Raw genomic sequence first — 144179 nt, forward strand, 5'->3', positions numbered from 1 at the left:
TGCATTTTCTACAGCAAAAAACCACAGCAATATATTCCCACCTTTCAGATAAAGGTATCAAATTCATTAATTAGCTTTCTAATTAATATTAAGGCTAACCTTCTGTTCCAGCCTTCACTTTCTATTCTTCTTAAGACAGATTGTATTTGAAAATGGGGATCCTGAAAATATGACAGGAAAAGCTTTTCTTTCCTCCAGTCATCGCACTAGCAGTGTCATAGGTATATGAGACTTAAGAGCACTGCATATGACATATTTCATTCATATAGTGGGCATTTTCAAATAGATATTTTAAGGAATACATTTATTAATAAATTAAATGGACAGCACATGAAGGAATCAGGCTAGACTTGTTGGTTTCAGTATTTTGGGAGGTTTCCTAGAAGCTGGCTGCTATGAAGTAGCCAACATGCCAAGACTGCAGACTGCTGACATACTTTGAGCTCAAAGAAGAAGATGGAGATCATGGAAGGCAATGCAAGTTTGAGAAATTAAATGGCAAGAACCACAGAATCATTAAGGTTGGAAAAGACCTTCGAGATCATCAAGTCCAACCGTTAACCCAACACCATGATGCCCCCTAAACCATGTCCCGAAGCGCCACATCCATAATATCGCAATAGACTTTCTCAGCATAATTCCAGTGGGTCCTAAGTTGGGTAAACTCAAGCATGTAAGAGAGTAGTGTTAGATTTTTCACTAACGGGCTAAACACTACAATGACTTTTCTGATTTTGGTGAAAAAATGTTGGGTTTATGTCTGCAAAAGTCCCACAATTAGAGGCTATTGCTACCAAGTTTATTTTATTTATTGATTCTGTCATTCTGAATGCCGCCTTCCCCCTGCATTTGACAAGCACTTGAAATACCGTTACAAAACAAATGCACATGAACTCAAGCCAAGCATCCTTTTGCACAAATATACTATATTCAGAAGCACCTACGTTATTTTGGAGCCAAGGCAATTTTTACAAATGGCACTCAGAGGAGTGCGAGGGGGGAGTGATACCCCTCCCCAGGGGAGCGACACAGGCAGTAGCCTCTGTTGGGGTCACTCACATGCTCTCCCGTCCTAACGCAGTGCCCGTTGAGCTGATGTCTGCACGGTGCAATGCCTTTCACAGACACAATGCGGAGTCTTTCCCACCACCTACAGAAAATGGCTTGTATCTACCTAGGGGTGCACGGGAGAAGTTGGTCCAGCTCCTTCATTAACCACCTATCTCCCCGATAAAACACTGAGAGGCTTCATTCTTGCCGGGTAACAAATTTGAGAAGATAAATATTCCTGCTTAATAGTAAAATATTTCATGTTTCAAATTCACTGGGCTTTTTTTCTATCCAATTTATTGCAAGGGTTGGCAACTGCCTACTTCACAATTCTGGCAGCTGCCTGTGCATAGGAAAACCCATGTCAGAAAAAAGAAGCTCAGAACCATAGGTTTGAAGGGCTCAGGCCCGATGAGAGCTACCCTTCAGCTCTAGATGACTCCGGGTATGTTGCAGGATCACCTCCTTTCCAGAACAACACAGTTGCAGCTGGCTCCATTTACTGTATTTTGCATTTCTGCTCTGCCTTCTGTCTGGATCTACCTAGGGTTTAGGGTAGGAGCTGAACATTTGCAAAGGGCAAACTATGAGCACGGAGTGAGTTTCCGACCAAAGAGCACAGTGCTTATACAACGTAGCTTGTTGTGAGTTGTGCTTCTCTGTGGCAACGCTATTTAAGTGTCTGAAGCCTCTTAATTTCCTCCTTTATATTGCAGGCTTGTTTTGATTTGTTGTCTCTCTTTTAAGTAATCTTGCAAAACCGACATTGTAGAAGTCCGTGGATCTTGGTTCTGACCGTGTGCGCAGCTGGCTCGGCACGCTCCTATCCCCGAGCTGGGTTTGCACAAATCGGCTCTGCTAATCCCAGAGCGAGGAGCCCTCAGGTATTGGTATTATCCCGCCTGCATCTGTAGAAGTGCCATAGAGCGCTCCCGCTTCGTTCCTGCTTCTGCCAGTCAGTCAGCATGGCATCTCCGTGCGGCACTGGAGGGAAGCTGGCGCTCAGGTCAGCCTGTGCCGGGGGCTCCTTGTGCCCCCCTCCGTCCCGCGGAGCACTGCCCGCACCTTCTCGCTGCAGTAACAGACTCGTGGATTTGGTTCTCTTTTTTTAATTTTAATATTGTGTGAGAGGCAGAAGCCAACCTTATGATGACTATTAATTGTCTGCAGAAGGTGCAGATTATTATTTAGATTGCATGTATCTATTTTTCAGTCTGCTTCGGAAGGCTACCTTGGGCAGGAACGGTAGGACAGTATTTGCCATACAATTGTGAGGAAAAAAGAACCATGAAGTGAGAAGAGATGATTTAATAGATCTATTCAATAAAGCAGTGCCCCGAGGGCACCACCAGCCCTGACTGTCCCTGGCCACCCCTCTGGAGCTGCCCAAACCCTGCCCACCTCACGTCAGCCCCCTGGGCCCCCAGTGATGCTGCAGCAGGGATGGTCTCCAGCTCCCCAGAGCTCTGCCCTGCCTGTCCTGTCCGCATCCCCAGGGAGGTGCCCGATGCCGGGGCTGGGCTGCCCCAGTGCCCCCCAGCTGCCCCAGTGCCCCTGGCCCACTGGGTGCCCAGGCAGCAGCAGCTCTGCCCCTTTGCCTGGAGCTGTGGGAGCTGTGGTGCATGGTGCTAAGAATTACTGGGTTAAAAACTGAGAACGTCAGGCGTGGGCTGTCAGGAAAAATGAAGACATTCATAAGAAACTAAGCATATGGCCACTAGGTCTGTATTAGGCTTCATTTCACCTTCACGGGATTACCCCCTTTCCCTCTGAGACTGGCAGGGACTGGGTTAGTGTTACACAGGGGAGCTCACATCTACGCAACAGCCAGAATATTCTCAGTTGCAATATGCTGACCTGCAACTTTGCAGATGAAATAATTGATTATTTTTGCTGTCGGCCCCCTCCTGCTCTGCTAAAATTCAATTTTATGGTGCAACATTCCCTATGGACGTGTTTTGTCATTTGTTTCCAAGGCATGCTGGAAGCATGTATGTGCTTCTAGCAAATGCTGAGACCTAAGAGAAATAGATTATAAATTAGCAGCAGCAGACTATAGTATAATAAACTGCTTACTTTGTACCATATCATATGTGACCTTTTGTAACAGTTGTAAAGCCCCGCTATATACTTATCTATTAAATACCATTCTGTGTGCCACACCTTTTAGGTCCACTGTATTCAAGTGCGAGTCAGCCTTTTTTCTTCTTTTTTAGGACCGTTAAAAGCGTCAGCAGTAAATGAAGCCCAAGGTGACCAAGGTCCTGATCCTGCAAGTTCCCAAGTGTTGCCCCTTGCCTTTACCACCAAGATGTGTGGTTAGAGCACTGTGAAATCTCTCAAGTGCTGGCACTTTTGAAAACGGGCTGAAAGAGTCTTACTTCGCAGCAGTTCAAGGGAAGTCTGTCTCATCAAGCTGTGGGAATCATCAGTGCTGTTTTGTTGAGTATGTTACCTCAGCATATGAAGGGAAATGACACAGTCATTGAATTGAAAATGTCTTAGCATCTAGAGACCTTTTTTCAGAAAAGAATCATGAAAGAGGGTTAAATCATCCATCTGTTTCTGGAATTACCAACATTCCCCATGTTCTGTGATGTTTCTGATCAGGCATGGTTTTTGATTTTCATCTGCAAGCTCAGAAAGGCAGATGTGGAATAGTGCATATATAGGTTTCCATCCTTTCCTAACCCAGATCTTTGCAGAGTGATTAGAGCTGTGTAACAGGGCTGTCAGCTTTAATGTGACAGCTCAGCTCTCCTGCATTTATTCTAAAAATGGTGCCGCTGGTTCATTTCCTACAGCTCCTAGATTTGATTATACCAGCTATACATTTCCTATACATTTTGATGTGTTTAGTGATTCCCAAGCACACCATCTAAACAACCTTCTGAACCCCATTTTTTTTAAAGGAGGAAAATTTCATCATCCAGCATGGTTTAACATCTTGTACTGAATATTAATGATGCATGTTTGAGTTTGCAGTTCAGATCGGTCATTTTCATCCAAGCCTCATGAATATTTGCTATATTTTACTTACTTTATAATTATTATTTTAAAGCCTAATTGTGAGGATTATTTCTTAATTTAGTAGCTTCAGTATTCTGGCAGTCATTATATGAATCTCACAAATTAAATCCAGTCCTCAAACCTTCTTCATTATTTCCTCAACTGTATCAATGAGTCAGTAGAAGAGATTGCTGCTTCCTAGGTATCCTCGCTTAGTCAAGGGCAGATAACTTTTGGTGCTACCACTCTTTCCCCTTCAAGCACAGTCTAGTTTATATCAGCACCTGTACAAAGAGTACTTGTCTGTGTGTAATGATTATTAATTCATCATAAATTCAGCAAAAACCTAACTAAGATAGTAATTCATGCAACATTTTCCATCATAATTTCAAAAGTTTATCATGAGCACTGGCTTAAATAGTCTGTCCTTAATTCCAATAATATAATAAATCTAAAATACCTGCATAGCATGATTTAAATACTTCAAACAGCCAATTAATTGTTCTTAAAAAAAAAAAAAAGACATAGAGAAAGAAAACATCTCCCATTAAAAGCAAATGGTCAGTCCTGAAGTGGTCAGGCAGTTGGACTAGATGATAGTTGTAGGTCCCTTCCAAATGAACTATTCCTATTCTATTCCATGCCATGCCATGCCATTCTAAATATCAGAACCTTTCTGGTTTTAACCTTTCATTTTCTTTCTTGCTGCTTTTCATAAAAGTTTCCTCGCTTTATATTTTGTTCCTGTGCTATTCCTTTTTTCTCCTCTTACAGGAATGCAAACAACCTTTCATGCTCAATGAATGGGCAGGTCTATCTCTGGCAATATGCTGTCCCTGACAATGGTCTCTAGATACCCACTGTTATGACAGTAATGACTACAATTCCTGAATAGGATTATAACACAAAGTATTCTATGATCATGGTAGTTATAGGAGTGCCTTATGATTATATGTTTGGGTATCACCTTAATCACTGAAAATTATTTGAGTCCAGCTAACAAGTTTTTGTTCATAAAGGGGAAGAGTGTTGATCTATCATGCTCCTCTGAGCTGCTTGATTTAGAACTGAGCAGGGAAAACATTTACTTCATTTAATATAAAGTACTAAAAAATAATTCTTTTATTGGCTTTCATCCAAATATGCTAATTTAAACACGTAACTGCGATTTTTTCTTATTTTATCATTCATCCCACTCAATCTCAATTCCTGAGGAGGCAATATTTCCATAAAAAGATACCATAGTCGAATATTTATTGCTTTATTCTCATTAATACCTTTTTAAAGTAGTGGAATGGCTATTAATTTTATTTTATTGGTCTGTTATTGGTTTTTGGTTTGGCAGTGAGCTCCGACCTCAGCAGCTGCCTATGCTTCAAAAATCCATTCTTTGGACATGTTCTGCACCTTCTCCAAAGGCAGCTGGAATAATCAGCCCAATGGATGGAAAGAGAGGTCTGGGAGAACAAATGGACAACAATAATAGAAAAGAAAAATGTTCATAGAGTGTAATCAGTCTTCAGTTTCAAGTCTGTTCATCTTCCCTGTTGTACAGGGCTGTATCACAGTAGTCCCAGGTTTGGCCCAAAGAATGAGCTTGTGCGGATGTGTCAGCAGAATAAACTGGTGCATGTGGCACACTCCTGGATGTGCTAATGAAAGAGCTCTAGGGAAAAACTCAAAAGAGACTAACAGACTCAGGTTAACTTAAAACATATTTTAGTAGACCTACTAGATATATTCAGTCTAAGTACTGACTATATGAGAACACCAAGTCATAGCAACTTTGACTATAATGAACAAAGAAAGAAGAGATGGTGCTTTGGCGTTAAAGATAGCAGCAAAGCCATCCATAAGTATGATATGGTGTCAAGATCAGATATTCAAAACACGATGAATGGGAAATAGAAGCACATCATCTTAAAGGAAAAAAAGTGGGCCTAAAAAGTCAAATTAGATAAAACCACTCATTTTCTGTACTTTTAACTCTATGAATCAGTGCAGAATTTGTGGAATTGCATCAACAAAGGTAATTACCTAGGGAAATAATATGATTGCTTTATGTCATTCAAGGGCTATACATATTTGCTGCTAGTAAGATTATTTTGTCAGAAAAGAAATACACAATAAAATGACAAAATTACCAAAAACCTAAGAGCAAGGGTGCTATTCTTAATAGCAGCCTACATTTGGTACTCACCTCTCTGTGACCGTGTTCAAATACTAAATAACGATTCCATTAAAAACTATACGAAAGAACAGAAAGTGACTGAAAGAAGCTATCCAGAAAGAGATGTTGCATTCACTGTCTGAATTTCTTACTGTTTTGAAATCCCAACATTAATTGAGCCATTTAGGATTCCACAAGTACAACTTTTTTTTTTTTTTTTAAATACATGATTAGCACCTTGCAGTTTGTCACTGTTTTCTATCTATGCTTATTTCATCAGCATTATATTTTAATAACTTTATGGGAAAAGCTCCCTGCATTTAATTTAATGTAAAGATTTGGGGCCCAATTACACTGTGGAAAACTTCCTGTAGAAAAGGCTCTCTTTAAATGAAATGGGCGACATCTTTCACCACTGCAAGGGTATTTCCAGCTTCCAATGGCCAAATGGAGAGCTTGTTCACCCGAGGAAAGTGAGGGCGAAATAGCACAAATATCTTATTTTTCTGATGCTTCCTATCGAACATCATCATTGGGCCTCTTTTAAGACTAGCAGCCTCCTGGAGTGTTTCCAAGGGAGCAAGAGGCTGTGTAGGGAAAGAGCAGACTTCCTTGTGCAGATTCATCCCCTTCCATACTAACAGTCCTGCAAAACACCTCTCATCTGCAGACCAGTAGAGAATATTATGGCGTGCTATCTCATCAAAAGGAGCTTGCCCCTCCTCCCAGATTTACTCAGGAGGAGTGGGGAAGAAGGCGGCTTTCCCTTTTAGTACCCCTGTCCATGCTGTGTACACTCCACATTACAGGGAGTTGAGGGAGCACCCAGACATCAGATAATAGTTCAGCTGGGATTTCTCCACCGTTTTTTCCCCCGTTCTAGGAGGACAGCTGATAGTATACAGTATCTAAAACTGCCTGGCATGATATACAGCAGTATTTGAGAAATAGTAAAGGATGGTATAAATAGACACTGTGCCTGACTTTCCTCTCTTCACAACAACGTAAATCAAGATGATTGCCACTGAAATTCAGAAGCACATCACTATAAAACTGGTGTAAGAGTACTGTCAGGCTCTCTGACTTGATCCACGGAAACAAACTGCCTAACATAGCTGCTGTGGCTATTCCTCTTCACCGGCTGTGCAGAGACCGTGTTCGGCAGTAAGGCAAATCACATCACCCACTGCTCTCTTGCACTAACAGCGCTGACTGACGTGTGGTGGCACATTACGCAGTCACGCAGTCGGGTTGCTGCTGTCCCCAGCAATCCTGCCCACAAGATGCTGCCACCTCCGAGGAAGAACACCCGATCCCCTCATGAATCCTCTCCTGAACCGCCATGGCTTTTAGTTGTTTTAAGTGGTAACACCATAATACAAAACTACTGCTAAATATTTTTTATTTCACTGTCACTTTTCACAGTGTAGTGGAAGAGAGGAGCTAAAATAGCTGCACAGTCATCCCTAGTACTGAACCGTGTGTATGGATGTGTGTTCTATAAATATGATTTGTCTCTGCCAAAGGTGGTTTTTTTCTTCATTAAAAAAGGTAAAATTCATGCTGCAGAATAGAGAATGATATGACTTCGTGCTACTTGCTTCCTAGTTAAGCTGTATTTTGGCTTACTTGAAAATAAAAATGCATCTCGATCTTGTGTCCTTTTTCAGTCATTAATGTAAAGCAAAACAAACCCCCAAATGTTTGTCTGTGGCATTGGTGAATTGCACTTTCCTTAAGTCAGACTAGAATCTAAAATAATTTTCCAGTGCCTGCCGTGTTCAGCCAATATTATAGACCCGTCTCTGTTGAGTGTGAGAAAGTAGCACTGGGTAAAACCTCTTTGGTCAATATGGAAAACACTTCACACATCAGCTACTGACCATTGAATGCAACCACACAGAAGAGCATTTTCTGCCCTTGATCAACAATAATTCCTGGCATTTACATTTAATCTGAGAGCCTGCAATGATAATAAATTCTCAGAGCACCCCCCTGAATTAGGTAACATAGTATTTGATTTACAAATGAGCAAAGTAAAACATAGAAGAGTAAAATAACTCTTCAAGGTCAGATAGTGAATTTTTGGCAGAGTCCAGAAAAACACCTAACCCTACAGCCTTTCAGAGTTGTGGAAAATAAGTGTAAACTTTGTTACTGAAGGAGATTGGTTGGTTTGTATCCGCTGTTCACTTACTCTGCACAGACATTAACCTGTCTGTAGTGATGACGTAAGTCAGTGAAGAACCATGTTTTCAAGCAATCATGTTACAGATTAGAAGAGGACAGGGAATGCTTGAAGTCTGGAAAACTTCTTTAACTTCTGAATCGCTGCTAGCTTTTGAATGAAGGGCTGGAATGCAGAGACACCTTAGCACGTTCCCATATTCTAGTTCTGCTGTCACTTGGTGGCAAAAGGGACACTTGGTTCTGAAGAAGGATATAATAGGCTGCACATGAACTACATACATGGACGAGGCCTCAAGTTTAATGGCAAAAAAAATCTGTGTACAGATGTCTCGAAGAACAGAATTGGTTTCAAAATGTGTAGACCTGTGAAGAAGAGTGTATAAATACACAGGCAGATGCCAGGGTATGCATTTACAATCCAGTTGAGAGCCATGGGATGAAGCATGGCTTCTTTAGACTTGCAAGGAAAAATAATCCGCATAGTAAAAATACTCTAAAAGATTTTTGGTTATTTTATGACCCTTACTTTTACTATAAATACGACTGCAGAACTGCTGTGATTGATAGGATTTCTATTTCTGGGGTTTGCAAGGGGTTGAAAAACCTCTTCTTCAGGCAAATCAGATTGCAAATTATATCTAAGCCCTGGTATATTTAATAACACACACAGTTAAAAAAAGGTCCTCTCCTGTATAGTCTGTGTCTTACTCTGCTCTTTTAGCACTTCACTACCTTATGGTTTCAAGTCAGTGCTTTTAGATCTGTTTCACACCTCCAATTTCTAAATCCTATGACATACTTCTTCTTGACAATTTTAAATTTAAATATATTTATAGAGCAAAAAGATATTTATGGTTTAACATTTTAATTATGCAGTAGTCAGATTTTATTAGTGCGTCTCTGTTACGTTTTGTATGAGAGGAAAGAGTAATGAAGAGAATTATCATTGTGGGGTTTTTAGGCTTATGAGCTTAATGTATCAGGATACAATAAAATGTATTATCAAAAGATGCCTTTCTTACAAAGGCAGGCGACAGCACCATACATATGACAATATAAAGCAGCAGTCAAACCTGTGGTAGCATTCTGTAATTGCAAAAACATTTTTTTTCTAAAAGTTTAATTTATAAAAAAAAGTTTGAAACGAAGAGCTTTAGGATTCCTAATCTTGGCTGTATGCATATTATGCAGCTTCTAAGAACAGAGAGGGCAGACTGAACAGAACCAAACCTATTTTCCCATACGACGGAACCGGAGCCCCAAATTGGTGCCAGATAACTTGGCCAGCTGCATAGCGCCCGTGACAGCATGGAAGGCATCCGTAGGGTGCAAATGGCTGGAACGATTCCCTTCCAGGCAACCTCGGAACTGTTAGGGGGCTTTCAAAAGAGAGCAAAAGCCTTGTAAAAGCTCTTTCGCTTTCTTCCCATTTGCTACCTAGTAAGCAGGAAGATACCTTCTGAAACAAACTGGACAGACATTACTCTGGAACTAAATAAACATTAAACATACAGGGGAGCTCTCTCTCCTTTTGCCTTCATTCCCAATCACAATGAACTTAATTAAGCTGAAGTATCTCCCAAAACCTAAATTATACTAAATATTAATTTCAGGAGCGCTGATACCTCCAGGCAACAGAGCTGCTAGCAAAAAATTTGCTTGAGTTGGCGGCTGCCTGCCTGAGAGCAGCCGCCCTGGGGCCCCGAGAAGCCCGGCCTGAAGGGCACCGGGCCGTGTCAGGCCGGGCTCCCCGGCAGATGGCCGCCCGTGGGAAGGCAGGTGGGCGAACGGGCGCAGGACCCCAGAGCTCCCCTGGAGACCTGGCAAAACAGCCCCGGGCCTCCCGGGGAGAAGAGGGAGGCCGCCCTGCCGTGCCGTGCCAGCTACCCGCCGGCTGCGGCCCTCCGCTTCGAAACCCGTTCGCAGCATCATCCCCGGGCCGCGGCCGGGGCGCGGAGGCCCGTTACCGCCCGCTGCTCCTCGGCACCGCCCTCGCCGCCAGCCCTTGGGGCGCGACCGGGCTGCGGCGGACGGAGGAGCCGGGCTCCGCCCCTCGCCGCGCGCCCCCTCGGCGGGGCCCCAGCCGCCCCACGGCCACGCGCCCTCCCCTCAAGCCGTGGGCGCCGGAGGTGGCGGTGCGCGCACGCGAGCGCGGGGCGTGAGGGAGGGAGAAGGGAAGGGGGGGGCGAAGGCACGGCGGGCGCGCGCACATTACCCGGCATGCAACGGGCGGCGGACTCGCACCAAGATGGCGGCGCCGCTGGAGGAGTACGAGAAAGAAGCGGGCTGTGTCCCCATCCTGCACCCGGAGGTGAGGGCACCCCGCCGGGCGGCGGCGGTGGCGCGCGGGCTCGGGACGCGCCCGGGACGGCGCCCCGCCGCAGGGGAGGGGGGAGGGAGGCGGGCGGGCGGGAGGTACGGTGCTGCTGCTGCTGCTGCCGCCGCCGCCGCCGCCGCCGCCGCCCCCCGCTGCTGGCCTGGGTGTGAGCGGCGGGCCGGGGTGGGCCGGGCCGGGTGGTGGCAGGGAGGTGGCCAGGAGGATGTGAGTGCCGGGGAGGAGGGCAGGGCCCGGCGCGAGGCCTCCTGTGGCCCCTTCCCCGGCGGTGGTCCTGGCCGGCACTGGGCCGTAGGGTGAGTCAGGCGGCGGGGGCCCGCCACGACCCCCGGCCGGCTGCGACCCCGCCGCTCCTTCGCAAGCAGAGCCGCCCCGGGGACGTACCGCGGCACTGGCCTCCCTCAGCAGCAGCTCTCGGTGCCCGGCCGGGCTCGGCGCCCGCCTCCGTCGCCCCGGGGGGGCGGAGACCCGGCAGCCCCCGGGGGCTGGGGGGGAGAAGTGGTTCGGGGGAGGGGGAATTAATGTTTCGTCTTGCGTTTTGTTGGCGCTGGCCTGCAGGCCGGGCCTGGTCCGATCCACCCAGTGCTCCCTGGGTGGCGTGGGGGTTATTTTGAAAGCAAACGGTCTGTGTTTTGCAATGTGTTGGCCAGGCGATGGGCGGAATGTTTACAGGTAACATGTAAAGGTCGTTTCGTGTCATATTTTTACCCTTCTTTTGTGCCACCCACCTTTGCCAGCAGCGTGCATGCATTCTTGGGGGCTAGTATGATTGTTTTGAGATGTATTTTAAACAGCTTAGGAAACCTTTTACGTGTGGCCTTGCCACCTGATATATTAAGGATTGTAAGATTGATTTTTCAGCCTACGAAAAAGATCAGTGCATATGCCAGGCTCCAGTTTTTGCTGAACAGATGGTACTCGTTTTCCTTAAACAACATCTTACAGATACTTTTAGTTTTCTTGATGACTGAAGATGCTCTATGGGCCTCTTTATGCAATTGTGTATTGTACCCACTCTTCTCTACGTCTCCAAACTGTGCTCACTTATGACTTCAAAATAGACCAGTCTGTTCTGAAGATTAGGTAGCAAATTGATGCACCCCAAAAAAGTGTCTTGATTTTTTTTTTTGTTGTCATTTTTTAAGTGATGTGTGAACACTGATGGTATGTGTTTCCTCAGACTAACTGAAGTACCCTCATTTGTCGTATCTGATGTTTTTCAGAAGTGGCAGAAGTTTTTAGTAACAATCCAGACTGCTGGATGTTGATGTTCTTTGAAATAAAATGTTACTAAGTTGTGGAAACTGGGCAGTCTAAAACTATAAAATGGAATAAAAAGCATCTACAGGCTGTTAGATAATCATTGTGTTTTAAAGATTGAAGATTAGTATTTGTTAAATGAACTTTGAGTAATTACTACGTAGTGAACAAAAATGTCTTGATTTCAATTGGTGATTTTCACTAGTTAAGCAATCTGGTAGAATTTTATACTGTTCCTTTGGTGAATAAAGTTGCGTCTGTGCGCAAAAAATGGGGAAGTTAATATATATTGTGTGCTGTAACACCGACCTGAATCTTTTCATATGCAATAAATATCACTTGTCTGACTAGTCTCGAGAGTTTTTTATTTGATTTTTCTGGAAATAACTGAGCATTTGACCATATCTTATTAACAGGGTAGTATTTAAATGGATTTTGGTGGGTGTTCCCTTAGTCCTTAAAATCCCTTTGTGCAGATAGGCTTTAAAATAGAAGGATGCTTTTATATTGAGATTGGCTGTTAAAAGAGCATTTCTGGAATGTCTGTTAAAAGCTTGAGAATTCTGTACCTTAGCAGAACTCTGTTGTCACAGACCTGCCCCCTGAACAATGTAGTGTATCTGTTCAGTCATTTTTGAAGGTCAGGGGCCTTAATACTCAGTAATTTCCACTTTTTAATAAAATAGCACCATGTCCTTATGTAAGTAGTGACGTTGGAGCATATAATCAGTTCTTACACTTGTATACATATAAAAACTGATGCTTTTTATAGGACTGTTAAAGTCTTTCCCAGTTTCTTGTGTTTCATGCTACTGTTATCTGTCATGCATTTTTTTCAGATGTTTTTTCTGTGTTTTTTTAAAAATGAGACTTTTGCTTCTTACTGTCTTTTTGTTTTGACTAATTTGGATTACTTTCAAAGTTTTTTGCGGGGCCTTTTTGGAAGGGAAGTGTTTGTTTTTATACGGGCTCTATGGCTTTCCATTTGCCATGAGATATTATGAACATAGTACTAATGTTGTAGGAAAGGTGGTCTTCAGAGTAGTGGAAAAATTATTTAAATACCGGAGTTCTGGAAGATCTCTTTATTTGTGAATGGCTCAGCTTAAAGTGATTCAAGTAATTTTGGTGAAAAGAGGTAGGAGCACTGCTGAAAATGTGAATGCTCTAGGAAATTGATGATGGGACTGCTTTTGGTGAGTTTTGTGTGGTATCTTGCTGAGAGAGTTCACAGGCCTCCCTCCCACATGAAAGCAAGCTGAACTTACATATTCAAAGGATATTTATTCTTTCTTATCACAAGTTCAGTTTAGTATGACAGTGTAGATCCCTCTGTTTTCTACTAGCATTGTTGTAAGATTACTAGTGGAACAGTAAAGCATATAAATATCATTTTAGTGATGAAGTACAACAAACAACATCAATTGCTCATGTAATATGCATAGAATGATCTTACAGTATATGATAAATAGATGGAGAACTGCTGGCTAACCTATATATATCGGAAATAGTTGCTAGAGAGAATTATTCCTGAATGTCATTGTTCCTGAAAGTTTTAGAGGAGTTAATCTACTAGACTCGAGACTTTTTTCATGAATGATTTGGAAGTAATAACAAAATTGTCATTAATAAAACTTGCTGATGAGCAAGATGGATAGCTACTAAGCAGGGAGGACAGAACAACTGTACAAAACCATCCAGAATTTATGTGAAGTTACGCTAGTAAACAAAGTGCACCTTAATGCAGCCGTATGCGAAGTAATGCATTGAAGATAAGGAACGTAGGCGTAGGATTGTATCCTGAAATTTATTGACTGCTAAGATATAGATATGAACAAGCAGCTCAGCAGAAACTCCCAGTATAATGCTTTGATTAAAAAATACCTGATATATTCCTTGTTTTATTTTTCTTTTTTAAAGGTGGTTTACTGATTAGGAACAAGGACATGATTTTTGGCTGAGCACGTGGTAATACTAAAGATGAAGTTAGTCCTTAAAAGTCATTGTTAAACAATGAAGAGTGTGGAAGAGATTTAAGAACTGTTTTAATAATGCCTTACAGTGAAAGGCTTGAAAAAAACCCTGTTCACATTATCAGAAACAGTGAGAAGCACCTTTTTTGCCCCATGTAAATACTTTCTTACTGAGATGCAGTGCTTTATTTAGTTTATATGTAACAAGATCCAGTGGCTGGAAAGTGAAGCTGAATGAGATCAAATTGAAAGGTATAAGTGGTAAATGGTGAGAGTGAGTAATCATTGTAAAGAAGAAAGGAGGGCAGTGGTGGATTATCCAGCTCTTAATGTTTTCAGCCTGAGTTTGGATGTCCAAATGCAAGCTTTTGAATTCCACGTGTGGATAACTGGGTGGTGTTTCAAACCTGTGAATACAGAGGAGTGTAGTCTATGTTGGGGTGACTCTGTGAGTGACGTACCACCTCTTTCACGTACACGAATTCTTCAGCAGGATTGTGAAGTGCATGGATGACCAAAGAGAGGGAGTGCTGTGGGTGTAGTTCTCGGGGTGGACGTGACATTGAGCCATGTAATATGGTAGCTCCATTATAAGAGACGCGGAGCACCCTAGGATGGCAGAGGGACACTGGACTGAGTAGTCCCTGCTAGCTTCTTTCCCTCTCCCAGTGTTCAGGTTTCTGGTGACAGTTACAATGGCAAGCTCTGCTTCGGTTTATACAGTGTAGCCCTAGTATGGCAATGCTACCCATACTGTTTGTACTTGTTATCCTTTGACTAAATGATTTCGGTAGGCCTTCTGGCTTTAAATTCCTTGGATCTTCTAAACAAGGGCAACTTCCTGACTGTTCTGTAGTAGGTGATAATAGGCTTGGATGTTCTCTTTTGACATGCAAGAATTGGTGGGGGGATCTTTAGGAAAAGGATTTTGTTTGTATTGCTCCTTTTTGTTTGGAAAATATTCTTGGTGTGTGGCCTAATATAGCCTGAACTGCTAAAGGTATTTCAGCTGTTCAGGGGTGCATTTCTTCCTAAATGGTAAGAACTATTACTGGGGAGGAAGATCTGTTTTGTTACTGCTATGTAGTGCATTCACCAGTGTCCTTCGGCTGTGTGGGATATGTTTGAGACATGGAAGTTATTAGTTATTACAGATCTCTCGTGGCATTAGAAAAGTCTTGGCTGTGAAAGTTGGGGGGGTTTTATTGGCTTACTCTGAAGTCAGAAAAAAATCTTCCTGCAAAGTTGGAAGAAAATTTTAAGAGTTATGGGCTCTGGCAGGAGTTATCCCAGCTGGAAGCCTTCACTTTTATTGTTGTTGCTGTCCCTGTGGTTCAATTTGTAACTATCTGGGAAGTTAGAAGTACGGTATCTCCTTGTATTCCTTGGTAGTGGTGTGAGGAAAATAGGTAATCTTATTGTAGATAGCTTTGGCTCTGATGTCTTCTCTTTAAAATACAAGTGAAAGGCCCAATTTTACAGTCTGACTCTATTCCCTGTGGGATTCTGTTGATATTGTTGGGGTTGTGTTGGGGTGCAGATTGTTCTTAATTGTCCTATAAGGGTTCAGGACTCACTCTGTATTTTACTCAGGATCACACCAGGGGCTAAGCTTACATTTGTGAGCCCATTCAAAGATTGGTTACTGTTTATTGTATTCCTTAAGAAGGACAGAACCATGAAGTCTCAGACAAATTAGCATGCTTAATATTGAAAGTTGATTCCTGCTTCATGTATTCTAATGCAGGCATTGAGGGTTTTGTAACTAATTTTTGTTATAGCCAGCATACTGCTTATGAAGTAGAAAGAGAAAATAAGCAAAGTCCTACACTAAAAGATAATGTTGTATAGCTGGGCAAGTTGCACCCAAATTTAATTAGTCTGGTTGAGACTTAAACCTGTTTCTAGTCTGAATTTAATTTGTTTCTGTTCATTACATCTTGAGAGATTGATCCAAATATAGGTCTGTCTGCACTTATTTAACAGGCTGGTGATTATCAGGTCCTTACACTTGTGTTATGGTCTGCAGTCCTACTGACCTTTTTGAGTCTCTTGTTAAGATGTGTTCTTTCATTCTTTCAGTGTTTTCATGGCACTGTTCTGAGTGCAGTAGCTGTCGTAGTAGTGAACTTGAGAACAGAGCACAGTTCTAATAGTCACACCAGGGCCAGCTGTGGTAGTAAAGTAACTTCAACATTCTTACTCAGCATTCCCCATTTGTATAGACCATTGTACTGGTCTTGTTGGGAACTGCATCATGCTGGAAGCTTGTGCCCAGATGATTATCTACCTCCAAGTCTGTTCAGTGCTTTCTCAGTAGTTTTCTGGGTGAGTTTTCATTTTAGATATAAGTTTGCTTTTGTTGGTATTTAAAAAACTTTATTCTGGCTTGTCCCAGTGTTCTCCAAGTAATATAAGCTACCTTGTATCAGTATTATTTATCCCTCTTTTTCCCCCCTCACTATTAAACTTGCCTCTAGCTGTTGTTTACTCCTAGATTGCAGACAACCACGAAATAGGTTGGGGTCAAAATACAAACTCTGTAGGGTGCTTGGTGTCCTCTCAGTGGTATTTTCATATTAACACTCTCCTGAGGTTTTAAAAATGTGAGCTACTGAAAAGAGCAAGAGCTGTTTTTTGGCCAGCATAGTCCTTAACTAGGACAGTATGTATAATAGTCAAAAAATGAATCATAAGAATAGAGCTTGTACATCTCTAGTTTTTCATGCATGCAAGATAGACCACATTAACCTTCTTTATATTCTAATTTCTTAATCAAAATATCAGCCAATACTAAATAAAACACTTTGGACATTAACTGTGTTTGACCATTATTACTTCTTTATCAACTGCTAGTGCTGGTTTTATTTTTCTGTGAAGCCATGGTACTTAGCATTACTAGTCTTTGCTTTTTTGTTAATTCTATATCAAACCTAGAAAAGCCAGCAATAACTTAAAATGGTAACCATTTCTAACCCATGTTATCTTTTATCCAGATCACTGGAGTTTCTTCAGGCTTAATGAAAAACAGTATTTACATCTTCTGGACTATATGGTTGACCTAAACAACCTGTACTTTAAAGTTTAGTAATATTTGTTGTTATGTTAGCATTTTATCATGGCAACAGGATGTGATTTAAATTTTCTGGCTTTTTCCTCTGCTGTTTTTGTTTGAAATTACTGAACATTTTCATATTTTGTGGTTTTGTGTTTTTATTGACAGTTCTGTCATTCTTATGTTGTAATCTTGACAGTTTTCGCCTATTTCTTGTGTTGTCAGGATGCTGCCTGCCCTTCTAGGGATAGGAATGTTCTGTATCCTTCTGCTTGCCTTCCAGTTTCCTGTATTTTTCTAATTTGTGATGCTCATTGTCGATGCTTCTCTTACCATTTTTACAGGATTTTTTTTTTTACAGTTGGTTCTCACTTCCCTTGTAACTATGCAATTTTTCACCACTCTGGGCTTTTTCTCAGTGGTAATATTGTGGCTTCTCAGGCATCTCATAAAACATTTAAAACAGATTTCAACTAATTACAGTTTTCTGTAATTTTTTTTTTTAATTTCTTCTACCTATTTTCTTCTGATTTGGGCAGTAATTGATTTTTAACTTTCTGGAACAGGCCATCTTAAAGCCTGTATCACATCAGTGATAAATGTCTGGTTTGACTTAAATTTGTGTTGACTCAGTTTGCCTCTGTTAAGCACAGACTTCTCGCAGATTTCACAGAATTTTAGTCTTTGAACAGCATTTGTTTCACTGCGTTTACCTGTTTGCTCAGGAAGGTGATGAGACATGATAAATGTGGAAGAGAGTTACATTTTAACTTTGCAGAATCCTGTTTACATAATTAAAGAGGGAAATGTTTGCTGTTTGCGTGAAAACTAGATAGTATTGTCATTGATACTGACATGTTTAGATGGGAGCAGCCTCAGTTACTGATATTTCAGCATAAAGATATATGATGTATGATATTTCATACATAAAGACAGCATGAGATAAAGATTGGACTTTCACAGCATCCCTGTAGTTGAGAGAAACACTGGGATCTGTTACAAATAAGGCCGTAGAATGAAGTTGAAGGCTTTTCCTGAAGTCACAGGGAGTATGGCTGAGCTGAACCCTCAGGCCTGCCATGCCCAGTATGCGGTGTAACATCGGACTACAATTTGTCTTGTGCAATTTTGAAATCTAGTAAATTTCTCCCTATGCTTGTAGGATGCCCTGAGGTCTTTAGAAGTGTTTCCTTGATTGTCTCTGTTAGGGGGGAGGTACTGAAAATGGAGGGTAGTGGGAATGCTGTGGTCAGATCTTGGAATGCTGCTCAAGATCAGGGGAAGATGGAGATAACTGAATAAGGAGGGAGCACAGTAGCAGGAGAGGATGGACATCAGAGTGTGCTTTGAAAACACTTGTATTGCTGACTTTGGAGGATGTGGTTTTGCAACTGAGTTTAAGCTGGTCTGAAGCCACGATTGGAACCCAGACTCAGTTGCTTACCCTTACTGGGGTTAGGTCTTGCAATTGTGTGGCCAGTAGGTGAATTGGGATACTTCTTGCTTTGTGAGTCTGTGACTTGATTGAACTGACACCGTTACTGTGCTGTTGTGAGAACTGATAAGAGATAATGGAAAACATGCAGCCAGGACTGTGAGTGTGACCACACCTTCTGATGGCAGGGCAGTTTTAGCTTGACTTGAGCTGGTTGTGAAACCTACCTTTAAACACTTCCAGCTGCATGCATCTGCCAGTGATGGTTGTCTGGTCCCACGATGGGCCAGTCCAGGGCAGTAAATCAGTAGAAAACTCATCCCATACAAAAAAAACCTGTGAATAACTTTCTGCCAGTTCACTAAGCCTACTCATTGTAGGATCAAGTGCACTACTCTACTGACAGAAGGTTGAGAGTGAGGTGGTGTGACCAGTCTGGAAGGTTGGGAGTTCAGTAGAGTGGGACTGTTCTTAACTGTCCGACCACAGATTTACTAAGCTGTCTCTCATGCTGCAGAAGATTAACTATCAGCATGACTAGAAGCACCTTTTATGCACTTTCTCGCTGTGGTAGATGAACCAGCCTGTGTTTTATCATAAGTGGCAATGAGAGTTTGCTTACTTAGCCCATATACCTAGACCTCTTTAAATCACTTTGAAAAAATACGGTTTTATTTCTGTTGAAATCCTGAGATTTTGGCTGAGAACACAATGCAACACTCTCTGAAAAGAAAGCCAAAAGATGTATGTACATGTTAATGTAAGTTGCTGACTAAAGCTAAACTTTAAAATAAGCTTTAAACGATAGTATTTTCAGCTTTTAATTTCCTTAACCTTTACAAATGCTAGTAAACGCAGCTGTTTTACATAACACTTGCTGGAGATGCTGTGTGTGCAAATACAAGGCCTTCTGAAAAGCCTTCTTGTGAAGCTATTACTTCCTAAAGTATAACACTGTTTGGCGTAGGAGCATCTGTAAGGAAATGACTGGAAAGCAGTGAATTGGTTATGGACATTTGCTTTGAAGAAACAAAACTTACTCGTTACCAGCTGTGCCTTAAATCACATGATCTCTGACTTCTTCATAGAGTGGTTGGATTAAGGGCTTTAGTTGAGCATCTCTAACTCATTGTTACGTAAAAAATCAGATCTACATGGGAATGTATGCGGGATTATTTTCTCTATGTGGTGGCTGACTGTTGCTTGTGGGTGGAACTCTGTACCAGCAAAAGGACTCCTGTATCGTGTTCAAGATGAGGCTTTTCTCAATCTATTTCGCCGCTTTTTAAAGAAAGCGTTGTCAACTTAAACTGTAACTTGCTTTCAAAAAAAATCAGAGCATTAGGTACAGTTTTTTCTCCATTGTGTATGTATTCTATAATCAGTTTATCCAGGGTTTTTCATAAATGCATCTTTTCTGTTGGCATCTGAAGAAACCATGCAGATAGGCCAAAAATTTAGGCGGGAAGCCAAATAAACTTCACAGGATGTTGTCAAGTATGAGAAGTAATGGAAAATGATGACACAACTGGCATTGAATGGAAGGGTGTTTTTGTCATGTCATACTAATTTTGTGTAATTTAATGCTACAATAGGGGTCAGGGAGAATCCCAGCATCAATTGTAAGGGTCCAAGTAAGGCGAGTCTGATACTATACGTTTGCAAACCAAACACTGAATTTTTTTTTAATATGTAATATGACTAGCTAAGATGAAAAAAAAGGTGGTATTGCACACTTCTTTTCATGGAGGATGTAATCTGGTTTGGATGGAAGTTTTCTAGCACGTGTTAACTAAATTGAGGGTGTGTATGCATCACCCCAGTTCAGACAATCTAACAGCTCATACCTGCTGAAGGCTGTGGCTCCTCAAACCGGTGAACCTATATAGCCCTGCAGAATTCTTTTTTTCTGGGTAGGACTTCATGTGAATATGAGAAGGGTCAGACTGCTCCCACGTGATGACAATCAACTGATTGAGAGCATCAGAGTAGCTGTTTCTGGTTTCACCCTAAATTTTACTGCTATTTCTAGAGAAGAAAAAGCTACTTTTCTTATGCCTGTAAAGAATTAAATGTGATTCTCTCTGAAGTTAAGACACGATCACTTTAGCCTCTGTTTCTGTGACTTTGTGTTGCAGAATTAGGTGAAGGGGTAGGAGCAGGAATTTACAAGAGGAACTTCCATTAAAAATGTTAAAATAAATACCAGCAGTATGTGTTTTTAGGAATGCAGTGAATTGATTTGCTTATACTTATTTTATGAACATTTTTCTATTAATGCTAGAGCATGAATGGATATTATTTATGTGTATAGAGATTAATGTGGGTGTTCATAATATGCGAGTTACTATAAATTGATATGGTTTCTTGCACTTTTTTAAAACTAGAAGAAAAACTGGGAAAGCTTACTAAAAGGCATTATATTCTAAAAAATGAACAACAGATAAACTGAACACACAAATATGGGGGAAGGTATTCTTTAATATTAACGTCCAGTAGTCCCTATAAAATACATGTACATGAAGATTATTTTATTATTTAGCTTCCCTGAAATAGTTGCAGTCACTTCCAATTTTATCATGATGCTTTTGACTGCAGCCAGTTATGGAAATAATATAGTCATCAATAAAAAAAAATTATTTCTTCTGTTTTCAGAAGAAGAAACAAAGGCAATAGTATGCAATATTTTATGGAAGGTAACACTTTGATTTCTATATTTTTATTTTAGAACTTATTAGTATTTTCTTTTTAAGTGTCAGTTATCTTGGTCACCATTCAGAATTGGAGTCTCTGACTTCGATCATGGTATCGCTTCCTTGCAGCAATATTGCATAATGTTAAAGGAAAAGCAGTCCTAGCCATCTGTTAATGCCTACCAGAGCCATGTGTAGCAGCTGTAAGCAGCAGTATTTTCCTCCCTTCCTTATGTCCAAGCAGGCATATTGACCTATTCATATCCTCCTGCCATATGTAATTGTGAATTATGAAATTGCTACCTCCGAATAATTCAGTCTCTGTCATCTTACTCTTTCATACCTAGCTTCTTTATTTTTTTTTTTCTTGAATATTGTTCAGAATTCTCCTTAAGCTTATTTGATTTTGGCTTTTTTATTAGAAAAGATTAAAAGACTTGAGTGCTGAGGGGAAATGAGCATAACTTTACTTGCGCATTTGGTTATGAGAACTGATTGGGAATGTTGGTATAGTTAATGCTCATTCTTGGGAGCTGTGCTTACCTTTTTCCCCCCTCTCCCCTGCACTTCTTCCTTTTTCCTTTTGAGTTATTTTTCATATTTTGCTTTATTTTTGGTTTTCCCATCTTATCGGTCCTGTTTTCCAGAGGAGGTTCCCTTTTCTCTTCTACTGTGTTGTTTCTTTTTACCAGAACACCTTCCCCCACCCCCCCACCCCCGCCCGAGTTTTTTCCTACCCTGCATTAGTTACGCATTTGTGCAAGCAATCTGCAGTACATTTTGTGACTAATGAGTAAGGATGAACTAGTGACAGATGCATATGAGTGATTAGGGCACTGTCAGAGGAGAGTCACTGAAGTGGCAAGCTCATCTAGAAAGAGTGACCCTTGATAGTAATTGGGGAACCACATTTGATTTTTTTGTAAATAAGTTTGCCTCTCTTGTAACTTTCTATGCCAACCAACTCTACCAGTTTCTAAAAGTAGCATCATTTTCTTCATCCTGTCAGACTGACTTCCTTGAATGTTTCAAAGCTGGTGTGCATTGTTCCATGATTACTTAGTCAAATTAAAAATTGGCAGCTGCCAAAATGTTTCTGTACCTTCTCTTTACTTGCTTTCCCTCTACCAGTGGCTCTGGAGCCTCTCTTTTCACAGGAGAAACAGATTCAAGTTGCTGTCCTAGTAAAAGAATCGGATTTTTCTGTTTCTTGTTTAGTATTTTTTTTTCCCCTCCTAATTGAGTGGCCTCACTCTGAGTAGCCAAGCTAGCTTGAATTAGGCAGCAGGAGCATGGAGCCAACAGCAGTGGGGGAGAGTGGGCAGAGAAATGACCTTTTTCTTTCAACAATGGTAAACTGCTATAATTTGGCTCAAGTCATGCTTGGAAATCTCTCCTTGAAATAGGATGAAGTAAGTAGAGATTTAGTGTTTGCAACCTGCTTATTGTAAATCAGTGAAATCGGGCCTCTGTTCTACTACCTTCTCTTTAATTTTCCTGACTTTTAGCTGGGGAGGACCCATTGGCAGTAGAGATCAAAATATCGTAAAATAAATGCGTTTGGATTTCAGTTAGTTTGTCATCTTTGAATTAGCTGTTACTGGTTTTTAAAAGTGGATCATCACTGCAAAATTAAATTTTCCTGGAAATATTTTAATCATAAAAGGAAAAATATTTTAACATGTAGGAATATATTTGAGAAGCCATTTGTGAATGTGGTATATGTTTTAGGCTCAAAATGTTATGTTGTTACTTTAAACGTATGACAGATTGATAATTAAAAAAGTTATAGTAGTATCAAGAATTTTTAATTATTTTGCTAAAATTTGTGTGAGGGCGTATGAATTTAGAGGAGATGCATTCTTTCCTGTTGAAGGTGAGAACTTAAAAGCCAAATGGTGACAGTGAAACTGACAATACACGAATTCTGTGAAAGGTGTGATGTAAACATGATATAAATCATTATTTTTCACTTTTTAAAATGCTTATTCCTGTTGCTTTTATAATGGTGGGCAAGTAATCTAGATCAGTATAGGATTTTCAAGCAGAGCTTTCTCTTCTGCCCAACAGGTTGGAAGAAGTAATCTGTATTTTGTGTGTGTTAATCTTCTGTTAAACTCCAAAAATAGATGCTGTCTGAATGTCATACTTAGGATTTCTTTCTAGCTTAGCTGCTGATGCAGAATGACTAACACTGGGCAAACTCACCCCTGATGTACCACGGCTGTAGTTGCTTCTACCAGGGCTGAACAGGATGTGTGATGCCTAGGACTGCTATTTAAAAAGCTGTGGACATTAAACACAATCTCTCTATATACGTGTTGCTACCAAATAGAATGTCTTCAATGCAGCCACAAACACCAAATGCTGCCATAATATGTGCAGGCATTGCTCTAAGTCATCAGCAGGCTACCTGAACAGTTTGTATTGATAGGATGAAATACATGTCAGATGAAAGGTTGTACCAGTTTGCCTGAAATGATTTGAAATCTGAGTATTTTTTTTTTCCATTGGTGTATGTATAGGCTTTGTAAAAGCACAAGTAGCTAGCAGTTGAGTTCTGTTAACTAGGTATTGGTATATCACAGGCCGTGACATCTGGGAGGGTTAATTTTGTTGAATAGAATAGTTTTAGTTTCCTGCAAAGTCGATGTTTAATCAGACTAGTAGGCTTTGTAAGCAGGGGCATAAATAACCAAATTGTTCTCTGACATGACTACGGCTGACAGGGACTGCAAAATCAAAAGCTAAAGGTTCAAGAAAAGTGTTTGGTAGCTGTGTTATGTAGACTCTGAGATAACACTTTAAGCAGGTATCTATTCCGGATTCACTTGTTGTAGTCTCCTACCTCAGGCTATTGATTGAGTTCCTGTTTACTGGTAACTTGCCCAGCTAAAACAGTGTAGACCCATATTAGTGTCTCTTAATGTTAGTCCTTCATTACTCCTTTCTAGAATAACCAGGAGAAATTATTTTTCTGCATTTATAGTACTGTGCCCTAGCCCTGCACAGGATTTTCAGAACCCTGAAAAAAATTCTTGAGGAATGAAAAGGCTCTTTTCTGTTCCTGATTGCTGCCTTGCCCTCTCTTACATTTTGCCTTGTCAGACAAGCAAGCATGAGTGGCATTGTTTGCAGTGACTTGGTCTGAATCTCCTAGCACTAGGTGAATCAAGTGTTACTGTGATTCACAAAATCCAGGTTCTTTTTTATCTTGATTCCTGGCAGCTTGTTGACTTAAGAACCCAAAAGTTACTCTTCAGATCACAGCCATAAACTAGGCACTTACAATGCCAGGTAAGAGTTATATCCTGTAGAATGGCACTGATAATAGCCAGTATGCTACTGTGAGCCAACATGAAACTGTCAAGTTGCATAGATAATAATAAGTGATAAATTTTGACTCTAAGCTTGGGAATCTCAGTCCAGGCTGCAGAGAACTTGATTGTATTGGGTGAGGATTCAGATTTAATATGGCTTCCTGGGATTTGTCTTAAATAACTTACTTCCACAATGAGCGGTATTTGCATCTTCTTTTCAGGCAAATCTAAAGTCACCCTTTTTTCCCACAGTTCACACTGTGATTAGAAGACTGTTGTATGATGTTCGAGGCTGTGATGTTCATATACCTTTCAGGGTTTTAGGGATTGTTTTATCTGTTCTTAAATGTAAAATACAAGCTGAACTCAGTAAACTGGGAAACGTAGGTTTCACTTTAAGTTTATATTTGTTGTGAGTCTTTATATTAAGCAAATGGATTGTAACTGCTGATGTATGTGCTGGGGGAAAAGAGAGAGAAGACTGTTTCTTGCTTACTCATTTTGTGTCAGGCAGTCATACTTGCCACCACCTCAAATCTAACTTTTTAATTACTTAGGCTATTTTGCATTAATGTAATAAAATTTAAATTTTCAGCATAAAGAGTAGTTCAGAGATGCTATCAGTACAAAAGCAGATTAAAAATGTATATTTTTTTAAGAAGTTATGGGTACTGTCATTACCTTCAAGTCCTTAGTAAAAGTAGTAGATAAGCTGTAGGAGGGGCTGAGGAATATTATCCCTCGCTTTTTTGAATTTACATGGTTAATAGTTAATACTTAAGATTTTACTGTATTCCCATAAACCTTGTTGTGAAAGCATTAGTATCATAAGGCTATGGTTTCATGGTCACTTTAGGCTGATATAAATGTACACTGCTTGTAAATGGGCAGCTCTCTTGCCTGACTAGTGTGGGCTCAAGGGAACAGAAGCCTGTTTTGTGTGCTTGAAGTGGTCAGGAAAATGCAACTTAAGGGAAAGTGTTCCCTGGTACATTAACATCTGCCTGAAAAATAATCCAAGTGTCTCAGTTTGCTTTTAGTAATTGTTGGGTAACAAAAAAGACTTTTTCCCCTTCCAGCAGCTGTGACAGGCTAAGAAATACATTGAACTACCACCTCTTCCTCAAGGTGCTCCAGGACAGGGAATTTCTTTTGTTCTGGTCTCTGCCAACTTCACTTATCCTTTAGCTTTTCAATGTCTGAGCATTATAGTTCAATAAAAAATCCTGCTGCAATTGTGTGGTGTAATAATAGGTGAACAGAGATGGTGTAAGTCCTGCTTTTTTTCTAGTATGATGGAAAAGAGAAAATCATGTGGGACATAATAGATTTAACCTTTTCTCATATTTTTACTTTAAAAAAATTGTAATGTTCTCTGGTATCTTTTTCAGCATCTTTACTCCAGATAACACTCTGGCTTATCTAGTAGCGGGTGGGTTTGGTTAAGCTGTTGCCTTCTGCAAATATAAAGTGAAGCTGTGTTTGTGGGTAGTAAGAGAATAGGTTGTAGCGTGTGATTTGGATGACAGCAGATGCCCTGTGACACCTTTAGGTTGTCTTTCCTGTAGAGATGGCAACAGAGCAACCTTAACTGGTTAAGCAAGGTTAACCTAATTGGTTAAGCAATGCTTAATTGGTTAATCTAGTTTTTCAGACTTAGGAAGAAAAATGGAATGCCACAAAATGACATGGTCCTCAAAAGAAGTACGCTGCTATCATTTAGGTATTCTGTGAAATTGAAAAATGTATTTTTCTGGAGAGAAGTCTATGCATAAGAATAAACCTATTTTGAAAATGAAGACTTTTGCTGCACTAGTTCTCAGTGTTGTGTTCTGATTTTAAAGCGCTAAACACTTGAATTTCTTGGAAGAATTTTTAATGTATAAAATGTAATAAATGTTCTAACTATTCTTACTACATTGAACTAAATTAATGCAGTCAGTACTTAATGCATTAGAATTTATCTTAATTTTATTTTTTTTCCTGTCTGAAATAAGTACATTGTATGTAACATACAAACATGCTCAATTCAAGTTACTTGGTTTGAAATGTTGTAAATCCCAAAATTCTCACTTAGACCACCTTCTTGATAATTTACGCTGAGGTTATAACTGGTATAAGTTTTTAGGTTTGTGCTTAAATGGCACTTCAGTATGTTGAAATCTGGAAATAGATATATGAGAGATGGTTTTCAGACTTAAATCTTTGTTTATCTCTCTAAAAGAGTGAGATAATGCATGTAATAATTTTAGACTAGAAATACATTTAAAATAACTTTAATGAGAAAAATTTGTAATGACTGATTTGATTACCAGCATCCAGTTACAGGGAAGCCATTGTGTTTATACAACAGAGATGAGTAAGCTCCAGTTTAAGAGAGTCAGAGGGCAGCTTACTTGTCTGCATGCGAGCTCAGTATTTAAACTCCTATTGCAGTCAACAGAGAGCTGGTTAATGTTGTCGCAGGAAGCTAGAAAGCACTTTGACTGACTAGCCACAACTGGACACAGTAAGAAGACACTTCTCATTGTGACCAACAGCTCCTTTTGCAGAAATGATTGCACAGCTGAGAGAACGTGAGAAATGGCGAGACCTGCTCATCTTGGCTATAGGAAGTCTCCCTAGCCCTAATATGTCTCTTGGTCACTGAAGCTAGTAGGGCAACGTACACCTCTTGGGAGATAAGGTGGTGGGTATTTGTGACTGCGAATCCTTATTAAGGTTAGGTGTATTATATCATGGTTGTCTTGAATCAGGGAATCTTTATTTAAAAAAAAAAAATCTGTCTAGTATAGTAATGAAAAGATTGATCACTCATCAATAAGTGGAAGGTGGAATATTAAACACCTTAAAGGTGTTTAAAAATGTTTTCAGGTATAGATTAAAGAAACAAAATTTCTGCTCATGGAACTATAGGTTGGGGAAAACTGAGTAAAAGTAAATAACGCATTTTAATCAAATCAATTGAAATGCATTTTTAGAACTTTCAGGGGGCATGCTGCTTTTTTGCTTTACTGTTGCAGTCCTCACCTGTTTTTATGTAGCTGTGCTGAATTGCATGGTTGATACACAGAGGCAATCAGCTATGGTATTTGTAACAAATGGAAAATTGTCTTGAAGCTATATAAAATTCATCATTCAATTTCATCTTGCTGAGCTGACTTTCACATGCATGCAGTCTGTAAAGAAAAATGGTATGTTGCTGCCCTAGTGATCTGTCAATACAGTGTTTTAATATAAATTCCATTAAGGGAAGCGTTAAGGGTTGAAGTGTTGCCCTTCATCAAAAGAATTAAGCTTGTAGGGAGCTGTATCTCGTGAAGAACATGTCATGGTCATGCGATTTATTTCTGAGCCCCATAGGTTAAATGTCCCTCTGAAGCTGGGACTGGAGTTGAAGAATCAATAAAGTATCAGTAAGTTCTAGTTATTGGTATTAATCATTCCCAAATATTTATTTTCTAGAAGATATGTGACTATGCTATTTGAAGGATAACATTTATTTATAGTGGAGTGAGACTTGGTCAGTTTATGGCCAGTAGCTTTTTTTTAGCTATGCTATATGTTGCATCTATAAAAACAAAAGAAAAAACTAAAAAACGCTGTTACTTTTGGTTAACAAATTCTATAAAAACACCCCAGCATAGGATTTGGCAGTACTCTGCTTACAAGTGGTATTTTCTGGAAAGTGTCTGAAATCTGTAGTAGAGAATACAGTGGCCTGCTTTGCAGAATGTAGTAATGTGGCCAGTCAGCTTACCACCCTCAGATTTAGGTAGCTTTAAAGTATATTGACCTGGTTACTGTTTTCACTTTTGCTGATAGAATTTTTTTTTTTCCCTGAGAAACTTTAGTAATGCTGATTTTGGTGTTCTAAAGCAAGTTTGTCTTTTTTTAGGAAATAAAGCCTCAAAGCCATTACAACCATGGATATAGTGAATCTCTTGGACGGAAAAGCCACATTGATGATTATAGCACTTGGGACATTGTCAAAGCCACACAGTAAGTTTATTTTTGAGTGTTAGATTTGTCTGTGTCTGTATTAGTTAAAAACAGTAAAATTGATTTTTTTTTTTTTCATTTGCATGAAGTGGAAGGTGATCTGTAATTGTAGATACAGTAGTGGAAGATTTCAGAAGTGAACTCTACAAGATTACTGTTAAGACAAACTTATGAGCATTGTATGAAAATATGCAGGAGGAATTATGATAAGTTGTAGATATAGGTGGCTGCTGGACAGATTGTTGGAAGAGAACGTATAGTTTTCTTCCTGTTGGTACTGATGTTTATTTTCTATAGGTGATGATTAAGAGGTAAGTGAGCAACATTGATATGCAAACATTTATAGGTTAGAAGGAATGTGTCTCTGTGTAACTTCACTGTCTCTGATTCAGTTTCAGTGCTGCTATGAAATGGAGTTCATTGCTGAGAAAGGATTATAGGAGTAAAATGTGTGCAAATTTAATAATTGCATTTTTAATGCAGATGAATTATACAAATTTCTCTTCTACACAGTCCTGTAGTACATACTAACTCTTTCAGAAGAATTGTGATGGCACTATTTTTTAGCTTACTGTTGCTTACCATTCAGAAACCACCACCACTTGTCAGTTTTCTTCAATGGGCTGAGATGATAGTTTTGTAAGATTTTAATTTTTCTTGTATTATTAATTTTAATACTTAAACTATTACGTATCTTGCTGAGCTATTTGCCTTTTTCTTCTTAAAAGAAAATTTTTCTTTCCTTTTTTCCTGAAAGATACCTCCTCCAACTGAAAGCAGTTTTGCAGCTCTGCATGTGAGACAGGCCCCATTTAGGTCTTGGAAGTATGTCCTTTCCTTCACTTTTTGTTTTGAGTTGTGAGGAGTTTAACTTCCTGAAATAGACTGACTCTGCAATTGTTGCTCTAATACTTTAATAGTAATACTACAACCTATAATCCTCATATGAGGGGATTTTTAGAAATGAAAATATTGACGCAGTATCAAACTAGCTGCTTCTTAACATAGTGACAATATGAAAGAAAAAGTGGTTTTACAAGTTACCTGCTTCCATTCTTGTAAGCTCAAGAAACCCTAAATTGCATGTTTGAAACCCTAAAACACACTTGTCCCCGTTAGCCTTCAAATTTAGGCTCATCTGTGCTTTCAGCTAGATTGTTGTTGTTCTTTTCTGGTCTCTTCAAACAAGAATCAACAGGGCTGTGAGTTATCTGTTATGTTCCTTCCCAGTTATGGTGAGATGTGATTTACAGAGAGGATGACATCTCACCAAAGAGGACTATAGTTTCGTATCACAGCCCTAATGGTTAATATCACAGGGAAGGGGGACCGTCAGCCTGGGTATGTGATCAAGTTGTGGTATCCAGACAGCACTTCCCTGACTAGAAGGAGAACTCATCTTTAGGTATTTCCTAGGATTTGAAGACCATATTATATAAAACAGCTGCCTTAAGATTCAGAGATTTTTCCCTTTAAAGCAGAAAATAAACCCACCAAATATCATAAGGCTTGCAATTAATATGTTAGCAGCATTATTTATTTTATTCAGTGTTATTAAAAGATGTATTGTTCCTGTTAACATTTTAACATGATGTAGTTATTTACTTTTGCAGAAATAAACTCTCTCTTTTTTATATATATATATATATATATATGAAAAATAGGTGATCTTGTCCTCTACCACTTATCCTCAAAAACCAATATTCACTTAGATTAAAATGTCTGCTAACTTTGTTTACTTTTTAGTCCAGTGCTACTGTAAGAAAGATGCCACAAAAAGCTTTGTAAAGAAGGACCACTCATCTGTCTCCCAGAACTCCCCTCCCCAAGCAGTTCAGTAAGTTTAAGCAAAATGTAGCAAAATGGAATAAGAATTAGTCAGTCTCTTAGTTTGGGTGTTTTTTTTTCCCAAGTCCAGACATGCAGCATTCAGCATGGGATTGGCAGCACAGTTGTGTTGGCTTTTTTTCCAGAACACTTCAAAACTTCCACAAGACAATATGACAGGTTTTTAGTGTGCTACATCAAATGGTGGCTGGGTGCTTACCATTAGTTAAATGAAATTCTGTTGGTCTCCAGAATGGTTTGATAGCTCATTACAATAATAAAGTTGTTTTTTCCTCTGTTTAAAAAAAAAAAAAAAAACAACCACAAACAACAAGCCCCCAAAACCCAAACTGATCTGTCATCCAAAATGATTTGGGATTTCATGTAAGACCACTTAAATTACAGGTTTCTTGACAGATAGAAGGTGCATTTTGCTGTAGCATAGAATTGTTTGTTATTAAATTTGTGATAATCCAAACAGGAAGTAGTTAGTCACGTCGTGTAAGTAGCTAGTCAGTCAATTTTTTTCATAATCATTGTTCTTACAGTATTCAGTGTCATGCATTATTAAAAGTTTCTCCTGTGAAAGTAACTAGTTATGTTATTGTTGCATACATGAAAATGGGGAACATAGTTCCTTAAACTCTAAAGATGATGATGAAAATGGGATGAAAAGGTTTAAAACTCATCTATACTTCATATACAGTGTTTAACTGTAGAATTCTGTTTTGAGTTGTTGAGTTTATTGGCACTTGATTACAGAGAAATAAATAAAACAATGTTAGTAAAACAACGGACTTGCTTTTATGTTTTTCAGCAAGGGAAAATTAAGTACTTGCAAGCTCCACATATTTTTCCAGAAGTATTGGTTCATTGTTTTATATCTTGTTAAACTGTTTGTGCTCTATCTTCTTGGTCTGTATATTGAACACTTACTAACATGCTCATACACTAAGAGCTACAAATCTAATAACCTCTTACAATCAAATTAAGACTTTGTATAGAAAAGAGTGGTTCCGCTGATATTCTCATTGCAAAGAGTTTATCAGATCTGTGTTTCTTCCCCATTGTGTTTCTGATAAATTCTCCCACAGACATGGGGGCCTAGGAATGCTTTCTACCAAAAATAGTCTCTGTTTACTTTGCAGAAACTTGTGCTGAACTAAAAATCATAATATTTGGTTTTAATATCTATTGATAGGAAGGACACTTTTCATGTTATAACCCTGTCCAAGGGCATCTAGGTAGCGTTAAAAGTAGTAGTGTCTTAGACCTTCATCTTGCAGGTGTTACAATGTATGTGTAATCTTTTGGCATCTTGTGTGTGGTTCATATAGTTTCCACTGTGTTTCTGAAAGCAGAAGCAGGCAACTCATGTATTTGAAAATCTGTTTTCAAAGCAGTAGTAAAAAAAAAAAAAAATCCGTTCTTGCCTTTGCTCTATTGCAATGGAGGAACGGTGCATACTAATACTTAAGTACTTCACTTATAACTGCATCGAAAGTCTTTGAATTTCTTCTGCCTCTACAAAATCAGAGGGTGTGCTGTGCACTGTTTTCGTTCCGCTGTGATAGCATTCAGTGCTCTCACTGGAGCTGTAAGGGAATGGAGTCTTGTTTAAAAAAAAAAAAAAAATTGTGATTTAAAAGTGAAATTTAATGGAGGTATGTTGGTTATGTTTATTTCTATCTCTTCTGGCACCAGTAGCCCTGTGTCATCCAAGGCTAGAGTGATAACTTTTTAAATATGATCTATTGGGAAGTGTTCTGTCTTAACATAATAACATAAAGTTGCTGCCTTTGTTTTGTTTTAAAACTTTTATGCTGTGAAACTAAGAAAAGGTAGCTAGTATTCATAGGTAGAGAAGTATATGATGGGTAATGACTAGGAGAACAAAATCTGAAACACATTAATCCTTGCGTCGTGATATTCAGTTCTGTTGAGAGTGAATAGGCACCTTCTGCTTCCAGTGAACTTGAGCAAATTCCAGCTATGCTGAAAGTATGTTAAATAACCATTATGAACATGGGTATTAAACATTAATGATATTAACAAGTGCTTCTGTGACTTCTGGAAGATTGATTCCTTGTGCTTAAGTGTTACGATTTGGTTATTGCAAGATTAACTTTTCTGTTAGTTTTACTCACTGAGAGAATTCAAAATGAAGTCATGTGCATTGTGAAATAGTGCAGCATGAAATATGAAATACACTGAGTCTTGCTTAGGAAAAAATTGTTGAATACATTTGAGAACATGCTTTTTTAGGTCACTTTCTCATCATTCATAGGGTAACTGGTAAGAAAAAAAAAAGGATACATAAGGAACAATTGAAATTGGTGAGAGTTGGCCAAAGTGACCATTACTCCTGGCTTTTTTCAGCTATTCACAGGAGAAGATGGGCAGACCATGACATCGGTACACGTTCTTTATAACTGGTCTTTGTGCCTATGGAGTTTGATTATATTGCTGAGAGTGGAATGTATCTGAAGTTCACATGGAAGGGTGGGATTTTTTTTTTTAACCACACTAGTAATATATCCACAACTGTCTAGACAATTTGAGGCTTTGGAACATATGCAAGAGCTGAATTTCTCTTGTCTCTCAACATCACTGTTAATGGTTCATTAAGCAGCTGTTGAGTTATTCCTTTGCTGTTGAAAACAAAATTGTCTTACTATTCAACACAAAAAACATGAGAACGTATTAAAAGCCTTGTTAGTATTTAACCACCATCATTCATGGGAATGAGACTTCAAAAGATAAAAAAGATAATTTTTCTAACTCCATTTCCAGTTAAAACAGCTTTGATTGGAGTTACAGTGATACCAAGATGAGGGAGTGACCTCCTGGCTTACCTACTGTTTGTTGGCATGGTGATGTGCTCACTGAAGAGAGATTCCTTCCTAGTATTGTGGCCAAATTTTATGTTAATCATGCAGCAAAGCTGGCAGTGTCTATTTCCAAGAGTCAGTGTGCTTGCAGACAACAGATTAAAAAATGGTTTACATACTTAAAATACAAAAGGGTTCTAGGATACTATTTTTTAAAATTATTAAATTCAGAGTATCTTTAACCTGCAATGAGAAATGAAATGTTACAGCTTAGTTACCGAGATAGCTGTGATAGTGACATGAGCCTGCACAGTGGTATTTTTGCCCTGGAAGAACTAGTCCTGTTTCTTTCAGAACACAGCAAGCTCAATAGTTTGCTTTAATTATACTCCATATTGATGTTTTCAGCACCACCCTCTAAATTCATCTGGATGCTGAAAATTTGTTAGGTTAATACATCAGTCTCTGTGAGGATTTGAATCTTGTTCTCCATTCCTCTTCCTTGAAGGGCATAGAGCCCTTTATAAGCACAATTATGCTGAGTATCTGAAATAGATGACTTTCTCATTTTGTAATCTAACAGAGCATCATGAACCTTTGGAGAAAGCAAGGTGAAGTCAACCTCAGCAAATGGATAGAAGGCTGCAGGTGGTTATGTGACAGAAGAACGGTGCGTTTTTAGGACAGAGCTCAAGAAGCCATGACTGCATCAGACTCAGTGTTTCATTTAATGGTAGAGAGCCTGCTGTTTCCAGGAAGAGGAACAAATTGTTGTAAATTCCTAACCTTTTTTGCCAGGCAGATTTTGTCTGTTTAGATCCTTAGGTCCTCTTGTGACAATTTAATAAATTGCAGAGTTACTAAATTATACTTTGTGTGTTACATCTTCTGTAATCAGTTATGACTGAGTTCAAGATACTAAAATAAATTGCTAGGAACGTACAAACTGATAGTGACTTAAAAAATTGCTATATGCTTCATTCTCAGTTTAACTTTTGGAAAACGTTTTGTTTTCCTGGGAAGACTCTTCTGATGTTCAGAAATCACTTCATAATTTGTTTTGTGGCCAAGTGATAGGAAGTACCTGTGACTTGCAGTTTGCCTTCCAGTGGAGAGGAGAGGAAGTTGTGATGCTAAGCCTGTGGAAGGAATCCATTCCTACTACTCCTTCTTGTATCTGAACCCATGCAGTAGTCATTGCTCAGGGCCTCACAGCAGTGTATGGGTGAGTTCTGGAGGGTGGTATTTCTAAACATCAGTGAAGCATAATTAGAGCATGATGTATCAGGGCTTCTGCAGGGACATTGGCATCAGTGTTCTGCCTCAACAGGCTGCTGAGTCAATTCACATGCTTGCCACAGCTCTCCTTCATTTTCATATCTCTTGAGCAAAGTTCTTCAGAAGGCAGCATTGTGTTTTCTGTAAGACTAGATATTTGCTTTAAATAAAATTAAAAAAAACACACACCCCCAAAAACCCCAAAGAACACTGCCTCCCTTGCCCCATCATCCAAAGACTGTGACAGTGCTGCTTGGTTATACCTATCTTGGTAGCATGGTTTAATAAAAACTTGACTAGATATCAGAGGTTACTTTCAAGGAGGTCCGTTTTGTGTTGTGTAGTTAACTTGGTAGGGTGCTTATCTAAACCATTTGTACAGTTTACCGTAGCTGGCCAGTGGTAATGTTGTGGTTTAACCCCGGTAGGCAGCTGAGCCCCACACAGCTGCTCGCTCACTCCCCTCCAGCAGGATGGGGAAATGATTCAGAAGGGTAAAAGTGAGAACTCGTGGGTTGAGATAAAGACAGCTTAATAGGAAAAGGAGAAGCTGCACATGCAAGCAAAGCAAAATGAGGAATTAATTCTCTACTCCCCAGCAGCAGGCAGGTGTTCAGCCATCTCCAGGGCAGCGGGGCTCCATCACACCTGACAGTTACTTGGGAAGACAAACACCATAACTGCAAATGTCCCTCCTTCCCCGAGCTTTTATTGCTGAGCACAGTGTAATGTGAAATGGGATATCTCTTCGGTAAGCTATCCCAGCTGTGTCGCTTCTCAGCTTCTTGTGCACCCCCAGCCTGCCCACTGGCAGGGCAGTGTGAGAAACAGAAAAGACCTTGATGCTGTGTAAGCACTGCTTAGCAATAGCTAAAATATTGGTGTGTTACCAACAATGTTTTGCTCACAAATCTAAAACATAGCCTCACAGGAGCTACTATGGAGAAAATTAACTTGATCCCAGCCAAACCAGTACATGTAAGGAAAATCCTAATCCATTGCATGAAAGGTTTACATGATTGCCTCTTACACTTTATGGAAGTTAGTGTTCTTGTGTTCTTTGTATCTTTCCAATAACTTAGCATACTTTATTAATTCCTGCTTGTGTTGTGTAGTACTACTTATTGAAGCAGGGTGAGAATCAGCTAAATTCAGCCTTAGGCAATACAATTTTTGTTTAGCTGTGACTGTTAAATGTAATAGCATGGCTGTAGGTAAATAATTTCTTAACTTATGGCTTCGGCTAGTAGTTTAAACAAAGGCAGTGGGCTTGTCTACAGTAGGAAGAGTTGTAATAACAGCTGACTGGAGTAGAGTGGCTTGTCAACAGAAGGGTGTTTTGCTATTCTGCATGAATCACTTTCCAGGTTACCTCCAGATGTTGTAATATGCTAAAGTGATACTGTACTGTAGCAAGATCAGAATTTGCTGTTCTTCTTTCCCCCATCTCTTCTCATGTCTCTTCTTACTCCTCATTCTTGTCTGACCTGCCTTCAGTAGTCCTAACCTCTTTCAGTAGCCCATTCAGCTGGAGGGCGGGCGGGAAGTCTGGAATGGTACATGTTAAGCCATTTGAGCAAGCACTCGTTAGGCCACACAGCTGATCTAGACTGGGACTTGGAAATAGCACGCCTCAAGATTGGCCACACTTAGAACCTTATCAGTTTTTCTGGCAGTTATGCATGTCTGAGTATGTGTATCTTGTCTAGCTGGTTACATATTTTTAAGTCATCATAAGCCAAGCCTCTTCTCCCCCCTGCCTCCAACTGATTAAAACCAAAGCATTGTCATGAAAATTATCCATGACTGCTGCTTTTTTACTCAGTCTGAGGGACCAAATTTTACAGGCTTGTTGCCAATTGGTACGTGCTGCATGCAATAGTCTTTGTTCTGATCTCTTGTAATGTTTGGAAAGATTATAGGTATGACAGCAATTTCTAGCATTTTTCATAACTTCTAGTGCAACTTTCTAAGAAATTGAGAACAACATGGTCTAAGTAGGCTGTTATGTCCAGTATTTTTTTAATAGTTTCCAACTAATTTATGTGCTTTAAGCCTGTGTTAGGCTTGGAAAGCATTCCAGAGGCTTGTTGACTTGAGTCATTTAAGGAGTGCTGTCCAGAATGAGGATCCATTCAAATACGTGAAAGAAAAAGTAAGAATGGTAACGGCTCCAAAAAAAAAAGGTCTCTGCATCAGCTAAGCAAGCTGATCAAGTGGAGCAAAAGGGCCTTAGGTTGTCTAAGGCTGTCTCTTCTGCAGAAAGTAGAACATAGAAGCAGCATAAGGAAAAATTACTTAAGTTCTAACTTTGAGAGGCTGTTAAAATTCTGCTGTAGCAGGAGTTGGATGTCACAAGGCATTGATCTTGATTTCAAGGTGTGCCCACACATCAGTCTCCTCCCTGAGACTTGAGAAATCCCTATGGGTTGTACAGACATTGAAATGTAATCTTTACTTGCCTTTCTGCATTGCTTTTATTGCCGCTAAAAATAGGTGGTTAAACAGTGTAAGCATTAAGACAAACATTATTTAATGTTGGAGTTAGTCTAACGTTAGGTGCCTAAGTGATATTTATGCTTCCTGATTTGTTTCAACTTTCAAAATGTATGCAAAATTTTTTTTCAAATGAAGATAGCTCGCATTTATTAATCATCTTTAATGAAAGAGTTAATTTCATATTATAGTGTAGGATTTTGAAGTGGTATAAAAAAGAAAACAATGCTAACATATCAGGAAGATTGCTATTTGTTATTTGAGAAGAAAAATGGGAAGTGTTTGAGCTGTGTTAGTGTTTGTAATTGACCTGATGATCTTGTCATCTGCTGAATTTTGGAAAGATACTGTCAGATGGGTTGGATAATCTCTTTTGGTCTTAAGGAGATGGAAAGGAGGGAGAACAGAGGTGGGAGAAACAGATGTAGTGGAGTCCCTGGGAAGAGGAGAATTTTATTTATACTTGGTGTCCTACTGATGGATATTTCACCTTGCTCTGCTGCATAGTTTGCTGTGGAGACAAGTTTTCTGTAAAATCTTCAATTTAGTAATATAACTTCTGCCAGCAGAAGCTTCTTGTTGCAAGAGATCTGTCATCATATAGAAACAGAAAGTAAAGTTTCTTCATTTTTCTTCTGTTGAACCTTTTGTATTGTCACTGTAAGTATGGTGTTTGCCAAATGCATTTTTATCTAAGGTAACAGCTTTTTAAAAATCTTTGTTTTTTTCTTCAAGGTATGGAATATACGAACGATGTAGAGAGTTGGTGGAAGCAGGTTATGATGTACGACAACCAGACAAAGAAAATGTAACGCTTCTCCACTGGGCTGCAATCAACAACAGGATAGATCTGGTGAAGTATGTATGATACTTTAAGTTAAACATAAACTAACAGTGTCCTTAAAAATGTTGATTTCTTTTTTTCTTAGATGTTAAGTAATTTTAAGTCTCTTAAATTATCAATTTTTTGTTTTGACATTTGGAGGAGGGGAGAGAAGTTAGATCTAATTTGCATTTTGGCAGCAATGTTTTGATGACACAGTTAACAGAAATAAAACCTATTATATGTCCAGAATTTAATCTTAGGTTCTTCTCGGATGACATAAACCTGTGGAACAGCTATTCAGTTGCACATGCAATTTCTTCATACTACGGTACACTTCTTGAAATACCAAATTTCTTTTTTTGAGGAGGGGTAGTATGATGCTAGATGGTAGTGAATGTTTTTGAATAAGCAAGATTAATGTGATGCAAGGGGTAATTCATACTTCATTCAGCATTTCAAGAAGTTCTAACTTAAATACACAGCTGATACAGAAGATAACATTGCAGCACCTCTACTTTCAAGTAATAACAAAATCTTTAATCATGGGAGCTCTGCGCTTTGGGCTATTTTTTTGCTTTTCAGTTTATAAAATCTGGAGCATAGTAATTCAGACTATGTTTTAAAACCTATTATTATCTTTCACAATATGGAGAGCTTCAATCCTGAAGGGATAATTCTTAGTACTTGCTGTTTTACAAATTATGAGTGTGCATAGAACAAGGTCTTTTTTTTTTCTTCTACCTGTAACAAAACAATGAATTGAGTACATGCAGTTAAATCTACACAAAATGTTATTGTATCAGCAGGTTTCAAGAATATTTGATATAAACTGCAAATCTTCAATCAGTCCACTTTTCAAAACAGTTTTTATTAATGAATGTGCACAGTTACACATAAAAACAAATGCAAAACATCTTCATTTAAGCACGTTCTCCCCATCTATGTCCATCACCAGCACCTTCATCAGACCAGATCTTGACTTTCTAGAAGATCGCAGGTTCATGTTTCTCATCTTGTTTTTAAAGGACTTTGTGCCCTGATGCAGTTCTCTTAAAAGAAGGTTAAATAGATAAAGATAAGTAAATAGACAAAGTTTTTGATCTGATGAGAAAGACCTTTGGGTCCTGGTGGACAAGAAGCTGACTTTGAACAAGCAGTACAGCCTTGGAGCAAAAAAGGTCAATGCCTGACTGGGCCTCATAAAGAAAAACATTGCCAGCATGCCGAGGGAGGTCATCCTTCCTCTACTCAGCTGTTGAAGCTCCGGGTTCCCCTTTGCAAGAAAGACAAGAATTTACTGGTGAGAGTCCAGTGCAGGGTTGCAAAGATGATTAAGGGGCTGGAGCTTCTGACATGAGGAGAGGCTGCAAGAGCTCAGACTTGTTAACCTAGAGAAGAGAAGGCTTACCTTGTCAATGTATGTAAGGTCCTCTAGGAGGATCTTATCAATGTATGTAAGTACCTGCAATATCTGGTAATATATAATACCTGGAATCTTACCAATGTATATAAATAACTGATGGGAGGGAGTAAAGGAGATAAAGCCAGACTTTTCGCAGTAGTGGCCAGGGGCAAGACAAGAGGGCACAAATTGAAACACACATGAAATTCCATCTGAACAAATAAAAACAAACACAAAAAAACTGACCAAAAAATTTTGTTTGGGGTCCTTATGTCATTCACAGAGTAAAATTGGACCAAATTTTAAATTCTCCGTTGGTCCTCTTTTGAAGCTGAATTTGTGAAAGAAGTACTTTAGCATGTGAGTATTTTGTGGTATATCTTACCATTTCCTCTCCCTGCCTCCAAGCACATTACTAACAATTTCCTCCTGTAGCAATTATGTTGGACCTAAAGGTGGTTCAAAATCAAAATGTCAGTTTGAGATAGATGGAAATGTGTGCTTAAATTTCTATCTGAATTTCCAGTTAGGCCTTTATTATATGTTAGGGAGGTATCTCTGCTTACATTGGAGTGCTGGAAACTTGTTCTGAGAATTGTAATTCAACATAACTTCAATTGTGTCAGCCATACTTCTTTCAAGTTATTTTAGTATGAGCCCTGACAATGCAATGTTCGTAAATCTAATGTGTCTAATTCTTCCTTCTTCCTCAACAATATGTCAAAGCTTTTGCCCCTTCTTGATGCATCTCTACCACTGTGACATACTGCGTTGCATTTTCTTCCTGCTGTTTACTAGAGTGCATGTGACTACTAATGTGTTCAACTAAAATTCACTCCTCCTCACGCAGTTCTTAAGCTCTAAGTTCCTTTGTCTTTAGAGGGTCTTGATTTATTTTAGTTTATATCACCCAGAATATTGCGTGCTCTCTCATGTTCTCTTTTGTGAGACACTGGTTTATTCTGTTTCCTTAGAATGAAATTATTTTGGGTTTTTCTTTTTATTTGATCCTATCTCATCTTTTCCCCAGTCTCTGCTATTTGTCCCCATTGTGTGCAATGGATAATTTCATTAAATATGTTGGCTGGTAAGCTTGGTATCACAGAGATAGAGTCTAAGTGTAAGTGATCTGCTCTCATACCAGATCTCAGTGTCTTGCCTACTGGATATTGACTATATAAGGTCTTCCCAATGAAGTAGCTTAGCAGCTTGTCTGTGGAGAGTGCAGGCTGAGAATTTGTCTTATTTTTAGTATTTCCTCATCCTGTCTCTTGTGAGACTTGAGATTAAGCATAGATAATGGTGAAACCCATTGATACTTTATAAGGAAAACTACAGAACCTTTTCTTATTTCTGTAGGATCAGGGATAAGTGTCAGACATCCACAAAGTAATTCTTTTATCATGATGACACTGATCTATTGGTCTCTCTTCGACTCAGTTTTGTAAAAATGCAATAATTGTCCTTATATCTCTACAGTTATCTACTGCTTGTATCTCTTCATTCCCTGTGACAAATTTTTCTCCAGTCAAAGACTTGTCTTCTACTTTTCCTCCTTCTAGCAACAGTGTGCACTTTGATTCCGCAAGCACTGAATGCAAGCTGGGGCAGTTTTCAAATGTCTGGCAAAGACTTAATGATCCTAATGTGGAGATCAGCGGAAGTGTTTTTTCCTAAGGCGACCTCTTATCACATCTGCTTGCTTTGCATCTAAGTAGATTGCTCAGATAGGACTTGCACACCTGGCATCTTCTAGTGTGGAAGCTGAGATGACTCACTGAGAGTAGGAATTGCCCGGTTCCTCCTTTCTTCAGGGACATTCTCACCAAGCACAAAATTCCTTCTGTAAGATTTACCTAGACAAGGAGATCAAGTTCTCAGTCTGGTTTTGCAGAAAAATCTCAGCATTTATGTGTACGAAACTGAAATGCAGTGATAAATCTCAGCTTAGTCTAAGAACATCCTTAAAGAAACATGTAACGTTATTTCAGTGCGCCGTCTGGCAGGAGATTGCTGCCTTGTCTTTTCCCAGTTGTCAAACTGCAAGTTCTTCCTTCTAAATAAAACGTACTAACCAGTAAGCGGTACTGCTGCTCAGTAGAATCTGAACATACTCTGTGTTTCTGCGGGGACCAGTGTTTGAGTGAAGACAATCTGTTTAACGTTCACCTCTTCATGAGTGGCTGTCACATCAGTGAGATGGATCCAAGCTTTGACTGTGAATTTCTCTGTGCTGTTTTCTATCTAGACAAGATTTCCTTGGGAATTCCTTTCCAAGGGGGACTAAATAGCTTCTCAGTGTCTCTTTCAGATTTGTTCTTTGGTAGCAGATACTTCACAATAACAAAATTACGTTGTCCCTTTACCTTATATATGCCTTGTCTTTTCACCTACATGGGACCAAGACTTTGGTTGTTCTCATTGAGAAATCCAAAAGCTTAATTTCAGCAGAGAGATGTTGCAGTTTTGTTCCTGTGGTGTTGGAGACCAGTGGAGTGAACTGTCCTGCATTGATCAGAGCAGATCGTTTGTCAGCAGAGTTTGTCAAAGAAAGTTGTACAAACCAGAATTTATATGACTTTGGCAAGTCTGCTGAAGTACTTCATTGTCTCTGGTGGCTCTAAAGCAACTGTATAAAACGACGTTTCCTTTAGATGTTTTTAGTGTGGACATGTATAGCTAATGCATTTTTCAGTTTCTGTTCCTAAAGGTAACTTTTGGGCTGTTTTAGAAGTTTCACTCTCTGAATCAATAAGCACTAAAGAAAAAGAAGGTAGTTACTTAGAGTAATGCTTTTCAAATTGTTGTTTGTTGCCCTTCTTCTTGCCATGTCTTGAAACACTTAGAGGAAATTGAGGTGCCAGAAACTCAGTGTTGAGGATTTGAAGGATAGTTTGTGTGGGTGGGAGAGCAGCATTTATATATACCTGACAGGTATTTTGAAAGCAAAAAGTCTGCAGGCATGGGTACTTGAATGTGCAAGCACTGAGGAATCTATAGCTAGATAGTACTTTTCAAAGGTCTGTTAGTAATAACTTTTTTTTTTCTGTTGGCTTACACGTAGTGAATGAAGAACTTCCCCGCCTTCTGGGAAGTCCTGTTTTTTAAAAACGTTAATTTCTTTTTAAGTTGTGCATTTTCTTTCACAAAGGAAAAGTAATACTGCCAGTTTAGTGGCCCATATAAAACACCAAGGAAGACGGTTCACAGAAACAGTACAAATGACTGTGAATATGGATGGCTGCAGTTAAATATGGCTAACCTGTTTTGTTCCTACAGGTAGCTCATCTTTTTATAAATGTTCTTGAGTGAAGAATAATTTCTAGCCCATCATTTAGAAGTATTTTTTTAAATACTCAGATGTTTTTGTCCTTTGATCAAGAAGTATGTAAAAGTCTTAGTACTTGGCTAAAAGCATAACTTAAGTGTGAGCTTTTGGAACAAGTACTTCAGCAGGGCCATTCCAGTGATGATACATGCTGCAAGTTGAATTTGATTTAATTTTGCCAAAATTCTCTAAATATGCTAGTCTTCTAGCAGCATAGTCTTTTGCCATTCGTTCAGAATTCTTTTTAATGCAGCAACCCCTAAATAGCTTAGAAGAATTCATTTTATTAAATACACCTGTGGTAGCACAGTTTGTACTAATATATGTAGCAGTTATTCTGTTTTACCTTAGAACCAAACTAGGAAATAGCAGCATGTTTCAAACACAGTAGGAAGCATCTTTATTCTTTCAACCCACATCAAAAAGGCAAAAAATTGAATGTATATGCTTAACCTCTAAAAAGGAACGTTACATGAAAGCAAGGAAAGGTTCTGGTCTTCTGGTCTGTAACTGCCTCTTTTGCATAACATCAAGCATGTTTACTATGTGTCCTTTATATTTAACCAAGACAAGCAATAATGTTTACTATTTCTGTTATTCCAGATACTATATATCAAAAGGTGCTATCGTTGATCAGCTTGGAGGAGATTTAAACTCTACCCCACTTCACTGGGCAACAAGGTGGGGAACAGTCTTCTGGAATTTTATTTTCCTGTGTTTTTGCTTAACTTGGAATCTGCTACCAATTGGTTTATGAAATTGCTGTATTTTATGGGAATGCTTTGTGCAAGAATTAATTCAGTCCTTGATGACTGGACATGCTGTGAACGTGGTATGTTTGACCTACAGGAGCTTTCAGCATATAGTTCAATTTTTGTCTTAATCTCTTTCTCATGCAGAGGAAGATGATTGCTATGATAGGAAAAGGAGTAAAGTAAAATTAGTCTATAGTCACCTTCTGTTTACTCTTACTTTGGAGATCTTATTTTTGTCAGTCTTCCGAAGTTCAGCAACACTTGTGCAGATGGGCCTTGGGATGATTTTTGTGTGACATTGTCCTTGCAGTGTTCTGTTACGTGTGTGGATTTTTTTTTTTTAAGATGCACTTAAAAATTAGGTTTGTGATGTAGAAGATAGTCCAAGAGTGATGAATGGATGGTGAAATTGAAGACATCCTTCAAGTAGTAGCTGCCTCTTCAGACAACTGCCTAGAAATAGGCAGGAAAGGAACACTGTTTATATCAATTTTTTTAACTGTAGACTGCAAAAGGAGACTTAGGAAATTAGCTCTTAGAACATTTAATGTATCAAAATAATTTCTTTACTAAAGACAAGGTCTTGCTTGTTAGCCTTCATTAAGGATTTTAGCTTGTATGTTTCTCTTTGTTACAGATCACACTCTAGGTTCTGTGTTAATAGAACAAAACCTTGATTAAATTTCCTGGTGTTCATAGCTGTAATCTGTTGTTCTGTAAAGCATTGTCCGAAGCTGCTTCTGACAGATTGAAAAGGTCTTTTTGCTCATGTCAGAAACTGTGTACTGACAGTTAGGCACCATGTCTACAAGAAGGATATGTCTATGCTCATTATGTGAAAAAAATGCTTAAGCTTTTAATGTAGTGTGGAGGAAGTGCAGGCCTTCAGTTTTCCTTTTTTTATTCCTATTTTTATTTCACTACTGTTTTTAATAGTAGAAGTATATAGCCAGTTTGCCATCTCTTAAAATAGCAGGTTTCATATGTGCATTGGAAGGAGTCACAGTAGATTAGATTTCTAAACTAATAACTTGGGGTTTTTTGTTGACTGTGTTTTTGCTATACAAGAGGCTTAAGCAAATTGCATGTGATGAATGCATTAGCTGCACAGAATTTGGTCAGATGAAGGAGTTTGCTTAGTTGCAAAATCAGATCATGACAATTGTTGTTTTCAAAGTGTAAGTCAACGTGCAGAAGCTCCAGTAGTGTAATTAACTGCTAAAAATATTTGTTGTATTCAAATAGTCAAATTTTAATAGCTTTTCTTTTTATAGTTACTCAGTTGTTTGTTTTTTTGTGTTTTATTATGTTTAGACAGGGTCACTTATCCATGGTTGTTCAGCTGATGAAATATGGGGCAGATCCGTCGCTAATAGATGGAGAAGGATGTAGCTGTATTCATTTGGCTGCCCAGTTTGGACATACTTCGATTGTTGCTTACCTGATAGCAAAGGGACAGGTAACTTTTAAGTAATAGCATATTTAAATAGATTCTACTAAAAATTAGAGTAGGAAAACAATTGAAACCTATACCTATCATTCAGGAAATGCAAAATGTTTGCCTGAGTAAACATAAAAATAATTCAGTATTGTAGACTACAGTATTGATGTGCCACCTGCTAGCTTAATTGTCTTTAACAGTGGTTTGAGTACTTTGGCTTTAATTCATACCTGTCTAGTCTAGTATATGGAAATTCTAGCAGTTGTTCTTTTACCTTTCTTTATTTCTAATGAATTTAAACTTTAAATGTTAACAGTGACAATGATAGCAAATATTTTAGAATTCTTCACAGAATCGTCAGGTTATACATGGCTAAAGAATCTAATGACAAAGAGTTGTCGTAGGTCATCTCTTTTTTTACACCTCAGTCCACAACTTTTATGGCTGTTACTAATTGCTTGCATGCCTGTGTAAACTAAAAAAAAACAACACCAAAACAACCCAAAACCTTCTTGCTAGCATCTTACATGACTGTTTAGATCTGTGAAGAGTGTATATAGCATGTGTATTCATTGCTGTTCTCATTGTCTCACATCCTTCATTCTGTATGCCCAAAAACATGTTCACCTTTTTGCTACTCACCCTGCATTGTAATTTGTAGATTTACTCACCCACAGATATGTGCCTGAAGCACAAATTTGATTTACTTCATAAAGCATATAGAAAAGTCAAAGCCCTCCTCTCTTGCTAATGGTGTTCACACTTCTGTATTCTGCTTATTCTTTCAAATAGCAAATGAGGTATGATCCAATGAGTCGGGTAGAATATGACTCTGAAATCAATGGGTTTGGTCTGTGTAAAACAACTGCGAAACTTCCTGCAGAAAATTATTTGTGCCTCTACATGTAAAAAATTAAACTATTGCTCCATGCAGTATTCAGTTTGTATCTGAGAACTGTTTGGTAAAACAGTATTTAGTATATGATAGAGAGTAAGTTAGGCACAAGAAGAGGCTGATCATATGTAATCGCTATTTTGTAAGACAATGATTGGAGAGAAATGCTTTTTCATGAGGAACAAGTTTTGTATTTTGTTCACAAATTATGTATAATTGTATGTGGGTTTTATATTAACAGAAAAATCTTGCAGATGTTATACAAGCGCGAACTTGTTTAAAGCAGAGCATTAATGAAGTATAAATGGCCTTTAAAATGTTATACTGTGATTATGAAATCTCCCTGTAAACATTTGTTTGTCCTCGTGTTTATATACAGACTTGTCCTATTTATCTGAGCATATTAATACTACAGTCCAAAAGAAGCTGTGTGCCTTTACATGTCTACATACATAAATGCACAAAACTTGCTTTAAAATGTAAAACCTATTATCTTGGAAACAGCTCTGCTTACCAATCGCTTTTAAAAACATGATTCTTATTAAATCCCACAAATGTTTTCAAGTATGATTTTGGTATCCTTTCCATGCTGTAAGTTTGAATTAATGTTAATGTTAACAGTTGTTTTCGGAAGCACTTCAAAAAGTTCAGCTTTAAAATTAGGTATTGATTTGTATGCTTGAAATATGGTATGTTTAAAATGTAGTAATATCAATAGCATTGTAATAACAATCCCTAAACTCATGGTTCTCTAGCTATACTATATACAGCCACAGAAACTATGGGAAATACATGATGCTACTTTTTATTCTCTTTTAAGTACATATGAAATCATTAATCCCCCCCCCCCCCCCCTTTTTTTATTTTTACTCCATCTCCTTTGTGATGCTATGATTTGGGTTTGGAAACTGGAATTGCTTTTGCTTATGTGGGCTTACCCTATATACAAGTTGCAATTTTTTTTTACCTTTTGTCTTTAGAGATACGAGGTTGTCTTGCATCCAAAGAGTAGGCTTGCCCTTGTTTTGAACCTAATTGTAGTTCCTGTGTTGTAAATGACAACTAAATAAATGCTAAAATAAAGGTCAGTGTAGGCTGTTGTGCTTTGTTAGTTCTGATGCTGATGCCTTTGTGGACCTGCTTGACCAGAGGAGAGACAGCTTTCATAACTCTGTAGAGAACTGACAGGTGGATTAAGATCCTAATTGCTTCTTGTTCTTTTGTGAGACAGAGATGGAACCCAGCTTCAGTGCTGCTGCTTCACTGTCTTCCTGGGCTGCAGCAGCCAATGGTAAAATGTCCAGTCTGAGGCTTGAGTCCAGTCCTGTAGCTTCTGGAGTGTAGTGTAGGCATAGAACTCTTTGTCAGATGCCCTGGTCTTGGTTGGAAGTGAACCCACTTTAATGCTGGCAAGTACTATTCAGCCAAGAGGCAGCAGTGGCTGATAGCTGTTGCTTTTTACTTAGTCATGTCTCTTACTGAATTTTGAGAGGCTAATACCTGGCTGTGTCATAATTTGCTCATGTTTGTGTTAGAAGGTTGCCTGGGTCAAAATCAAGCCTGCAGCAAGTACACAATACAAATATAATCAGATAGCAAGTAACAGAATCTATAGCACAGTTCAAGTTTAGGTAAGATCATTATTTTTTTAAAAATGCAAGAAAGAAAAACTGAAAAGAGCTTGAAGGCACTTAAAAATGTTAAAAATTGATGCTCATACTACTTGACTGCTTGTCCCTGTACTTATGCTACTTAAAATGCCAAAGGCATGTCAGGGCCTAGCATACGCAAACATGTCACCCCAGAATAAGTTAAGATATGGATGTGGTATGTCAGATGGTTGAATAACGTGTTTTTATCCTGTGTCACGTGTGAAATAACTTATCTCAATCACAGATAATGAGTGACTATAAAGTTGCTAGTAGGGTAACATGTTGTAAGAAACATTCTGGAGCTAAAACTATAGTTTAATTGTTTCGTACTCATAGTTTATTACTTATTCATCAAGTATGTATTTTTTTTATTCTCAGAGTTGCACTTTTATGTCTTAACTACTGTCCTGAGCTACTACATAAGGCCGCCTTTTGAGCTATGGCCTAGGAGTGGTTGGCATCTAGTTTGGGAGATGCCAGTGTGGTACCAGCAGCCTTGGTTACTTTGGTGCTGCAGTCCGAGAGCAGCGCTCCTAAGCACTGTTACCTCTGTTGCCACTGAGGAGCCTTCTCTCCACTGGGATCAGACCAGTGTAAGACACTGAACCAAGTGTTTATTTCCTAGACCCAACCTACAGCACATTACTTAACAGAATTGTAAGTCCAGTCGTGTTTCTTCCTCGTGACTGTCAAAACTGACTCTGCATTTGATGGACTAGAGTATTCAGAACAGAGCTTTTGTTGCTTGAAAGAACAGGATAGGTTCAGTTGTGTTTGTCACCTTGCTTGATGAACCGCCGGTCAGTCTGCACTTGGCTCATTCCACAAGAATCCTACAAAATCTCTGCTTCTAGTTAATAGCTAGCACATGTCTTTCCTAAATTAGGAAATGTTTTCAGTCTTACACCTCCCTTCCTGATAAATCTTCTTTACTATATACTTTTAAATATGTCACCTCTTTAGAAGCCTGCTTCCCATTCCCTGGGCAACAGTCCATGTGAAAGAGATCTTCGTTCCTGGAGAACAGGATTCTGAACAAGGGCATGATGGGTCTTTCTGTGAAGGTCTGTGTTTTGTGAAATAACCAGTAATGATTCTAAAGAGGGTCAAATTCCTAGTCCCTTTCTGTGCAATTTAATGACTTCTAAGTGGAATCTCTGGATGCTTTTTGTGCTTTTGAAAAGGCCGTGTTGTATCACACTACTGGTTTGACCATTGGTTGTTAAATGTCCTGATAAGCCTGAATGCTGCTCTGATATCCAGCTGCTATTCAGCATCCTACCTCGTCAGTTATATTGCTTTCAGAAAGTAGTGTTAAGCAGCAGAATAGTTGCTACAGCTCCTTTCTGTGGAGGAAGCTTTCTCCCCTATATCTTTGCCTCTCCAAAAGCTTTTTGTGGAATCTTGTTGTTAGTGTCCTAGGATTAAATCTGGTTAGCTTTGCATATGCAAATTTCAGAACCAGAGTTGTTCTATTTCAGAAACAAGTGAAAAATTTTGCCATCTTGGACTGTCCACAGACTTCATGCTTGAAATTCTTACAGAGGGCAGCAGTATGTGCAATTTTTGATGATTGTATCACTTACTGTTGAAATCTTTGGTTCATGCAGTGCTTGTACTGCGACCTAATAGCATAGGCACACCCCTGCATGAGCATATCAGATTGACCTGTCACTGAGAATTAAACAAGAAATTAATGCTAAAATGCCTGTACCTTGCCTGAGCCCTTTGATAAAAAGCAGCAACAGAGCTTCCTTTCTGAAGTGTCCCACTTGTGTGGTTGTGGTAATGACCTGGCAAAATAACAAAGAATTTTTGATGAGAGGTTTGTTAGACCATGCATCTGCTATCTGCAACTACATCATCTTTGTTACGTCTATGAAACCGTATGCAAGTCAATCATGGTTGTTTTGCGTCTTGTTAAAGTTCCTTTGAAAAGAGATCTGCCTTAGCCCATGTTGTAGCTTAATATGAATAATAGCGGTAGCCTGCCTAGGTAATTTATGTGCAGGGAGTAGTCTGGAGCTCATGGCTTTTTTTTTTTTTTCTTTTAGCTGAGTGTCACCTAGCATGCAAAGTGTAGTTTTGATTTGTCAAGTGGAATCACTGAAGGAATCATTTTACTTATGTCCAGGCAGTCACGTCGCTGCTGTCACAAAGAATTGCTTTTCTATATGAAATCTAAAGATGAAAGAGTGATTGTTTATGTTACAGTAATTTCTACAATCTTCAAAATATGTTGTGTGACCTGTGAATCAGTCATGCTTCTCAAGGATGAATGGGCTTGAGGTTAGGCTGTGGTTCTAATTTCCTTCACTTTAAAGGGACTGCCCATAGTTGCATGGTCCTAGTAGGCTCAGAAGGTTCTAATCTATACAAGTATTGTGGGCAAACAAACTTGGATCCCGGTCTCAATGCATGTAACTCTTTTCTGAACAAACAATACAATAAAGTAATGGTTCTTTTTCCTTTCCGTCAACTGTGGTTTAAATTTACATTTTTTTTTAATTAAGCAACAGAATAAAAAATTAGAAATGTGAAGTTATCTGCAGGCTAGGGATGTTATAAAAGCAATTACTTGGAAGAACTAAATTGGATTTTCTGGAAAATGTCTTCCTGGGTCAGGCTAGCAGCACCATGAGCGGGGATCCCAGGGTGCTGGGCATTTGGCAGACTACTGGAGTGAAGAAGGTGGTTCTGGGGCTGATAGAAAGCAACATCATCCTCTTTCTGGGTTTCTGTAGCAAAAGGCATTATTGAAACACTTTCAACCTAATTTTCCTAGTAAGGGCTGAGGGGAGTAGCGTAGGAAATATTGACCTAACTCTGTTGCCTCTAAGGAAAACTGTTCAGGTCTTGCATTAGGTTAGCTTAGAGTAATTTTGTTAGCGGTTGGCTGTGGAACTTGCCCAAATGTGCTTGAGAGTCAAATCTGCCTCAATATATCTAGGAATTGCCAACTTGCATGTTAGTGAGGCAGGGATCTACAGCAGGAAAAAATGCTGTAGGTATTAGATCCTTTCTCATGGATCTAACAGAATCGTCTGGATGGTGCTGTTTTGTCATTCTGTGGCTATGTTCTGTTAAATGTAATAATTTTTTTTTTTAATTTTAGCCATTGATTTAGTCACCACTTGATTATAGATCAGTTTTATTTCTGGGTAGGTTGTTTTTATTAATGGCTTTTGTTTAAACTTAAACATTTTCTGGCATCCATTAACTTGGTATCCAGATATGTAATACCTTTGGAACTGAGTGAACTAAGGAGAAGTGCTTTGCAAGTGAAAAAATAGATGCAGCTAGCATTCAATAGGATGTAGGATTCAGGCCATGGTATTTATGTTTATTTATCAAGTATTTTATTAAATATTGGTGCATTGTTTTAGTTCTCTCCTGCTTTTGAGTGCAATAGTATGCCATCGATATATATATATTTTATGTGGAAGATTAATAGTAAGATAGAAATGACTAGTCTTATACAGTATGACTGTTCCTTAGTTTCCAAAATAGATTGAAATGGTTATATTTTTGCAATGGTGATGGTAATGCCTGTTTTAATTTTTCAAATGCTGTTCAATTATGTACTAAAAGCTTGCCAGTTTTTCTCCAATTCAGTTGGTTAGTCTTAAAATACTGCTTCTCGTTGCCAATCTTGCATCTACTGGATCTTGAGCATGCTTACTTATCTCACCAACCTTTTTTTTCTTCTCCTTTTTTAGGATGTAGATATGATGGATCAAAATGGAATGACACCTTTAATGTGGGCAGCTTACAGAACACATAGGTAATACCTCACTGCAGTTTTGACTTTCCTCTTGATGTTAACTAAGTGGCATATAGTAGTGACTGGTTTTGATTTTTTGGGGGGAAGGTTTTTTTGTTTAACTAGTCAGTGTTCTTTCCAGAATTGCCACTTTATCTTTCTTCATTTACGATTGTTGTAAGTGACGCCCAGTAGGCAGCTGAGCCCCACGCAGCCACTTGTAAACTCCTGCCCAGTGGGATGGGGAGGAGAATCATAAAAGTGAGAAAACTTGTGGGTTGAGATGACAGTTTAATAGGGAAGGCAAAAGCTGTATGCCCAAGCAAAGCAAAACAAGGAATTAATTTACTACTCCCCATCGGCAGGCAGCTGTTTAGTCATTTCTAGGACAGCAGGGCACCATCACCTGTAACAGTTACTTGGGAAGACAGACGCCATCACTCTAAACGTCTCCTCTTCCTTTCCCTCAGATTTTATTGCTGAGCATGATGTCATATGGTCTGGAATTTCCTTCTGGTCGGCTGGGGTCAGCTGTCCCAGCTGTGTCCCCTCCCAGCTTCTTGTGCACCCCCAGCCTGCTCACTGGCAGGGCAGCGTGAGAAACAGAAAAGGCCTTGACCCTGTGTAAGCACTGCTCAGCAACAGCTAAAACATGGGTGTGTTATCGACACCACTTTCACAGAATCACAGAATCATTAAGGTTGGAAAAGACCTTTAAGATCATCAAGTCCAACCATCAACCCAACACCACCATGCCCACTAAACGGTGTCCTGAAGTGCCACATCTACACGTTTTTTGAATACTTCCAGTGATGGTGACTCCACCACCTCCCTGGGCAGCCTGTTCCAATGTTTGACCACTCTCCGAGTAAAGACACTTTTCCTAATATCTAGTCTAATTTTTGGTGACAAATCCAAAACACAGCACCATAGGAGCTACTATGAAGATTATTAACTTGATTCCAGCCAAAACCAGTACAATAACCTATTCAAAAGAGGATATTATGCAGAAGTACTCACTAATATGAACTTTTAGTTTACAAAGTAAATCCTCCTGTGCAGATGATTGTAAAAAGTTGGTGTAAAATAACAATTCTCCAAAAAGCACATTTGTCTTAATTAGATTCCTGCTTGGAAGAGCTTATCTCCATCAATTGTTGAGAGGAACATAGGCTAGCTTTTACGAATACCTACCATTACCAACATTATCATTCTATTTTATTTTCATCTTTTGGAATGTGAAGTGGAAATATAACATGTTTTGAACTTCTGTTGTTATCTGCCAACTATATAATCATGTGCATGCTTTTACAAATCTATTAATACTATTAGGTTTCAGTAATGTGAAACAAAGGTGTTTCATGACATCTCAGAACAAGCTATATTACCGAGCTTCTTTAAAAGTCAACAGAATTGTGGTTGCTCCTTGATGAGAAGAGAATTTGAGCCATTCATAATCATCAGCAAAAATGCCACTTTGCTACCACATGATGTACCTGATCAGTGTTCTTTATAGAAATTGAACTCATTAACAATAAGTTGGTATGCATTTGAGTTCATCTTCTGTAGATCTAACAGCAATTTTCTTTTCTAGTGTGGATCCGACCCGATTACTACTTACATTTAATGTTTCTGTTAATCTTGGAGACAAATATCACAAAAACACAGCATTGCACTGGGCTGTGCTAGCAGGAAATACTACAGTTATTAGTCTTCTGTTAGAAGCTGGAGCTAATGTTGATGCTCAAAATATAAAGGTAAACAATTGGTCTGTTTTTATTGTAAGTGGTTTGAGGCAGAAATAACAGAGCCTATAATAAATCTCAAGAATAGATTATTATTGTGGGTAAGGTGGGATCATGAAGATGGAGCAAAAGCCATGCCACTAATGTTTAATTTGGGAATCGGTTTTTCCTAACAGTGATGCAGAACCACTAAATCTGCACCTTCAAAAGTACTCATGTAAATAACTTACCAGTGGCTATGTGCAAATATGTGGGAGTGGGGTGTGCAATTAGCCTGCATGTGTGAAGACCCTTGCATTTGGATGAAACATTGGAAATCTGACTAAATATATTCTAGTGAAGTTGTGGGGTGACTCTTTGTTGGAGTGAGATGTGAGACATCTCTGCTCTCCTCCAGAGAGATGATGAGTGCTTTAGTATATCTCCCAGTGGCAATAAGGAAGTTGGAGATCTAAAAATACCATTATGAGTAAAATAAGAAAATGGGCTCTTTTTTGCATCAGAACTTTAAGTTGCCTGATGACTCTACCAGAACCTTTTAACCATGAAGCTAGATTCAGCACTAACAGAGCCCATCCGTAGCATACGTTAGACCAGCCAAGCAGCTGTTAGAATTTATGCCGGAGACTTGGAGTCTATAAGAGCTTCTCCAGCAGTGGAAGGTGTGCCTACTGAATGTGTTTTTGTCGATTGCCTCCAGACTATTCTGTATATCAAATTAGATGCACTTCACCACCCAAGCTGTTTTTTCTGTGGTGTTAGAGATTTCACTTTTAGAAAAAGAATTCCCTACTCAATTTCTCTTCAAATATTTGTGTTTTCCAGTTACTGAGTTTTACAGATGAAGTGGTTACACTGGAAAATATAGCTGTAAATGTATATTTATACAATATTAAATACTTATTTGACCTTTCACCATTTTCCCTACTGATTAAGATGTCCAGGGCCTATTTTGCTTGGCTACAAGTGATAGAAATATGCCTCTCTCTAAATATATATGTACACACACACACATCTCCATTTTCTTGAACAGCATGGAACAGTCTTTTTTAGGGTGCAGTCAAATTTTGCTAGTAGCTTTCTAGGTCCTACATCCACTTTAGGATATCAGAAATACTGATAATCATGAGTAAAAACTCATTAGAAAAATCATATGGCTTTTCACATGTTTAAAACAAATCAACTAGCCTCTTGCATGTATTGGTGTGAAAATATGATAATTATTCCTGGTCTGTAAGGTCAGTCGTGTGGATGAATTATGCTTCTAGTCTTACTTCTTGTAAACTGTCAAAAAATTCTTCTAAAATTTTTTCTAATGGTAAAAATTAAGGTATTTTTGTGGGGAAAAAAACCCCAGTGTGTCATACCTTGCTTCCCTTGGCAGACTGATTAATGTGATTAGACTTTGAGAGTAGTCACCTTACCTACATTTCTGGACTCTTATGAAATCTGTAATAAAAATTCATATGTTTGGCCAAATGAAAAAGTATCTGCTAGCCGGAAGCATTTCATGGTCTCTCCTTTATTGACAGACAGCAGCAGTCAGTAGAAAAATAGGTTTCTGAACCTGCTGGATCATGATATCTTTCCAGTAATCCAGAAGACATGTGCCTGGTTTCATTAGCCGCTGCCTGCCTCCTGCAGTGAAGTCTAGGTTTCTCACATGCCTTCCCAGGTTTCTAGGATCTTCAGAGGATCAAAATCATTCTAGCAGTGGCAATTTTGCCATCCTGCCAGTGGCTTTATAACATGCTGATTTAGATGATAGGAAACATAAGAATTTGGTTGATTTTTAGAGATATATAGAAACTCAGTTTTGTGCTTCTCCTTTGACAGTTCAGCAAAAAAGTTTTCTTTGAGCCAAAACCCAGTTGTTAAGTGTCTGGCTCATGCTTCCCCAGAAGTAAAAGGAATCCTGAAAGGCTCCTTTCTGATGCAGTCGCTTCCAGATTTCTGCAGCACTATCTAGCGAAGCCGTTTTCTCAGATAGCCCATGGAATTGACCAAGGATGGTGGTAAGACAGCTAAGGTTAAAGAAATACATCGGATGCAAGCCATGCATCTTTTTCAAATTATGAAGTCGCTGAAATATTAGGTGCGAGCTTTGACCTAGGCAGTCTGTGTTAGAAAGGCACATGCTGCTGGCCACCTAGGTTTGGACTAAGTTGGAACCAGTGATCTCAGTAAGGTGCTCTTTTTTACTTTGCATGACAGTTTGAGAAGTATATGAACAGCAGCACTCTTATTCTAGAATAAAGCTTGATACAAGCAGTGGATTTGTCCTATTTGTGTTATTTGTCCTCTTTATATTACACTGTACAAGAAAATAATACTTTTCTTTTGGTAGTAAGATACTTTTTTTTTTTCCTTTTTGAGAACAGGATTATAGTTGGAAGCTGCTTTTCAGTAGTCACAGTAGAGTGGTTTTTTGTTTGGTTGATTTTTTTGTTAAGGTAATTACCTTGCCACACCAAGAGACAGATGGGGTAGATGAGGACAGGATTTCACAGGGAGTCAGCTTATCACTCAAGGTGGGGGGGTAACCTGTAAATTTTATTTAGATATAAGAAGCAGCTCCTTTTTTACTAGAGAGTGATAGAGACCTAAAAGAGCTTTCATGGTTTAAGGAAGACTTTTTAAAAAATCTGTTAATGAATCATTGAATGGACTTTAGATGTAGTTTCTTGGTTATGCAGTATATCTGTAAGCTTGTCTGTGGAAGTCTACATGCAAAGTTCCCTATGGTAACGACTCTTCAGATTATTCTTTCTATGTAAACACTTTATATACTATTGAAGCCTTATTGCTTGCTGGCAAACTAAATGTTTTACTAGATTAACTTCCCCAATTTTTTATTTTTATTTTTCTTTCTAAGCAAGTCAGCCATCCAACACCCCTGTGAATACCAGGAAAATATTAAAATGGCCAGATGATGAGAAGCATAGTAAAAGACTTCTTTAAAGCTCCCTCAATTTTTTTATCTAGGCAGTTCCTAGGTGTCTCATAGGATGCTCAGCTGGACCCCAAGACAACTGCAGGATTTACTTGGGAGATCAACTCCCAGAGGGGATTGCTTGTCCACAGGTAACCTTTACAGTCTGGATATATAAGGTTAACAAAGATTAAAACAACAGCATCTCTGGAGTTTTCCAGATATTAGCAATTCAAGGTGCTATTACATTTGTGAAGAAGCAGGCACCATAGTTTGATTTCAGGCATTTCTGTTGCGGATGGAGTTAACTTAATCTGTTTCTTAAACATCTGGCTAAATAACTTTGAAGCCAAGCTAAGTCAAAAAGTTATTCTTTTTTAAATGATTCTGCTAGTTAAACTTCTCGCACAGAAGGAGTACAAGATCCTGTTAAGTAGCCAAAAGCTTCACCTCGTAATCTGTAGTCTGTGCTATTTACTCTCCTTTTAGAGATTTGGAGCAAGATTTCAAAGGCAAAAGTGACAGTTAAGTACTCAATTCCCATTGTCTTCTATGGGATATAGGTAGCTAACTGTACTTTTAAATCTTTGAAGTCTCGTCTGTCTATAGTAATTATTGCCCTTTCTGGGTAATTTCAGTTTCTGGTACCTGTCTCACTTTTTTTTTAGGAGGGGGCCGAGCGGTGGAGGATTCAGCCATTTTTCAAGCCTCCATGAATGGTTTGTTTAGGAGGGGAGTTAACTCCAGTAGAAGAGAGGAGGAGTCAAATGCAAAACTGAAGCTGGAGGTACCTGCAATTGGTTGTCTCTTGCCTCCTCTGTAATTTTAGACTCAGTCAATAACTTTCATTTAGGTCTCTTCCTAAATGTTTAAAAAGCAATAAAACAAATTGGTTTGGTAGGCACGTTTGGTCCCTATATCTTTCTCTGTGTCTCTCTTTTGCTTTGTCTGTCAGTCCTCTCTGAAAATAGGGAAAGAGAAAGCATGGACCATTGCTGGCTTAGCACCCAAACTACATGAAGCACAAGCTAAGCATAAAAGCTCAGAGTTTTGGAATAAGTTGGACATGAGCAATCCATTTATTCTTTCCTGTTTTCTTCATAGGACTTCAGTAACTGAGATGAATATAAGAACATTAAGCATGTGGAAAAAATTCCTTACAGAAACATTCCATCATATTAGTAACTTCACTTTGCCAAAAAGGTGGAGAATTAACTGAGAAGTCAGGCTTTAGACTGGAAGAGTTTCCATGATCCAGTGGGTCCTGAGTTCATATTCTTTGTTTGATTTCTGCTGCCTGTCAATAGCTGAGGGGTAAGCACAGTCTTTCATTTACAGACTAGTAAACTGTGTGTAGAACAGTGTAACATAGATGTGTTATGCCAAACGCAACAATTATTGCAATGTCAGGACATACATATTGTCAGGATCACATATTTATCATTCTACTTGTCCACACTTGCATATTTATGGGAGTGAAAAAGACCAAAAGGAATGAATGATGTTTGGTGTCAAGTAAGCTGCAGAGCAAAAAGTATGTCAGAATGGAGCTTAAGTTGATATAAAATGTATTATTTTTACCTGCCAGTCTTCTGTTTCAGAAGTGCTCTGAATGCATTTTATTTTTGAATTGGATATTTCCCACTTTTATACTCTTGGCAGGGGGAATCACCACTTGATCTAGCAAAACAGAGAAAAAACGTTTGGATGATCAATCACCTACAGGAAGCAAGACAGGCAAAGGGGTATGACAGTCCATCCTTTCTGAGAAAACTAAAAGCCGATAAGGTAAGAAGTAATATAACACTTAGATAAATGAATATTACTGCTGCTTTTGGTTTGGGGGGGTGTGTTTAAGGTAAGCAGTTCAGTACTGTGGTTTCCTCACATTTCAGTTTTAGGAAACATCTTTTTGATATGACAGAAGTAATTGCAAAACAAAGGAAGGAAAAAAAAAAAAGCTCTATTCAAGGCAGGAGGAAAGAAAACCTTAAGCCTCCACACAGTTACTTTTAACATGTAGTTAGCACAAAAACTAGGAAAGTACCAAGCGGTCTGGTATTGTTGGGGATAGCCAAGACTTTCACAAAGCTGACCATCAAGTACCTAAGGAAAGAAGTATTTTAGATATCCTGAACTCTGATCTCCTCTCTAATTATATAGTGTTTTGTGTTGAATGAAAGCAGCAGTCAATCTTGGCAGTATAATATAATATATGAATCTACTGTGGAGGCCTTTTTCTTCTTAGGTAATATAATAATATAATAATACTGCAGATAGCAGGAGGCAAGAAATGAGAATATAAAGGGTAACATATCGCTCTAGCATAAAGAACTGTCTACCTGCCTATAGTTTGATAGCTTATATAGAGTTAATATTTTCATACCAGGCAGAGTGTTGTGCTGGATGTTAAGTATTGCTATCACTGATTTGTTACAACTTCTTGATTTAAAGATACATTGCATCTTGATGATTAAAGCACTGGCTACAGCCTGTGTTTTAACCTTGTGGTAATACAGTAGTGCAGTGTTTAGACTTCTAAGTGATTTGTGTGTTGCATTCTGTGTACACGTGCGTTGTGACTGTGCTTTGAATAGCTGGAAAGAGTTCAGTGTCTTCATCAGGAATTGTACCCACATAGTATAAGGAAAAAAAGATCCTATCTTTCTTCCTAGGTGCTTTGGTACGACTTTGTCTATTCCTTATGTAACTGCAGTCTTTAAAGTTCACTGAGATTACCATGTGCTGTGTAGTAGTTTATATGCTTTGGCAGATTCTTAAAAAAGAGCTACTGTTGCCTTTATTCTGGACTAACAGCAAAGTCTGTAGAAGACAGTTCTTCTAAAAGAAATAAATAAAATTACTGATTTGTTATAAAATTTTAGGAAGATTCTTTCTTGCACATTCATTGGAGATATGTAAATATAGGAAATGAGAAGACTTTATGAAGATTCCTCCCCCATGTCAAGCTTCCTGAAAATTTAAGGTTTTGTGACTGTCCTATTTATTGTAGAATATTATTATACAATCTGTTCCTGAAAATAGAGTTACTTACTGATATTTGTTTCTATATAGGAATTCCGTCAGAAGGTGATGCTGGGAACTCCTTTCCTAGTTATTTGGCTGGTTGGGTTTATAGCAGACCTAGACATTGATTCTTGGCTCATTAAAGGGCTGATGTATGGTGGCGTTTGGGCTATGGTGCAGTTTCTTTCAAAGTAAGTGTTTTACCAGGACACTGTCTGTTTAGTGTGCACACAAGAAGTGTTTTGCTGGCATATTTATTGGATAAATAATCTTAAATTTCTAATTTTTTGTGTGTCTTTTTTAACATGCAACAATTTTTTGTTGGAATTTTTTTTTATTACTGTTTCTGGGAAAGATCTTGTGTGACTCTAGCTCTCGTAATGCTCTGCTGTCGTGCAAATAGCCATGGAATTACCTTAGGGGAATACCACTGCACTCATAGAAGCTAACAGCAAAACAGAAATTCAGTCATTATCCAGAGGAGGGTGCTGAATGTCTGTCTACAAAGAGTTAGCATGAATTTTGCAGAAAGCAGTCAAAGGGAATGTTACTAGAAAGCAATAGAAGAAAGATATGTACAAGTGTGCTATTAAAACCTATTTTTTTTTAAATTTAAATACCTGAAGGCATCTAAAGAGATTTATAGGGAGAAATGAAGTCAGAGTAAGGTTTTGTAGCTTCTGTTGTTGTGAAAAGGGGTGACTGAAGAAAAAGGCTGCTTTTTAATATTTTTTTTTTTACTTTGTTACCTGATCATAAAGAATTTTAGATGTGTTTGTGATTACTTTAAATATCTCTAAAGGCACCTACGTATACATGTGCACACACATACACATGCAGGCATGCTCCAGTGGATTTTCAAGATCTGTAGACTACTTTATCTATCCTTTGCTTTTCATTGTCATTTGTGGCATGTGTAGAAGAACTTACTGTATCTTCATACTTATGAGCTTTCTGCTTTTCAGGCATTGAATGTCATTAGAACCACTTGCTTCTCCTTCCTTCCTGTTTAAGGAGGAGAAGAAAATATATCTGTTCCTTACACCAAGTTCATAGAATTTCAGTGACCTTGGGTACACAGGAAGGGTGGTTGGGGTCATCAAGCTGTTGCCTCTGCGGGATCTTGGAGATGATCTGTTCACCCTTTTTTGTCATCTCTGAGGCTGTGCAATTTGCTGAACTCATCCCAGAAATAATTTATTTGGCAATGCAAATCCTCAGCCATGCCTTCTGCAGAAGGCAGTGACAAGATTTCTTCAAGTTTCTCAAGATCTGTGTTTTGTCAAGTTCTATATTTTTCACCTACCTGACACGTATTCAGCATCAACAATCTTATTTTCTCTTATCCTTTGCTTAGTGTTTAGTATAAATACTTTTTTGAAGTGTTCTTCACAAAGCCCAGGTTTGAATGAAACTTTTGTTATTGTTCTAGTAGTATTTCCTTTGCCTGTTGTACCTGGTTAGCTGTGTTTTCCTCCCTACTCCTTTCAGTAGACACACAGAAAATGCACAGAAATTGATGAAAAAAGATTGCTGCCAAATAACTGCTGTGTGTCCAAATGTGTATTCACTTATTGCTCACCATCTTAGCTCATCTTCCTTATAGGATTTTCTCAAAAGACCTGAGAAACTTCCATTGGAGAAGAGACAGTTAATGCCAGGGAGTAAAGGAGTGAAGTGGAAAGTACTCCATGTACACATTCATCTGTGGCAGCCCTGAGGGCACCACCGGGACAAAAAGCAAATGCATCAAAGTAAGGGTGTTCAGTCAGATGATGGAAGAAGTTTTCTTTCAAGGAGTTTAGCAGTTTAGAGTGTGGCTTTTAATATGTTTAGCAGTTTTTTCTTGAATATGGAGTTACCTAGTCACTCACCTAGTTTGTCTCAACTATACTCAACTTTATTCAGAATAGTCTTCAAAATGCAAGAGTATAAGAAGGTGAAAATAATTCTGATAATTTAATTTTTCTTTTAATTAAAGTAGCAGCATTCTATCTTAGAACTTGGCAAATCTAGTGATTAAGGAAATGAATTTGGGGGTTTTTCCAACTTTCTATTGGCAACTGTAACAAGAAGCAAAAGATTCAAGAATCTGAAATATTTCAAGTATGTAGCCCAATAACACCAAGGTCTCTTAAGCTTTTTTCTTGCTGAAGTAATTTCAATGTGTGATTTTCATTGTATGGGTTTCCAAAAAATATCCTTAGCACTGAGGTTTCATGAGTAAATGTAGTTTACAACCACTATCCATGTAGGCTAGGTATCTCACAGGTTTCTGACTGCTTTCACAGTATAGTTTTAGCATGAGTATTTACTAATCTACGTTTCTTGTTCTGTTTTTGACATTCACTTCAAAAGTAAATGTATAAATTTTAGTTACGTAATGTCAGTCCTGACCCTTCATCTGGACAGCTTGATAACAGGAATTTCTCATGCACTTTGAAGGTAAAAGTGAGGAAAATGTTTTTATGGCATATTCTGCAATATCTCATGTAGTACATATTTTAATGGGATGTGGGGTTTTTTCAGAAGCAGTCGTTCAGGATTGACACTTTGAGTCAAGACTTATCATGTGACATGGCTCCTACTTTACAGGTCATTCTTTGATCACTCCATGCACAGTGCACTTCCTCTTGGAATATACTTGGCAACAAAATTCTGGATGTATGTGACGTGGTTCTTCTGGTTTTGGAATGATATCCTTTTTTGTGTACAGTAATAAGTAACATTTTCATGAGGTAATACCTAGATATATCCTACATAAAAGAGTAAGTAAACTAATTAAACATTGCTTTCCATATTGATGGTAATTACTTCACCTCTTTAAAAATGTGCATGCTGTTCCTTTGCTTCAGTAAGTGAAAAATTTTCCTCAAAATTAGCTTACAGTAGCCTGCAAAATTTCCTGTGCTTTACTAGTTTCTGAAGTGGGGGAAATGAAGGCAACTCTATAATTATAAATATGCTCTGGCTGTGAGGTGACAAGGTGTAATTGACTGCATTTTTAGACACTGCTTTTCTGAAAAGCAGTAGGTAATTTCATGGTATATATCAATTCCACTGGAATTAGCTTTATAGTTAGTTCTTCCTAAAGATTTTGCAAATTCCATTTTATACAGACTTTAGATACATTTTTAAATGTATTTTCAGTCTTTTGGAGATGTATGTATTAACAACGCTAGATTATAGAGATTCAACATATGCTCATCTTTTTATGTTTTTGACTGTCTTCCTAGATACAAACTTTTTGTACTCAGAGGTAGAAATTGGTTCAGCGTTCACTGAAGAATGTCATTTCACGGAAGAATGTCACCTTAAGGAAATAGATTCAAATTCTTAAACTACTTTCTTGGGTATTGTAATTACAATAACCAAGAAAACAAAGTAGAGATTTAATGTTTTATTAAATGTTTAATACAGTTCTTATAATTGTAAGTAGTTGAAGTGAACTTAATATTTATGATGGATGTTGGCTTCACTTTTGTAGAAACTGGTTTTCTCAAAGGGATTACCATGAAGTAGGATAGTAGCAGTGCAACCCTTTTGTCAATGTTGTTAGTATGTTCTCCAGCCTTAGATAAATGAGCCTCATATTTTTGGGTTAACAGAGAGGAGACCCTGTTTCCATGCTACCTTTGGCTGCCATGCTGACAGTGTTTACAAAGGTGCTGCTGTGCATAATAGAAGTCCGATGTGACTGGAGATGACTGCTATTTTACGTTTAAAAAAAAACCTTAAAATGAAAATCTAGTAGCTGTTAAGTAAAAAAAAAAAAAATTATATTGATATTGGCATGAGTATGTCTTGAAATAGTTGTTTAGAAATGCTGTTCCTACTACCAGTCTTTCTGTTTGGCCTGATTTTCTATGTTTTTACTCAATTAAATTTACTGGTAACTGCAGAATGAGGAAAGCGAGTACAAAATGGATATGAAAAACATTTTAAAAAGCTGTAGTTGAAAATGGAGGTATACTTTTCCAGTCTTTATGGGATGGAGTAGAACTTTCTAAATATGTCATGCATCTAGACTGAAGTTGCTTTTCTGTTCTTTTTGTTAAGAAAACCTGACTTTTGGCAAATAGTAAAATAGAAGTTTCTGAGGCATTTATAATAACTACACCATCTCACTTCTGAATCTCAGCTCTCCATACCTTGTAGGTTTTCTTTAGAAACTCACAGTTGCTAATGCTACTACATGTTTTTGGGTTGCAGATGTTGAGCTACTGTGAAATGCGTTCTTTTGCTAACATAACATCAGCTTGAACCAAATCTAAGAATGCGTGCAACTTTTAATCAAAGTCCTTGACCATATTAAAATGACTGTACAACCAACACAACTTGATGATGGCCTCCATCTTGATGTAGAAGGTTGTCCCTTAAGGATGGCAAATTGTGAGATTTTTATCCTGAAGCTCGTATTTTCTTCGTATTTGTACCAACTTGCTCTAGATTTTTATTTCTGTTACCCGTTCTGATTAATGTAACTTGAAGTTTGCGGGGTTTTTTTGTCACAGAATGTTCATTGTCCACTAGAAGTAGTAACCATAGACAATTAATAACCCTAATAAAGTCTGACTTGAGAATGTCAATAGAATACTGTAATTTAAGGTAGGTGCCTCCAAACATTTGCAGCAGTCTTTTTGTACACATAAGTAGTAGTCTAAAAACTTCAGTTACTAATTGCTTTCATTAGAGCTGGCACGATTCTCTGACAAGCAGTTTTAGACATTTAGTGCTTGGGGCCATCTTCTTTTAATTGGTGGTTTTTAATTGGGAGTCTTTGTAATAAGATTCCAAATTCATTCTTCTGGAAAATTGCCCTGTAGCTTTATTGGAAAAAAAACCCAAACAAAACAAAACATGATTGCACTATTTTTATAGCATGAGGCACAGCATTGTGGCTAGATGAAGGATTCTTGTATTTTTACAGCTTTATACGATTACTTACAGCAGGCCAGAGCCCTACTTTGTCACGTTCAAGTGATAAAACCTGTCCTGGTAGTTTTCACAAATTCTGACCATCTTTCGCTCAGGAAAAATGTTTCTAAACTTAAACAACTATCACGAATTGCCTTACTGGAACTTTATCATATAAATAATACTAAGGTCTTAATTGCTGCAAGTGTTACTTTAATATTCAGATGTTTGGTAAGAATTTTCTTTTCTTGTAGCTATGTTGAAGGTGTCTGGAAGATCATCTGATCTGAGTTTAATCCTAATGAGACAGAAAAGGGCAGTTGAAACAATGTATCATAAAGAACAAACAAAACCAAAGATTAGCAGTGTGTTTTCTCGAATTTCAGTGTGGTCACATGAAAAATAGGTCTATAAATTCTAAGGCTTAATGACGTGTCTTCTAAAAGACCAATCTTGAAAGTAAATTCAAATGGTTTAGATTAATCTAGTTGACTGAATTTTTGTAAATGTTTCCATTCTATTGGGTTTTTCTCAGCAGCTTCTGAGTCTGGTATATATGTTAAAATAGAAAGCCTGGTCTTGCTGGGAATGAGGAAGTTATGATCTGTTTATTTATGGATATATGAGTCTATGGTCCTATGCTTCCCTGCCACTGTTTTGCTGCTGTTTTGCCGCTTCCCCTTAACTGTATTTTGCCCATAACAAAGGATAGTTATGTCTTGCTTTGTTAGTCTATTCTAATCTTCTACTGTTTGCAGAGTAGGGGAAATATCCTCAAAAATCCTACACACTATATCACTATATTTTAATTTAGTTTTATTTTTAAAGAAAAAAAAAGGATTTAAAAACACACTTTGAATAACATGAGCCTAGAATTTCACATTTCATTCTTTTTTATTAGCATTTATAGGTAGAACATTCTCTTGTGTCCTGTAGAAGTTCAGGGCACATGTACCGAGTTCATGTTCAACAATCTCGGTTGTTCACGCAGTCTGTTCAGTTACAGCTGAACAAATAGTGCCTGTTATGTCAGAAGGTTCACCAGAAGGTTCTTACACTGCTCTGTTTTTCTAAGATGTCAGGGTTTGCTGTAACCCAAAATATTCACGGTATTTTTTTTGGTTCTACCACTTCCATTTGGTGCAAATAGGATTGTGCAGTTTTCATTAATTAAGCTTTTCTGGTATATCATACTACTTGTAGTGCTGAGATAATGAGATGATATAAGCCAATTTATAATTTTAAAAATAATTTGTCATTGACTAATACTGTATTGATTATCTTACTTCAAATATACTTCATGTATTGATAGGTTTTAGGTGAAAGAAATGATGCACACTTTCAATTAGGGGTAGTTTTAAAAACTGGGTCTGAGAGAATTCATGATGATTTTCATGCTTTGACAAAGCTATTACAATAGCATAATATTTTAAAAACTGTAATAATCCTGTTGGTACAGTTAAGCAGTTAAAACAAAAAAAAAAAAGAATCATATTACCAAAATTAGCTTCAGGAAAATAGCAAAAAACCTTGCATGCAGGAAGAAAGAAGCCGGCAGCCATGTTTCTAGAGGAACCGAAGACCCAAAAAATCCAAACCCCAGGCCGAGCTATCCAGAACTTCTGTCCCTGTGTCTAAATACTTTTTCTAAATTGAAAAAAAAAAAAAAATTCTGAGGTGGGGGAGAGAGCAGTGAATGAATTGTTTTTGCAAGCTAAGGATGTTTTTATGTTAGATAGAAGATAGAGGTAGAGAGCTTTTGCAGAACCTCAGTTGATTAAAAATGGATTTTGTCTCATAAATGCCTACTCAAATGAGGCTTCTTGTTTAGCTATCTGCTCTTACCTACCTGGACACTTGGATCCAGATGTACAGCTGCGATGAATGGGCAGGTTCATTAGCATGTATTGATTTCTGACAGCTTACACTGGCTGCAGATTTTTCGCTTTAGGAGAGAAGGATTTTATTACTGGATTGGTAGTTAGTGGAAGGGAACATCTTGGTTTTGGCTTGGTTGCAGACTCTTGTTTGACATGTAGCTGTGATAGCAGGAAGCTGTGTGTGTTTGGGCCCTTTTCAATAGGCTGCAGTTCAGGATGAAAAATGTGCTCATCACATGTTTACCTCATTCATGGGTTGTGGTGTGCTTGTTGGGTTTTAATTTTCTTTTTAATGAGATGGTCTTTTTAGTTCCAGGTGGTTTCCGGGAATAATTTTCAGCCTGTTGTACTTGTTCTAACAATAAAAGGATATTGATTAGGATTAAAAGTAGAAAGTGTTTCATGGGTGTTTCTGCTTTTTCTCTCGCAATGAAAACTGGGGAAACTTCATAAAAGACAGCAAATTAGTGACAGGTGAATACCTGCTATATGGTGCGTTTTGCAACCCTTAATAATATGGTGATATATTTTTCCTTGCGTAGTTGTAATGAGGATGTTAGGACAAAATGAGGCACTCTCCCTGGAGAATCCAATTCCTTACTCTGTAGCTGATACAAACCTACAAGAGTTTCTTGCGTATGGGGAGACGTCTGTGATAGAAGTTGCTAACATCTCTTTGGAAGTAAACTTCAGAGGGGAGTTCACCATAACTTCAGATACCTCTAGTGTGGACACCCATATCTAAGTTAGTTGTTAAAGCTTTCTTCATAGACAGTGGAGAAAAACAGTCATTTGTGGGGCACTGCTTCTCTGACTTAATTTAAATACCTTGATACTGAAGACAGATTGGATGTGGCTTTTTCCTTTCTGTTGTGTATGAAGGCATACTGAGTGATTTAAGGTAGGTGAGATGAATCCCACAGTTGGATGTTTATCTACATCAGATGCCAGAAATATCCTGCAGAAGACAATTCTAAGTTTCCTTTCCCCTTCAGAGTGTGGTTGGTTTGCTTCCCTTCTCCTCAGTTTTGGGTTTTTAAGGATACTGATGAAAAATACTACTGACTTCGCCTTTCTCCATTTACAGTTACTGCTCATCTATACTTAACTCTACTTTCTCATGTAGTCTCCCAAAATCTTCCATCCTCAGCACAGAAGTACCTTATCTACCACCATTTACACTGTCAGCGTTGCACTCATCTGACACCACCGTGATAAAAGGAAAGGCAAAACTTAGACTCTGTGGGGAGGCTCTTACGCTCTCTCTGCTTTTTACAGAGCAAACTGGGGGAAGGGTAAGTTGAGAAAAATTTCTGCATACTGAGTTTCTACTTGTGTGGCTTGGATCCATGGACAGCTTCTTTATCATACACATTGTCCAAATTTTAGGCAGTAACACAACAATTCCAAAACTTTAAGATTGTAAAAACCCTTTTAATGGATAGAAAACAAATTGTTTTTCCCCCTATCTTCTTCAACGGTCTAGGCATGACGTATAGTAATTAAGAATGGGTCATATAATTTTTTCAGTTGTACCTTTATTGTTTATAACAGATGTCTGATTAAGGTATTTTTAAGGAAAAAAGTTTTCACTGGTGTGGCAAAAAAACCATGATACTTTTAGTGTTCTAAAGAGAATGTAATTTCTCTCTAGCTATAGAAATAAGTTGAACCAGCTTATTCTTGGCAGCAGGTAATTTTAGAAGAAAAATAGGAAGAAATGAGATTGTATAAATATTAAAGTCAGAGCTTTTCTTCTGTAATATATCAAATAGAACAGTCAGTGTTTAGGTTATAGTATAGCTGGTGTTTTTTCCCCCTTATTATAAACTTGCTGGAAACAGCTTGTTAGAGGAAAGATTAATTAACATTCAGGGAGTTAATACTAACATTCTACTATATAAGGTACATGATTAAAATTCTAACTTGCCTTGCCAATATTTTTTTATTAGAAATTCACAGCCAATTCCTCTCTGCAACAGAAGGAAAACAAAAGTTATTCGGGATATATTTAACATAAATAATGAGACTTTGTTAGCATTTCAGAAGTAAAAAAGAGGCCTCACTTATATTTATTCACATTTCAGTGTTCTTTCACATCGTAAGAGCAGTGTAGAAGGATTTGAGATACTGTTACTATGTAGAAATTTGGGGTTTTTTTCATTTAATATTTACTTGTATCTGTACCATGTAGATTTGTTTATTGGTGGTTTATGTAATTTTGTTCTTAATACTGCTTAATGCCTTCAAGAAACTTTTTTTTCCAAGAATAGTCAAACAGAATAGAATATACTTGTAGATATATAGTACAATATATTTGAGCATCTAGTCTAACTTCAAAATCTGATTTTTTCAAAGCATGCAAAAATTTTTTCATTGTTGTCTTTGAAGTGTTACATATTCGGTACAGATTGCCACTAAATGCTTGTTTTTAAGTCTTATATGCAGGGTTTTGTAATGCAAACTTACAATATGTTAAACTTTAATTGCAGTAGAAGTTCTAATGACTGCCTAACAATAGCGAAACATTTGTCTAAGTTACTCAGAATATAAGTGTAATTTGGGTGTGCAGTGATTTGTGTCTGAGTAATAAGTGTCCTTTTTGCCTGAATAATGCTATAGAGGCTTCTGCCAGTACAGCTTTGTCCACTATATGGCATCTCTGTGCACTTACGACTGACAGCTGACAGGTATCTTTAGTCAAGTTGGTCAAGTCTTTTGTAGGTTTATCAGATTAAATAATTTCCATCTTTTGTAGAAGAGGCATGTCTGAAGTATTTGGTTTTTCAACATCATAGCTAAGAAATGTTTTAATTCTGTGAAGAAATGTCAAGTGTTGTAACACTAGGCACGTTTTGTAACAAGCCATTCAACACAGGAAATATATTTTAAAACTAATGGTTATTTTCTGTCTTTATATGGTAATTGATTTTATAAACACTTCCAGAGTACTAAATCCTGTGGTTTTCTAAGTATTAGATTTATTACTATGTTAAAAATAACTTTCATTGATGTAAAATATGGGTAGCGCCTCATAATAGGACCAGGTTTCAGACAGTACCTTTCTTGGAGATAACTAGTGTTGAGGCGTGATTGCCATACAACAGTGGTCATTGCAGCACAATTCCTTCTATGGCTAGAAACAGTCCTTTCTGTGATCTAATAGGAATTTCAAGCCACTGAAGACATAGTCAAATGACTGTCTTATAAATAGAGCTCTGAAATGTTTATTGTGAAAACAGGAAATACTTGTAAGAAGATAAATTTCATGGAATTTAATTTATTTAAAAGGGAAAATAATTACAAAAACTGAACTATCATCATTCATTCTTTAGAAGGGTAAGTGCTTTAGAAATGCCTCATGGAGAACAGCATTTTAAAAAGTAAGTTTTCAAGTTTGAGCAATAGAAAATACTGAATACCAAGTTGGTTTGTGTAGCAGTGCTGAATTTTGTTAATTCAGAAGACAGTGACTCAAGGGCATTGATAAAAAAATTAATTTAAATTTTATTTCCGAATTATCAGTGGGTGTTTTCAAGAGGAAATTTGGTTTTAAACTTTAGATTCCTTGACTTCAAACACATCTCAGTTTTTTCTTTATACATCTCCCATTCCTTGCTAATAGCGTTGCACTTTTCTACAATTTTGGAAAATCCTGGAAATCTGATCCGGGAATCATCAAAGCCACGGAAGAACAAAAGAAAAAGGTAAAGCCATGACATATGTCAAACTTGTTCTTCAGCAGCCTGCCACCAGTTGGTCAGAGTAGTTTGCTGTTCAGTAAATGAAATTTCAGTAAATTGTTGTGTAACAAAAGATGTAAAATGTTGAAAAGGTGGTCTTTCAGGTTTCTGTTTTTACATTCGGAATATATGTTCAAGTCTTACCAGTCCAAAGGTGCATTTAGGCTATTTTGAGTAACAAAATAAAACTGCAACTTAAATTTTCAAGGTAAAAAGTTTAAAAAGCAGTTGGGTGAAAATGAAAATGTGAAGTTTCAGAGTTTTGCCTTACTGAAATAAATTGCCCTTTACAAGAAAAGTGTTAGTTAATTTGATTTTATAAAAACTTTCTAGGCTTTTAAGTACTTCTAATTTACCTTACCTTTGTGTCTAAAAGTATTAGACTGACAAACCTTTTAAGGCTAAAACAACCAAAACCCCTGGCAGTCTGGGGTGGCTTTTTGTTTTGGTGTAAATATTGTTAGGCCATCCATATTTTCTTCAATATCTTTCTAAGACTTTATAACTTTATTATTAGCATTTATGATTTCTTTTAATTGAAGTGCATTGTTCTCCACAGCCAAACCACGCATTGAATATGCCAAAATTATACAAGCAGCAGAGTCATTTTGTTTGTTTCATTTTGGTTAAATTTCTTAGAAGCTCACATCCCACCAAAAGTAAGTTTTGAGGTTCTACTTCACATTCATTTGTGAAAACACCTGTGTGGTTTGACACCAGACCACTTTGAATTATGGCCTTATGTAGGGATGAAAATAAATAGCCTTTAAAAAGATGGTTGTGGTAGCTTAACCTATTGGAGAAAACAAAAATAATTTATTACTGAGTTATGTTAGTCAATGTGTAGATTTACTGTGCAAATTTCCTTTCTAAAGGGATTCCAAATTTCAGACTAAATTCTCTTCCTTCAACTGGACTGAATTAAATACAAGAGTCAACAACCGCACTTTGGTTTGGATTCAGCAAACTGCACAAATATGCAATACATTTGATCTATTTGCTGAAGTAATTAAGTGTGGTTACAAAAGCCTTGCTGAACTGGATAAGAACTATAAAATGTAAAACTTCTTCACTCAGATGCATATGGCTGTGACTGTTTTGGATTTTGTACATTGCAGCCAACCAGATTGTGAAATGATCTATTAATCAGGGGCATAAACCACTGCAGGACGTGTGTCTTACCTTTGTGCAGTGTACTGCTTTCTCATGTATTCCTAATTTGTCTCCAAATGTTTCATGTTCAGTTAGCATTTAGCTTTGGAATAAGTGACCAAAAAAATCCTTTTAATTCCAGATGACCAAGTTAAGTATGTTTGGAAATGTGTAGGAAGCAACAATTGCAGATGTTTATTCTTCTGATACATCATGTCCTTTCTTCAGTGTTACAAAATAACCCAAGGCACTCTTAAGTAAATAATAAATAACAATTTCCAAGTTTTCACAATCAAATATGAATAGTTCAAAAGCACAGAAAATAGACTTAAGGTTTACAAAGCACAAAAATGTGGCTCTAACTTGAGTACTCCTGGTTGTCTCTATGCTATAAGCTCTAAGGAGAGTTATATTTAGAAGTGGTTTATCTGTTCTTGTTCAGTTCTGTTCTAAGCTTTGGGATCTTGCTTGTGGACAGTACTGAACTCCAGTGTTGAGTATCCCATCATGTACATTCCTTTGTGCGTCCTTTCATGAGTCTGTAGTGTAATATATACTCCCACTGAAATCAGAAGACTATTTGTGAAATTGTCAAAAATGTATTGTATGAAATTGTCCCAGGTATCAAAAGCCACACCAGCAGCATTGAAATCACAGTGGCTATATCTTGTTGGGTTTTTTTTGCTTTCTGTTCATCTGGTTTATTTACAAAAGTTACTCTTGTGAGGGAGGCCCTTTAATTTCAAGTCCTGTAGTGGGAAATGTTAGAGCAGTGAGGGATGGCACAGGAGAATGAGAAAGGAGTGTAGAGCACTGAAGTTGGCAAGCTGCAGGAGGGACATGGAAGGGCTTGTGAGTGGCAGTGGCTGGTTGGAGAGGGGATCTGAAGGATTGCAATGGTAGAGACAAGAATACTGGGCCAATAGCAAATGGAAATAAAACAAGCGAGGACGAAAAATAGTCCAACTTTCAGAGTTTAGTTAAGAAGTGTTAGAAGAATTGTAAAGATTGTTCCTCATTTAGCTGAGATCAGCAGAGAAAGCATTAAGACACTCATTTACCCCTGAGTGGGGTAGTGGCTCTTAGTGGTTAGTTTGAGGAAAGATTTCCATGAATTTTTTCCTGATCAGCTATTAAGTGTAGTATTTTGAAGGGAAATGTCTGCAGCTTCTGTCAAGATACCCACCTTAGTGGTCGTCATCTAATTAAGGAAATTCTGTTTATATTGCTACGATGAGAAAATAGTTGTAAGGACTATTCTATTGATTCTACAGTTAGAAACCACGTTGATGCGTAAGATATACATGGTTTGAAAAGCAGCAGTAGATTAATCTATTTGCCATTAGGCTCTTTATGCTGAGTGAATTCCTTCTGGTTCAAGGAAGGCTATTCTGGCAAAAAGGTGTTTTCAGGATATTTTCCATATGTTGCAAATATCATTTAAGTCTCACATGGCATGATTCCAACTGCTGAATTTTAAAACTTGTTGGAAACCATTTAATGGAATAACAGGTTCCTTCTGTTCCAGCAGTGAAGTGGATACTGAAGGAGTGTTCAAAATAAAAAAGCTATCATTTAGTGTGAATGTATAGGCATGCTTTAACCGATACATACTTCTGTCTATCACTTGACCCATAAGTATGGCATTATCTGTGAGAGGAGGTGTGGTTTGCATTATTTCTTTCTTTCTTGAAGCATCAACATCTGAGGAAAGAGGTGAATATAGATTTAAAGGTTTTGATGGGATACCTCTGGAATGAAAGTCTTTTTTTAGACTGGCTGATCGTGCTAGTTAGTTTTATTTGTGTTCCTGTTTGGAAATTCATCTGCATTAATTTCAACAGGTTTTACAACAGGTTAGTCATACTGGTGCTAATCACTGTGTGGATGTATCAAAATTAATTTAAGATTACTTTTGCTCTAATTAAACCTCGATAGACTACGAATAAGCTCAAATTAATTTAGATGTAAATGTGCATATTGGTTTAATAAAGAAAGTTTAAAATCAGTTTCAGCTGAATTTAAGTTGTTCCTGTGTGTAGAAAGTACCTGAAGTGAATAGAGTTCACAACCCTGGGTCTGAAAAGCAGCTATTACAACAGTTGTCAGCATTTGTGTATATGCTAGATTCTAATTTCTTTTTTTTCTTTTCTTTTTTTTTTTCTGCAGACAATAGTAGAACTTGCAGAGACAGGAAGTCTGGACCTCAGTATATTCTGCAGTACCTGCTTGGTAGTGTATTTTTTTATCAATTGCAGAACTGATTATTTTTTTTAAACTGCTAGACCGAAATTAGATGTCCCTATACTGAACACATTTTTGGCCTTAATGATGGAATTTCAAGGGCAGCATTTATTTGTAATTTTAATTTAAGCAGTGTTTTCAATAAATACTATTTCTGTATACAAAAAAACCTGCAACAATAAGAGGAAAATAATTGTTACTTTGGAAATAACTTGCCAGTGTCAAAATGCAAGTATCTACTATATCTACCAAAATGGTTTGGTAATACACCTAACAAGTTATGAAAATCACAGGTGACATCCCACAACCTCACAGTAAAATTGTGTGGTGCTTCTAATAAATAATTTTTTTCAAAAATCAAGTGTGTTTCTCAGTTTAGCAGTGATGGGGGGGGGGGGGGGGGGCGGAATCTTAATTTTTTGTACAGCTTGCCAAATTGCGAGCAAGTACTTTTCTTGGGCTAGTTAATATTTAGTTTCACCACAGAAAATTTAAGAGGAAATAACTGCTTAAGGAAAAAAAAAAAAAACCTTAACCATAGTAAATGTAATGCGTTTCGTTTTTAGAAAGTTAACCAGTAAACATAAAATTATCAAGGTTATCGGTGTTACACAATAGTGTTCTGACCTATGTAGAATGTTGAATGATGTTAATAGTCCCACAGTTGAATCTGGAAAATTATGTACAGATGTGGTATCTTAAAAATTGTGTGTGTGTATATACCTATATATCTCAGAAGACTTTAATATTAGTTCTTTTTTATTGCCATGTTATATTTTTCTGAAAACATAATAATTTTAAAAAATTGTTGAGAGTAATTTAGTATTTTAAGTTCCACTTGTTGAGTCTATTTCTGTCTTTCGAAAATAATCTGGAAGAGTTTATGTTAAAGCTCAGTTATGAATGCTGCTGACAGAATCGTGGAACTCAAACTCATTCTTTATTTTCATTATTAAAAAGCTGAAATTCAGCTGGTTGCTATACAAAGCTCAATAGCTGGAGGTGATAGGAGAACTTTGTATGGAAAAAAAAATCATTTATATAACAAAAATATTGTGAAAAATCATTTCAATCTGGTTGTATAGATGTCTGTGTTAAATAATGTATAGATTAAGCTTAATAACTAAGATTGCTTTAAAAATTATCAAGTTTGAAGTTCTCTAAGGGGTTAACAATAGCAAAATCAATTTAAATGTAAATTGAGGAGTTTTTTTCTATTAAAAATATGTTAGGGGTTTTTTTCTGTTCTAAACAAATTTTAATAACCGTTACAGATACGGAAGCCAGTGAGGTCCAAACACTGTGGTGTATGCAATCGATGTATAGCAAAGTTTGATCACCATTGCCCGTGGGTGGGTAACTGTGTAGGTGAGTAATTTGCTGAAATACAATGTTGTCTTAACAGATGTAGAAGGGAAAAGCTTCTGAAACCCACCCTGAGTGTTGTGCAGGGTTTTGTCTGTTCTCATTTCACGGTGAAAGTGACTTTGCTTCTGCCAAAGTCTGAGAAAAACTGTTGAGGGCTTTTGGTATCAAAAAATGTTTTTTGGCAAAAATATTTTCAATATTAAGCTTAATTTTTTTTTTTACATGCAATTCCCTGCATTATTCTCATTTGTATTGTCTATTATACACCCATTCTCAAATTTGTTCTGTGTCTAATTCAGTTTCCTATATATATATTTTTATGAACATGAACTCTAGTAATTGAAAAATGCAAACCTTAACTGCTTTTCAATGTCTGCAGAAAAGGCATGTACTGGTTTCCACAACTGACTATTACCCATTACATAAGATAAAAAATTTCCCTCTTTACCAATAATTTTCAGTAATTTAATGGGAAAGTATACGTACTGAAAAATGTCATGGTTATGGCAGTTAGATACAGAATGACTTCCTATAGAGGTATTCTCTTTTTGACTCCCTAGGTAGTTGTTTATTCTCCCTAGTGATGATGAAAGGAATGAATATAGAACAGGAATAAAGTCTCTAAATCTACTATTCCCTGTCATACCTTTAGAGAAGGTACTTGAAAGCCATTATTATGCAGGGAGCACTGAAGACTTCACAGCTAGGAAATGAGTGCAGCTTGCTTCACTGGTTTGTTTTTTTAGGACACAAGCAGTGGTAACTTTAATCTCGGGGAGGAGTTAGGACCAGGATTCATTGACAGCTGACAGCCAATAAATGCTTCATTGTAGTCCTTCTAAATATATATAATAGTGGATAGTCACAGTAGTTCAGTCTTATGATCAAGAGTAAAATAGTCAATGCTGACATTTGAATTATTATATTTCCTACTGATGTTGCTATCTAGTACTATTTTTTATTTATATTTTAGATGTTTTACAATGAACAACTAAGACATTTTTAATTAAAACAGGTGGGGGGGCATGGGCTTAGGTTTTGAAGAGTGTTTAGTGACTGTTTTGCAAGAGTGCCGAGAATGAGGAGTACTTGTCAACGGGACAGAAAGATCCAGTGTTTTAATCAGTAACTGGAAAAGCATAAAAAACAGATGGGAGAGGAAAGATTTATTGCACACTTAGTTTGTATATAATAAAAGAGTATGTGAGTAATGGGATTAAGTTTGGTGGAAGAAATGGTTTTAAAAAAACAGTGGTGATGGAAAAGCAGAATCCTCCTACTAGTGGTCTTGTACAGATTGGGATAACTGGAGGTAAATTGGACGCTTGAAAGTATGCTGGGAAAAAAACATTAGAAATCACACTATGGGAACAACCCAGAACTGGAAGGAGTGATGGTCTAAATGACCGTATATGGCTTCTCTGTTGCTCTGAGTGGTGCATGGTGACTCTGACCATGGGATTACAAAACAGAATCCATTCTTAAAACAGCATTCATGGTATGTTTCCAAAAAGGGAAACATGAATCATGCCTTTCTGGAAAGGTGAAATTTAGAAATGTTTCCTGTAGTCTTTCTTTGAATGTGTTAGAAGGATAAGGATTTTACTAAAGATAGGACTGAGAAATATTGTAAGAGTGTGTACAGCCACTACAAAATAAATCCTTTGGCGATAAAACTTTCCGCATAAAGAAGCTGAGAGAATATTTTTACCACTTTGAAAAGGTTGACAAAAAGTGCCAACTATTTGAAAAAGAAATAAATTGGCAATTGGGGCAAATTATTTTCATCATAACCACAACATTTTAGTTAAAATTACAGTGAGCAAGCCTCTAAAGGTGATTATACCTATCTTTTTAATGGAGTATCAAAATGGCGTTATGTTTTTTACAGTTGGTTATTTGAAAATGAAAAATAACAGATTTTATTAAACTTGCAATTACATTTCAAACTCAAACTGCAGACTTGCAACAGAAATTTAGTTTTCGAGTAAGAGCATGAAAGGAGCTAGATCCAAATTTTAAACCATTATGTCACATGGGTTATGCTGACATTGTACTGAATTGTTGTTCTGATAGCAGTGCCTCAGAAAGTAGGTCTTGTGTATGAATGAGAAATTATTTTATGGTTTAGAATAATGATCACTTTTTCCCCCCAATAAAGATTCTTCTCTAAGAGGCTAAAAGTAGGAAAAATTAAGAAATTAAATGTCTAAATCATGCAATATAACTCCATCAGTAAAAAAGCAATTATCTTCACTATGTGTTACGTATAACCATATAAAAGAATTTAGCAACAATTCTTACAGCATTGTGTTAACTGGGGGGATAACTGACTGTGTTCCTGCCAGTCCAGGGTGAAACTGTAGACAGTAGTGCTGTGCTTTGCCCATTCTTATTTCAGATACAGAATAAAAGCAATTTCTCCTCTCTTTTTCCAAAGTCTTTTTTTAAACTGCAACTAAGATTGAACCTGTCTCATTCATAGTTTTAAATGCTACATATATGATTTTACCAAATACAGTCGGAGTTCCTGTTAAGCTGAATTTGCTTTAGTATCAGTGAAGATGCTGCTGAAAGGAGCATCCCATCAGATGCCTCTCAGATGAGCCTCTAGGTCACTGCTTAACTTCCGTTTTTTAAACAAAATCCTTTTATGAAACAAAACAGTTCTGAAGTCTAGTATGCAAATGAAAGTCATACCTTAAGGACATTCCCAACACTATTTCTCACATGCTATTAGGTGATTGAAAGCAATGTTACAACATATTTTATGTCTGAAGGAACTTGTTTGATTTTCAAGGAAATGTCTGGTGTTTAGTCTAGCTTGTGTTGTATGTGTATTTTTCCTCATCTGTTATTTAGATAGTCTTTCAGTTCACTTGCTAAAAGCACTTGATTATTTTCTGCCTCCAGAGGATGCTCTTGTTTCAGCAGGCAAAACATTTGACATAATGAAGAAGTAAATGCTGTGCTGGTAGATGATGACAGCCAAACCTTTTGTAGCCCATTATCATCTCTGTGGGTTTAGTTTACAGCCTAGAGCTATTGGAAGGTTGCATCAGTGGACAAATTTTATGAAGAGAAGAAAGGCTGAGTATTTCAGAATTATGATGTAGTCGCATAAAAGGCATCTTTTAAACTGTATTAATAATGTTAAAAATAGAACAGTCTTTTAATAACCGAATTTTCTTGCATTTAAATTCTGTCTTATGCAGAATGGTTTTTAACCCATTCATTATTTTAGCCAGGTTGTTAGGCCTCATCTGTTCAGTTACATATATTTGTTTTACAAGTTCTATTAGATATTTTATTTTTAGCTAGCTTTATCAAGCAGATTTAAACCTAAGTTGTGAGTTACCTTACTATAAAGGAAGGTTGTATATTTATTCATATATCTGTTTCTTTTGAGAGTCAACTCTGCAGTCTGACAATTTTTTTAATGAAATTTTAAAAATATTTATTTGTGTGTAATTCCTGGCTGTTCAGGGCTCTGCAACAACTGTCACCAACATTGTTCTAAGTATTGTCTATTAATAATTTTATTAACTCAGGAGAGAGGTTACGAATTAAATGCATTTGTGTGAATTGCAGCTGTAACATGACAGAAATTGAAGAAAATAAAACATTGCTTTGTTGTCTCTGATGTAAAAAAAAACAAAACAAAACAAAAACCAAAACAGTTTAAAAAAGTAAACCAGCTAATTTCGCTGTCTTGAAGTTATATTGGCTTAATACTGGAGAGTAATATTTCTGTATACAATAATAACCAGTACTTGCAAGCAGACAATTAAACTTTCTGATGTTGTCTTCCTTCTGAAAGTGTGGTAATTTGATCCCTGTTGTTCTTGTGCAACTTTAGGAGCGGGGAACCATCGCTATTTTATGGGATACCTGTTCTTCCTGCTTTTTATGATCTGCTGGATGATTTATGGATGTATCTCTTGTGAGTAAATGTGGGTTTTTGGCTTTTTTTTTTTTTAATTGCTTAAATACTTTGATTATCTCCTGGTACGGATTTTTACAGATTTCTGCCTTATCATAGTTCTGGATATTTTTATTCTGGAATTCAACTGCGTACTAATAATTGACTATATTGGATATTTTAAGTTAGAAGATTATGGGGGTTTTGTCCTAGATTTTTTTCCCTTATCACAGCCAAGTATGTGCATATGTCATGTATTCAAGGACTGGGGAAAGGAAGAGAGAGCAAATAAAACTATTTTGGCACCTTGTAATTTTCTTACTTAATTTAATACATTCTAATGTGGGCATTATGTTGATGTACAATAAACAAATCTTCTGTATGGTTTTTGACACTTTGTTTTCTCTCTAGACTGGGGTTTCCACTGTGAGACAAGTTATGCAAAGGATGGATTTTGGACCTATATTACACAGATTGCTACCTGTTCTCCGTGGATGTTTTGGATGTTTCTGAACAGTGTTTTTCACTTCATGTGGGTGGCTGTGTTACTCATGTGTCAGATGTATCAGGTATGGAAGAACACTTCATTTGTAATTGCTGATTTTTGGGAGTGACATAAGAATATCAAATAGTTCTGTCATTTAAATTTTAGTGTTCATTATGCAAGAACAAGTGTTCCGTCTCTTAGCCACACCAGAGGAATTGGGCATCGGTTGTCTCTGGATATTGGGCATCATTTGCTTCTCATTCGCTTCTCATTCGCTTCTCATTCGCTTCTCATTCGCTTCTCATTCGCTTCTCATTCGCTTCTCATTCGCTTCTCATTCGCTTCTCATTCGCTTCTCATTCGCTTCTCATTCGCTTCTCATTCGCTTCTCATTCGCTTCTCATTCGCTTCTCATTCGCTTCTCTTCTTCTGCTTTTTTTTTTTTTGCAAAAGGTTAAAATACCTGCCTTCTACTTTCCATTCTCAGAATGACAAAAAGGCAAAACAGACCAGAGAAGTGCAATAAAGACTAATAGAGGATAAGATCTGTGGATTGAAGTTGCAATAATGCAGTACGTCATTAGCAGAAAGAGGATGGTAATTTCAAAGGGGATGCAATAATTTCTTACACTGCTTCAGTGTGATTTGTGATCACACTGCTGTACTGTAATCTGACCAAGTTTTTCTTTCTCCTTTTTAAGGAAAGTCATACTGAAAGCCAGCATGACTTGAAAGTCTTTCAGTATGACTTGTCACTAATGAAACATGAGATTTAATGATTTAATCTTTCCAGAGATCCTGGAAATAAAAATAGTCTTCTAAGGCTTAAGTAAAACTTTTCAGGAAATTTGAGGTTTGTCCCACTTTTTTACAATAATCATCATTTACAACATACATCAGTTTCAAAATCTTGTATGTGTGAGGAAGAGCCATTCAGTCTTTCAGAGGTCTTTCCTGCCCAAGGCAAATGATCAGAGGTAACTACATGTATTTCAGGTAGCTTTCAAAGCAGTCTAACCCACCAGACTTCTAGCAGAATAAGCACATAACTTTTGGGAGAGCCTTCCATCATACTTATATCACGATCCATTAAGTTCCTCATTGAAGATTCCTGTTAATACGATCTGTGTACAGATGAATCTTTGAATTATGCCATTTGGAAAAATACATCTCAGTATTTTGTATCATTAATGTGATTAAGGAAAATAATTCTAGTATTTGACTTCTTCAGTAATCCTGGAAAAATTAAAACCAAACACACAGTCATATTATTAAATTTCCTAAGAGTTTTACATGTACAAAACTTAGGATCGTTTTTGGCAAGTCTCTTTGGAGTTTGCCATAATGATGAAAATGATAAAGATATTCTCTAAATTGCTTCTTTTGATTTGCAACTGCACAGTCCCTACTCTTGAGGCTTTTTTTTTCCTCTCCATCATAAAGTTTGGACTTGTCCTTCTTACTGAACTGGCCAGAGTTACTGTCAAAACACTACCTGCTATCTTAGAAAAATAATTTAAAACCTTTACTTCCTACTTCAAAAGTTGGCCATTGAGAGGCCATTTATATACATAGATGTGAAACTTCAATGAGTTTTGTGGAGACGAAGAAAATGCTGTGATATTAAGTACATCCAAATGAGGCAAGCCTGCCCAGACTTCACATTTAAATGTTCTTGCTTTTGTAACATGCAGCAGAGTTGACTTTTTATATTTCACTAGGAATTACAAGATTTTATCTTCCTGTAACATAAGGCTGCTAAGGGTGTTTTCACATTTTTGTTTCCAATTACATCACATTACAGTAAGCTCCGGTTTTATGTAAGGTACCCTTTTAGGCTAACGTAGTTGGAAAGCTGTTACAGAAAATCATAGCCTTTGGGCCAAATGATTCTGTAAAAAGGAAAACACACAAGCAACACCAACATAAAAACACCCACACTGGTTTTTTCTGGTCATTGTTTTGTCTTGTGGACAGAAAAGTTACGTTACTTCAACAAATTTGTAAGTGAAGCTATAAGCAGAATGTCAGGGGTGAAAAAAAAGTCACTCCGATGTTGTATAAAGTAACTCCTGAATCTGTTATTTACAGTACACTTCAACTGACAATATAGTAAAGGCGTCTCTTTCTTACAAACTAAGAAGTCACAATTTATTCAGTAATCGTGATTTATTTCTGATCACTTTGAAAATTAAACCTTTTGCACCATCTGGTACAGCTGTTGTATGCTGTTTTTATGTTGGGACCTGATAATTTCCCCAGACAAAAATTCCTTCTTCAAAAGAATGAATATAAACCAGTAAATTTGGTCTTCCTTTTTCAGTCTTGCTTATGCAGGGCTTGTTTGCATGTTGTCACATGAGCTAAATTGCATACTGTTTTTCCTGTCTTCAGATATCTTGCTTGGGTATCACGACAAATGAAAGAATGAATGCAAGAAGATACAAGCACTTTAAAGTTACAACCACATCTATTGAAAGCCCATTCAAGTAAGTTTTAAAGTGTAAATATATTTCTCATTTGTGTAGCCTTGCATACCTTTGAATTGTGCAGCTTGTTGAAACAGAGCATAGCTAAATACTTCTAAGAGTATTTTCACTGCTTGGATTTATGCTGAATGTGTCAGCTATTTTTTACAGTAATGCATTCTATCCAGTTAAAGGAAGTGATAAACGTTTTGTAGTGACTCTAGAAGGGATGTATAAACACAGAAAAGAATGCTTTCCAGCAGTGGTCATATTTTGCTGTAGAGTTTATGGGGAAATAAATATCCTCTTTACAAATCAGATGCCCAAACCAGAGGTAGTTGCTTTTGCATGGTGTCAGTGTTGACCTGAATCTTCACTTCCACAATAGGCACTTTCTCCGATTGATATTTAATCTGCTGTTGAATTTGCTGTGTGTAGTAGCTCCCCTTGCTCTCTTTACTGTGAGAAAAGAGGCAGCACGTCCTTCCTGCTTGGGCGGAAAAGCATGGGCAAAGCTATTTGTGGGGAAGGGAGCAGCATCTCCCAGGAACTGAAGTGGGTGTTGCGTGGGTGAGACATGGGCTTCTGAGTATCAGTACGTAAAGGGTAGGTTGGGATTCGGGTTTCTGGGGTGATGAGGATGCAAGCTGAAAGACGGGAGGCTTGGGGATGAAGTAGCACTGGCATGGGAATACGGCAACATGGAGCAGCTTGTGGAGCCAAAGCAGAAAATAAATGAAAGCAGGAGGCTGGAATATTGGTGGGTTGAGGGCACGTTACAAAAGGAGAGTGGAAGGACAGAAGCATGTCTTATCCTGCTGCCTATACTGTGTCTCTTGCGGGAGCCGCTGCTCTTTCAGGTGACACCCACGGGAACAGGAGACAGGAGTTGTTATTGCAGTTTGATTTTTGTGCTAGAAGAGAAATTTGTGTGATCTTTTTTTAATATCTCTCCATGCAAAACTTCTAGTGAGAAGCAGACAAGCATCTCTGTATGGTTGCAGTCTTCCTACGGATTAGAGTTGTAACAAAAACAGATGATAATTCTGTCTGAACAACACAGGGTGGTGCACAGGATAGGAAAAAAGTGGGTTTCTCACCAAATTAATGTCACATTCACAAACCATTTTCACTGAAATAGCTGCTATTATAAAAATGACTCCTGAAAATAACACCAGATGTCTAAAATGCCTGACTTGGCGTTACCTGTCAGAGGAGGCATTGACATCAAGTAGTTGTCATCAACCTGTTTCTTAGACCTGCTCTTGCTTATATCGTGCCACAAGCTTCTCTTCCAGAAAACTGTGATCTATTCAACCCATGTGTAATTAAGTTAAAAAACCCCAACGTGTTGAAATTTTGATGTAGGTATCTTAAATGTTTGACAATTAATTGATTCAGCAGCAGAAAGCACTTGAATAGTTCATTTAATTCAGAGAATGCTTGCTTAATGTTGTGTTGTCTAGGGACTTAATTGATCTTAGACCTACAGCTGGTGAAGCAGTATGTATGGCAAATAGATATTAATAAAAATGAAAATTATTTTAGGATGACATTCACTTTGTGCTGTTTTGTCTTGCATCCATCCGTGCAATGCAACTTTTCCTCTTAGAAAGGGATCTGAGTTACTACACTATACTACATGATGGCCAGTAACATGTTACATTTCTCCATACAGTTTTGGTAGATGGTGGAAGAAAGTTACTGTCTTGGTTGTGTCCGAGGATCACTCACTCACCTGTCTGGTGACGACTACTTATTTCAGAACTTGCTCATCAGCAAGCACTAAGATAATTCTTAACTGAATTGGTATTCCACAGTTAGGAACTTAAAGGGTGAAGAATCAAATTTGTAGGTACACAAAAAAATGTCGTACTTTCTTAGATCAGGTGTGATACTGCTTTCTAACGTGTTTTTGCTTTGTTTTTAGCCATGGATGTATAAGGAACATTATAGACTTCTTTGAATTCAGATGCTGTGGTCTTTTTCGGCCTGTTATCGTGGACTGGACAAGGCAGTATACAATAGAATATGACCAAACTTCAGGATCAGGCTACCAGCTAGTGTAGCACCACCTTCATCCTGTGAGCATATCGTATCTGAGTGGTGCCTGAAAAATTTTCTCTCTCTCTCAAATCCGCATCCCTTGAAGAGTAGCATGCTATGTGTAGGGCTGATGATGAATCATAAGGTACCTTCTCTTCATCAGAATTGTATTAACAAAAGTAAAAATGGACAGAATAAACTGCCAAACCTGATAAGGAAGAGGAGGAAGATCAAAAAGGGATTTTAACAGTTCTTAACATAAGAATTATTCACGACAGCATACTCACAATATTTGTTGTTTGGTTTTTTATTTACGGTCTTTCACAATGGAGCATGAGATAATTGAAGTATTGACATAAGTAGTTATGTTGTGCTGAGCAGAAAAATTTATTTCCCAATATGAATAATTCCACTGAAACAAGAATCTAGAATGTAAAACTCAATTTCATAATGCAGAGTTCACTGATCGCTATGTTGTAGTTCCTGTAATGTGATTTTTTTTAATACAGATTTTCTGTAGTATTATGTACATTGAAAAATGTGCTTTTCAATACTGTTATAAACATCATGTGGTGGGAATCCCCTGTAATGTGTTAAGTTATAGCAGCAGGGCACACAGGAGTAATGTTGAAAAAATGCGTTGCCTACATCTTTTGGTGATTGTTTTTGCCACCAGTTAGTGGTACAACTAAATACTTGTAATAACCCTGTTCTGAGATTATACAGTCTGAAATAAACAATTGCACAAGTAAGGAAAGCTCTTCTGTCAAAGTTAAAGCCCTGCTTAAATGCATGATACACCTGTAAAACTAGATTACAGTATATAAAGTTCAGGAAAAAAAAGTGGAAAAAAATCATTATCTTTGAGGTAATTGTATAAGCAACTTACAAACTAGCAATGTTTCAATATTAGGTTTGGTCCTCATACAGTACAGTGTAGTGTAATTGGAGACATGTTGGAAGAGAAATTGTATGGGGGAAGCCACAGATGTGAAAGCAAAAATCTCAATTATAAAAAGACAAGATAGTTTAAATTGAACGCAGCTGCAGAAGAAGAACTCAAAGTTGTCTGAAATACTTATTTTGTTTGGATGTAAAATAATGGAAACCGAACTTTTAAAAAAAAAAAATTAAAATCCCCATAACAGCACGTGCACACAGAAAATGTAACACAATGTTCTGAAGATGATGGTGTATTGGCACGTGGAAATCACCCTTAATTTCTTTTTTTAAGTTCTCATGCTACAGATACATTTGGAAGGTAAGGAATGATCTGAAATTGCATTCCAAAGGGGCTTTTCTTGAATGTGATGCACTGATTTTTGTTATGATGTTTTCATACACTCATAGTGAATCGTTCACTGCTTCCTTAACTATTGTTTACAGAGAGACTGAGAATCAGGTTAGTTCTCTTCTAAGTGCTGTAGCAACCCAGTGGTTCGAGAAACCTGTGAGGGGAGTTTGGGAGGGACCTGAAAGCAGATGTCTGAGACCAGTGTAAAGAATGTGTATCTGTATATAAATAATTTATCAAATAGTTTTCTCTCTGTGAGTGTGTGTTTAGTGTATTTAAAGCTGCTCATTTTCATTTTATTCAACCAAAAAAGTGTAGGAAGATATCTAATGAGCTTTTAGTGATGTTCAATATTGCTGTTAATAGGCGTTATGCCCTGCAAATTCACTGCATGTTTGATGCTTGGCAAAATTAGCGTTTTCTGTAATATGCAGATTACAGGTAATAAAGCAATCTAGTGGTATTCCTGGCCCTTGCCTTAGTAAGAGGAGCAGTGAAACTGTAAATAATTGATGTTCAGTATTTGCAAGTAAACATTTTTTCTGTAGTAGTTAATTGATCTCAAGACACACACTTAGTTTGCAAGTACCAGATATCAGGATTTACAGAATTGCAGCGTTAAGAGTATTTGAATGTTTAATACTGGAAAAACCGACATAGTCTTGGACACAGTTTTAATGGGAGAGGTTTGGGTGCAGGGGTGGCAAGAAGCTTTTGCTATTTTTGTCAGACAAAATTTGTAATCCTAACGAAGACACGTTCTATTTCAGTGAAAACAGTTGACATCAGTTATTCAGCTTCTTTTCTAATCAGAAAAAAGCATGAAGACTTTATAGTGTTGTTTATTTTAATCACCAGTAATGTTCTGCACAATTGTTCTTTTTTTTTTTTTCACATTTCTGTTGGGGGTCGGTTGACTTGAAGAACTTCAATCCGCTTTATTAAATACTGCCTAGCCACCAGAAGAGCAGTTCAGTACCTGATACAAGTTTTGGTTTTAGTTGCCCACTAACTTTAACTGCCATGAATTGTGTCATGCAGTCCATGTCAAAAATGTTTGCAAAAAGAAGAGGTGATCTTTGGTAGTACCTAGTGAGTTCTGCACTATTTACTTGTTAATAGCTCTTGGTGACAGTTTTGTTGAGACCTGCAGAATTTGAGCAATAGTAGGTAGTTGTGAAAATGAACTTGCGTATATGGATTTGGGATGTATGACGTTTCCAGTGCAAAATGTAACTTGTCTTGAGTAACACTGAATTGTTTGATGTTGAAATCATAAAATCAAGCAGGGGGGAGCCAACTATGCAGCATTGTTCTGTCAAGTTATCAAACTTAAAATTCACTTGTTGAACCAAAACTGACACTTAACAAAGCTGATCCAGACCAACAGCAGATCAGACCAATTTAATCTGACATAGATAGAATAAATGGGAATTTTGTCTTGGCCCTAAACATGTGCTGTTTCTTTGCAGGTTTCTGTATTCTTTGACGTCCACCAGACTTTTATTTTTTTTCAATTAATGTGTAAAACAGCATCACTACATTTTAAGCTATGAATTTTTTTGTATATTCTTTATTTATAACTGTGCCAAGTATTATTTTAATACTGTCGAGATCTTGATGTATTACATTGTGAACAAAAAAAAATCTGTAAAATGTTTAATAAATTAGCTCTCCTTACATAAATTAAATCTTAAATTTTGTAAGTTATTAATCAAATAAATATTGACTCTTAGATGCAGTGTTTGTCTTGACTTGGGATGTGATTTCAGAGAGCGATGTTTCTGTCTAATTTCAAGAGCCGTACCAAGAGAAAATAGCTGCTATCTTGCATCTTATTTTAGTAAAATCTTTCCAGAAAGATTAACAGGTATCTTGGAGATAGCATGTACCCAGTTCTGTGCTGATGTGAAATCCTGTGAACTACTACACTGGGTTTTGGTGAAGTTCACCTCTGTGCTACCAATTAGAGTTACCATTCACTAATTAGATACTCCTTTCTTTTGAGCAAAACATGCTGGCAAGGTAATGTTTCTTAAGGGAGAATTCTTTCCAGGGAATGTTTCAGGTGCCACATATTTAATGACATTTGAGGTATTCTAAGGGTAAACAAGACATCCACATAGGGCTAAGAGGTATGAACAAGATGTGTGCCTCTCAGTGGCACTTGCAGGAGACAGAATACCTTCACTCTTCTGGTCTGTCCTAAAGGTTAGGTTTTGAGTAGAAACAAGGTAACCATCCATGCTGGAGATTAATCAGGATGTTTATTGTCAACAATATGTATTAAAGTATAAGGCTAGGACTTAAGAGCACATCTAATGGGGAGAAAAGTCTTTGTGTTTTCTGCTGGGTCTGGGTTTAATATTGACATTGAGAATTGTTGGTGCTGTTCTCCCCTTCCCCAGGCGATGGTTCTGGTGAGCCTGGGCCCTCGTCTCTGCTGCCCACCCTTCGACTTGTCTGGGAAAGACCAGGGAAGGTACTTTTTTAAAAAAGAAAGACATTCTGTGCTGAAGATCTCCATCAGAGATTTGCAGTGCTCCATCAGAACAGTTGCTGCTCTTGGGAACTATGGGTGGGCTCCTGATGACTTGAAAGCTGGTTATTTGGTTTGTTTTATTTGGGAAGAAGCCTGCCCTCTGCACCCTCATTATGGCTTGATTAGAGTTCATTCCCTTGCACCTCTCATGAGCTGCCTTTAAGTAAAATCAGATTTTTTTTTTTTTTTGCTATGAAAGGAGTGTCTACTTGTGAATGCTTGCATTTGGATTTTATCCACCTTAGGCTACTGAATGGAAATCAGTAAAAATTGCACCTACTAATTCCAGGTTGAATTTATTTGCAGTATCTTACAAACTTGGTGCGATATCCACACTGCCTCCAATCCTACATAGCACTGCAGATCTCCAGGTCATGAAGTCAGAGGCCTTTTGAGAACCAATCTCTCCTGGAATTAGGGCTCCAAACTGAGACTAACTCAAAGCATTACTCCAGCCTGGGCTGAGCTTTTATTCATTGGTGCTTTGCTGCAGCTGAGAAGTTGATGGTAACCAAGTGAGAGCACTTCAATGTAGGGTACTTGTTTGTCTTGACAGGTATATTGTCTTTATGGTTACAAGTTTTCTTTTTCCCTCCATTTCTTTGTTTTTCTGTTGTGAAATAAGTTGTTGGAATGTAGAGCAGGATGGAGCTGTGAGTTACTAAGATTCCCCTATGAAATGAAAGCCCTTGATTTTTAGTGGTTTAAATCACTTCCAGTCACTTTTACAGTTCATTTTTCTAAGACTTGAAAGCTCTTTTTTTTATAGGTAAGCAAGCAATGTGTGAGATGCCTGTTTTCGTCAACATAAATCACACTGCTAACGTGGTGGGTTTAGATCCACTACAGTAGCCACACCAACTAATGGGGAGCGGTTTCATTTGATCAGTAGTGTGTCAGAGCGTTATTTTAGTTTCTGTCTAGTGACCAGTGCTGCTCAGCGTTTTATAATGCCTTTCCTGATGTCCTCGTTTCAGCCAGGGTAGAGTTAATTTTCTTCACAGAAGCTAGCATGAGGCTGTGTTTTGGATTTGGGATGAGAAAATGTTGATAATGTGCTGGTGTTTTGAGTTGTTGCTAAGCAGTCATGGACAGTCCAGCTTCTTGTGCTGCCCTGCCAGCAAGAAGGCTGGGGGTGCACGGGGAGCTGGGAAGGGACACAGCTGGGACAGCTGACCCAGGCTGACCAAAGAGATATTCCATACCACACGACGTCATGCTCAGTATATAAAGCTGGGATGAAGAAGAAGGAAGGTGTGGAGGGACGTTCGGGGTTATGGCGTCTGTCTTCCCAAGAAACCATTACACATGATGCAGCCCTGCTTCCCTGGAGATGGCTGAACACCCGCCTGCCCATGGGGAGTGGTGAATGGATTCCTTGTTTTGCTTTGTTTCCGTGTGTGGCTTTTGCTTTACTTACTAAACTGTCTTTATCTCAACCCATGAGTTTCCTCACTTTTACTCTTCTGATTCTCTCCTGCATCCCACTGTGGGGGAGTGAGCGAGCAGCTGTGTGGTGCTTGGTTGCTGGCTGGGGCTAAACGACAACACCTGAGAAGAGTAAGCACTTCCATCAGGTACCAAGCCTATGGAAAGGGGATGCTGTCATTGTCTTCATGTCCTCAGCTGCTGGGGCCTGGATACCACTTCTAAGTTAGAGCTGTCCTTGCTCAGGTTGGAAGAGTCAGAGGTGACCAACCCTTCCTGCACAACTGTCAGACTGGCAAAAGAGAATTTTTTTTTTTTTTTTTTTTTAGGAGAAAAGTATTAGGATCATCAGTACGAGTAGCAGGACCAAAGGTTTCTGCCCAGGTTTCCTGGGCTGTGCTGTTTCTTGCTGTCTCACTCCCACCTGAAATGTGTGCTGTTGTCTTTTTCAGTTGTAATCTTTCCCTCTCTGTGAACTGTATAAGCTCTTGGCTCACATTTTGAGCCGGCTGTCTGTTCTTCCTCATATCCACATTGTTCCTTTGTAACCCGTACAAAACGATCTTTGTGTATTATTTTGACCAGTACGTATTTTTCCAATTAGGCTTTTGGCTTGCACTGCTTCACTGCCTCAGACCACAGTCATCGATGTAGCTTGAAACTCTGCCCTGGACCGTGCTGACACACTTGCTTACTACTTTATTGCAGCATTCCCAGTCTTGAATGTGTCTCCATAAATTCACTCTCTGAAGGCTTTTTTTTTTCTTCCCCAAAAGAAGTATCGGCCTGCTTCCCAAACCAGATGGAGTTTCAGAATTCATCTTTTCTTTAACTAACTTCTGTTGGGCATGGTAAGAGTTGAAACTGAACCTCCCTCTCCACCCCAGAAGGCCACGTGGCTTGTAACCACCAGCACGGAGCTCGTGCCTCCCCACAGATGTGGTCAGCGTCTAGTGAAGCCCTGGCTGTGCAATAGCATGCCCTTCACTGGAAGGGATGGAAAGACACTCCTACAGCCACCCATTACCTGCTGGATGCTCCTCTGAGGCACAGTTTGTGCTTTTAAGAGGTGTCAATGCCCAGATCTCATGTGCTGCCTCCTTACTGTAGCCGCTAGCTTTGCAAAAGGAGCTGGGCAGAGGAGCCTGAGCAGATGGGTGAAGGTCTGTTTCAGGTGCTCAGGAAACTTAGGACTGGATTTAAAAAAAACCCAAATAATAAAAATTGCACAGCTGCTCATACTACATGCTGATTACTTGCAGTAAAATATGGCAGGTTGCCTTAAGCTGAGTTATTTTTGCATGAGCACTTTAGGCTTAAATATGTCATTTTAACATAAGGCCTTTGTGGTGGGCTGGTCCTGGGTCTTCTGTTGAGCAGGTGACTCCCATTTGCTTCACAAGAAGTGCAATCGCAGGTGCTATCAGCTTGGGCCTTGCAGGCTTGGAGGGGGAGCTGCTCCAGCCCCTAAAAGAAGCCAAGCTCTTCTGTGAGCTTCCCACTAAAGATCTGGCTAAGGCAAAAGTAATTGTCTCCTAATCATAGACCTTCACTAGCAGCGTTTCCTACAGAGTTACGTTAGCAGATTCAAAGTCCCTGACTATTATATCTTTCACCCAACTGGTATGTTTGCCTGGAGTAGACCTACACTGCATTTGATGTATTTAATTGCTATTCCTCCTTGCCCATCAACTGGAGCTCAAGTCACATTTTAAAGACAGAATTTTACTGTGCTATGTTGCTGTGCTGCAGCTACCTTGACAGAGGCCATCCTCAAGAGGCTGAAGCCCTCCACCACCTTCAGGGAACTAAGGGTCCTAGCGCCACCAAGTAAAGATCAAAAGCTGCTCTTAAATTGTGTTTGATGTGATAGCCCAGAGCTTGGTCAACTGCTGACAGGGATGGTATGAATCTGCAGCTGCCTTGGTAGAGTACTCCTCCTGCACAACAAACCCTGTGTGTAACAACACCTCAATACCAAAGCAGGTGCAATCCCACGAAATATTACAGTGAAAAAGTTTTGTTTTCCATTCATTACTCTATGGCAGAGACAGACAGCTATTTAGGCATGTGGCTACTTACAATCTATCACTTTCAGACCTGTGTCACTGCACAGAGCAGTAGATTAAGATTTACTGCTTCTGTGCAGTGAGCAGCTAGTTGGCTTGTGCGTGCATATAATGGTGTGATGCTGGAGGAGAATCATTCACCCCTGAAGGCCAGGACCAGTGCTATGTATGTCCAGCGTTCAGTCACATTGGGCTTTCAGTGAACGTCTGCACCAAGGCTGTGGCATCATATCTCCACCCCTGAAGAACCCCGACAACATGCCCCTTGCTTATCTTTTATTGCTGATGAAGCATGTAACACTAGGCTTGAGGATATATCAACAAGCAAAGCTTTATTGAATTGATACTCACTATTAAAAGTGTTACAGTGTGATACACAAAGCAAGGAAAAAAGCAGTGCTTTTTTTAAAAAAAAATGTATGCCCAAGCACTACAGTAACTAGTATCTGTCTCACAGTAGTTAGTAACATTTAGAAAACTCTTGTTTCTTGTAGTAGGATCTCAGCAGAGCCATAAGGGGTTTTGAAGGTGCTCCCTCATTGGGCATGAACAAGGGCGCCTGCTCCCTGGCCATACCCAAATCCCTTGGGGCCAAAGTTCTTCGCATAACAACCTGTGAGAAAGATGAACATGTAGTAGCTGACTAGCTCATTAATTAAGAGCAGCAGTGTCTAGGCTAAGCCCCTCAGCTGCTTCCCGTTAGTCACCAGAATATCCCCATCAGAAGGAATGCTCAAAAACCATTTTGTTAAGCTGCGTAACTCCCACAACTGAACTCAACAGCCATGGCTGTTTGGTCTGTGTAGCTCCCAACCTACTCTGTGAAAGGAATTCATACACTGGTGCTGTGGCTAGGTTATCTGTTAAGACATATGTTGCCATCAAACCACCATGTGGATCAAGTTTATATCCATGATACCATGCAAGAAGGCATGTCAGGATGTGTGCTACCTTGTTTACTTATTCTGATCTGCTCTCTGACCCAGGCAGAGGGCACGGGCTGCTGCTGCACTGCTCAGTATGTAATGTTTTTCTTGATGCAGATGTAAGCTACATCAACAGCTTCAGTAATATTTATTTCATTTCTCAGCTCTGTTCCTATGACTTATAAAGTACCTCCATCTTGACAGGAGCCTGAAAGTTTCTTATAACAGAAATAAATTCAGCATCTGTCCTTGTAACACATTACCTTGAACCTTGTTTCTTTCCTCACCTTTACAATAGATTTCTCCCTCTTTTTCTGTTAAGGTTGTGGATTCTAGGCTTTTTCCACACTTGGCACATCGGAAGCAGTTTTTGTGCCATGGCTAGGGAAAGGAAAAGAAAAAAAAAAAAAGATAGTTTAAATACATAGAATGCCTGAGTTGGTAAAAAAATGCATTAGCTGGAGATGCCTGCACCAATATTGTTTATAGATGACTGGTGCAATAAAAACCAGTTCAAATACACCAGTAGCGGACGAGAGCGTCTGCATTTCTGTGAGTGGCCCAAAGCCCCAAATTCCACACCACATCTTGCTCAGGGCAGCATTTTGAAAGGTTTGGGCTTGCTCCAATCAGATCAGAGCAGATCTTGGCTCTCTGTAGTAAGTCAGACAGCTGGCAGACCAACACACAGCTCTACACTGTATTTTCAGAGAAGATCCCCTTTCTGCTGAAACGTTCAGCCTCCATCGTAAGCTGTACACCACAAGACAGTTCCCTCTTTGGGGGAGAAAGCGCTCCTGTAGTCTGCTTCAAGTCTCTGGCATGAGACGACATTGAAGCTTCACCTCCGAAATCCAAGGTGAGCACTCATCACCCTGCATTTCAAGTCCTTTTTGTTCAATTAAGTTGATAGATTTAACTATTTCCAATGCTAAGAAATGCAATTTTAAGATAACTCTGCCCCGCAGTTGGTTCCCTACTGGAACCCACATAACATACCTTGCTCACTTTAAAGTCCACGTAGCAAGTGCAAAACAGCACAGGCAGTTCCTTACCTTTCCAGCTCCTATTACTTTCTCTGCTGCATAAACGGAATCGCCACACCTGGAGCATTTCTCTGCCCCACCGAACTTCTGAGCAAACTTGGAGGTGTTTGGATTTGTTGTGGGTCGGTGGGGAGAGGGCGTGCTGAAAGAAACAGGAGATTTGTTGTCTTTACTCTTTTACTAAATGAGCTCTTGGTCTTCTTAACAATGCTAACAGCGCAGCATCCAACACAGAGTACAGAATACAGTACTTTTGCAAAACTGGAGAAGTAGGCAAGGCTATCCAATTACACTTGGTAGGGACCCCCCCCCCCCCAAAAAAAAACAAGAAGAGCAAGGCCATGCTTCAAAGGATAAAAAGAAGCTACTGTAAAAGCTAGTTTTCTGAGGAGACTTTACCTTTTCACTTCTCTAGAAGTGCTGAATTCTGTATCAGGACATGGATTTACCAGATAGTAAGCTACAAATAATTCTGTTAAATTCCTGTCCACTGATCATAACCTGGAACCTGAACTGATCCGTGAACCTGGCTGGAGAGCATACATGATATAAACGTCAAGCAATAATTTAGGAACTTGCATGAAGCAAGTTGTGAGGCATACCTCAGCTTCTTTCCACATGCTTTGCATCAAGAACTTAATCAGCCAAGGATTGTTTACTATTTAATAGGCTTTTTGGTTTTGACTATAATTAAGCACAAATTGTTCTTCATTTGCCAGTTAAAAATTCATTCTCCTTGTAGCCCCAGATGCTCAGCTCTCTGAATCCATCCCTGCCAGAACCTGTTGAGCATTTGCAGCTTATTTAGGAGAGCGACTTGAGACCCACAGTCACCGCTGCAGGCTCCTGCAGAGCCATCAGCAGCTCTGTAATCCAGTCCCCTATGGCTCATGCATAGGGTTAGTGCATCTTTACCTGCACTAACTCCTGCTCATACGGTGGCTACTCCCATAGTCACCAGTTGAAGCTTCGTGCACTGCAGGTTAAATGCCCTGCAATCGGTTATCCGTCTATAAACCCTAAACGTATATAGGGAAGATACTGTATTTTGCAGCATTTCTATCCCAGACAACATGAACTAAACAAAATCCAGCCCAAAAGACTCCTCTGAAAACAGTACTGAAGGACAAGGGTCACGCACCTCCCAGCTCAGTTCACCCACCTCTCAGGCTTGATGCCTAGTCTCTCTCCCCTGTCCATGTTCAGCGTGCCTGCCCCTTGGCCATATCCATAACCTTTCGGGCCATACTTTTTTCCATAGCAAGATTTGCAGTAAACTTCAGCATCATGAATCGCTACAGTTGTGCTGTCCAAGTTTTTCCGGCAGACCACTGGAGATTAAAAAAACCAAAAAGTTAAAAAGCCTTAAGGGACCATTTCCATCAGCACGTGTAGTAAGCTAAAAATCAAGTGAGGAGTGATGTTATGGGTTTCCTTGTCCACAATTCTTCCTATTAGGCTGTGGGACTGCCAGAGATTAGAGGGAGCAGGCTGTCATTTGAATTAGTGAATTATGGTTAGCCCTATAAAGGGCTCTGTTCCCTCCCACCTCTTCATGACCGTGACATTTAAAGCCTGGAATCTTGCTGTGGTTTGATGAATGAGGCTGCTCAGAACCCAGATAGCGCAATCAGCAGTTTCCCTTGACAGATGTCATGAAGCAAAAGTCTATTGGTGCAGAAGAGCCCCTGTCCTGCCCTTTTGGCCAGGGTGGGGTTGGGAAAAAAAAACCTTCAAGGTTTTCCCCTTGCCTCAGTGCTGGTTTGGGGCAGAGTTGGGACTGTTCCACAGCTGTCACCAGAGGGGCTGTGCTTTTCTGGCATTCCTACATTGTCCTTCAGCACAATGCAAGCACTCTGCTCAAGGTTACAGCAGAAGGCAGAACTATTTCCTTCTTAAACCTTCTTTTGTATCCCAACCAGCACACTCTTTCCGTCTGCAGCAGCATTATGCCCGTGATAAAGAATTTGGGGAGGACTAAAATAGAAAAAGCCTTATGAATTTTTTGTTTAAAAAGAATTTTAAGGTCTTCAAAATACAGGGTGACCTTTGCTTATGGCATTCATTAGCTCCAAGGTTCTTTTTATAAGACACAAATACCCAATTAAGTAAATCAACTAATGCACATTTGTTAAGTCTACAGACTTTAACCCCAACAGAACTATGCACTAAGGAAAAGCAAATACTCAGACACACTAGAGCCATTGTTTGACTGTAAGTTCCAGGTTTCTTTTAATAGCAACTCCCATAAAAGGCTGAAAATGTGGCAGCCGAGACATCTAATGGTTTTTTGTGACTGCTGTAGAGCTAAGGGAAAGGAGCATAGGTGTGCCAAGGCTCACATGCCAGCACAGTGCGCTGGCGGTGGGCTGCAGACTTAGAGCAAACTGCTTTGAGAGGGCCAATTGTAACGGTGGCTTATATGAAGAGGGCTAAACTCTAGCTCTGCCCATAGGTATTAAACACCAGCAAGAGGAACAAAACAGTACCTCATGTTTGTGATAAGGTAAAATTATCCGATTCAGACAGACAGGCTGTTTGTTTGCAAAGTAGGAGCCTCGGATTCACAGCGACCCTTTGTTCCCTTCATCTAAGCAGAGGTCTTTTCAGCAGAGAAAGCAATTTTCAATGCCTCGCTGGGCTTGTTGGTTGGACTGGAAAATAATGCTTTGGACTCCTTTCATCTGAAATAAACCACAGGCCCCTGTGCCAAGAAAGTCTAGGCTTTTGGCTATACTAAAGCATTGGCAACTCGGCTGTGCTCAGGCACGCTGGTGTCCGGGGCCTGCGTGGGACTTCAGGGCAGGGGTTTGATAACTGTTCCTTCAGCTACTGCCAGCCCCGGGACCACCGAGAGAAGTCCACCTGAGCTCAGATCAGTGCTCTGATGAGGTTCTGCCACTGGGCTTCCTCCTCCACATGAGCAACACTTTAAGCTGAGCTTCCATCCTTAAAGGTCCCTTAGACTCCTGAGGAGAAGGCTGTGAGGGGGGGTCAAACGGAGGAGAAAAGCATGATGTGCCCTGCTGTAGGAGGCGCAGCCCAGCCCTCCCACTCTGGACAGGTGGGACAACACCTCTCCAAGAGACAAGCTCTCCCGTCGGCACCGCCAGGCCCAGGAAGCATGCGAGGAAGCAGGAGTCGAGCCCAATACGTGATGGACAAAGCCATCTCTGGCCGCTGCCATCCTCTGAGCATCATGGGAGCCAGCTGAGTCTGGGACATCTCCTGTGGACCAGCACCCTGCTGCTGTGACTCCCCCCAGCTATGTCAGAAGAGGTTTTGCAGGGGAGCAGGAAGAGAATACTTACTGCAGAGGAAGCAGCACCGGTGGAAGCTCCTCCCGTCGCACTGCACCTCCTCGGCATGGTAGACGGTGCGGCCACAGGCGCCGCATTTGTTGCCGCCTCCCCAGTTCGGCATGGTGGCTCTGCACGCCCAGCTGGGCAGGAGGGGAGAAGGGGAGAGGTTCGTTAACCACGGTGTCCTCCACCACCCCGGCTCGAGGACAGCTGGAGTTACAGGCTCCTTGAAACCCGGTCTGTGAAGTTTGTACATCAGAGCACAAGCCTGCGATTTTTCCAACTGTTTAAACATGACTCTACGCCGCGTGAGAAGTTTTTGTGGCAGATAAACTTCTCAGCCTTTCAGATCCCAGACCAGACTTAAAGGCTTAGGCGGTCTCTCTACGGCTATTTGTAAAAGCAGATGGACTGGCAAGGGGAACAGAGGCCGCTGCTGCTGAACAGCAAGAAAAACAGAGACATAGTCTTCACAAGACGTGTCCTCCTGTCCCTGCCCGGGGTTTTGAAAGTTACATGAATTGGATATGCACAAGTTACAGTTTCATGCACAAAGACTTTACTGTACCTTGAGCAAACGCCCCCCCCCCGATGGATATAATTTCAGTTTCTATGCTTCATTAACACTGGGCCTCTCATCTGATGGAAGCAAACCAATTGTGCCAACAATGGCATTTCATTTTACTGCAGGGTCTATCATGTGGGATGCAGTTGAAGCCGAAGTTCACCTCACCAGAGAACCACTTATTAGGGCTGTAGGGGCATTCTGAACTCCTTTGAGATCACACCTGCACTTCGAAGAAGTTTAAGGGGGTGACTTCCCGGTGACTTCACCACCATTACATGAACTGTGCCTTTACCAGACAGGTATATGAAGCAAACCCAACTGCTCAAGAAGCCACAGCTGCTTTAAAATAAAGTAAAACTCCCTCTCATGCATTACTTGCAATGGACGCTCAGGTGGCTAGCACTATCACCCATCATGTCAAACAACAGCCTTGGGAAGAGTCTCCTGTGTTGAGCCAGAAGCAGCAACTCTCCCATCTCAAACTGAGCTGCCCCCTCCCCAGCTCTCCTGCGCTTGTGCCATCACCACCAGCCACCGAGCTGGACTAGGAACTCCTCCTGTTACTCCCATTAACCATCCTGGGTTAAAGCACCAAACCAGTGCACTGCCAACCACCTTTGGCTTTTCTGGGGCTTTCCTCCTCCCACCACCACCATGAGCTAACATAGCAGCGTTCGTTGAACGTTCGTCTCCCAGTCATTGCTGAACTGCCCCTTGACTCACAACCATTGGTTAATGCTGGTTTGCTCCCCTGCAGCTCACCCTCAGAGGACCACCCCTGGCATGGAGTGGTCATGAAGGCCAACAGCAGCCAGGGAGAGTGTTATCGATTCAGTGAGTCTAACCCAGAAGAGCAGCTCATCACTCCCCCTGCTCCTTACTGACCCTTGTTTCAGACAGGGTTTCTGGGAGAGGACCATGGGTTTGCCCACTGGAAGCCCAGAGGGCACCTCCTGCCACACTACCCCACCAGCGGCACCACCCTACCTCCCAGCAGGCTCTCCACAGCAGCACTGCGGTATGGGTCAGCTATCAGGGAGGGAAGGAAGAAAGGAATTTGTCAGGAGCTTCTGACTTCTCTTGGCATGACTCACCTTCAGTTATCCTTAGAAGCTCTCCTGTGTCAGCCAGATAGGGAGAAGAGACACGTGACAGCATCCCCACGCAACACCCACAACCTGCTGCCTTCAGTCAACTTTGCTGCTCATCCCTCTGAGCCAGAAGCAGAGGACTACCAGTCTCCAGTTGTCCCTCTGGCCAACAGAGAGGAACTGGAAGTGCCACCATGATGCAAGCCAGAGAGGAGCACTTTGCTTCAGGATCCTCTTTCTCTAAGGGGCTCTCACTGATGTGGGGGAGAGACCTTGATGGAGAGTGAGGGGTCTCATGGGCACCTGGTTGCTGCCTCATGCTCCCCAAGCAAGGTAGAGCAGACTCAGAAATCACATCTCAGAGCAGCAGTTCTGGCTAAGCCTAAATTAAGTACCCCATCTCGCTAGTGCTGCTAAAACAAGTCTTCTGCCCAAGCAGCCTGACCAGGAGTTCAGCAGTTTTAGGGATGCAGGGAAGGTAGCGTACTCTCCAAGTAAGACATGCTGCCAAGTAGCTGCTACAAGACCTTTGTCTAAGACAGGCAGACAGCCATTCATGGCATGTGGGAAAATAAGATTAGTTTATTAACCTAAATTGGGGCATCTTAGGTACATTCCTAAGCAAAGGCTTAGGAAACTTCCTCGGAGTGACTGAGCAGTGCCATTTGCACACTGACACTAATTGCTGAGATATCCCTTTGTTTAATACTTCCACAGGATTAGCACCATTACTGCTCCATGGTTTAGCACTAATACCCTGACCGAGCTCATAAAATTAGTTTTATGACGTTTCCCACTTCGCCTTTGTCATTCTTGGCACAACTGTAGAGTCTAAAAATTAAGATTCCATTTCTTTTATTCAAGTGCTTGGCTGTGGTACCGCACAGCAGCTGACATCAATCATGGCAAAGAGCGTCCTTAGTTAAAGGGAATATAGGCTGCACAAAGCTTTGGAAAAAAGAATGCATAGACTGGAAAAAAAAAAAGGAGGACAAAAAAAAAGGAGAAGAGATTCCTTTCCACTTTGTATGCTTTCCAAAATGTAAACAGTATTTGGTACAAGAACTACTTCTGTCTTTTCCTCTCACCATCCCCACACTCATGTTCTTTTGTGCATTTACATGAGTCTAAATTATTTTAATCATTTTCTTGGCAAACAATTATTTCATTTCCATGCACACTAGAGCTGAGGACTTGGATCAGGGTTCCAGCTTTGCCCCAGAATTCCCACATAATATTGGGCAACACAGGGTGCAGCTCCACCCCTTCTTCCCAAGGGAGACAGAGTATTAGACGATCTGGCAGCCATTAGCTGTCTCAAATCTTCTGATAAGGGTGCTGGGAATTCATTAAATGAAAAGCAAAAAGAAGTTGAAGCCAGTACTTCAAGGTGACCTTGGCCTCTTCCAGAGAAGATATTTCCATTTATCCTCCCCATAACGTTCCTGTGACAGCTTGCGTGGGAAGAACGGCAATATTTCATCAGTCACCCACCAACAAGGGCTACCCTGAGGCAGCGGTGCTCAGAAGGCACCTAAGGGGAAAAGGGCTGAGGACGTGAAGCTCTGCACGCAGGACAGTGTACAGGCTGCTACTCCTGCCCAGGTCCCTCAGGGCCACCCTGGAGCTTCGTGCTGCCCAGGTCTCCTTTGAGAGCTCTGTGGGTAGCAGATTCAGACTTCCAGTCCTGCATTAAGCCCTCCCTGCTCCCTCAAGACCTTTTGGCTAGTTCAGGCAGGCCTTCAGGGAGCTCGAGAGCAGTAATTAAACATCCAGATGATCTCACGCCAGTACCAACAACTCTGACTTTCGATTGCGGGTTTGTTGGCAGCTGCTGTCCTCTAACAAGGAAATCCTGACTTCTGCTAAACTGGTGCCCAGTCAAGAGGGGAGCACGTTATCTGGCTAGCGTTCCCCGAAACGCCAGCGACAAGCCACGGCAACTGCAAAGTCCTTTCCAACCCGTTTGTTAACAGCAGGTTTAAATACAAGAAAAAACCTAAAGCAGCCCCAGGACAGACCTCGAGGAATTTCAGGCTACCCACCTACCCTGGATTGCTTTTCCAGCGACCCGTGGTGGGAAGCTGGCTCAACGCAGCAAAGCCGAGCACCCCCGGGGGGAACCGCTTCTCCCCCCTAAACAGGGTGGCTTTGCTGCCCGCCAGTTTGCACTCCCCACCAGCCCCTCTCCCACCCCACCACCGGCGGTGCCGCCACGGGACACCCACCCCCCCCCCCTTCTTCAGCCCCGCAGCCCTTCACGGGTGGGGCGGGGCGGGACGGGCCCCACGGCGGCAGCAACCGGCTACGTGGGGGCTCTGCCGGCGTGGCGTCCCGCTCATACCCCGTCCCCGTCCCCGTCCCCGTCCCCGTCCCGACTCACCGCGAACCTCGTCTCCTCTCGCCACCTCTCAGCCCGGCACGGCCCCGCGGCGGCTTAAAGGCCCGGGGCGGAGCCATGTTGGGCCCTGCCCGGCCCGGCCCCGCTCCCGCCCCGCAGCCACGGCGCTGCCCGGGCCGGCAGCAGGGGCTCTGCCCCCCACCCCTGGGGCCTGACCCCATGCCTGCGGGAGTCAGACTTACAGCCCCCCCCCCCCCCCCCCCCCCGCCAGTGAAGCGCTGGGGCATCGCAGTGCCGGGGGATGAAGCCACACCGAGAGGCGGGAACGCAACAGGAGGCATCCCGGCTGCAGGCTGAGATAGGACCCCAACCCGTGTTTTCACTCATTTGTAGGATTTTCCTTTAAATCCTAAACTTCGTTACCGCCTGCACGAGGTGGAGGCAGGCACCATGCTGGTGTTTCACCGGGAGCGCGGGGGAAGGCGAGCAGGGCCGGGAAGTGGGCTCCCCTCGGCCGGGGAAAGCGCTTGGGCTGGGGCGGGAGCCGCTGCCCAGGTGCGCGGGAGGCCGCAGGCAGCCCCAGGCGAGGAGTCCGCGCCTTAGCTCCCCGCGGCACCGTTGCTCCAGCACCGACTAATTAGGAAAGGCTTTAATGGTTTTCACAAACCAAGTAGAAAACGGCTCAGCGCTTGAGCTGCTTTTTAAATGCAGCCCTATCTCCCAGGGCCGCAGGGCCGCCGTGCACCGGCTGGCCCGCCGCAGGGTTATGGACGGGGCTCCCTGCGTTGAGAGGGAGATGCGGGTTTATCCCCTCCTCTTCATTAACCGAATACCAAACCAGCCACCCGCTGCCCGTGCGAGTGCCAGGTTGCTCTATTTCAGCACGACGGCTGCTTCGCGTGCACCAGAAACGAAGCCCAGCAAGCGGGGTGGAGGCGGCTCGTGACAAAACCGTCGGTGCAAGGGCCCTACAGCAAAATGGCTGCCTGCCTGTCAAGCGCAAAACAGGTCCTGCTAGCGCAGGCAGCTGGGTGACGTGCACCCGCCTGGTCCGGCGGCTGGTATATGGGGCGAAATTGCCTGTACTGCGAGAGTAAAAATGACCTCCATGTCAGGCATGTGAATGAGAAAGGTCAGCTGCCCTCTCCCCTTAAAATGTGCTCCCAGCGTGCTGCAGCCTGCATGCTGGCAGCCGCAACTCACTGAGATTTTTTTTCCTTCCCGTTTATGATTTTCTTTTTTCATTTGCAATGAATTGTGAATGACCAGATTGTATGTGAATTATGCACATCTGAGAGCCCTGCTCCGTAAGGAAAGGCAGTATGGGTTCCTGTGGAACATGGTGGTGTCCGCTGTGAGAAGACTAAGAGCCTGACCTCAAGCGTCATAGCAGAGATTTTAGTCTAGGTTCTGAGGGAAGGACAGAACGAGAAGCAAAAGTATTAGCAACTGTTGTTTCATGACTTGGAGGTTACATGAAGGGAGAAGATCTCTCCAAGTCAGACAAATAAGAGGCGTATGAGTCAGAGCAGACTGACTCCATTTATTGCATGAAATGCCTGTGCTCTCTTGTCCAACCTGTCCCGCTCCCAGCCCTGCTGGAACTACGTGTGATGATGCTAAGTTATTTACCATGTCTCCTCAGGTAGCCTCCAAAGCTATTAGATTTTCCCTTTTGATAACGTTTCCTACAGACTATAAAAAACAAACAGCAGAATTCCCAAAGGGAAGACAGTAGCACTGCAGTTCTGGCAAGGTCTGACTGTACTCGAAGAAAGGAAATTCTCACTGTGAGTAAGGGGCCACACTGGTGTGAAATAAAACTCTCCTCAGCGGTGAGGCACTGCTAAGTGAGCTAGAAGAGAGTTTGACATCCAAGAATTTTCTCATGTCTAATATTTACTCACTCTGTCAGAAGCAGTGTTAACTATGAGGGACAGACATAAATATGTTGATAAAACCATTACTGTAGGAACAATATTAAGGAACACATTATTACGACAGGAATGAAACCTTGTAATGAAGGAAAACAAAAGCAAGAATGAAAACTTTCACCACGTACTTACTTCTATTGATAAAGACTATTTCTATCAATATATTTTATAAATACAGGTATGCATATATATATTTATTAACTATAAATACATATTTTGTATATAAACATACATATTGTATGTCCTCAGCAGATCTCTTCCTCTCTGTGTCTTTCCTGAGGGCACTGTTCAGAATTGTTTTAAGATAAAGCCTGCATCTGACCCTGCTGCATTCTTCCTCGCTGTCCTACACTCCTTCACCCTATTAGCCTGAGCATCCCTCCCATTGACCAAGCAGCCCTACTGCTGCCTTCACCCTCCTCATCATCCCGCAGACACAGTCCCATGCTTCCCCATCTTCCTGTCTAACACCTGCTGTAAATTCCTCTTTCCAACTCACTTGCACAAAATCTCAGACGTTGCCTCTTCTCACTGGCCCCGGGAGGAGCTCCCACCTAACCATCCCACCAGATCCCTGCGAGCCATGGGGCTCCTGCAGCCTGCCAGCTTTTTGGCTGGCTTCTGCCATTTTGAGCTCAACAGCTTACAATTAGGACAGTTTATTTCTGAGAAAGAGAATTCAAGTGTATTAACAGCTCCCGTTCATTTCCCCTGCTGATTCGACAGCTCTGTGAGCGGGGAGGTGTGCCTCTCTTTTCTTCTGCTTCCTTGGCCATGGGAAAGCCCACAGACTGTACACAAACCCAGTTCTCCCTTTATGTGTAGAATTGACCCAAAGCATGTTTATTGCCTCAGAACAAAATTCTCAAGTTTTTAGCTATGCCATAATTGTATGTAAAAATTGTTTTCCTTTTTTCGGGGAGCTGAGTAAGCAGTAGCTTCTCTGACCCACTTCTCAAAAGATTTGTCGCACATCAGTGTCCTCAGCCCTTTTACATCCACTAAATACCTTCCACTCACCTAGAATTATCTTATCCTCGTTTGATCTTGTAAGCATGGTCCCACATGTCTGCTTATGGCATAGTCAATCTGCTTGCTCTGCCGGTAATCCTTGCTATTATTTTATGAAACTTTACCCTAGATAGTCCAGATTTTACTTTGCAGGGGGTTTAGTCATATTCTGACATTGTTTTTGTCAGACCTAGTTTTATCCAAATACTGCTACTACTGATAGAGCTCCCTTAATTATGTTCTTGACAGAGTATAACTTAGGCATTTTTCCTGTTACAAAAGAATGTTTTAACGCTAGCATTAGAGCTTATCATTTACCAGCCTTTGAGGTCAGCCACCTCACAGTGGTTCCTGCAGTGCCTTGGTTAGTTTCCCACTGGCCAACCCCCAAACTTGCCCCTGGTAAAGGGAATTTTCAAGTGCGCTCTGTGCAATATCAGCTAGTGAAAAATTAATTTATGCCCAGAGTTACCCAGATTTGCCCTACCCTAGAAGGGCATAAGTGTTTAGCTGATTTCCTTATCTAAATATTCATGCATCTCAGTAGTGCTATGCATTTATTCCACCATAAATATAACAGTGATAAATCAATGAAGTTTGCACAATTTAATGAAAATACAGCAGGCAATTCTAGAGTTTACAAGAGCTGTGGGTTTTTTTGAATCAGCTCTTTAAATCCAAAGTACAGATCTCAGAGACATTCAGCATGAGAAGGCTGTGCTTTCCAGGCCCATTGGTTTCTTTATCATTGGTCATATTTATAAATTATTTTACTTCTAGGAAATTCTAATTCTAGGATAAAATTAATTACAAAATCCTCATTTGCCTAGTGATTATAAGAAATAGCTATTTGGGTGTCCGATAAACAACATGATCTAAGCTAGCATAATTTTATGAAACCTGTAAATATTTTCATCCTTGTTAACCTACATCTTTATATGAGTGATGCTTCTCAATATCGAAAACAGTAGTCATATTTGTGACTCTATTCGAAATCTATCCAGACCTTCCTTTTTATAGAGCATTCCTTTTTAATACTATACCTCATGATATTTGATTCCTAAGATAGAGGGGCTGACAGTTCTCTGCTATCAAGATTTCAAAACTAAGAAATTAAGAAAATCTAAACTTTTAATTTCAAGAATTTTCTTTGTTCTAAGTCATGGCCAAGAGAGATGTGTGTACTTCAACACAGGTCCTCAAAAGTATTAAGCTTTTGCAGCATCCCGGATATTTCCCATGCTGAGGAGTTCTTGGTCCCACCTTAAGCACTAAAGGTGCATCTAACATTATTCACAAAAGGGGTTGCAGAGGGAGACTGAGCATCACACGGATACATCACTGCCCAGGTTAGGTCTACCACATGTCCCGATATGTGGTGATACGAGGTCAGTAAATCACCCGGATTACTTCTGAACAGGGCAACACGGCTGCGCAGACGTGCCAGGAGTGCTCCATGCTTTGCCACGCTCCATCCTTCATCCATAGGGACGGCCGTGACCCAGTGCTTGGGGTCTGGGCTGATGGGGGAGGTGGGCACTGCTGCCTGTGGGATGCTGAGCCATCCTCCTCACTGCTGACGTAGTTCCCCTTCTCCAGAGCTTAGGGCTGGAAAGGTGCTGCCTGGGAACATCGGCAGAGCCAATTTCCCACCCTCGCTGGTCCGGCAGAGGCGTGCAGCGGAGACAGGGTGCTGGACAGTGACCGCACTCCTGCTGCGGTGCCCACAGGTGTTCGGTCCCCTCCCCTTGCTGTGAATCCAGGTTATTTCTCCCAGTATAGCACTGGGGAGAAATATGGGGAGAGGCTGAGGGGGAGCCATCTGCCATATCCAGCGGCCTCCTGACAGCTGGGGATGTCTTCCACTGTGTGGGAGGCTGCAGCTCGAACCCCTGCTGCAGCCGTGAGGTTTATCTAAACCCCATGAAGATGAAAAAAACACACAGTTTGCATCTAATCCTAAGTACATTTAGTGAGGTAAAGCACAGTGTAGGCTGCTGGTGCTGATGTTATCAGGCGACGGCACTGTAAAAACCCAGCAAAACATTGACGTTATTATATTCAAGTTCTGAGGTTTTGAACAGAGGTTCTAGCAAAACACGAGCTCTATTTCAGATGCCAGCTCAGCAGAATACTAATACCTGCACTAGTAATGATGTCACCTCCCTGGCAGGAGGCATAATTTTGGCTGAAAGTATTGATTTCTTTAATAAAGCTCAATTTATACACCATACACTCACAAGGCCAGATTATCCCTCACATTGTGCTGTGGAAAAACCCGCAGGCAAGAGCTTTGGTAACCTCAGCCATGAACAAGTTCTGTCTCTGACTGACAGGATCTCATTAACACAGGACAAAATTTGAGGACCCACACAGCTTGTTCCAGTAATACCATTACTGGTTTTTGAGGAGGGCAAGGAAATATGTTTTATATTAGATAGCAGGCACAGGGGGGATAGCAAGGTGAAATGGTCTGACTCGGAAAGCTGTTTTCGGAAAGCTTCCCAGCTCCATCAGACTGCCAAGGGAGTTGCTGGAAAGATGTTACCCAGATAGCAGATGGCAGTCTCGCTAACTCCATAATGTAAAAAAGCAGTGGTTGGGCTGAAAAAAGAGCCCATGTGATGATTTTTTTTTCCCCATCCTCCTCTTTCCCAGCAATGACTAGGACCCTACACCCTTCTCCACCACCCCAGCACTGCTGCATGTAGCTTCTTGTCCTGATAAGAAGAGGAAAATCAAAGGTGATCCATGCTAGGGTGGGATGGTGATGCTGTTCCTTGCCTGCCTGCCAAGGAGCTGCCTGCTTCAGGGTCCGTTACATCACCTGCGAGCAACCTTCGTCAGAGCCACTGGCAGCCTTGGACCAGGGCTCCTTGCTAGCTGTTGTGAGAAAGAAGAGAGTGGATGGTTTCCAAGTTCCATCATGTTCCCGTCGTGGAGTTTCCGGCATCCTTACATCAAAGGAAAAGCATTTTGGACTCCACAGAAACAGCTTGAGGGTGGTCAGCAGTAAACCCAGCAACATGCTGATGCCTGCTGGAAACCAGGGCATCTCTGTGGATGCTGTGTTGCTACAAAACATGTCTTTGGGTGGCCCTCCCCCTGGCAACACGACGTGCTAAAATGCAATGATGCCTCACCTTTCTCAGGATACAAACGTCAGATCTAGGGAGAGGGAGTGGAAGTTTTGGCAGGAAACCTACCCAGCCTCGAGGGCAACAAGCTATTGAGCGTGGGCCGTAGCTTCTAGCGTGTCTCCTCACAACCCTGACTGTCTGCAGAGGGGCTCGGTGGGATTGCATGTTGTTCCTGTTCTCATATGAACAAAAAATGAGCATCGGACTCTTACTTTGCAACTGACTGTAATGCCAATGAAAAACACATGTCACTGTGGACTGTATGAGCATGCTATGAAGTCTCTTTTTCCAGCAGTAGAAAGAGGAAAGGATAGGTATACCTCGTCTGATGTTGAGTCTTCTGGTGGGAGAAAAACATCACTCTCCATAAACATGATTACGCTTCATTAACAGTCCATTGATAGGAAATAGGTGGCACTGGGCACCACCTTAGTGGTGCTTCTAAGACTGGATGTGGCAGCAGCAACAAGAGCCAGCCATAAGCTGCAGCCCACCTCTGTTGCGTTTGCCTGGAAACTAAGCATCTGGAAGCAGGCTCTGCCCAAAAAGCAAGGGTGTCTTGGCTGCAGGTGGCTTGCTGAGGGATATCTGTGGCTGAGAGCTCTTCCTGGCCTGCAGAGCTCCTGGTTTGGTGCCTAGCAGCTGTCAGTCAGACCCCCTCTGATGAGCCACACTGCGTTCATGTGGTGGCTTTCTCCAGTGGATAGTGGCTATGGGTGAGGCAGCATTGGCTCCCTGCCACCAAAGTGAGTTTCCATTAGTTCTGGAGGGGGATATGTCCACCCATTCCTATCCCTGATGTGTCCCTGGTGTGCAGGATTCATAGTAGCAGCTGTGTGATACAAGAGAAACACCTCACAATTGCATTTTCCAATGTGTTTTAGGAAGAACTGAAGCTGAACTGTTCACCTCAGTGCCGTCTGAGGAGGAAAGAATACCTCATGAATTAAATCAGCTAATGCTAATTATTAATTAATCACAGAATCACAGAATCATTAAGGTTGGAAAAGACCTTTAAGATCATAAAGTCCAACCATCAACTCAACACCACCATGCCCACTAAACCATGTTCTGAAGTGCCATGTGTACACGTTTTTTGAATACTTCCAGTGATGGTGACTCCACCACCTCCCTGGGCAGCCTGTTCCAATGCTTGACCACTCTCTCAGTAAAGAAATTTTTCCTAATATCTAGTCCAAACCTTCCCAGGCGCAACTTGAGGCCACTTCCTCTTGTCCTATCACTACTTGGGAGAAGAGACCCACACCCACCTCACCACAACCCCCTTCCAGGTAGCTGTAGAGAGCGATAAGGTCTCCCCTCAGCCTCCTCTTCTCCAGACTGAACAACCCCAGTTCCCTCAGCTGCTCCTCAGAAGACTACTTCTCCAGACCCCTTACGAGCTTTGTTGCCCTTCTCTGGACATGCTCCAGCAACTCAGTGTCCTTCTTGTAGTGAGGGGCAATGCAGTTATCATCACTGGTTGGAGTATTTTAATTACCTCTATCACTAAACAGTTGTTTGAAGCAGTAAAAATAGGTCATAACTGTACCATGGAAACGCTGATTATACACAGGGGTTTCAGCAAAGAAAGGATGTCAAGACTGAGTGCTTGGAGATGTCCCTGGGATTATATTAACATAAAGGCCATCATAGGGCACAGTGAGGACCCGATGTGAGTTGCCAAGAAGAAACTGCTCATCTGGGATGCTGCCTTCCAACATCAGCATCGATAAGCGTCAGCCAGCACTGGCACTGGTGCTGCCCTGGTCCCTTGGCCCCACTGCGCTTTCCTACTCCCATCCCCATCCGTACTCCGTCCCTCTTGTTGGCCATAGCATTAATTAGGGTACACAACAGTTCACAGTTAAAACTAACTGTGCAAAATTCATTTCTAGTAGCAGTGCTGGCTTTGGCTGATCATATAGCTACATCATCGGCAACAAATCATTGTGAGGCACTCTGCTTTTTTGTGGTTTCTTTGGATAACAATTTATGACCTCCTTCCACACACAGCGAGTGAAAACAAGCTGCGCTTAAGAAGGTCACGTTGGCTAGCTATTGCACATCACACAGTCTTGGCAGTGATCCCTTTTTCTTGGCACAAATCCAGAAGCACTAGGAGGTTACAGGGAGTCAGAGCCTCTTCTGTATGGTGCTGATGGTCGGCTTTCAGCGCTTGGCTTATTCATTAACGCTGCATTCAAATGATGATGACCATGGTCACGTAACACACACCGTAACAGTGGGCACACCATCCTGCTAAGATAGAACACGACCTGTAAAATACAGGGGGTTTTTTGCAGAGAAATATAGGTGTAAAAAGGCAATGCAAGAGCCTAAAGGACTCCTACAGATATTTTATCACTCGGAAAGGAAAATCGAGCTTTAACAAAAGTTAAATTCTGTGGTTCAGGAAGAAACCCAAACAAGTTACAGTATTTTCCTTAATTGGGTTACAAATGTCACCTTTGGAATACATTTAAAAATCTTTTATTCTTTTCTCTTTGTTGTGCTGTCAGTTTGTTTTTTATACTTCATTGAGCAAGGCAATGAAATGAGGCTGTTGTGCTTCTTATTGATTCCTCTTTGTGTTCAAAGTCAGTTTATCTGTCTAGATGTTGGGCAACAGTAAACTCTGTTTTCTTTCCTAGCACAGGTGAGATTGCTATCTGCACAAACTTTAAAAATGAGCAAATTGCCATCGTCTACCACAGGGTTGTTTCTGGTCTTCCTTGGGATGCAGGTTCTTCCATACAATTAATTAAAAGATACATTGCACTGTAGAAAGAGGTAGCATGTGTGGAGGTCAGAAAGACAGCCTACTTAATCCAAAAGTTAAGATGGGAGAAGGCATACACCAGAGGTTGAAGGGGAGGTGATTGAAATTTATTGTCTAAAAGGTAGGGATTAAACAAGTATTTTTTAAAAAGGTTCTGGGCGTTGTTCTGTAGGCATAAATGGGGAGGCCATGACAGGCAGAAGAGAAAGTGTGAAGCTCAAAGTGAGAAAAAGAGACAAAGAGAGCAAAAAGAGTATATGTGGAAATGGGGAAAAAAAGATGAGTGGTAATAAGGGAAACTGGAACAGAGAGAAGTAGGAAGATAATATGCAAGATCCCAGTGGAAAAGGTCTCTGGGTGAGGACAAAGAGCCAACATTTAATGCTGTTTGAGACATGAAGACTGAACAAGGAAGACAGACAGTCATCAGCATGAGAGAGCTTTTAGTATTAGGTTGAAAAAGATTATTTTAAAATTCAGAAGTTTATGAACGCCAAACTGGCTATTAGATGCAGAAATATGTGCATTTTCTGTATTCCTTGCAAGTCATGATACTGCTTGTACAGTAAGATTTATCTTTGATTTTTTTTTGTCCTAAGATTTTTTCCTGTAGCACTCCAGATGTTCAAAAGCTTTAATAAAAAATACATTAATTGAAATTTTAGGATTTAATGGTGATTTTTCCTTACCACCAAAAGGCTTATTCCCCTAATGGAAAATAATTTGTACTTTTTTTTCAGAGACTGAATTTCAAGTCAGAAATGTATATAGCCATATATCTGTATGTGTATATGTAAGTATACATGTCACCATAGTTATGTGCCATTTCTGATCCTTGGTGACACACGTTATTACTTACTCTCTATTATTTGTTCTGCACATTTGAGCTCAGTGCAAGTACATACCATCAGTTCGATGTAAATCACCTAAAACTTTCCACTCTTAACTGAAAAACCATGAATTAGCATGCTGTACCCTGCGGTTTAACACTATGCTTTGTGTGCCCATAACGGCCTCGGTGGCATGGCTTGGAGTGGGAGGAACAGCAGAGGAGTCCTTTGGCATTTCTCACTCCCGGGGGCTGGCGTACGTTGTGCTAGAGCATCTGTGGACGCCGGCCGTTGTGCTGGTGGGGCTCTGGTGGTGCTGCTGGGCTGAGAAAACCCTCCTAAGAGTAGGTGAGCCCTTTGTCTAGTCAAGGCTGAGGCCAAATCAGGAACCCACTAATGATAGGTAAAAGAGGCTCCTGGATTTCAGTAAGGTCTGGATGGGCTTTTGCTTCTTTTCCTTGGCCGTCTTCCTCCACCTGTAAAGTGAGGATAACAGCAGCCAACATTGGAATAGCCAAGTGGGGGCAATAAGTTTAACTACTGAGAGCCAGTAACAGCTGGTTACAACTATAATGCTCTCACTAATTAAAGGTCAACATACTAGTCTGAAGATGAAATGCTAAGCGTCACTCAAGATGCTGGTCATTTAAGCAAGCAACCCTCTGTCTGCCTCTCCTTCACCATACGTGGTTTCAGGCTTGTTCCTGCAGTGAGCCACAACATCAGTATTTCCAACAGCAACTTCTCAGCACAACTCGGGCCAAACCCTACAATAAAAAACAATGGAGCAAAAATGAAACAAGCACTGAAAAAATTCAACAGGTATTGCAGCATTAAAAAGCCTTCATATTAATTTTGCATTCCAAGATCTAACCTTTGTCGTTGCTTTACAACAGAAGTGAAAGAGTTTTGTTTCCAGCCTGTGGATATTTGGTGTGAATCAGGCCTTTTAAAGGCCCCTTGGCATTGTACGTGTTCTTCCAAAACCAGCTTTTAATGTCCCAAGAATAATTACATGGCCTGAAATTCACAACTAAAATTTGTTTTGATTTATTTATATATAATTGTTGTCATGCAACCAGATACTGTTTTCAATTCAGCGTTATGTTCCCAGCAAAAAGGTTAACAGAAATCAAAAGTAATCATCTTTTCTAAAAAGCAGTAATTTTATGCAAAACAGAAGAGGGTTTTTTTTTTTTAATTGCAAAAGATGCAAGGTAAAATAAGACTGCATTGCAGGTTAGCACAATTTTTACTGCTTGATAATGCTTTCAATGGTCTTCTCTAAAAATTAGAGAAGGGAATGGGGCGATTCCATTGCCTGCCGTGCATTTGGAGTCTGGTGCCAAAATCAATAGGGAAACCAGATGAGAGATGAAGATTTAAACATTGGGTGAGATAGTTGCCGATAATTACATGTTGAGGATAATGAATGCTGGTAGTTTCCATCAGCCTGTGACTGTTTTGTATTCAGGGAGGACTTGCCAAATTCAGGGCACACAGCAGAAGACCTCTCATGCACAAATTGCCTCCTCTCTCACCACACTGGGGTTGCTCTTACCCATTTGGTATTTCAGGAAAATGTTCTCAAAGTGCTGGTGTGCTTCAGCAGTACAGCTCTTGTTTGGAGAGATGACAGGCAGGCCAGTCAGACAGCAAATCTGGTTTTGGTTGTGCAGATTAGATACCAAATCCCATTAAGGATTTGGTAGGGCACCTGGACACCTTGGAGGCTTGAGGGTCTCGGAGATTTCTACCAGTTTCTTTCCTTGCTCCAGCCCACTGGTTCACAGCTGGGCAATAAGTGCAAGGCTGGCGCGGCACTCGGCCAGACATTTTCTGGCCTGTTCGCCCATGTTTCATTCACTGTGCTGGTAGCTCAGGAGAGGGATTGTATGTGCTCAAGTAAACTCTGTGCCAGCTCAGTGAGGCTTTCACCACTGAGAATGGAGAACCTGCACTTGTGTGTGGATATTTGTGAGGGATTGGCACATCATTAGGGCCTTGTTTGAAATGAACTTTTATAACTGAGGCAACGATGGGTTGCCCGGTCCTGCAAGTGGAGGTCGTTGACAGCTTGGCTGCCATCAGGGCACTGCTCTTGCTGCTCTTGCTTGTACAACCAAAGTAAGTCCTTCTCGAATGAGGAAAGTCAGTGATCTTTGGAGTGTGTATTTTAGCTACTGTAACTTCATCTGATATTCAAATCTGTGTGAATGTAACCCTTTCCTGGTGTTTTCTACGCTAACCTCCTCAGTAATGTGTCTGGGAGTAGTTTCTAGGGGTTACTCGCTTGCGTATGCAAACACTTCCTGATACTCATTTTGCTTTCATTGCCTCTCCTCTCCTCCAGCTCTCACCATATGGAAAATACAGGACACACCATGTTGCCTAATCCTTTATTTTCCACTTTGCCTGGCAGTCTTTTCGCTACCTCTACCCCAAAGCCTTCGTCTGCCTTATTTTACTCCTCCTCGCCTAAGAGCAGCCCACAAGTCAGTACAGAATGCACACATGTGCGCAGACACACGCACACACGTATACATACGTATATACAAACATATTCTTTTTGTGTTGACTGGGAGGACAACATGGTTTACATCGTCTCACATCTATTGCCCAGACCTTTTTAAATAACTCATGTCAAGTTTCAGTGTTATTTTAGTTTGTCTTAGCAGCACATTTGCAGTTGAATATATATAGTCTTTTATAGTTTGATTCTTTTCTCTCTAGTCCAACTATACTTCAGGGAAGAAATGTTGGAAAAATAAATAAATATGAAAGAAAATTATTGTGCAGTATACTACTCTAATGTTAGAATTTCACTATGTTATAAATAATTTCATATATAGATGAGGAACAGACTTTTGATTTACTACTGTCTGTCTGAATTGGTCATATATGGTAAATTTCTGTAAAGGGGTCATATTTGACCGAAGGTGTCTGTTATTGTTGGCATTAAGTGATATGCTTTCCAGAACTGCTAGACTACTCATGGCACTGGACCAATTTGTTATTTTGGGAGTAGATAAAGTCTTTGTTTAGCCTTCTGGCACTCAGTGTAGCTCTTAAAAATGGTTTTCTTTGTTTTGCTTTAGGTTTTCTGTTGCTCTTAAATCTGCTCCATTCTATGGGGTTTTGTCACAGGAGACAAGGGGCCTGAGTATTAGGTGTACTCGTTCTTGGATGTCTTCCCAGAAGGCTTGATTTCAGGTGAGTGGGAGGGGGCCACGTGCAGATAATGTACCATATTGTACTTGTACATTGCAGCGTCAGCACTCCTGCATTCGACTAAGACCAGCAGCTGTCACTGTCGCTGATGTTCACTAGATGTCAGATATGATTTTTATATTGTACCACAGCACCTGGAGAAGTTGAATCCTATTTTTTTTCCAAGTGTAAGTGTTACCTCATTGTGTACAACCTGGAGTCAAATCCGGTAGAGGACTTGGACAGCTAAAGGAGAAGCGTATTTGTACCTGACTGCAAAGGTTCCTCGGTTCCTAATTTTAAGGTTGCTGGACCTGCATGTTTACACAGACCTAGAGCTGCCCCAGCTCTGGCACGGATGTCACCTCGGGCCATGGAGGATGCCCAGCGCCAGCTGGGATCCTCAGCAAAATGTTCCTGCCCCACAGCCATTGCCGTGCTTAGTACACAGCCAGGATTGTTCTCGCAGAAATACCATTGCCAGCTTCCCTGAAGGCAACTTGTGGTACTATTGTGTGCGATAACCTTGCAATTAGAGCAGTTGACAAGAGTCTGGGAAACTGGGTTTAGTTCTCTTTCCAGGCGGACAGGGTGCCAGGGGTCCCGGAGGACTGTCCCCCTTGCCAGGCTCCAAGCTTCCCCGCAAGAGTGGGCCGGGAAGGTGTGGGTGCAGAAGAGGGGGAGAGCCCACACTGCTGGGGTGAGGGGTTATCCACCCTGCTCTTCCTTATTCCCAGGGCCGCTTTAGGTCATCTCTCAGGGGCTGCTCCCGGTAAGAGCACCCTAGCAGTTACCCAGGCGAACAGGGAGCCCAGGAGCTCCTCCCTGCTCCTCCATCCGCTCTCCTCCATGAACTCGCTCTGCAGGACCAGGAGTGCCCCAGCCCTTGAGTACTGACCAGAAAAGTGGGACTTTGTGCCCTAGGAGTCCTGAGCAAGAGCTCTGACCAATTATTGTCTCAGCAGTTACCCCTCTGTCCCTTCCCGCTGTGGTTTGGAAGAAAAGCAGGCACCCTGCTCCATGTCTGAAAGCCGTGTGTTGGGTGCAAAGGAAGGGGGGTCCCTGAGGCCAGCCCCCAGTCAGTGTCCCAAGGGGCTGGGCTGAAGGCTGCCTTTTGGCTGCTGGTTTCTAACTCTCTGTAGTAACCCACCGAGCGTGTGAGCTGAGCAGGGCTCTGCCTACTCTGTGTTTACTGAGGCGCCTGTGTGCATCCTATGCACAGCCTAACTGCCGAGCCGTAGCGGTCCGAGCATCCACACCGGTCCCAGGTCCGTGGGCTTGATGCCAGCTGAGGCTTTCATCCTGTTACACAGCTGGGACAGACTCTTGTGCAGCTCAGTAGGTCAGTGGGCTCCACTGATTTACAGTCTGGAGCAGCTTGCTGGATTCGGGCTCCGTACTTACAGTATTTTTATTGAAGAGGTTCCCAAGAGTGTTTTTTCTTCAGTCAGGGCTGAAGTAAGCTCCCTGGTAAAATGCATACTTAAGGACATACCTTAAGTCCCATCAGCTTGAATGAATCTCTAGTAGGTTCCCCTTAGTAGCTTTGCAGAATATGGCTGTGACCCAAGGACCTGATTTCACTGTCCCTGCTCAGGCATCAGTCAGTGGGATGAACAGGCTGGTATCGCTACACCACGGCTCAGATCTTGGAGCCGAGTGAGGATTTTAGGCTTTGATTCTCCATGGAAGACATGACCACCCGTTCGGATGTGTTGCACAGAAATGACAGTGCTGCCTTTCTGTAGTCTCCTGCCACGGCATGTTTTCTAGACGGTTCAGCAGAGATGGTGAGCTTGGAACATTTTTATGTTTGAGGCTCATAAAATATGTTGCAATCCTCTGAACTGAAGCCTTTCCATATTTTCTCAAAACACTTTTTAAAAAAACAATCAATGAAAATGTCTCCAGGAATCCCGTTTTCCAGGAGACAGCTCCTCATTCATCTTGAACACCTCTTTATACTGCAAAAGGCCCAACTCAGCAAACACAAACCCACAAATTTACCTTAAGTCCCAAGGGAGCCTCGCCGAGTACAATTCTGGCTTGCGTTAGCATGTGTTTGAAGACTCTGAACACAGAGACCTGATGTTGGAAATATTTATGACAGTTTGACAGCATTGGTTTGGAAACATCACTCCAGCAGCATGTGGATCCCACTCCAGCCCTCAGGCAAGCGGCAAATGGGTGTCGCTGGTGCCCTGTGCTGCAGGTGCTCTGATAACAAAAGTTTAAATGATTTTTAGAGGGATGAGGAAGAGGGAGCGATCCATTTCTGCTGAGGATGAAAATATGTTTCAGCAAAAGGTGAATTTTTATCCAGCGTGTGCTCAGTCTCTACAATTTAGGTGGCTAAGTATCAGCTTGCAGTGTTGCCCAAAATGTGGGGCTGTACTATGTAGTCCTTCTTCAGTGGTTGCTTGAGGCTGAGGCATATGGATCTCCTAAAAACTCAGCTGATGTGGATAGTGCCGTGGCACAGGTCCCTGCAGTACCCCCATGTCCCTGTTCTCCTGAGGCACAAGGCTCCTGACTGCCCCTCCGCCCCCCGCTTTTGGGGGGCCTGAGAGGGAGAACATGCTCCACCATCCTCATATATAACTCTTTGATCCTGGAGTCAAGGCTTTGAAATCTCAGAGATGTCACTTGGTTTGTTTGCAATGCGAGTGAAGCGGCAGGACAAGGAGCGTGGGGTGGGAGGGAGGGGGGTCATGCAAGGAGCGCAGCATGAGGGCAGGCTGGCGAGCAGCGTGTCGATGAGGGTTTGACAGGTACCTGCGTACGCTATTCCTGGCCAGATCCTGAAGTCCTCACCCTACTGTTTGCTCAGATGGGCTGTTAACATCAGAGGGTTTGTCTGGATGAGGGGAGGTATATACAGAATGAGAGCATCGGTATTTGATGCCTCATAGCGAGGAGGGAGCTGTAAAGCTTTACAAAAGAATACATTTTAAAAAACAAACTGAAGGGCGAAAGAGGGGTGAGGAGTTGGACAGGAAGGCAAATCTCTTGCTCTGTAGCTAGAATGGGTTTTAGCACAGATGAGCATTGCAGGTACAAGAAGGCTCAGCTTCTTTTTGATTCAGTGTTTTGGCCAACTCATCATTTTGCTTGTTTTTGGCTGAGCGGCTGTAGTGGCTTGTTTCCATGGTCATTGTTGGCTCATCAGTTTTACTCAGTTCTTCAGCATTTTCAAAGGGCCCAATTAAGGCCATTTCTTTGAACTTCATCATTAGGGACAGCGCACAGTTTGTGCACTCCAGTTACATGCCAAATCTGGTGCAGCCGTCCCACGCTTGGGGACTTGTGTGCAGCTTCGTCTGGTGCAACTGGGATTTCTCCTGTCTGTAGAAGAAAAGTTTTCTATATCTGACTTGAATTTCCCCAGGTCTAGAACGAAACTCATGAGGGAACTGGAGCCCGTGTTTCTTTTATCTTAAGCAGATCTTCACAAACATCTGCCATAAAGGGGGCTTTGAATTACACAGGGGGCAGGGGCAAACGGCATCGCGCCGGGAGCACTCTGTAGTGCATGGGAACATTCAGTAACAAGATTTGGGTCTTAATTTGAGACTTAGCTAAAAGAAAGGTGTCAAAATATTGATCTTTCCAGATTGTATGCAGCGTGTGTTAGAGCTGGCTGCTGAGGTTTTACATCAGTCTGCCTCAGAATTGCTGATACAAGTCACTAATGTAAATATTACTAAAAGGTTCATTTTTCTCCTTTAGTGTGGCTGCTAGTGCTCTGGAGTTTTCAGTTTCATATTTTTCCCTGAATATTACTTAGAAAAAACACACATTAAATGGGTTGCCTTTTTGGCTATTTTTTTTTTTTTTTTAATGGTGTGGTCAGTGATGTTTGTTGAACAAAGCTACGGCCTGGGTCAAAGTCATGCCAAATTGCAAGTGTGCATTCTTTATACCTTTTAACAGGAAAGTAATGTTGAAGGAATATAGCTACTGTCCTACAGTACTTAGCAATGGATGCATTCTCCTACTTGAAGATTTCTTGGCATCTTATTTTTGTGGGGAAATGAAGCAATGTTACATTTTTCAGATTGGATGAGAGGCGCATGGACATTTTCCTCTTTGGTCTGGCTATAAACATTACTCCTCGGGAAGTTAGGGTCAAAGAACAGAAATGATACTTCATCTTTGCTTTGTTTCTTAATGAATTAAACAAGTTATTTTCTATTGTCCCAGGCTCTGGCACACCTGAAATGCAGGAACGATAAATGTGGTAATGGCTGTTTTTCAGTAATAGAATCCTTCTCTCCTTTTTCCTTTTTCCAGCTCTACCTGTTTGTTTCAAATATATCTATCAGTTTCTCTAAGTACTTTTAACTAGGTTTAATTGCAAATACTGAAAAATTCTCTGTTTCCAGATAGTAGCATATGTGGGAATGGAAATTCCGATTGGCCCAAGTTATGCTGTACAAGCAATAACTACACTTCTGCTACAGCAAATCACTTCATTTGCAATGTTTTAAACAAATAAGCAACCAAAGTGATAAATGCCATCCTTTTACAATTTTTCTCAGAGAAGGCTACTAAAAAAAGACTTGATACATTTATTTTCAATTCAGTACTCATCTGGGTTCGGTTCTGAGTTATGGAGAAGCTGGATCCCACTCGTATCTCTGCTACCTATTTCAGCAAGTCACCTCAGCCTAAAGCACTGAGGGTTATCGCATGCTACTATGTTGATATGTGCCCAGGACCACACGTACCTTCCTCACCTGCTCCATACAAACATCCCGTGGTGAATAAATGCCGGTCTACGTGTTCCCATCACATGCAATCATTGACAGGACTGGTTTTGGATGAGGCAAGGAACTTGGGCTTCCCTTTGCGTCCGTGAAACAAGCTTTTGGCTTTGGAAACTTGAATTAGAAGCTGATTTGCTGGTAGATTTCCGTGTTGAATAAATGAATGCAGGAGGGAAGGGAGAGTAAGCACAACAGCAGATGTAGGTAAGGGGTTTATAGCCCAGAAGGAGCAATGAAAGTTTTAGGATGTGGACATTTTTCCCCACTGCAGTGTTATGACCCTCATATATTGTGAAAGGGAAGATGATTACACCGTAGCTGTGTTACTATAATGTTATAAAACGGATGGGATGGTATCTTTCAAGGAGACTATCAAATGATTCAGTAGCATGGATAACTAACCACGAATTTCTCTGCATGACAAGACCAAGTCGTAATAACAGCTTGGGAATAATGATGCTATATTTTTCCATTAAAGAAAGTTTTATTTCTGGAACCTTGATGGATTTTTTAAAGTAATGTAGACTTTTCTCACCACTAAAGCCCACATCTTTATTACAAAGCCAAACTGTTCTCTCCAAAACCACATTATGCATGTTGTAACAGTACTCTCCCACAGACGATGAACACTTAGAACATATTTTTCCATGTGAATCATCCATTCACTTAAGAATCAATTCTCTTATTAAACAAAATACAACCATGTGACAAGTTTTGTAGGTTTGTATTCCATCTCTCCTTTTCATTAGACTATTAACATTTTATTGCTCCTTCAAATAATTTTCTGATGATTGCATCATTTTTTCCTCTTTACCCGCCCCACCATTTTCTTTTCAACATAATGTAATGCAGTTTCCACCTCACTTTGTTGCAAGGACACCTAAGTAAAACAAATAACCAAGAACTGATCCTGCAGTGGGATAAATGCAAATAGACCTGTAGTGCTCCTCAAAACCAGTGGTCACACAGCTGCACATGAAGTTGCCCGTCTGCATTTATCTTGGATAAAGCCCTTAAAGAGAAACAAAACCGTCATTACAATCCCTGACACTGTACACTGAAGAAAACAGAGTCTGCAATTTTTCATACTTCTCTTCAAAACTAGAAGGTTACGAGGCAGCATGAAAAGCATATGTTGTTGTTGTTGTAAGGCTGGCACTCTGGGTGAGCATCCGTCACCAACCACTAAGTCTTGCCACTGGTGATACAGCTTTTCATGGGCATTAGCTGTCCATTCCACAGCCCCAGATAAAAGGTAAACAAGATCCCAAGTTCCAGGAGTGATTAGTTTTGATAATTGTTCTGCTGCTTGCTTTGTGCAATTTACTTCTATAAATACACACTAGGGGAATCATTTGTCTAGTGTACCGTGGCACAGTAATTTCCTATATAATTTCATCCAATTGCTGCAGGAACTCATTTGAGCGATTGTTAATTAATCATTAACGATCATTAACTTTGGGTAGCAGTGATTGCTAATCAAGATCCCCATGCTGCATTTATAATCTCTGAAGGTTCATCATTAATCAAATTAGTAACATTTTTTGTTATTTGAGGAAAAGAAACAGTATGCATCCCATCCATTCAACGGAACTGTTAGTAACATCTTTGCCTTTAAAATAATTTCATGCCTTCACTCTGGCAGTTGTAAAAGTCAGAGGCTTTTTTTCTGCATAAATTACTTGAAAATATTTTGCAGTTTAAATTAACAAAGCTGCCCCATTGTTTATGCTACTGACAATTGTGCTATTAGGAACAACCATGAAAGTAGTGCCACCACTCCCAGATATTTCTCTCATAGTTAATCTTCTTCTCCTGATACCTCATGGCTTTAAAAAAAACCCTCAGCTATTTGTAATACTTTTAAGGCCACCTTTTTCTCAATGACATAGCTAATAATAATCTCTTTTTCTATTAGTGTACCCTTATGGCCCATCAGCACCATCCTTGTAGATGAGGTAAATGTTGCTGCATCAAGGCTTTGCGCAGCTCTGAAAGAGGGGAACGTTTAATTCTAATTTTCTCTCACAGTGCCGTGACTTTGCAGTGTCCCCTTGGAAAGAAGAGAGTGGCACAGCCCATGGATGACACACAGATGGAAACCTTCCTTCAGGAGGAGGAAAGGCTGGCCAGGTGTCTCCGTCCTCCTTCTTCCACACCTTTACCTGCCGTCCTCGATAGCAACGGAGGTGGGAAGGAAGGGGCAAGGGTGAGGCAGAGCTGCAGCTGGGCTCCACCGCATCTGCAGCGAGGACCTTCACCCTCTGTGGCTTGACCAGGCTGCACCCACCAGCCCATGTGCTTCCAGTCCCACGTGGGACTTCGGCTGACGACATTGGAGAAATCAGACGTGGGAAGTCAAAGATTTCCCCTTTCTGAGGCGCGATGGAGAAGCAGCCCAGAAGCTGCCATGTTTACAGCGGGATGTTTGCAAGCGCTGGGAGGCCGACAGGCTCCCGAAAGCCCTGGCTCCCAGCTCGGCTCCAGCACCCTGGCCCCAGGCAAGCAGCTCCGCTGTGTGTGCCTGCACTCCGGCCAGAAAAAAGGGAGTAATAATTAACTCACAGGGCTGCAAAATGCCTGAACAAGGAAAGAGCAGTGTATTTGAACAGCACCTCCATCCAGCTGAGCCTACCTCTGCCATGCCCCAGCGAGCTGCAGGACCCTGCCACGCTTATCAGGGTGTGACCCACCAGCCTCGGAGGGAGAGATTAGCCGCTCGATCACCGCATTTACCGAGATAAACTGCTCACACGCTCACCTCACGGGCAGCTATAAAGATTAAGGTTGGCGGAGTCCCTTCACAGTGAAAATGCTATTGAACGGCGCTAACTTTTTATCGCTGCTGCTTGCTGCAGTAATACTGGCTATTACCTTTATTATTAAAGCACATTTCCTATAGAGCTGCAGACTGCAAGGCCGTGAATAGTATTGGGCTGAAATCAGGGCGATCTTATTTCAAGGAATTCCAGAGGAATGAACAACAATTTCCCACTAATTGCAAAGAAGCTTTGATAAAAACTCTGAACGGATTCCCAACAGCGCATATTTTCCAGAGCCCGCCTGGTAATTTTCAGTAAAACCCCAAAACAATATGTCCATTAACTCTTATGTTAAATGTCATCCAGATTTGTTCATATCGTTCTTCGCTGCACTGCGTCTTTTCTTTCATAATTTATGGTGTGTGGCCACACTTGGGCTCGCTCAGTTATACATCCGTGGAAAAGCATTAGACGAAGTTCAAATGAAGCCCGCAGGGGATGGGTGATTACCTTTCCCATTTGACTCTTCTTTAAAAAGTTTGAAAGTTATTTTCTAGCTTGTGGCTTCATTTGCAGACAGACTGCAGCCGCACAAAACCCTTCCCACGTAAAGGTTTAAATACCTGCGGTAGATACTTTCTTGAAACAGGCAAGGTCATCAGCAGCGACAGCATTTGGGTTGCACGGTGAACCCCGCCATGGTGGCCCGTGGCGACGTCTGCAGTGCCGTGCGTGCGCGCCGCTTCCTCCGCGAGTCTGCTGGAGCGGGAGAAAGCGACGTCTGGCTGGGAATTGGGCAGGACATCTGCCCGTGCCCTGGCAAGGTCCGTTTCTGCGTTGGGATGTTATCGGGAGGTCCACTGCCGTCTGCGGAGACTTCCACTGACCTACTGGGATTTTTGAATTAGACTCTCTTTGTGCTAGAGCGTGCTGAATGACGTGGTAAGCTGGCTGAAAAAAATCACCATTTCATGCTTGGCTAGCGCTGCTCATGTTGTTTGGTGGTTGTAAATGCCCAGGAAGTTACCAGCTATTTCTGAGGCTATTGAAGGCTTCCCAATTGTAACAATACTGTTTCATTATTGTGAGCACTTATACAAGGTACAGGTTGGTTTTGCTTAAATTTGTTGCCGTTTAAAATTCCAATACCAGTAATCAATACCAGATGTCTTAACTTACTGGCCAAACAAGACGACTGGTGGATGGATGAAACAATTTGTAATACCTCATAGGAAAGTTAATTGTTCAAATTATTCAGCAAATGTTACAAATTCACAGACAATTAGAAAATCTTTTGAAAATTTTGTCATCATGAAAGATCTATGTCTATACAGAGTATTATTTTAAATTAATATTTCAACTGGCTCGTGTTTAATTTATTCTGTGTAGCTGGCCTGCTTTTGTCCAACTGATAGAGGAAGTAATAAATGTACGAGTGTGCTCTGATTCCCCAATTCCCTATTTAATAAAATACATTAAAAAATTAAGAACAAGCTTTAAGGCACATTCCACTGCATGGTTAGTTGTCTCAAGAAGATTAGCAGATGTTATGGCCTCCCAGTCCTAGCTGTGCTGGGATCTCGGCTGCCAATTCCTAAAAGGCTGAGATGTCCCCTCACATGCACACAAGTCATTAAAAAATATAATTGTTGGTATTTTAAGTTGCCTAAATTAGGAGATGACTTGATATTGCCTAAAATGGGAGATGTGCATGATATTCATTAGGCCAAATCCATTGCTGACATAAAGCCACAGAAAGAAATGGTATAAACAGAACTAACACTGATGATCTGGAAAGGCCTTTGGTACCAGACTTCTTATTTTAAAATGAAAACGTCAGCTATTATATTTTGGTGTTTAAATGCCAAGGGATAGTGCAAAAGAGATTCTTTGCATCAAACATTGTACTTGCAAACAATCCAGGTACGGTTTCTTTTCTGTGCTTTGCTTTAATGTGTCCTCTCCACCTCATGACTCCTGCGTGGCCACCACTCTGTCCAGCAATATGCCAGACTGAAGGTACAAAAGAGAAATTTTGAATGTTTGAGTCTCTTTCTAATCATTTAAACACACCCTGATTTGAAATGCTGAACATTGTCAGACACTGATGTATTTTTGCTCCAAAATAACCCGCAGCTTGTTATGTGATGAAGCCTCCTCAAGAACTTTTGCATGGAAGAAAATGGCTTGTACCCAAGCAAAGCACGGACACCTTGCTGGGATGTGTTGGCCTAATGTTTCTGTGGGCGAGAACGTGACCAGGCATAGCAGCAGGCTGTACCAAGAGAGGACAGTGTCCTCTTCCTGGGGACAGTGGTTTTCCCTCTGTGTGAAGTTACAGAAGCAGTTTTGTGGGATAGAGTGAATAGCCAGGGTGTCTCTCGGGTTTCTGAAAGCGCCTGCCCAGACGGCACTGTGCCGTTGCACATTCAACGATAACTCAAGTTTCTTAAAATACCTGGTGTGGTTGCTGTCCATATACTCGATCACAGATGTGTAGCTTACCTGTGGGACCAGCCAACCTGGAGACTGAATGTTGGAAAACTGGTGCAAATGTTAGTAACTGGGGGTTTTAAATAGAAAATCCAGTATAGATGCAATTCCAGGGTCAGGCACAAAGTGAAAACAGCCCAGGTAGGACTCTCAGAGGAGCTCTGGCAAATCTGTTGGGCTGAGAGGGACAGAGCATGTGCATCAGCTTCCCCCATTCGCTTTGCAGCCTCTTAGTGGACTTTGCCGCTGAGGACAGCCGTCCAGTGAGGTACGTACCGAACTGGAGTGGTCAAAGTGCAATTACAGATGGGTATTTGTCAACTTTGGTCTAATAAATAGGAAAAAAACAACCAAGCAAAAATCCATAATAAAAACCACAATGAAACAAAAGCCTGTTTCTCATCCAGACAAATTCCAAATCTACATCTGAATTCTGCTATAGTCAGAAAGCAAGCAACCCAGAAAATGCTTATCCTTTCAAATGTTTATGCTAAAAGCCATGGATAGCTATAGTATTTTCACTTTTGCTAATTTATATCCTTTTGTTTAATAAGATATTTTTAAATTACTCCCTTCTGACAACTTTATAGAAAAGCTATAATTTCTTCTCCTCCTGCCACGCTGTGCTTTGCAAAGTCACATTACACTGCAGCATTTAAAGCATGGATAGAACTTGATGGTACTTCATACAAAATGTACTTTTCAAGAACAAAAATAATAAATGCCCAGGAAATTGCTGGTTTTTCTGCTATTGTCCATTAAATCCCTGGAAAGGGAAGAAATATACTGCAAAGTTGCGAAGAGATCCACCAACCTGATCTGTTTTTTAAACACAGAGGAAACTTCAGGGTACAGTGTTGTTGTACCTGCAGGTAGGAAATTTTGAAACTAAGAGAATTTCAATTGGAAACCACTACTCTAATTCGTAACTTTATTTATACTTTGCCTTCTATTCTGTAAATAAGTTTTTCCCTGGTTTTGTCCTAGTGTTAGGTGCTCCATTTCAGGCCAGGCAGATGTTATAAGGCCAAGACCTCAGTTGTCATTAGATTTATGAGTCAGTTTTGCTGCAATAAGGAGCTCCAGAAGAAGTTAAGCAATCTGATATTCCTGCTATAGGAAACAAATATTCTTTCATGTACTCAGAAGCATCTTTTTGGTTGTTTAATGATAATATTCTGTTCTTTTCCTTATTTACATATTTTGGCCCTTCAGAATACCCTTCATCTTCCAATTAGTTTCCCCATTACATGTATAATTAAAGACAAATCAGATTATGGCGATTAGCGTATATTATAAACCATTTTACTAATTTCTGAGGGCATATTCCTACAAGGGATAACATAAAAATTAGAAGGCTAATTAGGCCAAAATTACCTTTGCTAATGAATCTAAGCAGTAGTTAAATCCTCTAACAAAAGAGACAATTTTGTGCTTTGGAAGTTGAAGGTGTGATTCTCAGGAACTGACATTAGCAATAGATCTGTGGGGTTGCAAGAAGATTTACAAAGGGCTCAGCTCTAAAATACCTGAACTAATTCTCTGAAAATCTGCTGCCATTGGCTCTAACTGTGGTTGCTTAAGACATTCATAATATTATAGAAGTCTGAGGGAAGAAGAAATACCTCTGTGTGAAGTACAGCTCTTCCCACTGTTTTTGGGGCTCATGGGGACAAAGAAGGAGGTTTGAAGAGCGATTGCCAAATTTTGCACGGGATGTGAGGGTACGGTCAGACAAGGACGGCGGCACCCCACCAGCGGGATCGGTGAAAGCAGTGTGTGTGGCCATGCGCTTGCCTAGTGCCCCGACAAAAGAGACCTAGTGTTGCAGTGGATGAGGAGCTGATGCATGGTGGTGGCCAAGGCATCAAAGGCAGAAACCCGTAGTGGGGGGATGCCAACACTTCCGTATGTCCATATTGTAAGTGCAGTGGTACCACTCCCTTATTCAAGAAGAACGTACACTGAATTCAGGAGCAGCTGTAAGAGAAGAAAGCATCTCTAGGTGTTGAAGCACAAGGCCAAGGCTCGGGAGACCCAAGGTGATTTGCAGCCACAGAGTGGGTATGCAGCCTTTGAAGGCTGGTTAGTCCCAAACCTTTACGTGCATTTGAGTTCTTGACTCTCCTTTGAATTAGGAACCAAAATACCTCCGAGGGCTTCGATCTCAGTATCCCTGTCCTGGAGTCCCCTACCTGTAAAAGGGAAAAAATAGTACTTTTTACTAAAGATATGCTAAGTATGCTGAAAAGGGAGGAGTGGTTCAACGATACTAGTGAAAGGGCATAGAAGTACCTATAATCCCCCAAATAAGGACTGCTGGAGCTATTGCAGGCACAGTCCTTGCCCAGGCTTGGACCCATAATGAAGTGGCACTATTCACCACAGGCTTCTCTCCACTGGGATAGATATCTGTGTTTGGCCTGGAAGAGAGTGCCTCTTCCCCTTGTTCTTCGTTGGGATGTATATTTGGAATATCAGAGTCAAAGTGTTCCTGTTTAACAGCTCTATTTTCAGATGCTAATTACCTGCTGAAACTTTCAGCCTCTGAGCTGAAGCTTTCCAGACCAGGTTTCTGCCCTGGATTAATTTATTTTAAATATCTAAGTAACAAAGCGCAGCTATTCTTGTAGACAGGGAAAATATTCTCCTTTCATCTGAAGGAAAAAAGAAGAAAGTGATAGATTGTTTTGAACAGCTTCAGTGTCAAAATGAGTGGGAGCAAGAAAAGACTGAAACACTATAGGAAAATAGTCCTTGGAGAGGCAACAAGCCTTTTGGTGTTCCAGTGAAGCTAGCCAAGGTTTGGGGATGATAGTTTCCATATGCATGACTGGTTTGCACAACTGTTTCCCCATATTCTGCATAAAATGAGGCAGTGCTGTGCATGGTGCGGATGCCTGGGTGGCTGGGGCTCTCGCCTCATGACCAGTACAATGAAAGAAGTCATCAAACCTGTTGAGACAATGGTGAATAAGAACCAATTTTCCTGGAGGGCGGGGTGGCCCAGGGACCTCGCGGCAGCTGAGCAAGCCACAGGCACCTCTGTGTTAGGGAGACCTGGGGGCACTGGCAGCTGGTGGGTGCTGCCAAGGAGGGAAGGACGAGGTACCAGATGCGTGCAGTAGGCGCAGAAGAAATGGAAGGGAGGTCGGAGCTGGGCGTGCGAGTTGCTTGGCCATGCTTTGGAAAGAGGAGGAGCCATCCCTGATGCACAGGGAGCGGTGTCTGAGAGCGGGGTGAGCACCCCTGCACAGACAGCGAGCCATGGCGGGGATCAGGCTGGCAGTCCGGCTCCAGGAGCCTGCGGGAAGACATCCAAGCCTGAGAGGGGGGGGGGGGGGGTTAGGTTATATTACGCCCTTCCTCTGAGCATTTCCTTTTGGCTAGCTCAGGTTTCTGCCTCTTACCCTTCAACATTGGCGTAGTGGAGGACTGTAAATCCCTCTCTGGGAGGCAGCCAGCTGAAAGCTGGTCACTGCTGCAGCAGCTCTCTTTGTGGCTTTAGGTCTGTTTGCCTGTTCAAAAGATGCTACTGGCAGCTCTGCTCCACGTACAGTGGCCCACATGTCCATTTTTTGTGGAAAAAAAGCTGAATTCCAGCCAGAAATAGGTGAACGCTGTTATACACACTATTGCTGGGCAGAGACTAAGAGACTATCAAAAAAGAAAAAACTGAGAGACTCCTGGGGATGTAAAACAAAATTGCCTGAAACAGGTTTTTATCTTATATCCTGAGCATTAAATGGATGGGTTCCCTTCCATTTTCCCTGGCCATTGTTGCCATTCAGCACCTGCGCTTCCTCTTCAACTCAAGGTCTTGTTGACCTTGTCAACTCTACAGGCTTGTACAACACTTTGTCTTCTAGTGCCTGTGAGCTTGGTGTAACCCTTTGGCAATGACATGAAACAGCCATAAATCACAGCTCAGGCTGAATCTCCAGAGCAGCTCCCACTGCTCTCCTGCACAGGGTGTAAAGCCTTGCCACCAAAATTACCCTCTCCACTTGGAGAAGACCTACACTGAGGCCTGGTCTGGCCAGCACGAGTGGAGTAGTGAGAGACCTTCTAACACATGTAGTCCCCGACCTTTCCTACCCCTGCCTGACAGTGCTGCGGGTTGCTGTTGTTTGATTGATCCATCTCTTTGTCCTTGTCCTGTGAGGTGGACACCCCTCTGAGGGGTGTCCTTGAGTTTGAGATAACTGTACTTGTTCACACTGATTGTCCATAGCCATCACTGCCCACATATTTCATCTTGTTACAACATTTGCTTAACCTCAGGAAGGTTTTCTGTTGAGGCAAGCCCTAGGAGGTAGCCATGTTAAGCTCAAGTGAGTGTAATTTTAACTGCCTTGGGAAGAAAGATTTCCTGCAACAGAACATGCAACAATTTGTAATACTTTTCTTCCCCGTGGCACTTATAGAATATGTAAGTGCAAAGAATTGCAGCCAAATATAGAATTCAAGACACAATGAGCTTTCATTGATTTTCTGGAAGAATTTATCAGTGGGGAATCAGCGGGAGGTGAGAAGCAAAGCTTTCCTCTGTATTCCATCTTCCTTAGCTGTATGTGGCAGTAGCTGTCTCTCAGCACGGCTCTTTCTCATAAGCATGCTCAGATGCAGCTGGAAGCTGGCTAGACTGTGACTGATGGTGCCAAACCTCTATTGTCTATGGGTATTTTAGGGCGGTTTTGCTTTAAAAACAACTACCCCCCAAACTTTCCGTTCTCTCTGAGCTCCAGGAAAAGTTCCCGGTGAGGCAGGAATCATGGGAAATGTAGCAATGCAATGAGTGTAAACCTACCATTACTCTGAGATAATTTCTCTAGGCTGAAAGGTGAAAAAGCTCAGAAGCATTTCCATGCCTGGGTGAGTGCTCCTGATGAGCCATTGCTAGAACATCATGCTCCAGGACGGACCTTTCACCAAAGAGCAGACAGACGCTGCCGGTTGCGTACGACCACAGCGGCTGAGAGCTCCAGCTAGGCTTACACTAGAAGCCTTGGCTGCGACGGGAATGTTGGCTGGGGTAGAGGCATGTGTTTTAATACAGCAGATCCGTGCCAGCAGCAGTGGTAGTGTAGATGCAGCCATGCTAACGAAAAGTGCTCTCGCCAGCACAGCGTATACGAAGTATAACAGCAACAGAGACTCCCTTTCCAGCTCTTGGCATCTGCTTGGGGAACTGAACTAGAAGCATCTGCTGTTCCTGCGCAAGCTGAAGAGCTGAGGCCTCGGGGGCGGCGTTATCCTCCCTGGACTGGATATAACGTGCTTTGTCAGGGGACGGTGGCTACTGCCGCTGGTCGGAGCGCAGCCCCAGAAATCGACGGTTCCCACCGGCAGAGAAGGTTGCACCTTCAAACAGGGACAGGCTTTGGGTGCAGAAGGAGCTGGTTCCTCCTGTGCACTGGGGATTGCATGGATGTGCCTGTACCAGTGTCTGGTCTCTGAGAGCTCAAATCAGGGCTAATCCCCATTATTGATAAGTCTTTATAAAAATCCTGCTAAGAGCGGTAAATCTTACTAAACAGCCACTTGGCAAAAATCACGACAAGCTGGCTCAAGCAGGCTAAGCTAACTGCTACTGACAATTTCTTCAAACTGAGCACCCTCAAGGCCTTGCAAAATGCACCCATGTCGGTATGTTCCTGGAGCCAGTACAGTGCGAAAGCCAAAGGGGTCTTAGGTAGATGAGATTTCGGCTTTCCTCGGGAACTAGACGCCCCATAACAACAGCTTAACTTGTTAGAGGCTCGTGGGTGCCAGTGGGAGGGAATTTACATTCACTAGACAAATGCAAATTCCAGCGAGGAGATTAAACTTGTAAGAGTCTTACGGAAAATAAACATCCTGGTTAGGGAGAGAGGCTGGAGAAGTATAACCATCGGGTAACTCGGCCTCAGCAAAGAGTGTTAATAGATAACTTGATAGCCAAAGTGCTGAAGAAAACCTCAAAGTCCATTTGAAAGGAGTTACAGAAGCTCTTGTGTGTGTGTAAGATAAGGAAGGAGGCCAACAAACACAGCTCTGTTGAAGGCGCTGGGAGTGATTTAAGAGACAGGAAGAGGGTCCGAGAAGCTGTTAAGGCTGCAGGAAACCCTGCTTCCAAGGGTAATGGGATTCTGATTTTTCTGACCTGAGGTGCAGGATACAAGTAGCACAAAAGGAGTTTATTCTTAATGAAAAAGTAACCATCTGAGTAGAAAGAAGGAGAGGCAGAGCCCTTATTTCTATTATACTCAGTCATTTTTTTGTCTAAAGCATATGCTTTCGAGAAGGAAGAGGATGGTAAGACAGAGAGTAAGTCCTGCCAGACCTTTATTTGAGAAGCTCACACACATGCACACACACACATAAAAAGCATTTTGTATCTTTGCAGATTATGGGCAAATGAAAGACTGAACTACCTAGACAGAAGGCCATGGACACTGCCAGGACACCGATACTTTCAGATACTGGTTGTGCTGGTTTTGGCTGGGATAGAGTTAATTTTCTTCATAGAAGCTAGCATAGGATTATGTTTTGGATTTGTGCTGGAAACAGTGTTGATAAGACAGGGATGTTTTCGTTATTGCTGAGCAGGGCTTACACAGAGTCAAGGTCTTTTCTGCTTCTCACACCACCCCACCAGCGAGGCGGCTGGAGGTGCACAAGAAGCTGGGAGGGGACACAGCTGGGACAGCTGACCCCAACGGACCAAAGGGATATTCCATACCATATGACAGCATGCTCAGCATATAAAGTTGGGGGCAGAAGGAAGGGGAAGACATTCGGGGTGATAGCATTGGTCTTCCCAAGTAACCGTTATGCGTGATGCAGCCCTGCTTTCCTGGAGATGGCTGAACACCCGCCTGCCCATGGGGAGTGGTGAATGGATTCCTTGTTTTGCTTTGCTTGCGTGCGCGGCTTTTGCTTTACTTACTAACCTGTCTTTATCTCAACCCGCAAGTTTTTTCACTTTTACCCTTCTGATTCTCTCCCCCATCTCACCATGGGGGGAGGGTGTGAGCGGCTGCATGGGGCTTAGTTGCTGGCTGGGGTTAACCACAACACTGGTAAAAGTCAATTCTGTGGCTTAACAACCTCCCTGAGGTTTTATCTGGTCTATGATCACATCAGGTCTTTGCACACTGAGCCTAGATGAGCCTTCCCCTCCCAAGAGAAAATAAGTTCTTGCTCCTTTTTACACCAGAGATCTTTTTTCTTGTATGCATTACAAGTAAATGCATACATTCTTTTACATATCCTGTTAAGAATGTGATGTAATATAGTATAGGAGGCCTGATTCTGCACCACCTTGAAATCAGAAGGAAGTGAAAATGAATAAACAACTGCAATGATTTCTTGAGTTTGCTAACTTTTTTACTTATTTGTTCTGTTAACTTTGCGCAAATGGAAATGACTACAGAATGTGCAAGGCCCCAAAAGCTGTAGTGCAATAAGATGTCAACTTTACACCTTCACAGGTCTCTATATTTTTAGAGCTTTGCTCTAAAAATAAATAAACACTTCATCATGTACGCCCCTGACTGTGCTGTGGCTCATCTTTTTCATTCTTCATTGCACAAAAATGAGCTTTCCAGATGTAGCAGGAAATCCAGTTTCTTCAGACAGTATCAGAAGACAGAAGCAGACAGATATAGGGCTGAATTCATCCTGCCCATGAAGGTACAATGGGCTTGTTTAGATAACAAAAAGATTATGTTATTTAAAAATGGTATGTTTTAAAAGTGGTTCCATGTCTTAGCATCCAGGCAGAAAGCTGAGACACCTTTCTAGTTCCTGAACTTCTGAAGAGCATCTAGGTAAGCTCACAGAGGGGATTTTAATATCCAGGCACCTGTCAGAAGGCCAGTGTCATGGTTTAACCCCAGCTGGCAACTAAGCCCCACACAGCCTCTCGCTGACTCCCCCGCAGTGGGATGGGGGAGAGAATCGGAATGGTAAAAGTGAGGAATCTCACGGTTTGAGATAAAGACAGGTTAATAAGTAAAGCAAAAGCCACGCACACAAGCAGAGCAAAACAAGGAATCCATCCACCACTCCCCATGGGCAGGCGGGTGTTCAGCCATCTCCAGGGAAGCAGGGCTCCGTCACGTGTAATGGTTTCTTGGGAAGACAGACGCCATAACCCCGAACGTCCCTTCTCCCCGTCCTTCTTCTTTGTCCCAGCTTTATATACTGAGCATGACGTCGTGTGGTATGGAATATCTCTTTGGTCAGCCTGGGTGAACTGTCCCAGGTGTGTCCCCTCCCAGCTCCCCGTGCACCCCCAGCCTTCTCGCTGGCAGGGCAGCACAAGAAGCTGGACTGTCCATGACTGCTCAGCAACAACTGAAAACACCAGCACCTTATCAACATTTTCTCATCCCAAATCCAAAACACAGCCTCACGCTAGCTTCTGTGAAGAAAATTAACTCTACCCTGGCTGAAACCAGGACAGCCAGCTCGATATTGTTCAGGCAATTCAGGCAGATCATAGACTGCTGGTGACACTTTTGTAATGTAAATTATGAAACTGTCGGGGTGGGCAATGATCTCTTCATGTGTTGTTCACAGGAAGGGAAGAATTGGGGTCAAATGGGTCTGCAATTTCAGCTGCAGTGACCACAAGAGGGTTGAGTTCAGGATCCAGAAGATAGATGGGAATGGAAGTAAGTGGTAGAGTTAGGAATGGAGGTTAGGAGAGTGCACTTCAGCTCAGTGAGAAATTTGGTAGGTAGATTCCCTTGGAAAATGTCATGAATGGGAAGAAGGCTGGTTTCCAAAGAAAAGATACAGACAGCTCAGGAACAAACCATCACGTTGTTCGGGAAGGCAGTGTTGCAGCAAAAGGCCAGCATGGTGAAATGGGGAGTTTCTCAATGAACTACAACACAAAAAAGGAGCATACCAGGTGCTATTAGAAGGGCAGGCAGCAAAGGAGTTGTATGAAACCATTGCTTGCATATATACATACAGAATCAGGAAAGTTAAAACCCTGGAGCTGATATTAGTGAGGGATCTTAAGGACATCAAGAATCCTACAGGTACACTAGTTGCAAAAGCACATGCACATCTGTTGGAGGAGACAAGTTAGTGTTAGACAATATGGAAGAGGCTGAGAAACACATAACTTTTTTTTTTTTTGCTTTGGGTCTCACAAGCAAAACCTGCTCCCTGATCACTGTGTATATCAGCACAATTTGGAGACTGGGGGGTCAGGCAACAGTGTGGGAACAGCACTAGGTACTGCCTGGAGAACTTGGATGTATTCAGATCTATGGGACTGGAAGAGATTTTCCCAAGAGTGCTGAAAGAACTGGCTTATGTGATTTCATAGTGTGTTGCCTGTTCTCTCTGACAAATCACAGGGACTGGGAGAGGTCTGTGACAACAGGAGAGACTACTGGTAAGTCCTTAAGAAGTGCAAAAGGGACAACCTAGGGAACTTCACTGTATGAAGGCCAGCCATCTTCACTTTGGTTCCTGAAAAGATCATGGCACATGTCTTCTTGGAATCCATGCACAGATACCTGATGGGTAAGGAAGCAATCAGAAATAGTCAACATGGATTGCCTTCTACAACAGTGTGACTGTCTGTGTGGAGAAGGTGAGATGTTGCCTTTATTAATGATTTTGATGCCATCACCCACAGCATTCTCAGTTGGAAGCTGAAAAAATATGGGCTGGAGAAACAAACTGCTAGGTGGTCTGAAGAGCAGCTGAACCTCTGGGCTCAAAGAGTGGCTCACATCTGGTTGGTGGTCATTTATGAGAGGAGTACTGCTGGTGTTGTTTAACATCTTCATCAAGGACCTGATTGATAACACAGAATGAACCATCAGGAAACCTATAGAAAATATTTACCTAGAATAAGTGGATGACAAGATGAGTGGCAGAGCTTCAATCCAAAAGATCTTTGCTTAACATGGGGACTAGGCCAACCTAAACAGCTTGAATGGTTTAACAAGGAGAAATGCAAGGTTTTCACCTGTGGCAGAATAACCCCATGCATCAGCACAGGCTGGGAGGTGACTGGCTAGTAGTAGCCCTGCTAAAAAAGCCCTGGGTGTTTATGGTGGATGGGTACTGACAGGGCACTCGCTGCAAATAAGGCAACCCATACGCTGGGCTACTTTAGGAGGAGCTAATGTAGCTCTCCATTGGGAAGAACCTTTCAATGGCAACAGTCCTGCTTTAAGCAGGAGACTGGAGGAGGTTACCTCTCAAGGTATATTCCAACCTACATTTCCATGATCCTGTAGCTTCAATCTCAGCAGCAGCTTAGTCTCTAAATAACTTAATGTTTTTTTCCCAGGAAATATGGATGAAAGACTCCACTGATCTATGTATATATCAGTGTGAACTTGAGACAGTACTTTAATTTTCCATAGAGTCAGGCAAGAACACTTACTATGGGTAGGCAGAAGGTTATGAATGTGGTGTGTGAAAGTGGGAGTTTGGTCAACTACACTCCTACCCTGGATATTTCTGGCTGGCTTAAAACTATTTGCTTTATAGCTTAGTAAAGTGATGCTGGTTGTTATGAATCTTGATAGCTGGGAGGGACTGGGTAATAGTCCTTTCTTGTTTTCATTACTGGCCTATATAATTGCAGTTAATAAAAGCAATGATTTCTTAAAATGCACTTTGTGTATTGCAGTTGTCCTCAGGCAGGAGGACAGCATGTCTGGTTAAACACTTGGCCTTTAGAGCAATAGCAGAAAGTCTGATATTCTCCTCTGAATTGTGTAAGAGGAGAAAGAAGCACATCCCTTGCTGAGGACAGAGTTTTGAAGTTATATTCTCCGTCTTGCTCTGGTTTCCCCAAACCCTTTTGGTACACTCATTTATACACCTACTCTGTTTCTAAATTGAAAAGGGAATGTTTGTGCTTTTGGGGATTGGTGATTTGAGCAGAGCCACTGGGATGACATCAAAGGCTCGTGGGAAAATGATGAGCTAGCCTTTCTCCAAGTAAAAACACAGCAACATCCCTCCGAGGGTTCTGTTGCTGCAGTGGCATGAACACTATTGCCCAAATTCATCCCGTCGCATCATAGGCACTTAATGAAGCACCTAAATTAAGAGTCTCCTTGTCTTAAGCTCTCTTATTCCTGTAGACAAGGAAATCTAAACTGCAATTTAGTCCTCCTATGACCTGAATTAGTCTTTCAGGGTGCCTGTCTCTCTCTGGATGCTAAGGAAGCCTTGGGTGACTAAGGTAGGCACTTCAAAAATTTGTTTTTGCTTATCAGCTTGAAAGTCAGGATCTAGACATTTTGTCTATGTAAAGCTTATAAGTTGTGGTTAATTCTGTTGGCTGAATGATTTGGTGTGGTGAGTCATCCCAGGGCTGACACATTGCTGATATGCACTACCCAGACAGTTTAGAGGTTACTACAGAGGAAACAAAAGAGTCATTAACCTCAGTGATTCTGCTGTGGACAGACGGACAAGAGATAGGCTAAGGGTAAGGTCTGAACTTGAAAAATAGGTCCACAAATGAGCCAGCACCACAGCTAAATACTGTCAACATGCTGCAGCTGTCCTCTCTCCATTTTCTTCCTTCTCTTTCCATCCTGGAGGCATCAGACCATCTGTGACAGCAGTATGGTTTGTTGATTGGTCTGCACATACTGAGGGGACAGACTTCCAAGATTTCCACAAGCTTCTTTGTACAGCTATGTACAACAGCTCTGAGTGCTCTGAGTCTGTTTCTTGCTGTTTGAAACTGAAACATAAATCTAGGTGGAAGAAGATTTGATAAAACTTAATCTGCCACAGAGATCTGATAAAACTTAATTGATCTTCTTGTCTCCCCACCTCTCTTTTTTACTTATTCCTTCCTCCAGTCCCCTGGACAATCCCATCCCACTGGAGAGGCAGGCAAGCATGAGCTGATGGGCTGTTCCCTGAGCCTGTGCCTCCTGTCAAATAAGCTTTTCCAGAAGGGGTATGAGATGATTAGCGTAACATCCTTCAGGGCGTCATTTTGCATGCAGGTGCTGCTCCACGTTAACTGTGTTGAGGATAACATTTAGCCTTTCCTTAGCCCTGTTGAATTGTATCCTGCTAAATGTTTCTTCATCAGGAGCTCATCTGGACTCCTCTTGGACCTCAGCTGCTGTGTTTGAGAAGGTCTGATTCCACTATGTTATTTCTCAGCATCAGGTAAGACATCACCAAACACTTTTTCTGAAAGATGGCACTGCCATCACACCACTTTCTTCTGCTTTCTCTCATTCCAAGGCACACAGTAATGTCTCCCCTTCCCTTTACCATGCTCACCAGGATTTTTTCTGGACATGCTAGTTCTGCCATACTTTAAGAAAAGTACCTATTGCCAGTGTATAGATGGAAACAGAAAGGGGCACTGCATATACAAGCTTTATCTCTGACATCAGGAAAGTTTTTTTAAAACTGTGGCCTGGATTCCTACCTCTTGTCTTCAAGCACTTAAAAGAGGTGCCAAAGAACCTAGTCAATAGAGCTGATTCCAGGTGGCAGTTGTTTGATTTTTTTTATTTTCTAGCTTGTCTCAGGTACCATCAGAAAATGCCCATCTTTATTGTCCACCTTCCCTAGGCCAGGGCTGGACCGTGCTGTGACTCCTAGAACCATAGAATAGTTTGTGTTGGAAGGGACCTTAAAGGCCATCTAGTCCAACTCCCCTGCAGTGAACAGGGACATCTTCAACTAAATCAGGTTGCTCAGAGCCCCGTCCAACATGACCTTGAATGTTTCTACAGATGGGGCATCTACCACCTCTCTGGGCAACCTGGGCCAGTGTTTCACCACCCTGTTGTGGAAGATTTCTTCCTTATATCTCATCTAAATCTACCCTCTTTTAGTTTAAAAGCATTACCCCTTGTCCTATCACAACAGGCCCTGCTAAAAAATCTATCCCCATCTTTCTTATAAGCCCCCCTGAAGTACTGGAAGGCTGCAATAAGGTCTCCCCGGAGCCTTCTCTTCCCCAGGCTGAACAACCCCAACTCTTTCAGCCTGTCCTCATAGGAAAGGTGCTCCAATCCTCTGACCATTTTTGTGTCCCTCCTCTGGACCCTCTCCAACAGGTCTTTGCTGTGCTGAGGGCTCCAGAGCTGGACACAGGACTCCAAGTGGGGACTCCTGAGGTGTTAAAGAAGGTTGTCTGCATGCTGGAAATCCTCTTTCCTGCTGTGAGCCTGGAAAACACATCCCAAGCCTCAGGAGTTGTTCCTATGAAATAAAGATGTTGGTACCCATAAAAGATGCTGTCTTTCCTGTTCAGATGCCAAAATACACATTTAGCTTTTGTTTCATACAGCTACCCACTTGTTTGAAGTTGCAAGCACATGCTTAGTGTTAGTTTCCTTCTTTCCTTGTTTCAAAGTGTACACTTGCATGTTTGTATAACAGTATCTGTAAGCGTAGGAAATCCTTCTTCCTTTCATTGTGCATCTATTGGACATGTCATCCATTTGTGTAAACAAAAAGGCAAATTTTGAAAAAGCTGAAAAACCCAAGCGCTTGATTGAATTAACTCATTTTTTGCCTTTTGGTAGATTGTGTTTACCACATTTTGCAAAGTGTAACACTCTTGAAACTTTCCACATGTTCCTGAGGGATCCAAGCCCCCTAGGGGCTCAAGGCATCCGATTAATCAGGGATGACTTAGATTGCTGTGTAAGCTTGGCCACAGATGGTGTGGTCTCCATCTCACTGGAAACCATGTGGAAGCTGTAAATGGTATAAAAAAATAGACATTATTAATTCATCTAAACAGAATTAAGTTGTACAGAGGTAGTTAACTGTAGCACTACTCAGAAGAGCTCTTCTGCAGGGCATGTGCTCTCAAGCCATGTAGATAGCCAGCCCGGCTGTGGGGTGATGGGGAAGGCTGTAGCTGCTACCTGCTGCAGCATCTGACCTTCCAGTCCTACCAACAAGAAACCCGGAGCAGCTGTAGAGTCTCCAGCAGCCAGAGCGGGGCTGATCCAGCCCAGGCTAGCACAGGGGACCTTGCTTGGTAGGACAGCGACAGCGACAGCGTAGTCAAGTGTTTCCGTATCACTTTGAAGTGCATTTTTTCTTTTCCATAAATAGCTAGTTATTTTGCTTCCACAAAGAAGAGCAGAGCATGATTTCACTTCCCAAGGACACCCATGTGCCTGTGTGCAGGAAGGAAACATCTGTGCAGGTGAGCAGGAGTGGGGAAGGGTTTTTGCTCTGTGATGGTTTGCGGGAATTTATTGCAAGCCACTTGAAGGTTTTACATAAAGTGAATAGTGTGCTAATGTCCTGGTACTCAGGAGTATTTCCGCGCTGGCATTTTATGTTTGTTTTACTTTTTGCTTGTTGTGCATAAGATGACAAAGACAATTAATTGGAAGGGCCATAGCTGCACCATCACTGAGTCTGAATAATGGCCAGCAGCCTGCCTGGAGATCAGGTCTGTGTCTGGTCAGACTGGAAAACATGCCCAGCCTGATCAGGTGCAGACCATCCCCCGGGGACCTGGCAGGACCCAGAAGGTATCTGCGTGCCACCCCCATTCTGTGTGACATTCACACATGATGCGTGTGGTGAGGTCCAGGACCTCTGTGCATCCCCGGCCGCTCCGGTCCCCAAGGAGACGTTGGCACAGCCAGGGCATCTGTGGGACAGCAGGGAGCAAGCGCCCTGCAGCCCCTCTCCCTTGCTGTTACCTACCAACAATATTAGTGGGTCACATTTTATGGGAGAAGGTCCACAGCTAGTTTATAGCTGTCGGAAAGGTGGAACAGAGGAATAGGTCAGAGGCTATCAACTTCAAGAGAGAAAGAAGCCAGAAAGACATAACGCAAAACTAATGTTTGGATGCTGGCTGCTCATGCTGGTTCTGGAAAATGGTTGGAAACTTATGGGGCTTTAAGCTGCAGAACACCAACATTTTAAAAGAAATAGGTTCTCCTGCCCTCCTTATCCATTAGATGATGGTGTTGATCCAAAATTTTTACAGTGCTGAAGGGCCTATTCAAAGCGATAGGGGCTTTGAATCCCACCTGTCAAGACTGGGTCTTAACAAATGTCTCCTTGGAAATCAGTGCTACGGGCCTAATCTGGCAGCCACTGCTTTGGAAGAGCCCAGAAGATTTGTCTGTAAAAGGATGGCAGGAGGGTATTCTGTGGTGTTTATAATCCCAGTTGCTATAAACTGTAATAGGATCGGTTCTTTGGATGGGTAGCTCGGCAATTGTTTTCTTCTTCTGGCATTTTCCCAATTTTTGTTCTTAGTACAAATGCATATATAGGAAATAATATTCTATTTTATGGAGTTGGTCAGAAACTGGTAAAAAAAGAAATAAATCAATTAGACTGAGCAGTGACTGATCCCATTCTGAAGTAATTCCTGAATGACAAATGTTCTTCGGCTCCCCATTGCTCTCCCTTTTCCAGGCCTGGCAGCTCTCTTCATTCCCAGGAATTCTCTTCATTCCCAGCTTGTAATGTCTGAGATGAAATGCTACTAAATATAATTAAACATATTTAGGAGACACAATCTGCCACTGTGCCAGTATCTATAATAACAGAGATGTTTAAAAACTGCACAGAGAGAACTCCATTTTTTCAAGTGTGGCACACCTACCACTCAGTAATGGTTCTGTCAAACTGAATCTCCATGCCCTACTGTTAAAAACTAGGCGTCTGGTATAGTATTCATTTCCAGAAATCTTTTTTTTTCTACTGTCTGAAAATGGCCTCTTACTTTACTATGATCATTTTACAATACACCAGAAATGTATTTTCCTGCATAACTCTTCATTCTGCCTTAAGAATATAGAAAAAACAGGTAGTACTAATTTTCTTTTACTTGGTCCAAACAGGTGGGTTATGTTCCTTACCAGAGTTTGGACTCACCACTGTTCTTAATACGATTTGGATAAATAAACTCATCTAACTTTGGCCCTTTGTTAATCATACACCTGCAGCAGGACATGCAGAAGTTAGTGGAAAGAAAGAATGTCTGCTCTGATAAGAAATGAGCTAATGTTGCTTTACTATGGAAAAGCATAAAATTCTTCTTGCCTGAAATAAAAATTCTTTTTTTTGGCATAAATCTCCAGTTTTATTTCTGCTATAGTTAAACAAACACCAAAAAGTGAACAGTTTGGAAGATAGTTTGGAAGGGGTGAAGAAGGAAGAAAAGTTGTAACTACCTTATAGTTTACAGACGTTCCAGGTAGGCATATAGATGCCTCTCTTGTCTCAGAGTTATCCCTATACATTGCCGGTGTTCAAACTAATTTCTCCCTTTGAGGCTCTATCTGCCTTAACTACAATTGGAAGAAAACATTTTACAGTCCAGCATGCAGCAAAAGCAAGGTAAGAAAATCAGTGAAACAAAACCAGTTTCCACTATAGACAGGAAAGGAAAATTTTCAAAAAATGAAATTATGAAGTAAAGTAGGATGGACATTCTCCTTCTTTTCCTTCAGAGGTGAATGAATGCAATGAGATACCTAAATCAGCAATAGATTTCAAAACCAATATTGAGATGGAGATCCTGAACAAGAGAAATTAAAAGCTGAGCGGTGCTGTAAGAATGCAGATCACAGAAGAGGGGCAGGTTAAACTCCTATATGTCATCCTAGATGGCCTTCATCTGCTTCCCAAGCTGTGACCATCAAGGAGCTGAAGCTGTAGTAAAATGTGCCAAGGGGCTGGACCTATCTTTAAAACAAAATAATTTGATGGTGGGAGGGACTGCCATGACTGATGTGCTCTGACACGCCACCCTGTGTAATGTTTCATGCTTTCTCTTCATCATCTGGCCCTTTTGTAGAGGGATTACAGGATTATAGGTGCAATGGAATGGATGCTATGATGGAGTGGAAGTAGGAGTGGGACTGCAGCATCCTTTGTACCTGATGACTGAAGTTGTTAGTGACATTGATGTGTTGTCCCAGTGTGCAAGAAAACATGCATTACAAACAGATGTAATAGTGGAAGGAGGGCATTATCTGCTCCTTTTTTTTCTGCTGCACTGCCAAGAGCTCCTGTTTGCTCAGACCTGCTAGTAAACTTATGAAACTCTCTTCCTTGGTTCAGTCCAAGTAAGCTGAATTAACCCATACCTACAAATTGAGTTGTTCAGACTAGCAGAAGTGATTAAGGAGACGCACTCCTGAGGAGCAGGGGAGGGTGGTGATGAGCAGTTTGCAGCAAGCTAAGAGCACTATCTGTTCTGCTGGTGCTGTTGTGTTTCTGTCCTTGGTATCAGCCCCTCCTGTGAATTTGGCCCAGTGAAGTTATCACCCTGTAGACATGGAGCTGGTTCCAACTGTCATTTTGAAGAGCAGGCATATAATTGTAATGTTTTTACCAACTCCTGCAGCTAGAACTGCATTAGGACAGTTAGCTATGGCACCTGAGAAACTAGCCAGGTCTGTGACAGAGACTTTTCTCAAGCAATCCTCTTATTTTTGTATATAAAGTGCTCATTAAAAATAAGTCAAGTTGTGGAAGAGTGCGTAGGTAATTGCACTGTACTATAATTTCTTTTTATATTAGATACTATGGGAATAAACCAGGCAGACAGAGTGGCATATTTGGCAGGAGGTAGAGGAGATGACCCTGCACAAGGTCATTTTGTTTCTGGAGAAGACATTTGACACAACTGCAGTATTGTTCTGCTTTGGATGAGAAGAGTGTGTGATGTGTTTTCTAATGAAATATTTAAGACACTGTTCCCAATGTGAATGTGGTCTAATGAACACTGTGTACTAATCTCTGCTAATGTTGACTGTGTTTGTGACCTTGGATAAATCATTGCATCTCTTTGTGCATATCCCTATCTATAAAATGTCTTCTTCACAGATATATAGTGAAGAGTCATTAGTTAATGTTTACAAAGTGCTTTGAAGACATAAAAAAGTTTATTATTTTAATGACTCTGAAGTTTATGAGGTTAAGAGGGTATTTTACCCTTTGGATCATACTCACCAGTTGGGGGCTGCAGTAACTGTCCCATAAATAAATGCATCATTCACATCAATTTTTACACATAGCTGTTATCTGCTAGTAAATGTCTTTATAGTTCTACGTGGTCACTGGCTGTCCACTGTCTATGAGTGCCTAATCTTTTATGGCAATTAAGGAATATTTATTCCTTTTTACAGTTCATTTTTATAATAATTCATTTTTACAAAAATTGTGCACTAGAGATGAAAAATTTTTGCATGCACCAGTATGAGTTGTCACTCCAAGCAGCTAGAGAGTGATTTTTTTCAATCATTCCTTTATTCGTATAATCTAGAGCACCTCATTACCCAGGCAAACCCATAGCAGAACCCTATCTGGACCTGGGGATGTCATTAAAATGAAAGAAGATTGAAATTCATAAGTTTATTGTGTGCCGAATCTCTGGAATACATTGGCAGGTATTGTTGTAAGTGTCTTTTCTGAACTTCCAGGTGAATATACCCAGCTGATGTACCTCTTCTTACTATGCTGTAGTTTAATATGCTATAGGAGATCTCTCGAGCACAGTGAAGCAATGGAAGTCTTGATGAGAGCTATTGAAAAAGAGTGAATGCTCATAAAAGCCTGACTAGAAATCATATATATTGCTGACCCTCAGATTTCCACCAACGAAAATGAAATCAGACTTTGTCCCAAGTTGGTTGGTAACACCTTTTTTTGGTCTTTTTGGCAAAAGGAACTGCAGTGCCATGGAAATAAGCAGGAGCTGTCAACTCTTAGAGTAGTTCAGCATTGCTTTGATTTATATGTGTATTGGGTCTGGCTGAGATGGAGTTAATTTTCCCCACGGCAGCCCTCACAGCGCTGTGCTTTGTACAGGCAGCTGGAAAGGTGCTGGTAACACACCAGTGTTTCGGCTACTGCTGAGCAGTGCTGGCACAGCATCAGGGCTGTCTCTGCAACGTTCCCCCACCAGTAGGCTGGGGGTGGGCAAGATCTTGGGAGGGGACACAGCCAGGACAACTGACGCAAACTGGCCAAAGGGATATTCCATACCATATGCCATCGGCCCAGCAATAAAAGCTAAGAGAAAGGAGGAGGAAGAGGGGCATTCATTTTTTACAACATTTGCCTTCTGGAGCAACCACTCTGCCCTGCTTCCTGGGAAGTGGCTGGACATCACCTGCTGATGGGAAGTAGAGAATAAATATTTCATTTCCTTTTGCTCCTGTGCACGGCCTTTGCTTTTGCTTTTGCTTTACTAAACTGCCTTTATTTTGACCCATGTATTTTTTCCATCTCATTTTCTCCCCCCCAGGTCCTGCTGAGGAAGGGACTGATAGAACAGCTTGGTGGCATCTGGCGTCCAGCCAGGGTCAAACCATCACACTATGTTGATGTACGGTCTCTGTGCTAACAATAAATAAGTGTACGGTTATTGTCCATGCCTCCATTTCTCTTCTGTTCTTTTGTATCGGGGTTGAATGAGTTCAGTTCAACCATGAAGAAGGGAAGGATACATGGAGATAAGGGGAGCAACAGCTGTGTGTCTGACATGGCATGAAATGGGCCATGAGAAACTGGGTGAAGCTACTTTCCTTTGCCAGGAAGGATTTCCAGGAAGGAATACCAGGAAAACCGTAAGCACCTATTCACTGATGACAAGACCAACGGTGAAGCGACAGGTTATTTGGCTTTGCTGCCATCTAGCAGAAGATAGACAGACTGACACCCACCCGCTGGGACAGAGAAGCAAATTAGATTCCTGAGGTAGGTGGGGTATAAGGTAGATTATGGCTGAGGTGTGAGCTGGCCATTCTGGCCCAAGGCCTCTGCATGTTGCTAGTTGACTTGTTAAAAGCTGTCTTGGTTTTGGAAGAGCAGTTATGGGGCTGCTTGTCTTTGCTTGCCTTAGCTGGAGACGTTCTCCCTCAAGCGCAGAACTAGCCGAGACTCACTTATGTCACTGGAGGAATGAACCAGGTTGCTGCTGCCCGGCGGGTACTGCTACCTTGAAGGAGATGTGCAGCAAAAATAAGGAGACTTAAAAGGATTCAGATACGGTCTCTAAAGACAAACCTTCTCAGCAAGACAAGAGCCTTTTTCCTGTCTGGGGAAAGGAAAGCACTCCTCATGTATAGAGAACACATTTAATAATAACCAGTTAATAATAACAGTCATCTTGATCTAGGTTCGATCTAAGCTCATGCTAAAAAAATCCTTTAGCTTCTAAAACATTACAAGCCAGTCATTAGCTGATTCTTAGTTTACACTGCTTTATCATCTGAACAGTCTTGAACAAAGCTTAGTTACGTAATGATCGTGTTAGGCTCCTAAATGAATTTCCTTTCCTGTAATTATTAATCCTCCAGCTTCCCTCTTTCTTGCAATCTCATTTTCTCCCGCAGTATATGTTCCTTTCGCAGAGACAGATAACTAGATCTTGCAGACAGTCATTTATGGTCTGTGTTCATTAGTTCACAAGCAAAGGAAGCTAAGCAGACTCTACTCCAATTTTCCTTTTGTTCCATGGAAACAGAATATTTATTATGCTTTTGTTGCTGAGGGAAAGTTCAATTGCTAACGTAACATGGGCTCAAAATTTGTGGAAAAAGAAATGTTTCTGGAACAACTGATCTCACATGTATTTTCCAGAGAAGGAAAAGCCTGTTAAACCTGAGTTAAAGTAATCGAAAAGTGCTTATGAGGCTAACATACATTATGAGAATGTTGTGACTAGGCTCAAACTAGGGATTAACCAGATGACTTGGCCTGAAGGTTAAGCTTTAAAAGAAACGGAGTTAAGATACAGGAATATACAGACAAATCACCTGGGTAAGTCTGCCCTGTAGCAGTGTTCATTATATGATTGAAATAAGTCATTTTCCTGCCAGATCAGATTAGATGGACTTATTTTAAAGACAAATTGAGAAGTTTTGTTCCCATTTTTCTTTCTTTTGGACATCACAATATGAAAAAGGTAATTTGTCTGTGGGGATTATGTCAGAAGCAATGAGACCCACAGTCAGCTGAGGTTCTGGGCTGCTGCTTTTTCCTAGGGCTTATGAATTCAGCACTAAATCAGGTTCTAGGTCTCTAAATTACATTAGACATCATGTAGATGCAAACATGTGTTAAACAGTTTAAGAAATGCCCTGGGGGATGTTGACCAAGCTTCCTTCCTGCTCAGGTACAGGTGGCTGAGGAAGGACACAGGGCATGCCTCACCTTCTTCACTGGAGCTGTTAGCTGGACAATCCCCTTCAGCAGAGCCTGGGGAGCTCCTGAGGGGAGAGGGCTGGTTTGCACGTTCAGCACCTTCAGAACCACAACTCTTCTCAGAGTGGTGTCTATCAGGATATCATTTGTCAGGGCCTGTGGCTAGGGTGGGATAGACATCATCACATGAACATCCACTTGAGACAGGAAGGGTGACAGGCTGGAGGAAGGGAGCTGGGGATTGAGGGTATCCAAGAAACCATCATGGCCCATCAGGATGCGTGGGCTGCTCGGAGGAAAAGCCTGGGTGCTGTGGAACCCTGCCCTGTAACACTGCAGGTACTGGGTTCTCCTTCTTTTAGTCTCCTTTTAATTTTGCAGGAGGGAAATTCTTAAAATATTTTATTGCACAAGCCTTCTTCAACTATTTCTTTTCATCAAGTCCAGTAGACCAGAAGGGAATGATGTCTCTGCTCAGAGGTGCACCAGTGACCAACCCTGAAGAGCTTGCCCCCTCTAGTGTGGTGTCTGCAGTGTGGTGGCATGGACTGCATATGCTCTTTGT

General features: G+C 40.7%; 2 protein-coding genes across 3 annotated transcripts; one reads left to right on the top strand and one right to left on the bottom strand.

Moving 5' to 3' along the window:
- Positions 1-10667: 10667 nt before the first annotated feature.
- ZDHHC17 (zDHHC palmitoyltransferase 17) lies at positions 10668-82940 on the top strand (the record flags this gene model as incomplete). Its single annotated transcript, XM_082013890.1, has 17 exons — positions 10668-10730; positions 28389-28492; positions 37660-37782; positions 43084-43161; positions 44550-44694; positions 50943-51007; positions 52581-52743; positions 57326-57451; positions 58739-58881; positions 61286-61405; positions 69077-69194; positions 72552-72614; positions 73901-73994; positions 77854-77937; positions 78328-78485; positions 80798-80892; positions 82802-82940. The coding sequence occupies 17 exons, from the start codon at positions 10668-10670 to the stop codon at positions 82938-82940; spliced, it is 1881 nt and encodes a 626-aa protein (XP_081870016.1).
- A 7846-nt stretch (positions 82941-90786) lies between these two features.
- CSRP2 (cysteine and glycine rich protein 2) lies at positions 90787-95645 on the bottom strand (the record flags this gene model as incomplete). Of its 2 annotated transcripts, none has more annotated exons than XM_082014152.1 (5): positions 90787-90863; positions 91470-91557; positions 92232-92364; positions 93385-93553; positions 95534-95645. In XM_082014152.1, 5 exons carry the CDS (start codon positions 95643-95645, stop codon positions 90787-90789), a joined length of 579 nt encoding a protein of 192 aa, XP_081870278.1. The 2 variants fall into 2 exon arrangements, with proteins under 2 accessions (XP_081870278.1, XP_081870277.1); XM_082014151.1 differs by having other exon boundaries at positions 91464-91557.
- Between the last annotated feature and the right edge of the window lie 48534 nt (positions 95646-144179).

The sequence above is a fragment of the Phaethon aethereus genome (genome assembly GCF_964289735.1).
Source record: "Phaethon aethereus genome assembly, chromosome: 1".
Lineage (NCBI taxonomy): Eukaryota > Metazoa > Chordata > Aves > Phaethontiformes > Phaethontidae > Phaethon > Phaethon aethereus.